Source organism: Pholcus phalangioides, unplaced genomic scaffold (genome assembly GCF_987345545.1).
Source record: "Pholcus phalangioides strain wild (caught in Gottingen) unplaced genomic scaffold, Ppha-v1.0 ptg000007l_1, whole genome shotgun sequence".
NCBI lineage: Eukaryota > Metazoa > Arthropoda > Arachnida > Araneae > Pholcidae > Pholcus > Pholcus phalangioides.
The window spans coordinates 12,644,886-12,789,064 of NW_028301600.1; the positions used below are offsets into that span (position 1 = coordinate 12,644,886).

At 35.0% G+C, this 144,179-nt stretch overlaps 1 protein-coding gene across 1 annotated transcript; it reads left to right on the forward strand.

Moving 5' to 3' along the window:
* Positions 1 to 21,355: 21,355 nt before the first annotated feature.
* On the forward strand, positions 21,356 to 96,173 carry LOC149084930 (guanylate cyclase soluble subunit beta-1-like). Its single transcript, XM_089233868.1, has 8 exons — positions 21,356 to 21,430; positions 59,180 to 59,253; positions 78,602 to 78,705; positions 78,823 to 80,030; positions 81,327 to 81,473; positions 88,263 to 88,417; positions 90,244 to 90,529; positions 94,348 to 96,173. The coding sequence occupies exons 1-8, from the start codon at positions 21,428 to 21,430 to the stop codon at positions 95,029 to 95,031; spliced, it is 2,661 nt and encodes an 886-aa protein (XP_089089994.1). The 5' UTR covers positions 21,356 to 21,427; the 3' UTR covers positions 95,032 to 96,173.
* The last annotated feature ends 48,006 nt before the right edge of the window (positions 96,174 to 144,179 follow it).

The following is a 144,179-nucleotide window of genomic DNA, read 5'->3' on the forward strand; positions in this document are numbered from 1 at the left end:
TAATCAACAGAAGCAAACAATAAGTCTTACTTGCCGTAAGTTAAGAATAAAGATTCATTATTATCAAAAACAATTAGTAAATGACAGTAATGCCACACCTACGTTCTCGTAGCACTGGCTTCATTTCATGGTTCAGTCAGGTAAATTGATCGAGTGTGAGTGAAATATAAATCATATTCTAAATGAATCTGCAAAAGAAAAACTAATAAAAGTAAAAAAAATAAAACTAATCTCTTTACAAAAAAATAATTATCTTTATATTTGAGGATATCAAACGGACAGAATTTTTAACGACACTTATGGAAGCTTATTGACTTATCTCTAGAAAAATTACTGTCAGACATATAATGGAATCTAAATACAATTCCTCATTCGAAGTGCTTCAAAGCATCGAATTATAATAAGAATAATGATTTTTTTGATTGTTATTTCTATCTTTGGAGAATTGTTCAAGCTAATTACAAGAAAGCAAAATGTTCACCATATTTTCTTAATTTTTTCAGTCAGTCACTTGCATTATAACATCATTAAACTAAAATAAATACATCTTTTATGCATTTCTTAAGAGGTTTTATCGCGAAAACACACCACACGATTTTAATCCCAATTAGATCTCTCTCTTGGTTGCGATCGTTCTTTTCCTGTAAAGAAGGAAACACAAAAGGATTATTTAACGTTCCATTGAAATAGCATTAACTTTTTTTTATAGTGTTTGTTCACTACGCCAGAATTTTGTGTCGAGATTATGTTTTTTTCTCAAGATCTTTGACTTGATGTTGAAAGTTGTTTATTTTCCATGCATCGATTTTTCTTGTACAGACAACGATATTTTTCAACTAAAAAAAAAGCTTTTGTTTTTTTTAAATTTCAACTAAGAATTAATGGTCGAAAAATAATTTTATAGATAGCACCATATATATTGTGCTTGTTAATTTCGCCACAATCATCTAAAAAAAGCTATTGATTACTTCTTTTATTCTCGTAAAAAGTAAATCTTGTGATTTTTACATAAATACGTTACGGTAAATGCGATAAATGGTGATTATCAATAATCGCCGGTTATTACGCATAATCATCAATCGCCTCGGTAAGTATGATAAATTTGCCTACATTTATCACTTTTACCGGTGATTATGCACAATTCCCGAATGAAGTTGATAAGTAAGATAGATATGGAAGAAATCGTGCTTAAAAAGCACTCAAACTCAACCATTTATCAACGTACCCGTACGTGATGGGTAATTAGGTGCAAAGCGAGATGGCACGGGTGATCCCTAATTGTGTATATATTCCCCCACACGATATTTTTATTTTGAATATTTCCATCATATCCACCAGAGCGAGTGATCTCAACCCAATAAAACTGATGCTGGCTTCTAGCCCACAAGCTATCGAACCCATTTGCTCACCAACAAGGTGTTAAGCGAGTTGGATTCTGATGGATATTTTATATTATCCAATAAGATTTTCATTTTGTTTGTTCGTTGTATCCTTGTATACGTATAATATGGTAAGTGTAAAATAACAGATTGGGTGGCATGGGCTTTCCCCTCCGATTGCTTCTAAAACAGTGTTTCTCAACCGCTGGGCCCTGATATCATTCATACCGTGTCGCGAGTGATTAGCCGTTTCATTTTCCTCATTCATTTTCCGTTGGTCGTGTGTTTGACCGGGCCTTCGACTCACAAAAATGAATGAAACCGGGTCGTGGGCTTGAAAAATGTTGAGAACCACTGTTCTAAAATATACCTTTATTAATGTGCATTTATTTTTCTTAATGAAAAACCCATGAACTTTTCTCCAATAACTCTCTCAACTCCATCTCGTCTGTTATCACCACAAAATCTGTGAATCGCGACAGTATTCAATTTTCCGGGGAAAATATGTTGTAAAAAATTTTTATGTTTGTTAATTTTTTTTTTTACTCAAAATAAAGTGTTCCGGATTCTGCCACGAAGCTGGGCTGGAAGAGATCTCGACAACGAGATAAGTCCAGTGGCAAAGTTCTGGCGTTCATTCATTCGTTCATGATGGGTGCACTACACATATTTTGCCATAAAAATGAATGAAAATAAGTGTTATATAAGGATAAAAAAATGAATAAATTATTATGTCTTGTAACATTAGCCTTCTTTACATTTATCTATATTTTTAAGCATAATCAACATCATCGATCGAATCCATCATCTTAGACTGGAGTATGAGCAAAATTTCGGTAAATTAAAGTAATTTTTATTAAAAAGATTTTTCATATTTACCAATGTGGAGCTGGGGATTTCGCATAATCACCGGTAAATTGTATTATATACATAATTTATGAAACTTACCAAAATGGTCAATGATTATGCCCAATCACATCGGATTTATCACAGTTACCGTAATATATACAGGGTATCCTGTAAGTCCTAATGTATCCTTCATCTCATCAACCGTTCATCGGAGAGTCATGATTCCAATTTTAAAAAAATGCTCAAAATGTGTTCAAAAATTACCCTGTATCAGTTTTGAGAGTGAAAATACAGCGTATTACAAAATAGGAAAACTAAATTTTTATATATACACCCTGTCCTAAAAGACCCAATTAAAGAAAGTTTTTGTCCTGTATCTACCGAGGTCGACAAAATCAATTTTTAGTTACTCAGTGCAATATTTACTGAGATATTTGAATTCAAAAACTGGAGAAAAATTGGGAAGGAATAGCATAAATAAGGGAAACAACTATTGTTCGTTAGCCGTTTTTCCCAACTTTTCTCCGATTTTTGAATTCAAGCACCCCAGTGACTTAGAAACGTTCGTGTCGGTCTCAGAAAGTACAGGGCAAAGCTGCATTAAGAGTTACAAGCGGCTTTGGTACAGGGCAACAACTTTATCTAATTGGGTTTTTTAGGACAGGGTGTCCATATAAAAATTTATTTTTTATTTTGTTACGCACTGTATGTTGAGATTCAACCGTGCGTATTGTACGCACGGTTGATGAGATGAAGGCCACATTAGGACTTACAGGACCCCTGCATTATACAGGGTGCCCTGTAAGTGCTAACACGGAATTTATCTCATGAACCGTCCTCCGTAGAGGTATGATTCCAATTTAAAAAATGCTCAACAGGCGTTCAAAAATTACCCTGTACCAGTTTTGAGAGTGAAAATACAGTGCGTAACAAAATAAAAAAAATCTAAATTTTTATACGTTCCCTCTGTGCTCCAACTTCCGATTAGAAAGTTTGTGCCCCGTCTCTCCTGATGCCAACAAAAAAATTTCATGTTTTTAAGTGCAATATACACAGAGATATTTGAATTCAAAAAACGGAGGAAATTTGGGAAAGAACAGTGTTAATTGCGGGTAAAACGGTTTTCCCGCATTTAATGTTGTTCTTTCCCTAATTTTTTTTCCTTCGTTTTTCGAATTCTTATAACTTCACAATATTGTTCGAATATTACTCTTATAAACATGGATTTTTTTTGTTGGCATCAGGAGAGACAGGGCAATAACTTTCTAATTGGGTTTTTGGGCAGATGGTGTTTGCATAAAAACTTAATTTTTTGATTTTAACAACTTTACAAAACTCTTTGCAACATGAATGACATATCTAAGTACTACTCGTTATTTGGATACTTTTTCTAATTGGAAGTATGACTCTAGGATCAACGATTCGCCAGTAAAATGCCATACGCCCTGTTACCTATGCATCCTGTATACAGGGTGTCCTGTAAGTGTTAATGCAGCTTTTATCTCATCAGCTGCCCGTCGTAGAGGTATGATTCCAATTTAAAAAATGCTCACAATGTGTTCAGAAATCACTTTGTATCAGTTTTGGGAGTGAAAATAATAAATAAATAAGAATAATTTCAAGTAGCTCCTATATTTTATATATATGGAGCGTATAGTATTTATTATATTTTATAACAAACTTATTAGACAACTATTTTATATTAATTGACACTACAAAGATAAACTTTATTAATTTCTTTCCTACTCACCTATTCACACTAGATGTAAACAAATATTAGAATAGATTGAGATACAACTTGTATATCAACGCTCCACGCTTGAAGCAATGCGAACATTTTTGTCAGATCCTGGAATTTCTGCTCTGGGATCCTTTCATTTTTTTTAGAAAATCAATCATTTTAGGTTAGTCGCTGATTTCGAAACTATTTTCGATATCTTCATATTATTACTTCTATCTCTTAGAAACTGCTCTTAAATGGTACTGGAGAGAGGGGGACTGATGTTTCCCCAATACGAAAAATGCTGTCCACCACAATGAAGATAAAAAATTTCGGTCTTGTCTTCTAAAACTGAAAATAACTGAAAAATCTTTAAAAATGAAATAATCACTAATTTCCCCGTTGAGAGAATCGACTTGTATTTCCCCTATGTTGAAAAGTTTGATCAAAATATTGATTAAAATATTTTTAAGTATGGTCACTCATCTAAAATGTTACATCTAAATATATAATTTACGATACCTCTAATCGGTTTCATCAAACAAACAGAAATAAATTATGAATTTTTATTAAAAGTTTTAATCTAACTGTAATCGGATTAATTGAGTCGATTAACTCAACTAAAATTTTTAACTGCGATTAACAATTGATCGATTAACAGAGCCAATTAATCGATTAATCGGACCAACCCTAATAATTGTTATTTATATTTATATGTTTGATATATATGTTTGATATATATGTTTGATGTATATATTCTATAACATTTAGCATTCATTCATTTCTTTCACTTATAGTTTCGATCGTATAAAATTATGTTTACGGTTCAACTGTACAGGCCCCGACCTTTTGACGACTAACATTGTATTTTAGATAGAATCTTATGACACATATCTTGAACTGGGATAGAAATCGAATTAAATTTGAAAAAAAAGAATCAAGACAGTAACTTACTACGACATGCAAAAGCATAATGCAAATATTGGGCTGCATAGACAACATGTGGAAGTATTTAGTACAATCTATGTTTAATAGATGGCGCGACGAAAAAACAAAAAATTGACCCATGGTCAGGTAAAACACGTATTTGTAGCAGGTATATTGGAAATCGAAGAAGAAAAGGATAAAATTAATTAGTTTTGGTCATCGGCCGTGAAAAGAATGATTATTATATATACATATTGATGAAAGTACAGTTTATATAATACATAGAGAAGGAAAAAAGACTCACAAATCCCCCTTCCGTTAGACGTACCAATAACAGATAGAAAATCTTGTGTTATACCGCAAGTAACGAGTTATTCTCCCTCGAGGGAGAGTTTTCTTCGAGAGCAAAAAAATGTGATAAGAAATAAAAAAAATTTATTCCAGTGGTACTTGTTTCTATGGTAACTGCATAAAAAATAAAATAAAAAAGATAATTTTCTTCTTCATACCTTTTTCTTATCTTTTTAATGCCAAATCTATCGATTTGGATGAATAAAATTAAATTTCGAACAAAACGAAACGGAAAAAAAGTCGAAAAATTCCAAAGAAATGATAAGTCTTATGCCGATTAGCTTTTGACGTGATAAAAACTCTCCACGTATCTAAGAATTTTTTCTTGTTATTCCTATAAAAAGATACTTGAAAAAAAAAAATTGAAATAATGTTTCTCGACTAATGGGAAATTAATTCGTATCTATTAAAGGTATTTTTTGATATCAGACAAAAAAAATGTTTTAAATTGAAAGAGAATTTTATTAATTTGCATGTATGTCAAGTCCATTTTGAAACAACGTTTATACGTACCTGGGACGGTTTCTTGTTGTCCTGTTCGCAGTGTCATCTATTAAATATTGATGGCTGGGCTGTAGCAGTGGCGTATGCAGGATCAACTTTAATGGGGGGGGGGGCACAAGGAATTTCTTCCACAGAAATTCTCTGATTTGCTAACCCTCAAAAAGCATTTAACAGAAATAGATCAAAATAGCACGTAAAGGGTATTTGTTTTCGGTATTTTGATTTTTTTATGAAAATATTTAGCATTTTTTAAATTTTTCATTGGCTTGTGGGGGAGGGGGGGGCACAATTCTCCTAAGCCTCACTCCTGTGTACGTTTCTGGGCTGTAGATACCACGAAATTTCCCAATTAAATTACCCAATATTTTTTCCATTTTTTGTTGGCATTTTGTGGTGAGTTATTGTCGGTTATTCTTTTAAATTTTTCCTGTAAAATATTTTGCTGTGAAAGCAGGAGGTTGACATGAAAATTAGTTGTTTCAAACAAGAAATTCCAAATTAAATACTTATGACTTGATAAAGAAAGCCTCCGAGGCAACTATAGGCTAATTAAACTGTTTGTGACGTTTTTAATCCGTAATTTTACTCTAAAAAAAAAAAATTGATAACTTTCTGTATCTTGACTGGTATGAAAATGTAACGAGGCAAATAATCACAAAAATAAATGACAAAATTCATCAAAAAAAAATGCAAATATTCAGAGGCTTAGATGACATTTCTTAATATCGAGTGCCATCGTTGTTTGATAGATGGCACAACAAACATTGTAACCGACAATTGAGTCTGCAGGCTTGTCGTATTTATAAAAATTCGGTTGGCATCGTCTTTTCGAAAGGATTGAATGGTATTTCAAAAACGTGAAAAACAATAGCAGTAACTGTTTCACCAAAACAAACAAATAAAAAACGGTGAAAGAGGTGTGGGAGATTGTACATAAGCTCATGGATCGAATACACAGAGTATGTAAGACACAAAATAACAAAGGTGTGATTGATATAGGAAATGCCAGAACGTGAACTTTTGACAGCAATGAAATAGACTCAGACAATATCTTCAAAATAGATGGATATCGCTGAAAGAAAATGGTTGCAATTTCTCATTCCTTCAACCCGAAGAACAAGGAAATAATGTGATTTCTACATGCTTCTATTTGTTTGCTATAACAATAATAAAAATAAAATCTCTCTATGCATAATTTATGAAGTTTGAAGAAATTTTTCGTTTGTGGGAGATACGTTTATAAAAACTTTATAATATGAAACTGAAGGAATCTTTGACGGAGAAAAATAAATTTCAAAATCATACACTGTTAAGAAAATGTTCTTGACGGCCAAATGTTCAGAGTAATTGTGAATTTCCATTCAAACGTGTATCACTCTAGTTTTGTGCCATTTTGAACCACATATTCAGTAGTATCTCAGTACTCGTGAGTAATTTGTTACGGAACTTATGACAAGTTTTTGGAAAACCAACGAGTAAATATTGAAGTTTTCATATTAAAAATAATGGAAAAAATCCCCGAATATTTTTCTAAAAATTTTAAATTCTTTCACCTTAAACTTCCAAACACATGTGCTTGTTTTTATAGAAAAAAATTATATGATTCAGACATTCATATAAGCAATAACCATAAAGGCTGGGAGATTCCAGGCAAAAAAGCTAGAAGATTACGGGCTAAAGAGCCGTGGTCCAGATGAATCGCTGAGAATACCGTTATACAGATGTGGACGAAAGGTTTGGTAATTCACCTAAACCACAGCTCTTTAGCCAAGAATCTTCTAATCTTAACGCCAATCGAACAAACCCAAATTCTTCAACAAATGTAGGGTGTCCGGACTAAAGGTATCCAAATGTAACAGCTTATACTGAGAGAAATAGCATGACTACTCATAAATTTGAATTGCATTGAAGAGAACAACAAGTTTATTTTCAAGTTAATGAAGTTCAATGTGAGCACCCGGAGTGACTCGGGTTACTCTGAACGGTACTCGATCATCTTGCCAAGTGTTTGAGGTGTTATTAAATCAGCTGCTGCAAACGCCGTTTCAAATCATGAGAGAGAGGCTTCACATTTCACTCAGTTCGTACATGGCCTTTAACATGCGTCACTGATTTATATTCAGCTAGCCTAAGCGCGCACTGAACTTTATATTGTGGTGTCCATATGCTACTACTACTGAACACAATGCACTTCGTAAACGTTTGTTGCATATTTATGTTTGTAAGCTGAGGTGGCGCCACTGGAATATTTGTGCGTTTATATATATCCTGTGTAACAGTGATGCTTTTAGCCTTGCCTTGCTTTTCATTATGTCATCCAGTATGCATCTTCATTGTGATGCTTACGTGTGTTCGCATGTCAATATGTGTAACTGCATAGTGGTTTATCTAATGCATTAATAATTTCACGTTGACTCCGTAATGGATTAAACCTCCGTTTTGTCTGACAAGACTTTCGCGCAGTTGGTTCAGCTTCTAATGATACATTTTGAACCGACCCCTTCAAAGACTGTTGAGACACTAAAATTTTTCAGGAGAAATCGTTTGCCGGGGGGGGGGGGGAGGAATTGGTACAACTATTACCGCGGAATTGCGTCGCATGTCGGAATATTGCAATTTCGGCAATTTCTTGGATCGCATGTTACGCGATCGAATAGTTTGCGGAATCGAATGTGAAGAAATAACTCTGAAGTTGGTCGCTGAACCAAATATAACTCTAGAACATGCTATCGAAATAGCTGTCGCGATGGCTTCAGCTACACGTATGTTGGCGACATAAAAAATTCTGTTTCTCCAAGCGTTAATTTAGTGCGATCAAGAGATCGAGAATTACGAAAGGAGAACAGCTGATTAATTCCAGTAAATCTACAACTAAAGACAACTTTCGAAAAATTGCTGTATGTGGTGTGGATCCAATAAAAAATTTTCATCGTCGTGTCCGCATATAAAAACTATTTGTCATGCGTGTTCAAAAGTTGGACATCTTGCCCGAATACGTCAATCGTCACAAAAATCAAATGCTAAGTCGAGAGTTACAAAGTTTGATCCGAAAAGTAAAGATTCGGTATTGCAAGTGCAAATCAAACATATAGTTTATTCAAACTCTCAAACTTAATGCGTCCAGATTTACGATTACCAGAAGTTCCGCCCCCAGCGCGTGTGGTTCTTCGATTTAAAGAATGCGACCTTGAAATGGAAGTTTATACTGAAGCACCTTATGCTCTCATTTCATAATCTACTTTTGAACGTTTTAAAATGACGCTTCCTCGTTTGCAAGACACAGACGTGGTTTTGAGATCATATACAACAAATAAATTTCGATTTTTGGAAAAATAGAGGTGTGTGAATGTTACGCTTTTGGAAATAAGTCGGCGAAGCTTCCACACACTATTAGTTTCGAGGAATGAAGATGTCAATTTAGCCAGTCGAAATTGGATTTATCCTTTGAATTTGATGGACATATTCATTCAACAACAAGAGGTAAATAAACTTTCTAATCATCAACCTCTTACTTTGCAATCAATATTGCGGATATTTGACCATGTTTTTTCCTGGTGTCGGTGCTATTCGAAATGTGAGAGTGCGTTTGGTTTTGAAACTGAATGCAGTTCCCAAGTTTTTCATACCTCGTGCGGTGGCGATAGCGATCCGTGCTAAAGTTGATGGTAAATTAGATACTGTTACGTAAAGACATTATTGAGAATGTTAAAATTTCTTAATGTGCTACGCCGGTGTTCTAGTCCTTAAAAGTAATGGTACTGTACGACTTTGCGGCGAATTCAAGCTCACAGTTAATTCTGCCACGGAGTTAGAGCAGTTACCCAATTCCGAATATTAAAAATATATTTTCTCAGTTGTGGCGGGTGGTCAAAAGTTTTTCAAGTTGGATCTAAAGAATGCTTATTGTCAATTTGAACTTGATGTCGACTCTAAGAAATTAGAAGTCATTAATACACATCGTGGTATGTTTTCATACAAAAGAATGTCATTTGTCAACGAGAAATGGACAAATTAATACAAGGTTTGCAAGGTGTTGCAGTATACTTGGATGATTTAATTGTGACAGGTAAAGATGACATTGAACATTTTACCAGATTCAAGTGCAGGTCTAAAATTGCACAAAGCAAAATGTGAATTTTTCAAAGACTCTATCGTGTATTTGGGTCATCATATTGACAAATTTGGTTTACACCCGGTGAATAATAAATTAGATACGATCGAAAAAGCTCCTCCGTCTAATATTGCGAAACTACGTTCTTTCTTAGGACTTATAACGTATTACGCAAAGTTTCTCCCTCATATGGCAACTCTGTTAGTTCCTCTGTATGCTTTGTTACAGAAAAATCAAAAATGGAAATGGTCCGCTGTGGAGGAAAATGCATTTTTCAAAGCTAAAACTGTTTTGAAAACGTCTCCTTTGCTAGTGGATTTTGATAATAACAAAGAGGTTATTTTGTCGTGTGATGCTAGTCCGGTTGGATTAGGTGCGGTCCTTTCTCATCCAACGAATCTTGGAGATCGTCACATTGCTTTTGCTTCAAGGTCTCTCTCTAAGGCTGAGAAAAAAAATTATAGCCACTTAGAAAAAGAAGCCTTAGCATTACCATTTGGCGTAACTAGATTTATAAATCATCTCTTGGGCAGAGAGTTTACTTTAGTAACGGACAATCACCCCTTGCTGACATTGTTGTCGGAAAAGAAGCCGTTTTCCACTGTAGTTGCTGCTAGAATTCAAAGGTGGGCTTGGACACTTTCCGCTTATGCATACAGGGTAAAATTTAAGCCGGGAAAGTCAAACGCAAATGCCGACGCGTTGAGTAGTTACCGTTAACTGACTCTTGTCCTGATCCTCCTCGATTGTGTTATAGAGAATGGGAAAAATTGGAATGTAATGTGGCAATTATTGTTATTTTTTATTATCCTTTTTCTTCTCTGAATCTTCCTCCAAATTGCATCACCAAGTGTCTGTGATCCACTTCACCAAAACACAATAAGAAACTCCAAGCGAACCATTCACAATATCCCAACAGCACCACTACACTCATGCGGAAAAAACTGAATATAGAGTTCAAGACGGCGTTTGGTTCCGGAAATTATGCCGAAGATCCAAAGTGGGTTCCAGGTACAGCGAAAACTCGCATTGGTACTATTATGATGGATTGACAAAATTCTTCTGGAGTTACCAGAAGACATGTTGACCAAGTTCGGCCAGATACACAACTGAACGTCCGACACTTCCAGAAGTACAAAGGTTTTTAACAGCTGACTGATGCGAAGATATATTTTGGAAAGATAAAATTTTCAACTGCCCCTGCGGGGAATTGAATCCACGTCCTTTCACTTTCCGGGTGAATGCACTAGACTACAGAGGCAACGAATATCTCAATCTTTCCTTGGAGCTCGTGTGCACTGAACGGGACCATTTACACTTCCAGAAGTGTTGTCACCTCCTGATGTGCCCCGGGAAGAGCGACAGACTTCCGTGACAACCTCTGAAGATACTCGAGGAAACCTCTCTGAATTCTAAGGTGAGAAAATTCCATTAGAGAGAGCCGAAGTTAAGTAGAATTTCCGATGTTCCGAATTCTTCAGTGTTTGTGCCTAGACGAAGTTCGCGCATACGTCGAGCTTCACAGAGACTCGGGTTAAAGGGCACTAAATGACATTATATAGTGCTAACTTTTTTTTAAGAAACTCGGGAATGTTGAATATTTATGTTTGTAAACTTATTATATTTGTTTTAATATAACAAAGCTCAAACATAATACATAGGTGCAAACATATAAACGTAAAAAATCACACTTTGTGACCTCACGGAGATTTGAAGGTCCTTCTAGGTGACTAGTGTTAAAATTTCAAATGTTTCAAGCAATAAATGAATAAACGAAATAAAGAATGAATGAATAAACGAAATAAAGAATGAATGAATAAAGGCTAGACACATCATATTGTATATTTGTTCCATGTATTCACGATTTCAGTATACTTTATATAGTTGAATTACTCATTGTGAAGATCATATATAATTAAATTACCTGTTGTGAAAATCAGTACAATGCAATATATAAATATTACGTATATTTACAAACACGCACTATCATATCTATAACGTATCCTACATACATTCATTAAGCACCGTACAATTTCTTTTTTGTACTTTTTGTATCTAATTATAATGCATTTGTCATAATTGTTAAAAATATTGATTACGAAACGTCAATCAAGTCAAAAAGCAAATGATTTATGTTTTTTTTATTATTAAATTGATTTTCAATGTAGAATAAATTTAGTACCTTGGGGCAATGTAGGAGAAACTCTTTTTATACAGTGTTTTATTAGGTTTTGGCACTTGGTATACTTGATTGTATCTTGTGGTTCTATTTTGATTTTTTGTTAAATATTTTTCATTTATTTGTGAAAATTTGATAATTCTGTATAAAAAATAGTTTTTTCATATATAGTATGGCATTGTATTTTGGTATTATATATTACAATTTGAGATTTTAATCTGTTATAAACTATCTTATTTGTACTGAAATCGCAATAAAACATGTAATTTCTAAAGTACCAATAAAAAAAAAGAAGAGAGAAAAGAAATAGGTATGATAGCTTTTTCTTGACCATGTAACTCCCATATTTGTGGTCCCGTTTATATTCAAACCACATAGAGAGTTAACGGTTATACATCTTAACTTCTCCAGTAAGTAGTCTTCTATGCCATCAGGTTGAGCAGAGTCCCCTGAGGCCAGAATGCGGCGAGCTCCGAAACCGGTGGGAATTAAAGAATATTGATCTCATTTAATTTCCACGAAGTTCTTCAAGGAGGGTTAGTGCACGCAAATTTGCCAAAAAACACCCCTCCCCCCAACACATTTTTCAATTTTTAAATACTAGAAAATTTTTTGCGTCCACAGTTACGTTTGAGATTTTTTTCCATCTGCACTAGAAGTATTTTTAAGCATTTTAATAAAACCTGCTGGCAGGCATTAGTATATGCTAAAACGTTTTCCATTAAAATGCTCTTTTCCCAAAACTGTTTTTCGTCAGATAAAGCTTTTATCAAATACCACTAGTTCAAATGTCTTGAAATTTTGTCTCTCTTAGCACTGAGATGCTACATGCTTTAATGAGAGTACTTTCCATTAAAATTATTTTAAAATAAACTTTAATAAAAAAATACGAGTACATTTTTTGGTGATTTTTTTGAAAAAGTTGCATGTTTTGTTGAAGTTGAAATTCGAAAAAAATAACCGATAATGCTACCGTCCGGTGGTGTGGTGCGAATCCTTATTGAAGGCACGAACTTGAAGGTTAACAAATGTTTATATAGTAAACTATTAACAATTAAACATTCAACGATTAAACATTAGTATTAAGGTCTATTAATAAAATCTCTCAAGAATTGAAATCATCAGCACGACAAAAGAGCTCGAGACGAAGCAGTATTCAGAATGAATCTGCGATAAAAATCGACAGCTCTGCCAAAAAAACGCCTTAGCTCTGAAACAGTGCAAGGTTTAGGAAAATTTAGCATAATTGAAACCTTTTCTGGAAATTGTTTAATTCCATTTGCAGATACCAAACATCCAAGAAACTGGACTTCCGATTTCCCGAAAACACACTTATTAGCATTTATGACATCATAATCAGATAAACGCTGAAATAATATTTTAAGGTGTTCAATATGCTCATTTTCACATCTTTAGAAGAATCCAAAATATCATCAATATATAACTGTGAAAAAAAAAATCAAGACCTCTCAAAACTGATGAATAAATCTTTGAAAAGTTTGACCAACATTACGCAGTCAAAATGTCACAGTTGTAAATTCAAAGACCAAATGGCTTAATGATTGCAGTTTTTGGTACATCATCAGTGTCAATAGGAATTTGATTATAAGTCGTCCTAACCACAGATCGATGGTAGAAATTTTTTTACCATGAAGATCATACGGAAAGTCCTGAATGTGTCGGACGGGATAACGATCAGGTGAAGTGTGTCACTATTTAACCTGCGATAATCCCCACATGGTCGTTGATCACCAGAGCGCTTGGGGATTATGTGTAATGGACTAGCCGACGGGCTCTTAAAAGAACGACAAATGCCTTCTGCAGTCATTACATAAAATTGTTTTTGAGCGATTTTTAATATTTTTCAGGTTAGAGACGGCTTAGTTTGCAATAAGTAGGAGCACACCGTGAGTTTGAATGTGATGAACATCATGAGAAACACTTCCATACTTAAGTGAAGGTCGAATGACATCTGGAAATTTTCACGAAAATCCACACACACACACACATATATATATATGAATTGAACTCTTTAGTACCTTTATTTTACCATAATTGGACAATTGTAATTGTAGGACAAAATGGAATCTCCCCAGCCATGCTACATGTCATAGCGCTGTTAATTGAACGGGTTTTATTCAAATCAACAAGAATTTTGAAATGTTTTAGAAAATCCGCGCCTAAAATTGCTCGATTTAAGGAAGTCAAAACGAAAGTCCTAGGGAACTAATGTCATAGACCAATGTCAACGATCATAATTTCTGTCCCAAACGTTGAAATTTTGCTGCCATTTGCGGCAAAAAGGGCAAATTCATGATCTGGCTTTTTGATACCAGAATAGAGAAAAACTGGTATTACAGTGCGAGTATCGACAAGAAAACTAGTCCCTGTAATACGATCACGAACAAAAAAAAAAAAAAGACGTTGCTCGGAGAATCGTGCGTGTCGCCACTAACGATGAGCCAATCAGATTTCCAAATTTGGTTTTATCCGAATTTCCGGGATTGTTTAAACTGACAAAAGACAGTACATTTTTTTTCTTAGCTGTAATGCCAAAATTCAAATGATACCAACAATCGTTTTAATGAAAATTATTCATTTCTATATCGCTCTCCTGAATGAAATCGCGATCGCTGTAATCTTGACTTATTTTCAAGGTCTTCAATCCTATCGATTAGGGCTGCAATATCCAAATTGGACGAGACACTAGCACACGTGACTGAGGACACCTCATTTATTCTATCAGCCACTACAGCTAATTTAGACAATCTGTTGCTGCGTATTCTGGGGTAATCTTTGCAACCACAAATTTTTCAAAACTTCGTCACTGAAGTTTTTTTCCAGGAAGATTTTGCATCTCGATTAATAATATAGAACGTTTTTTGTCACCAAGATCTAATTCTTGGAGCAATTTATATATGACGAGTTTCAGAATCTGGAAACTGGGCGACGATTCTATTTTTTAGACGTCGAACACATGTGCGACAGGTGGGTTTTGCAATAAATCGCTACCCATATCGAGAAGTTCTGGCTCAAGAGCAGAGACGAGACAATGAAATTTAGTGGAGTCTTCGGTTGTTCCAGTAACTTCGAATGACGATTCCAACCGGTAAAAATACCGGTTCGAATTCGCAAGCCCAAAACACGTGGTCTAAAAGTCAGTTTTGCCAATTCTGAAGTCTCGTCATTTTGTGATTTGCTATCACAATTCAAGAACAGATATTTGCTGTGTATAAATTAAAAAATGAAAATATATTCAAATACGTTAAATAATCATCTAAAAATGCAAATAAAATCTGGTATAGTTATTATGCATTCACAAAAGATATTTTTAGGAGGCAGAGAACGATGCCTGTAATAGTAACAAAAATTAAAATGTACACATATGCACTTAGACCACCACAATCGGATGCAGCGCTTGGTCACCCGGGGCAAGTGCGCATTTTGGCGCCCCCTTGTAGTGTTGAAGGAGAGATCTGAGAACACATTCTTTCCGGTCCAGGGCACGAGGGCGGCCTGCTCCCCCTGGTTGCGGCCCTGTGTGTATATTCATCTGTGTGTGTGTGTGTATTAATTTGTGCACAACTTTCCAGTTCTGACTTGTGCGTTCCCCCCCCCCTTTTAATCTTTAATATATATGTATATACCTCTTTTAATTTAGTCGAATGTTTAACCATGCACGCTTCTCACATGTTTATTATTTTTTTTATATATATTTATTTTATTTTTTCTTTTTTTTCCGTTTTTACTCCCTCTTTTTGTTTGCATATACACTGCTCAAAACAATTAGAGGAGCACATGGTTTTAACAAAATTACGCAAAGATGTATACCGATAAGTAACATAAAATGAATCATCCATAATTTAAAGCCTAGCAGGAAACGGAAGAAGAAAACTTCATATGCAAATCAAAGTTCATGACGTCAAAAACCAGAAAAAGGAGATAAGGGCAGAAATCGGGATGTTGCAGAAACGTCTGTTTTACTGCCGTAACTGTGAAATTCGATTGCGCAGTATTTTTTTTGAGACAATGTGACTTGAGGATGTCTCAACAACGTGATTTACCGGAATCCATGGCATGGCGTGTTATAGGCAGACTGGAATCCGGGCAAACACAACGTAGTGTCGCGGACGCTGTTGGAGTCGCAGAAGTGTTGTTGCAAGGCTGTGGAATCGATTCCAAGAAACAGGAAATGTTAGACGTCGACCAGGGCAGGGTCGGTCACGCGACACAACAGCAACTGATGACCGGTATATACGGTTAACAGCCCGTCGAAACAGAACAGAGAATGCTACGCAGCTGCAAAGACGGTTGCTCTTGGCAACAGGACGAAGAGTGTCCAGCCAAACAGTGCGTAATCGGCTTCATGAGGGAGGGCTCTATGCACGTAGGCCAATGGTCTGCATTCCGTTGACCCCACTCCACCGTGCGGCCCGAAGAAGATGGGCTGCTGAACATCGAGATTGGGAGCAACATGATTGGAGCCAAGTGCTGTTTACAGACGAGTCCCGATTCAGTCTGGAGTGTGACACCCGACGTGTTCTGGTATGGAGGGACGGGCACTCGAAATAACCCCGCATTCGTTCGTGAAAGGTCACAATACAGACGAGCTGGATGGATGGTATGGGGTGGAATCAGCATAGGCGGACGTACGGACCTGCATATCATTCGGAATGACACTTTGACGGCCCGAAGGTATGCAGGCGAGATACTGCGACCTCATGTCATCCGTTACGCTGGAGCCATTGGAGATTCCTTTTGTTTTCCAGGATGATAGTGCCTGACCGCATAGAGCTCGTCTGGTGGAGGACATGCTTGAAGCTGAAACAATACAGCGTATGGAATGGCCAGCGTGCTCTCCTGACCTGAATCCAATCGAGCATGTTTGGGACATGATCGGACGACGCATTGCTGCGCGACCAAGGCCGCCTGTTACTGTCCGAGACTTGCAGATTGCACTTCTTGAGGAGTGGAACAGTATTCCCCAAAGTCTAATCGATAACCTCATCGCATCCATGGCAAACAGGTGTGCAGCAGTCTTAGCTGTTCGAGGAGACCACACGCCCTATTAAAACTCATGCATCATGTCTAAACAGTACTTTTTTTTACCGTTTACATGTAACCAAATTGTTGCCCTAAATCATCTTTTCATGTTTTTTCCATATTTTCAAAGAATTAAAGCTTAATTCCAAATTTTTTTACGTCTTTTTTCTGTATTGCGCATTGATACGCGTGTACTATCCATTGTATGCCAATACGTGGCTGTCTCGCACGGTTTTCTTCACTTTTTTGCTTGCTCCCCCTAATTGTTTTGAGCAGTGTATATTTATATTTTCTTTTTCCTTGTAACGGGGCAGTTGGCCCTAAACAATAAATATTATTATTATTATTATTATTATTATAAAAAAATATTATTATTATTACAATCGGCTGCAGCACAACGGGGAGTAAACACACGCGGTTAACGACGGCACGATTGATGTCGCAGAACACAACCAAATTTTTGCAAATTGAAATTTGACGATTCACAGGAATGAGGCGAACGCTTCGGGAAAAAATGTAATATATGACATTGAATTGTGTGTGTGTGTGGGTGGTAGGCGCAATCTATAAAGAAAGAGATTCCAGCTTGAAAGTATTCACATTTTCCCAATATTTCACTGTAATTTGTTTCGTGTATATATATTTCATCCGACCTCCGTCTATGCTCTACTTTATTCGGAGCTATTGTCACCTGTAGTTGCCAAAAACAGTTATTTGTTCTATAAAATAGCTCAAGACCTCAAACACATCCAGTACAATTACATTTGGTCTCAGATAAAGGTTCAGATTCCCAAAGGTAATTTTACTTTTGTTGTACAGTGAATGAGTGTTTTTATGTCTTGTAATATTAATGTAGGCAGCTGCTGAAGCGTAAGTTTTATATGTTCCTAACTGAATTCGGTGCTGATAGTACCTTTGTCTGATTTGTTTTAGTGTTTTTCGGTAACAAGAACGTCTCTTCCGAAGTTTCCATAATAGTGTTTGCTCGTAATAAATGCATTGGTCTGGATGTTCTAACCTTGCAAAACGACATTTACTCGAATTTAATGCTGTCGGATTTTGTATTCGAAACTCCCGATAAACGGAAATTGGATAAACAGAAGAACAATCGAAAGGAATTCGAGATTTGGAATAAATTGTGAACATTTTACTGTTGAGGTTAGGAAAAAAAAGTTCTAATACCGGGATGTTAGAGAAAGTGGACTATTTCCGTATTTTAAAATTTAATTTAAAATATACTGATTGACAATTGCTAAGGAGCAGTGTTATTTTTCGTCACATCTAATGACAGGCATTCTTAAAGAAATGAACTTGGCACATGTTTAATACATCCAAAGGTATATTTATTATGCAAAATAGGACAGATATATCACCATTTGGCGAAAAAAGATGCTTTTTTACAGCAATTGCAAACAATTACGAAAAGTGCTCGTTCTACTGGAAATAAGGACAGATATGAGTTCTTCAGTATGAAGTGTGACCTCCTCTGACACTGATGCACATTTGGCATTTGTTGTGCACACTGTCTGCCAAATTTTTGAGGAGAGGGATTTTTTCCCATTCGTTCAAAGAGTTCGATTTGTTGTGAAGGAGTTTTATTCGTTCTCCATGAGTTCCTGTATGGTTTGAGGAGGGTTTTTGTGTCTTCGAGCAATGCATTATATATTCTAAAATCTAAGAAAAAAGAAATGAACTGTAGTTTACATATATATACAACAAAAAACACTTTGAATGCGATTTCTCATATTGCAGTATTTGAGCTTGCCCGTAAGATATTAATTACAAATAAAAACATTCCAAACTAATTACAAATAAAAACATTCAAAATTAATTACAAATAAAAACATTCAAAACTAATTACAAATAAAAACATTCAAAACTAATTACAAAATTTTTTAAACTTCTAAAATTTGTTTTCAAGGCATTAGTTATATCATATACAAAAAAAATTGTGCGATTCGGTCACGAATTGGAAGAGCGATTAAAAATGGGTTAAAGCAGCGGTTCTCAACCTTTTTTGACTCGCGGAGCCCTTACAAGTAAAAAAATTCTATGGGGGAGCCCGGTAGGCCAATTTTTTAATTATTCATCAAGTTAGTGATTAATTTTTAATATTTAAAAATATTTATAATAGTTTTTTTTTTAATTTTACTGTTTCTTTTAATTTTCCTCGAGCTTCCGCGGAGCCCCTGGAGAGCACACAAGGAGCCCCAAGGGCTCCGCGGAACTCCGGTTGGGAACCGCTGGGTTAAAGGATCTCACTACCCTTGAAGTCGAATTTTCAAAAATATTTCATTAAATTGCAAATAAGATACTAAAAGTTTCATGTCAATCGGTTAATTTGTTCTTTCATATTAAACGAAAGAAATAGTGAGCTATAGTGTAAACGAATCAAGAAAAAGCCTTTTGAATGCGATTGTCTCAGATTGCAGTTTTTGAGCTCATCCGTAAGATTTAAAAAAAACTACTGCACCAAAATTTCTGAAATTTTGCAGAAATGTTCATTCAACATGTAAGTAAAATGAACCTCGGATTTCAGAATTGACCGATGGGACGTATTTAAAAAAAAAAATGTTGAATTCAGATCTTTGAAATTAGTATTTTTTCAAACCTTAAAAATTCATATAACACTAACGAATGGTCAGATATCCAAGTTCGAGATTCATTTTGCCAACATATGTCATGTAAAAACTTCTTCAAAATTTCTGAAATTTTTATGTGGTATGTTTTTTTTTAAACTTATGGATGGGCTCAAAAACTGCAAGCTGAGAAAATCGCTTTCAATGTGTTTTTTCTTGTACACTTTAACACTATAACGCTTTCTTTTTTTTTTTTTTTTTTATTATGAAAGAACAAATTAACCGAAATTGACACGAAATTTTTTGCATTCAAGTTGCAATTAAATGAAATGTTTTTTTACAGTCACGTTTGAAAAATCGACTTCAGGGGTTCTGACACCCCTTAATTTCTCAACGGAGAAGCTGGAAAATAAAATAAAAATTAGATTTGCTAAAATAATTAAAAAAAATACTATAATCACTTACCAAATGTCATTCTTTCTTTCATTATGAAAGAACAAATTAACCAATCGACACGGAATTTTTAGTATCTTATTTGCAATTTAGTGAAATATTTTTGAATTCATTTTTGAAAATTCAACTTTAAGAGCAGTGAGATCTCCTGAAAGCAGGAATGATAAAGATGAACTTTTTTACCGACGGAATTTTTATTTCAACTGATTTTCTTAAGTGGGTTGGTGCACGATCTTGACTTCTACGCTTTCCTATGGGAAAAATCTTCCCATTAAAAAAATTTTATATTCACTTTATGCTCTCAATTTTTTTTTTGAAATACTGTCGATATCTTTATAAAATTCAACACGAACATTTATAATTTTAATTGTTGGTTATTTTTCTAGAATTTTATAACTTCAAAAAAATGCAACTTTTCAAAAATCATCAAAATTTACCCATATTGTGTGACATAGAATTTTTTAAAACGATTTTAATAAAACATACTCGCGTTAAAGTATTAGTTAAAGTATGTAACACCATAGCGTTGAGACACACACAAATTTTCAAGACATTTGAATCAGTGGTGAACGAAAAAATGTTCCTTATCTAACAAAAAAATCAGTTTTGAGAAAAGAGCATTTTAAAATTGAAAACATTAGCATGTATAATGCCTGTCAGCAGTATATTTTAAAATATATTAATATATTAAAATATTTACTATATTTATTATTAAATATTTATTATATTTTAAAATATTTTTATTACGGGTAGAACAAAAACTTGAACGCAACTAGACGCAAAAAATTTCACAGTATTTAAAAATTGAAAAATTCGAAAAAATGTGGTTTTTTTTGGAAAATTTGTGAAGTGTCAAAAAAAGTGTTACAAAAAATGTCATAAGTGCTGAAATTAAATAAATTTTTATTTTGTAAATTAATTTTGGAATCTCATGCCATCGAGAGAGAAAAAAAACAAGTGCTTTCATCGAAGAAATATATATTTTTTCGTATTAATAAAACCTATTGGGGACATCGGCCGCTAAAAGGTGAAACCGCTAATCCGAACGTACCTGAGTTCCGATTATCCGAGAAACTTGGCGACAGGTGATAAGAGCAGCTCAGGTGCAACGTGGAATATCCAATATGGTTTTATTGCTGGTTTGGCGATATCCAAGTTAAAACCGAGAAAATGGATTGGCGAATGAAGACGAGATTCAGAGCCGAGAAAGATTCAACGAAAGCGGATTGAGGCAGTTTCTTTCTTGGTTGCGTTCGCGGTTGATGGCCGAATTTATATTCCCCGTATTCATTCATGCTTCATCAAAAATAAAATAAAAGATATTCAACAAAAATGGTAAGAACAAAAACTTTTTATTTCATCTCACGAATTCCATGAAAAAAAAAAGAAGCAATTATTATCGCGGGGAAAAAATTTAAACTAATTTTCACGTAAAATTTCTTCATTAAATATTTCGTGTTTGTTATTATTTGAGGCACGTGTGATGATAAATTTTTATTTTTATTTCATTTCTTTTGGGAAATGTTAAGTAAATATACAAAAATGAGTATTACTTGAAAAATTTCAAATTAAAAATATTTTTGTGTATGTTTAAAAAAGTTTGCGTTATTTGTTTCGTTTTCCACGTTATGGTCTTTTCATGAGAGTTTAAATGACATGAGTACTGTGTGTGGAAACAAAAATTGTGGAGGTAAGAGAAACTTAATTTGTTAAAAATTATGAAAATATATAGCCGAATAGTTTTCTGTTACGATTTTACACTTTCGTCGGAAAGGTCTGTGATTTTATTTTACGTTACATAGTGTATTACACATACTAGATATATTTTTATATTTTATTATAGTTAAGAACTATTTTTGAATATTCAGCATGGTTTGAAAATGATGATTACGTGATAATGATCGCATGATAACTTAACTATGTCGTTTAACATGTCAGACGCTAGTATTTTCATGCACATGTACTGTATATATGTATAAGTTGACAACTTTTTAGTTTTATAAGAATATATCTCTTACGATAAAAGTGATAAATGCGGTTATTATACAAAATAACCGGTTATTTTGCATACTTATCAAGTATTTTGGTAAGTTTGATAAATTTCCCAAAATTCATCACTTTTATCGGTGATTATATAAATAAAAAAAATGCGTTGCGTCGTTGGTAAACATGAATCGTACTAAATGATATACCATACCTGATAAGTCATACATATATTGTGTCAATATATTGGGGTGTGATCGTTAAAATTTGTTATCATTATATCGGGGTCCGACTATATTCGTCACACATATTAGATTCCTTTGGATTTTTTTCATATTTATCAAATTCACCAACTACACTAGGGTATTATGTATAATCGTAGATAAAGGCATAAAAGGAAAATAAAAGTTTATGCATATTCGCCGGTAAAAGTGATAAATTTATTAACCTTACCAAGATGATTGGTAAGTATGCAAAACAACCAGTTATTATGTATAATATAACCATTTACATATACATTTACCATTAACCATTACATAACACATTTACCATAACATATCCATATCATTTCAGTCACTTAAATTTTCAATCGGCTTTTGGATTGTTTGAAAAAGTTACTAAACAAACTGGCAAAAGACACTCTATTATCCAATCATGAAATTTTTAATTTTGAAAAATTGGGGGAAGGGGACTTACGCTGGTGGTCATCTTACTTGTCTCTTGCCTGTTTTGGATTGTCTATACCATAGTTTCCCTACCTTTTTGTCCCATCGCCCCCTTCTTCAGAAATTTTTTCTCCCATCGCCCCCCAAAGTAATCCAACCCATAGGATCCTATGTTATACCCATAGCTTCTACTGCCCTCCTTGGAACATTCTATCCCCCCAGGGGGTGTTAACGCCCACGCTGGGACTCACTGGTCTATACCAATGAAAAATCAAAAGTTCCATTCCCACAGGTTAAGGGGTGTCACGATCCTGAAGCTGATTTCTCACACACGACTTTAAAAAATATATCATTCAATTGCATATCAAATGAAAAAAAATTCGTGTGCCAATCGGTTAATCTGTTCTATCAAAATAAAAAAAAATGATGAATTATAGTGTAAACTAGTGTTTCTCAACTTTTTATAGCCCACGGCTCAATTTATACCATATTTTCTTCCCATGGCTCCCTTGCCTTATCCAGCCGCCACCCCCATCCAGGAGTGGGACTCTTTCTACTTGATGAATTAAATTTTTAATTTAAAAAAATTGATAACAAACAAAACTTTTTTAAAATAAAATATTGATCTCTGGACCCCGGGAGCCACTTGCAGAAAATGGCGCTTCCCCCCCGGGTGATCATCTCTTTCCCAAGAATCAAATTATATCGGAAAAATCGATGTGTCCTATAAAATACAGAATGATCAGGTAAAACTACACAATAAATTGCCCCTCCCGGCATATAGCCCAGAGTTCGAGCCTACCCTGGGCTGAGCTAGATTTCAGTGAGTTTCCTTCTATTTCCAAGGGTTCTATGCAGGTCAGTTTCAACATCATTCGCCACCCTTGGGTAAAGTTATGTTTTGCGGCTGTACACTTAGCTGGAAGTAAGCGCTTACACATTTACGTACTTACCTGCAAAGATCAAAGCGCCACACCTCAACATGTGGGCATCCTATGGCCATGGGACCCAGAGTCCTGCCCAAGTAGACATCACCTCTTTCTTGAGATGGTACAGGTTCTATGGCAACTCTGCTGGATTCTGAAGTAGGCACACCTTTTTCCCACCATATTTCATATTCTTTACTTCTTCAGTCTTTTTTTCCTCTCACATCTTTTTGTGGCCTTCTCGGGAACCTGTCAGGGCTCCCCTTTCACTTGATTTTCTGGTATGCCCCCCTAAAATATCCCAGGACCACAAGGGGGCCATATGGCCCAGGTTGAGAACCCTTGGTGTAAACGTATACGAGAAAAAAACATTTTGAACGCGATTTTCTCAGATTGCTCATCCGTAAGAGATTTTAAAAAAAAAGTTACTGCACCAAAATTTCTGAAACTTTGCAGACATGTTTATTCGACATGTGTTAGTAAAATAAACCCCGGATTTTGAAACTTTTCAAATGGAAAGTATATTTTTAGAGAAATGTTGAATTCTGATTTTTTGAATTTATATTTTTTTTCAAACATTAAAAATTCATAAAACTTTAATGAATTGTCAGATATCCAAGTTCGAGATTCATTTTACCAACATATGTCGTGTAAACATTTCTTCAAAATTTCAGAAATTTTGATGCGGTAGGTTTTTTTTAAATCTTACGGATGATCTCAAAAACTGTAATCTGAGAAAATCGTGTTGAAATTGTTTTTTCTTCTATATGTTTACACTATATTCATTATTTCTTTCTTTTATTTTAAACGGAAAAGTTAATCTATTAATACGACTTTTTTTGCATTTGATTTGCAATTTAATGCAATATTTTTTAGTCATTTTTTTTGAAAAATCGACTTCAGAGTTCGTGACACTTAATTTCTCAAGGAAGCAGCTGGAAAATAAAATAAAAATTTGATTTGCATAAATAATAAAAAAAACTTATTTGTAATCTATTACAGAATGTCAATTTGCGTGTTTCCTCGAAAAATTTCAGCTTTCGCTGAATAAAACTGAATCATTTTAGTTTTCTTTGGTCTGCAATGTTCTGCAGAAACGGAAATTAAGAAAATATAACATCTTCAGAATTTATCCAAATATCTATTTTTAGGAAATTCGTAGTTCATGTATTTGTGACTCCATTTTTTTTTACTTATACCGTGAAACCCCGATATAACGATGCTCTGTGGATGAAGAAAAAATATCGTTATAAAAAGTTATCGTTATTACGAGAGTTGCATTATCATCTATCACCACCAAATTTATGTTGCTGGCATCTCTTCTGAATTAGCGTTGTTGGTACCAACATAAAATGCATTTGGCATTTTTGTTTGCAACAAAAGGTTATAATTGATTGATGAAATTCAATTCGTTGTTCCACATTGTATAGAAGTTTGGAAGCAGCACTTTTGAGAAAGTAGCTTTATGGTGACTCCATTAACACACTAAGAGGGTAGATAGTGCAAAACATAAATGGTATTGAACATCCCTTAAAGAACAGAAACCGTGAAGAACTTAAAAATGTATTGAAGATTATTTTGAGCGAAATATGAAAAAATATCGTTGTAGCGGTTTCAAAATCTTCTAAAAAATATCGTTGTAATGGATTTACCGCAGTAAGGTATTGTATCGAAAGGTGTTTAACATTAGACTACAAGTATAGGCCATTCCAAACAAGATTTAAAAAAATATCGTTGTGGCGAGGATTCACTGTGTATTTTCTTCATATTTGTGACATACAGTGAAACCTCAATATAACTATATTCTGCGGACCAAGAAAATATCGTTGTGGAGGGATTATCGTTATATTGAGAGGCAACATTATCATCACGTGTCATCAAATTTATGCTGCTATTGGCATCTTTTCTAAATCGGCGTTGTTAGTACTACCAAAAAATGTGCTTCTGAGTGATATGCCGCAAAAACAAATTTAGTTGATTATCTGATAAAATTCAGTTAGATGCATTGCTCCGCGTTTGGAGATTTTTCGTGGTATACATTAGTGTATCACAAAAAAGTAGCGATACCGAAACCGTAAAAAACACTTGGTGATCCAGGTGATACAAAATACTTATATCATTAGACATCCTCGGAGAACCAAAATCTGCGATAAGTTTAAAAATATACTGAATGATATTTTTCAAGCAAAATGTAAGAAAATATAGTTGGAGCGGTCTCAAAATCTCCTAAACATATCGTTATAGAGGGGGTTTATCGTGGTAAAGGATATTGTTGTATCGGGAGGGGGGTTTAACATTAGAGTATAGATGATTCAAAACAAGATTTGAAATAAACATCGTTGCAGAGGGATTTAGCGTTATATCGTGTATCGTTGTAGCGAGGTTTCACTGTATATTGTGTGGTAATCATATGCGCAAATAGACGTGAAGTTCTCCGAGGGCACGATAATGATTATATCAATATATTCCGCACACAGTTTCAATATTGGAAGGTTACATCAATATATACAGCACACAGTTTCAATGTTGGAAGGTGCCCCTCCTCTTCCCCCGTATCTCCAGCCAAGGCTATACTTATTTGATACTTGTAGCTCATGTTACATGTAATGACAACTTCTTAGCAAGTAAGTCCTATATGCCGTGAAAATTGTATTACGGGAGTATTTTATCTTCTGATGAATTGAAAAAGTTAGAATTCTCAGTGAATTACTTCTAGTTATTTTTACGTACTAGATGACAATAAAATTAAATGACTGCAGTATTTTTGCCATACAACAAGCAAATAAGATTAATGCTTGTTTGTAAAATTAAATGCTGCGTGGAAGGTGAGTTAGCAGCTCACTAAACCCTGGTTCAGGTTGAAATGCTTTGTCTAGCGGGGTCACCTACACTGTGCGCGGGTTCTGGTCGAATTTACGTTTTAACGCTTAAAATGACCGATCTAAAAGAAATTAAATAATATAAAATTTCTTAAAATATATGCTTGTAATAGAAAAACAAAAGCAATTAATGCTTTACAGCATTATGAGAAATATTCCAAATGACCACTCACGTATTATAATTATTCTAATTTATTTTCGATGCAATCCTCATAACTATTATAGCATAAGAAAACCGGGACAACTTGGAAATTTTTGTATAATTAATTAGACAGAAAAATAAATGAATATCCATGAAGATAATTTATATCATGAACATCAGAATCGGAATAATAATTCAAGACACTCGCCGGTGAAGATCCAGCATTAATTTACATTACTTTTCTTGGATTATTTGTGGATATGTAACTCATTTAAATAAGTTATTTGATTGAATAAGAAAAATTATAATCGAATCAATTAGGGTGCACAACTTTGAGTTTCCCAAACATTGACCGAATTGTTATTGTGAAGTTTGAATTTTGCTATGTTTATTTTGAAATGCTTTTGCTTTTTGAAATTGGTCAATCCCTAAAAATCAGAAAATCTCTTAATGATGAATTAATAATGACTCTCGATTGAAAGCAACGCTCATCGTCTTCTGAGTTGTAAGTTCATGCCTTATTCAAAGTTACTGAACAGAACATTTGATTTCTTATTAATTATTTATGGTTTTTCTTCTGCCCTCGTGAATTTGTAATGAAATATCTCGAAGAAATTGTTCATCGCTAAAGTAAAGCTTGATCTTAAGTCAATATAGTAAAAGAACTCGCAAAAATATACGGATCCTTTATTATCAATAACTTAACATGATTGTTGACGTTGAATATTTGCAAAAGGTAAAGAGATGTCCTGCAATATAACCGAAATTTGTCGAACGAAAAAGCTGTTTTATTTTACATAAATTTTAATCAAAATATTATAAGTATTTCTATCGGTATTTGCGTACCATTTATTTTTAGAGAGATACATTTAATAATATTCAGAAAAATTTATTCAAAAATATCTAGCGTCAAATAAAACCGCAAAATTTTCTTTTGTTTAGATGTTCAGTAAACACAAACAGTCATTTGTCATATTTATTTATATTCAAATAATGAGATAAAAACAAGAACAAAATAATGCAGATATTGGATAAACAAGGTAGTATATGAAGATCAAATTTAAACATGCATTGAAAAAACATTTCCGAGAGAGAAAGCATGTTTATTTAACGTATAATAGAATGTGTTAGAAAAATATTTTAATTAAAATAAATATAATTTAGGGAAATAAAATTTCAAAGATATAAACAAAAACTTTTTATATCCACAATGTTCTTGTGGTTATTTCTCAATATTGAAATTCTTTAACAGAAATTCCAGGCAAGAAACGCTTTATGGTAATCGCTGAGCAATTTATGCTCGACGTTTGTGTATTTCTAAAAGTTTATGAATTCTGTTTTGTGGAAACACCAAAATTTTGATTTCAAAATGGCAGCTGCACTGGGAATTTGAAATTTTCGAATCTGGAATCGTCAGTGAAGCTATGTGCGGGCTTAAACTTTCTTTAATATTAACGTATATATAGGAAAAGAATTCGTCTTTTCCTTTTTTACCCTGGAGGAAAGAAAATAAAAGTTTCTCGAAGGATAAATTTTGATTTAAAAAAAAAATCTAACCTTTTTCTTCAAGAAGTAGTCATTGAGATTTATCAAAAATGTACGAGAGTTTGATCTTTCTCGATCTATATAGTTTACGATAAAACAACATCAAAAGAGTGTCAAAGTTCATAATGTATTTTTTCAATCGACTGGGAATTCAATTTTATACTTGTACAATTGATAGACTTTCCGCTAAAAATTGTTGTAATGTACGCGTGTATTTTTTCTACAGTTGAATCATCAATAGAAGATAAAAGCTTTTAAAAACGCTTTTAAGAACTTTTAGAAATTATCAGTTTGATATCAGTATAAAACCAGTACCTAGGTCGCAGTTATGTATTTTGATTTCATTATTTCGCCGTTACGAATTTCTGTTTCATGCATCTGAAGACTTAGATTTGATTCCGGAATAAATGCATTAGGCACGCAAAATGCCTACGTAAGATCTATTTCCAATTTTTTTGAAGCAAAGTATCGAATTACGAAAGTTTCGACAGCTGCTGATGCGAAGATAAATCCAGGACAGAAACCGTAGGGTACGCGCATAGTGCACGCGTGTTTTTTTTTCCTATCTAGGTAGTAGGCATGGTTTACTCGAGCCGAGAGGGTGCACATAGTGCGAGCCGGTTTTCGGCTGCTGTAGTTTATACTGTATATATTTTTTTATACCCGTCAAACCGGCGGAAGGAAAAAAAAGCGAAAAAAAAAATGCTGACGTAAAGAAAAAAAAGCAGTTTTGATTCCAGAGTTGCCAATACAGCAGCGGTTCTCACCGTTTTTTGACTCGCGGAGCCATTTCTGGTATATAATTTGTAAGATATAGGCCTATTTTTATTCATTCATCAAGGTTACTGATTCATTTTGCTTATTTAAAAGTATTTATAATTTTATTTCCTTCAATTTAGGTGTTCTTTATTTTTATTTTCCTCGAGCGGCCGCGACGTGCCAGGCTGCACACAGAGCCTCAAGTGGCCGTTTCATCTTCAAAAACATATTCATTGCTCATTTGGTTGCGTTCCCAGTCACATGTAATGCATAAAAAATTAGTTTCTTTTGCAAATTATTTCATCAAATTTATCCAGTTTTAATTTCTCTCACAAATGAAACATTTTTTCCAATTTTTTTTTCAATTATTATTTTGGGAAAATAGGAAATTCGCCAAACGGGTGGCAGAAAAAATAGGAAAACAAATTGCCCATGTGCCAATCTTTATAAGCAATTTGTGTGTTTGCAAAGGAGTATGTGATAACAAGGACCCGAATGTTGATGACATTTGCATTGTTCTGGTTTTTTTACTGTTAGGGCATTTTTTTTAGTTTTGGGGCACATTTTGGCATTTTAACGATAACTTTTCACATCTTTTGACAATGGAAAAGATTGAGAAAACTAATATGAATATCGATTGTGCGCATTCAACACTTATGAAAAAATATGTTTGAATTTCTTTTAAAATAAAATAAAAGATTTTTCTTTGGCTTCCTAACCATAGGCATACACGGGATTTTCTCGTGGGGGGGGGCCGACGGAAGTTTCATTTTTTCCGTTTTTCACTGGAAAAAAAATCCCTATTTCCCCTTCCCCAGTATGCCAGTCATGGTCCCCACATCTAGTTACAGCGCCTTCCGATTAAATTCTTCACTGGCATCTCGTTCGCAAATTTCTTGGGAAAAACTACAAAAAATGATAAGAATGGTCTCAGGCCCCGAAGTTGGAGCCCTGTCAGCCCCACTCTTGTGGGGGTCAGAACGCCAATGTTCCCAACCGATTCATGAATTATAACGCGCTTATTAGAAAAATTGTTATTTTTGATGAAATTTAAACGAGAAAAAAAAAATGTACATAAAATTATTTTGATGCCGTCAAAACTTTTTCTTTCGACATTCGAACACAACTCTGGTTTTTCAAAAGAACTTTCTTTTATTATTTTGATGAAATTTTTTTTTCTAATTTTTAGGGCATTTTTTAATAGTTATTTTTCGGGATTTTTAGAGCAACACCATCCGGGCCTTGGCGATAACATAGTAAATTATTTTCGTCACTGAAAATAATGAATTTAAGTAGTTTTCCGCTGCTGGAACGAGAATAGCTCGAATATTGGTCACAAATTTGATTTAACAACTTGTAAATTATTAATTTTGATTTGATAATTTTACCTTGTCGGAGGCCCGCGGGCGAGCTCTTGGTCACCCTTACCTTAAAGCATGAAGGAGGGAGAGAGATCTCTCGAATTTATTATTTCTTCCAAACTAGGCCCAGTAAACTTTCTTCGGGAAGAGGCTCAGTTGAATAACTAATAATAACGTAATCACTTTTTTTTTATTCCTTAATTAATGATATTTATAGTTAATACAAATACAACGCCACAACAGGCAAATTGCCCAACGAGGTGGCTGACTTAAGAACATCATGGATCCCCGAGCCATTTTTTGGAGGCCCTACCTACTACTGCTACCCCGCGGAACCCCCAACGAATCGGTACATGCGGGAATGTACGTGTAGTGAAACCTGACGTGAAGTTTTTTTGTTTCTCCGTAATGCTTGTTATGTGTAGTGCTGCCATCTGCCACTAGTTTTTCTGACTATGAGTGAAGTGTTATGATTGAATGATTTATCGTTGTAGGACTGTTGCTCTCTGTGGCGAGACTTTTTAACGGGGAGATAGGCTCGCATTTGCGCCTTGAAGTTGGGAACCACAGAAAACCAACTTCAGCCGACCACCACTGTGGGGTTCGAACCCGGATCCTCGCATCGCGAGTCCGTCACTATAACCACTCGACCACCACAGCGGCTAATAGCAGTTAATAATCAATATGTTGGATGGGCTTGGGGGATTGAAAATCCCTTCAGATCACAAAATTGATGCATGCCAACTGTAGGGTCGGTATGATATTTACATTTGATGGGTTTTTACCGCCTTTGGAAAAACCAAATATATGCCTAGTATATATAGTTATTTTATAACTATAAAAAATATTTTAAGTTCTTATCCAAAAAAACAAAACAACAAAACAAGTGGTTGAATATCGTCATCTTTTTCCTAATTGATGTTGAACGATTCTCTCAATATTTTTCAAATTTACCAAATTACTAATTTAAAATTTACCGGAGTACTAAATTTGAGTTTTCAAAAGAAAATTGACAAATATCAATTTATGTTAATCAATAAATCACTGATTTATCGCTCATAATCTAGTTCAAATACTAGTTCGACTCGCGCGGAATCTGTAACCGGAAAGAATTTGTCTTTCCCGGGAATTTTCCTGCTTCTCAGAGCCGGTCCGCGCAAAGCGGTGACACGCTATGCAAATGAACAGAGCGTTTCCCCATTCCGATTGGTCCGATCGCGACCGATTGCTGGAATCCGAAATACCAAGAAATTTTTCACGTTAGTCGTTCGAAACCTGAAAACTAAAAAAGTTTAAAAATTCAGGTTTTTAACTAATCAGAGACGACGCGGGTTTCCAGAATCGGAAACACGCCCGCACTATCTGCATACCCTTAGTAGTAATAGCGGAGAGTGATATAATCTTCACTTAAGTCGTCATCTGGTGGCAGTGTCAGAAATTATGAGCTTTTGTCTGAGTTAGGTCTGGCTGTACATGTACGGCCCCCATTCAGCGCATACGATCTCTAAGGAAAGGCGATTCGTTGGCTTTGTAGTCTAGTGGTCTAGGACGCCCACCCGGCAAGTGAGAGGACGTGGGTTTGATTCCCCGCAAGGCCAGTTGAATTTTCTTTCCTGGATTTATCTTCGTATCAGCCAGCTGTTGAAATCTTCATGGTAATAGCGGAGAGTGACATCATCTTCAGAGAATTATCGAATTTGAGATGAAAAAATTATAGGCACTAAATCAATATTTATTATTATAACCAGTATTTGAAAAATTGCAGAATCAAATTTAGTACCGATGAAATTGGATTGGAAATGAAAGTGTCATCTCTATTGGTGGTTGCCTTAGGCTCATTGCGGAGAAGAACTTGTTATCAATGTTCTTCCCCACGATCAAACCCACGGAACTTGATGGCAAGGCAACCTTCGTGGTGGAAGACGAGAAGTTGCGAATGCGAGCCGATCTACCGTTTGGAAAAGACTCTTAAGAGAGCAAGCGGACCTCTAACACTCTACATACATAACACGAAAAATTCAACTCCTTTTCACTTCAAAATAAGGAAGACAGATATAAGCACCATTAGAACATGGATTAGCATTACATGCATGACAATATAACGTTATATAGACCCAACGTACTTTCAAAATATACGTTCTGACATTTAACTAATTTGTTTGACGAATGTTTCCCCACAGGCATGTTGATGAAGTTAGTAGTTTCCACCAACTGCTCAGAATACATGTGGGACTCATTTTGCACTTTCTTGCACATGCGCAGTTTTTTAGTTACAATATCATTCCACGTAGACATAACGAATTCCCGCACCAGCCGATGAAGTCATCTCAAATGTGAAAAAGTTTGTTTTGTTTCTTTTAAACCGTTTCAGATCTACTTTTGTAACCACCTCCGCAATGCTCTGTGGCATCCCAGTTGCCAAAATTGCAGAATAAATTCAGTTTGCGTAAATGTTTTATGCTCGGGGCATATTAGAATAAATTGAGTTTTTTTTGAATCATCGCACAATAAACTAATAAAGCTAACGAGGTATTGTTATTGAAATTCGAATAAGTAACTTTCAACCATGATAACTGTGCTTAATGTACCATTATAAGGCTTTGAGTTTCCCTAAATAACAATGGTCGAGAAAGACATGGTTGTAACAGGAAAGGAATAACATGTTTTTAGTGTTCCACTCGAATAACTCCTTTTCCTTCTGACATATTTGGAGCAATATATATATATATATATATATGGCATATTTTTGTTATAGCCGAAGGATTCATTCGTTGTAAGTAACCATAATGACCTGTCTTTATCCCCCAGGAAATCGGTTAGTAACGATCCGTCTGTACGAATATTTTCAGTGATTCACCAGTTAGACAACTAACGAATCAAAATCTTCGCTGACATACATTTTGTCCAGTTTTTATTTTTATACGATTTCCACAACCATAACAATTATTGTGTGATGAAAAGTTATCTTTCTTCAATGCTTTTATAAGTCAACAGAAATGGTTATTTTACTGTATAAAAGACGCTATATTTTTTGTTATTTCTGAATACAGTAGAAACTCTCGGTAACGGACACCCATGGAACCAAAATATTTTGTCCCCTAACGGGGAGTGTCAGCTAATGGGAAGGTACGATGCGCAGTGTAACATCGTTTATACGACTTGAACATTTATACGACGTTTGACTTCGTTCGCAGTTGGTTCCTATAAATTTTAATGTTAAAATGTGTATGTTACTATGTGTGTGTAAAAGTGAATACATCAGTGAGGTAGTTACGCATAATCACCAATTGTCTCGATAAAGTTTGATTAAATTTCACTCTATTTATCACTTTTACTGCCGATTATGCATAATTCCCAAATAAAAATGGAAAGTTTAATAAATATGGAAAAATTTATAACTTTTCTTCTCTTCATTAATTTTTTTTATTCCTACATGATACGTGCACTACACGTATTTTTCAATGAAAATTGAATTTTAAATTAAGTGTGTGTGTGTGTGTGTGTGTGTGAAGATAAAAAACTTATATAAAAACCATTTATTAGTCTTGCAATGTTGGCTTTCCTCACACGTAGCAACAAGTGCGAACAAAATATACATTACCATTCGGAATCACCATCATGGACCGTAGCTATGTTCAGTTAATCAATTAATTAATTGACGGATCATCATATTTACCAATACGAGCTTCGGATTATACATATATAATCACCGTTGAATGTGATAAATTCTCGATTTATGAACAAAATTAATAAATTAGTGTCTTGATTAAAAATTAGAGTTTGTGCCTAATTTTACTGTCTGCTATCGAGTGTCCGCTAACGGGGAGTGAAATACATTAAAGCCCTATTCCAGGGACCAGGGATAAGAAAAGTGTCCGTTAGGGAAGGTTCCACTGTAGAATGATGTTTTGAACTTTTTATGTGATTAATAAATTTTCTGAAATTTTAAGAAACAGCAAAGAGTTGCAGACGAATTTCTGAAGTCATCCATCCCGTTTTTAGGACAAATGGGCGGATTTTCACACTCGTATATTAAGGGAATTACAGCCACTGAATATTTGGTGAGATCATCAATCATGTCCTCGCGCAAAATCTTCGAATCATTTTGGACATTAAGCATGTCGGATTCAAAATCCAGGAATATTTAACTGGTATATCAAGAAAAAGTATGATATCACTAAACTGGATCCATTCCTATTGTATAAATCTGTTTTACTTTCGTGTGGGAATCGTGATGGTTTCGAAAAACGCAAATGTGAGCCGGCTTCATAATCAAAATTGACTTTAATAGCACCCACAACATTACAAAAAATACAAATACAAATACAAGGCCACAACAGGCAAAGTGCATGCATTCATCACTCAGTGTATATACGAAAAAGTAGATGACATCATCATGAACGCACAGAACACCAGACAGCCATACTGTTGGGATAATAGTTAAAATATTATTTTGATATCGCAGTGTCGTGTGTGTCAGACAAAAGCATGTTTAAGACATTTAATGATTGTAGCAAGTGGGCGTGAATCACGGAAAGATGAAAAGCACAATGAAATTGAAGTAGAAGAGGAAGAAGGCCTACAACTTTTATCTACTAACAAATCACTACGACAGAACGATATTTATCCCAAGGTCCTTGAAGGATAAAAATGAACCTTTAGATAACCAGAATAGGTTCTGCCGTCTGGCAGTCGAGTGGTTAGGGAACTAGCTTCTCACTGTGCAGGTCTGGGTTCGAATCCCAGTTTGGGCATGGATGTTTACTAACACTAACAAATTACCTGGACGGATCATGCTGATCCCTTGGGAATCCGTGAGGATCACGTTATTAAAAAAAAAAAAACAGGGAAAATTGTGTGTATAGCCTACCTTCTTTACTCCTACAGTCACGGCACTTAGGTTGGGGAAAAAGTGTGTTGATGTGTCAAAAAAGCATTCGATCGAGACCGATATGATTAATTCCAGAAGCGTTCATAGGAAATCGTGATGGAGGCTGAAGATAGTATCTTTAATTGCCTAAAATGCTCGTGGTTGCGGGAAAAGTCATAGGAGACAGATCATGGTGAATGGGAAATTTTTGGATTGGACGAAGTAAAAAAAAAAGAATCTCTCAAGGAATTATTTCAAGTCCTATACACTTTTTAGTCGATAAACTCTATTAAACATCAGAAAGAATGTCAGTAAATTCGCCGATGACGTGAAACTAATGGGTAAAGTAGGAAATAATGGCCGGAGATTCGGGGATTACAGGGGCGGCGGGGGGGGGGGCAGTGCTTCCTTCAGCCTTAATGACGGAGCCGACCGATCTAATGTATATCCATATATAGGGTGTCCGAGAAAGATCTTTATTATTCTAAAAATTAATAATAAAAATATAAAAAGATGAAATGAAATGCAATTTGCGACAAAAAAAAAAAGAACGAGGAAATCTAACAAATACAAATACAACGCCACAACAGGCAATGCCCAACGAGGTGGCTGAGAAATAGTTTTTTAGTATCAGTTGCCTGAGGTAGACGGCGCTAGTTGCTCGGCATCTGTAATAAGAAACGAAAATGGCGACCACGCAAGAGAAAGCGCAATGTATATGGAAACTAGATCACCGAAAACTACCTTGCAAAGAAAGTTTCGCCTGATCTGCCATAGAAATTCACCAAGTATGCTTTCAATTTATGCATGGATGCAGACATTTAAAGACATAGCAAATGTCGATCATGTGAATTTCTCGATTTCTCACAGCGTCGTGTAAAAGACCACACCAAACATTACATTTGAAGCTGCCTCGTTCATGTTCGACTGAAATGTGTGTCTGATTTGCTCGACATTCGCCGTAATTTTCCGCATGCTCAATATTTCTCGTGTCTTTAAACTTCTGCATCTATGCATAAATTGAAGGCATACTTGGTGGATTTTTATGGTTTATCAGGTGAAACTTTCTCTACCCGGTTTTCAGTAATTTTGTTTCCACTGACCACAATACGCACTGCGCTTTCTCCTGCGCGGTTGACATTTTCGTTTCTTATTGCAGCTGCCAAGCAAGTAAAAAAACTGTTAGATTTATTCATTCTGTTGCCGCAAACTGCATTTCATTTCACTTTTTCGTATTTTTGTTATTAATTTTTAGAATAATAAAGATTTTTTTCGGATACCCTGTACATGAATTGGCATCACCATCATCGTTTCCCCTCCTTTCATGTAATCTCCAACTATGTTGAAAAACTAGCATAAAGAGGTGCTGCGAGACCTACTTGAATGCGATAAACTGTTAACGTTGAAAAATGTATGGCTGCTCATTTCGGTTCCAAAAACCCTAGTTATACTCACGCTCGCGAGAATGAAACTATAAAACAGTTTTGAATAGAGCTACGCTTACTGGTTTACGAATTGTCCATTGATGAGCGGAACAGGTTTCCAGAGCATTGTTTTTCGTGGCTCAAAACGCAAATGCAATGCCGAGTTTCATGCTTAAAAATGTCTCTTCACGTTCTCCTGAAGCCATTCTTTCATTTTGTTGCGGCTTAGTTCTTCATAGTTTGGAGTACGCCGCACGGTTTTGCAGAAGGATATAGACTTGGTTGAGTGGGTGCAGAGTGAGTGCTTGAGCTGTGACGAGTGACTAGATCATTTGAATACGAGTATGTTTTCTTTGAAAGAACGTGGGTGTCGTGGGATACGATCGAAGTATTTAATATTTTCAGAAGGATGAACCATAAGCTATTGATACACCGTTATTAATCGAGTTTTTCAACGAGGAGGACAGCAATTATCTAAGGACAGTTCCAGGTTGTGGTGGGTTTTTATCTGACAGAGTCGTGAACACATGAAACTTCTTACCTTCTACAGTTGTGAATTCCATCACAACAGACACACATTGTGATGGAATTCATCAAACATCCATCACATAGATCAAAAAGAAAATAGGATAATCTTGGTGCGAAAAATTGAGAAACTATCCGTACTTAATTTTTTTATTGTGGCTTGCCTTTATTAATTAATTTATTTGTATTTCATAAAAAACTACAGAATTTTTCATTTTATTCAAAACGAATGCAATTAAATCCTCATTTTCTTCTCAAATACCCTAAAAAAAATAATAAAAATTTAGAATATTACAAAAGCAGTTTCTTTAAGAGAAGCAATATTGATCCGATTTCTTTTCAAATATTGAACAATGAAGTGGGTGGAAATGTTTTAATAATTTCTCGTTTCAGAATAGGAAATTGAATTTTCGTACAAAACTGATTTTTCTCCAATTAACACGTATTCGAATCTTACAGTAAAATGTTTTTTCTTTGATAAATGATTTTTTGGGAAAAGTAGTTTATATGCATATTAGTCGAGTACATGAGAGAGCAAAAGAAATTAAATAATGTGAGAATAAAATTATTACTCTCCGAAAAGCCGGAACTAGAGTGGGCGGGGAGAGGCAACTGCCCCGGGTTAGCAAAATGTAGGGGGCGGCTGTTTTAGGTGAGAGCAAAGAACACTGCTACAAAATTATTGAATTTTTAAGTTGTGAGGCAAAATCATGTTTGCCCTGTTCGGCAAAAATCCTAGTTACGGCACTCTACATTATAATAATTGTATTATTAATTTCTTTACTCGTTTGATTTACTTGACGGTGTACTGACAAGTACTTAATTCAAAAACGTTTACTTTATTTGACTATAACTCAAATATAGCAACAGCCGCCCTCTTATCTAGTATGGATACTAATTATAATATAATTTCTCATAAAAAAAATCTTCATGATCTATCATGTACTTGTACTCCATTAGAACAAGTGACCTCCATTAAATATCTAGGTATTGTTATATAGATAGAAATTTTAAATGGAGTTCCATGTAAAACATATCCAATCAAAACTGTTTCACAGGTTATACATTTTATTTACCTCAAGCATAATCTATATACCCATGTTTTTTTACTGTAGTATTACTATACCCCCTTTTCATTCTCACCTATTGTATGAGCTCACTGTTTGCGGCAGTGATTATACCAGTACGTTGCAACCTAATCATCCAAACCTGGTAATAAATAATTCGATTACTAACTGCGGATTACTTTATCTCTACCGACAACTAAACATACTCCCATTAAGGTATTTACACTGTTATTAATCGATTCTCCTACTTACTACAGTCCGTCTCAAAAGTTTAGACACTATAGATTTTTAATTGCGCCATGGTTACCGTTTCAAATTTTGATTTCATTTTTTTTGCTTGTGATCAGAATGCAAACACCTATTTTAAACTTCGGTTATTGCCGAAGAAAATAAGTTTTGGATTTTTTTTAACTCAAAATTTTGAAAAATAGCTGTCTAAAAAGTTCAGAAAAACTTCCAATTATATAAAAATTTCGAAGATTGCGCCTGTAGGCGTATCAGAGACGTGACAGTATAAAAGTGAAAAGCTATCTAATTGTTTCTCATTAAAAAAAAAATTGCTAACGTCGTCTCATTTTTTGTACGATGAAATCCTTCGAGCACTTCATTGGAAAGCAAAAAAGAAAGGCTGTAAAAGGCATTTCTATTGCTTTGAGAGTGTCGAAATGAAGTGTTTGATTTGTATTGTCCCCACGTGTGTCCCAAAAGCCAAAACCTAGTTGTGGTAGACAACACAGTACAAGTTTGCGTGAAAACAAAAAACAAATGACCTCGCATGAAATTATGAAAGATCCTGGAGTGAAAATTTCAACAGATACAGTTCATAGACGGATTAGAGAAGCTTGCATTTGATTTATAAAAGAGTGGTTAGGAAATCGCCAGTCACAAGGAAGCACCAAAGAGAGGTGGAGAAAATAGACTGAAATGTTCACGAAATCATGTTTTATGGAGATAAATAGCTGGGTATCATATTTAGTGGTGCAAAAAAAAAATGGTTCACATGTTCCAGACGGATGTTTTCAGCAGACAATAAGGTAGAGCTTTGATAATGGTATGGGTAGCATTTGCTTTTAATGGTCAGGCTTCCTTAACTTTCGAAATTGGTCGTCAAAGATCTGATGCGTCAAGAAGATCCTCGCGAACAATCTGCTACTGATTGGAGAAGATTTAGGAGGACCAAACTTGACATTTCAACATTATAACGTGTCTATTTAAAGATCTGCTGACACACAAAAGCTCTTTAATCGCGAAAATGTATCGGTTTTAGACTGGCCATTGATGAGTCCTGACTTGAATCCTATAAGGAATGTGAGGGATTTACTTACGATTAATGTATTTGCAAATGAAATGCAGTATTCGGCTGTTGATGACTTGAAGAGCTTTATCGAGGAAGCGTGGTTGCAGTTTTAATGGTGAAACCCTACAGAATTTAATTAGATCTGTAGAGGATGGTGTGTTTGAGGTTGTTAGAAAAAAAATGAAACATCTACTAGCTATTAAAAGCCTGTAATTTTTGTAAATCTGAATTTTCTTTAAACTTTTGAGACAGCCATTTTTTTGTATTTTCGATACTATAAATATTCTAAATGTTCTTTCGTAGAATTTTTCTTCTGTAAATGTAAAAAAACGCTTCAGGTGTTATCCATTAAAAAGGCACTAATTTTACTCGCCGTAGTTTTTCTTGTTATTTTAAGGAAAAGGCATTATCTAAACGTTTGAAACGGAATGTAATAAACAACTCTGTTTTCCTCTTAGTTTATCAAGGACATGAAATAGATACAGTAACATTCTGGATATTCCCTTAATACATAAAACAATGAAGAAAAACCATTTTACGCATCTCATTTCGAAATTTTATAACAAACTACCACATGATATTATTTGTTCTTCTTCTATACCGATACTAAAAAACGAGAAACTGTGTAGTAGTCAGTTGAAAAAAAATAGCATAATCTGAAGAAAGGGACTTTATTTTATCTTACACATACCTTCACTATAGAAAATAAATTTCAAAAGAAGCGCTACATGTTCATGGATCATGGCGGCTATTACGGCGCAATTTGGACATTGCGAACTGAGTACTGAAATTTTTGTCAAATAAAGCTTTCACCGTCTGCGTAGTCTTGCAGATTGATAACGATAACTTACAGGAAAAAATGAGTCTAGTTAACCTTAGCTTCACAAAATATTCAAAAAGATAAAAACTTTCGACGAGAAAAAATTGATAACATAAACCCAAGTCCTTGATAACTACAAAATAATTTTCCCCCGTGTTATGATATTGGTCTTTTCCGTACTTTGCAAAAGTGATAATAATGTCCGAATGATAACATTATCGGTGATTCTAATAAAGGGAATCTAATGTATCTGGTAGAGGCCATTTTTCAGAGAGTCTGGAAGTGAAAGCAGAAACTAGCATTTTTCAGCTCACTTGAGAAATTTTCCGACACAATTACTTTTCACTTACGTTTTTTAATCACATTTCTTCAAGTTTTTTTTTTCTTATTATACTAATTTTTATCATTATTTTTTCTCATTTTCACATTTTTTTAATTATCACTTTAAACTTTTCGATATACCTAAATCATTATATGAAAATAATTTTTTTCTTTCTCTCCATGCTAGCTTTTTTTGTCTAAAGCTATCCAAAGTTAATTTAGAATTCAAAGGCTTAAAAAACTAAATTTAAAAGTATTTTTCTATGATATCAAAATCCTTACATGATTGAGGAAAATGGAAGTGATGTTTTTGAAATTTAAGTGGTCAAAAATACATCATTTTTTCATAATAATGTTTTTGACTAAAATTGCTTGTGTGATTAACATTTGATTCCTGTTGACATTTGGATTCCCACTCTCTTCGTTTTAAACGTCTTCAAAGTAAATGCTGACAGTAAAGATTTAATTTCAAACTGAAGTTTTGCCCACAGTAGTTAAAACCAAGCTGTGGTGATTTAGTTCAGTGTTTCCCCACTTTTCTCCGCCCATGGCCCCCTTTGGATAATATTTTCTTCTCGTGGCCCTCTCTCTGTGTGTGTGTCTTATAAAAAGCCCTCTACCCTCATCCCAAATCCAGGCCTTTTTTTACTTATCGAATTGAATTTAATCAAAATTAAATTTATAATAAACACAAATTTTATAATTAAGATCGATCTCTGGAACCCTGGACCAGGCACGGACCCAGAAGATGGGTGATTTTTGTTTGCTACCGCAGGGAGTCCCCCATCGAGAGGTTAGCGCACCAACCTCTCGACGAGTATAAAAAACAAGCCTGCCGTTCGGAATGGCAATAAATTGTAGGTCCCGGTCTAATTAGCCCTCGTGTGCAGAAAATGACCGTGGTGCGACAAAAATGATCAAATGATTCCCTCCCAAAAGCCGAATTAAATATGAAAAATTGGTCTAAATAAAATATGGAATGATCCAACGCGAACCTACAATCGACATTGTTGAAATATATGACATCCATATTTCTATGGGCATCTTTTTATCAGCCACTTCGTTGGGCATTTTGCCTGTTGTGGCTGTATTGTATTACCTGTTGTATTTGTATTTGTATTTGACAGCCCGACACATCACCCAGGATCCCCGCCTACCTCCTGTGGGGGTTTTATGCATGGTCGTTTCAACATCATGGGTCCTCGGACAAAGTGGTGTTCTGGGGGCCCCCATACTTAGCTGGAAGTAACAGTTTACATATTTACATGTTTACATTCAGAAATCATAGAATCAGATCTCATCATGTGGGTTTCCTATGGATATGAGACTCCATGCCATGCCCCGTGGGTTAAGTTCATGACTACATGAACCAGATGGCCCTGGTTCTGTGGAGAGCTCTGCTGGATTCTGAAAGTATTTAGTAACATTTTCTCACAATATTTCGCTTGAAAGCTCTAATTCTTCACAGCTCCCCGTGGCTCTCCTTTCATCTGATTTTCACCCGTGCCCCCCCCCCCCACAAGAATATTCCAAGAACGCAAAGAGGCCCCAGGTAGAGAACCACTGTGTTTTAATTTATACAGTAGCTTTATTGTGTAACATAGAGAGAGAGTGTACCATTACTGTATTCCCCTTAAGGTATTTAATTAATGCGTATTGATATTTTATATTTATTTGTTTACAATTTGTATTATTTTGTAAAAATTAACTGCTCTACTTCGTGCAAAAAATTCTGTATTTCGTAAGAAAAATTGTTCTAAATTTGCAGAGAGAAACAATGTTTTCTACTTCTAAAATGAGAAATACACAGAAAGGCTAAGCCTTAACCTGAAGAGGATGATACTCTAAAACAGTGGTTCTCAACCTGGGGCCATATGGCCCCCTTGAGGTAGTGGAATATTCTAGGGGGCCACGGAAGAAAATCAGAAGAAAGGTGATCCACGACAGGTGGTGAAGGGAGTCATAGAGAGCAGTGAAGAGAAAAAAGCTTTAAAAGTGAAATATGGTTGAAAAAAATATTACTACTTTCAGAATTCATCAGATCCGTTCATAGAACCAGGGTCATCTTAACCCTTGGGTCTATGTGGGCATGACCCGGGTCTTCATGTTTATAATGGAGGGAGGGGGACTGCACTATATGGGATCTGGTGCTATGATTTTCATCTGTTACTTCCAGCTAAGTATGGAGGGCCGCCAGAGCAACGGTTGATGTGTTGGGAGGGTCGATTTATCGTGCATGTTCGTTGGATCGTACCGTATTTTACACAGACTGTTTTTTAACATATAATTTGACTCTTGGGAGAGATGATAATCCGCCATTTTTGAGTCCGTGCCTAGCCAGGATTCCAGAGTATCCCCCTGTATCTGATTTATTAAAATTTCATAATAAAAAAATAGAAAGTATCTCAATCTTTGATGAGGATAGAGGAGGCCCTGGATAGGACGGGGGGGGCACGAGAAAAAAATGTGATCCATAGGGGGCCATGAGCTGAAAAAGGTTAAGAAACACTGCTCTAAAAGACCTACACGCTCAATCTATATATTTCTTTTCATGTGTTTTTTCTCACCACAACGTGATGTGAATACACGGTACAAATGCCTTTCAAAAACTAATTGAAGGGTGCGGCCTAGAAAAGCATAGTGACGTGAATTCTGTAGTTTTATTCATGTGTTACGAACTGGCAGTTTATGGAGTTTTATTCTGAGACGTTGATATTACCAAGTTGAAACAGAGAGTTTAACGTTATATTTACTGTTTTATCATTTGACCATTACTGTCGCATCGCGGTCATTTATGCATATAAGGGCTGATTAAACCACGACCAACATTTTATGGATGATTTAGGCCACCTTTTTTTAATATCTCTCATTGCGAGTAAACAAATTCAATTTGGAAGAATAGTTTGTCCCTGGAATGTAAAATATTTTACATTTGTCTCCCAATTTGTTAGCAATAAATGTTTTTAAGCTTCAACCACTCAATCATCTATGCGTGATCGACATGATATTTTAATAATTAAATTTCTAATGAAACAAATGATGCGCCTTCTGAAAAAAAAAATTATATACAGGTATCCCTCTCTACGCGGTTTCGCTGTCACGCGATTTCTAAAAGTTGATTTTAGTAATTTAAACCTGTAAAATTTAGATTAGAGTTAAACTTAAATCCTGGAAACGGGCTTGAAAATTGAAGATATACAGGGTGTCCTGCAAGTGCTAATGCGGCCTTTATCTCATCAACCATCCGCCGTGGAGGTATGATTCAAATTTTAAAAAAAAGCGCAAAAGGCGTTCAAAAGTTACCCTGTACCAGTTTTGAGAGTGAAAATACAGCGTGTCACAAAATAAAAAAATCTAAATTTTATACACCCCCCCCCCCTGTCCTCTAACTTCTAATTAGAAAGTTGTTACCCTGTATCTCGTCAGGCCAACAGAAAAAGCTCCATGTTTCCAAGTTTAATATTCTGTAAGATATTTGAATTCAAAAATTGAGGAAAAATTATGAAAGAACAGTAAAAACACTAACAGACAACGCTCCTTTCCCTCATTTATGCTGTCCTTTCCCAACTTTTCTGTAATTTTTGAATGCGAATATTGCACTTAGAAACATGGGACTTTTTCCGTTGGCCTCACGCGACACAGGGCAACAACTCTCTAATTAGAAGTTAGAGGACAGGAGGGAACGTATAGAAATTCAGATTTTTTTTATTTTGTGACACATTGTATTTTCATTCTCAAAACTGGTACAGGGCAACTTTTGAACGCCTTTAGAGGATTTTTTAAATTAAAACTATACCTCTACGACGGACGGTTGATGAGATAAAAACGCCGCATCAGCACTTACAGGGCACCCTACATAACATAGTTGAATCCTTTGACGACGAAATACGGTGAATTTGATGATGTAGCCGAGACAAATATGAAAGAAATTCTCAGATACAACTCACCAAATCTCACTGATGAACAACATTGACAATGCCATGAGAAATTTAATCGGAAAAAGTGGGTCCAAAGAAACTAGAATTTTCATATTTACGAAAAATATGCTTAATATTCTCTGGCTCAGCTACCAAAATTTTCATAAGGAGACGAACAATGCTCAGCCTATCATATACCAGGCTCTTTAGGAAAGAAAGCATTCACACTCTTCAAAATCAATAAGAAGTGAAAACATAATTAATTTAATTCATTCGTATTGCCTAAATTCACGGGATTTATTCATAAGTTTAAATATAATTAACTCTCATTTAAAAAAAAAAAGTTCCTTTGCTATTGGGAAAACCAAACCCACCATCCCTATCTTTTTCCATGTTAAATTCAACTCACTTTACGGGATTTCGTCTTACGAGACCATTTTGCGGAACCAATTAGCCACGCAAAGCAAGGGACACCTGTAATAAAATTCACGGAAAGATGATGATTTTTAATAAATATGTTTTAAACTAATCGTTTCGTAACTAATAATGACACTGAAAAACAAAGATTCATTTTTTTTCACATTTAAGGGATTAATTAGCAATAACTCGAACAGTTTTAATCATTAAAAGAATGGATTTTTTTAATGTCACATGTCAGTGTATGAAGTCTGTTTTTTATACTAGACATAGTACTACTATAGAACGCAGGGAGCATTTAAAAATTTAAATTTTGCAACTATTCCAGAAAGAATTTTAAAAATATATTTTGAGAAAAACTTAAAAACTTCTCTAGGATAATGTCAGATAGCATTTGAAACATTCTTTTATAGTTGAAAGTAACCCTCTAACATTAGTGGTTTTAGTAATAAAGTATTTGGGATATAACGATAAGATTAAACACCCTGTATTAAGGTATACACCATATGTTACGACAAATGTGATAAATCCGGTAATTATGTATATGTATGATAACCGGTTATCATATGCATAATCGCGAAGCATTTTGGTAAATTTGATGAATTTCCCTAAATTTATCACTTTTACCGGTGATTATGCATAGTACTCAAGTTTCGTTGGTAAACTTAATGAACACTAAACAAATTACCACTTTTATCGGCGATTATGTATAATACACAAGTGTCGCGTCGTTGGTAAACATGATAAATCGTACTATGTATATGATATACTATACATGATAATTCATACATGTATTGTATCATTATATTGGGGTGTGGTCCTTTTTTTTGCATCGTTTGCATTTTTCAGCTGTTTTTCACTATTAGGGCAGTTTCTTGAGTTTGGGCATTTTTTGGCATTTTCAGGATATTTTTTCCCTTTTTAAATTTTTTAACAATTGAAAGGATTGGAAAAAGTATTTGAATACTGATTGCATTGAGAGCGCTTATGGTAAAATATGCTTTAATTTCTTGGAATATAAAATAAAAGATGCTTTTTAGCTTCCTAACCATAGCCATGAACAATATTTTCTCAGAGGGGTGTCATTTTTCGTTTTTTTACTGTAAAAAACCCTACCCCGCAGCAGTACACCAGTACACCAGCAGGACCCCACATCTATCAATAGGAACACCCTGATCAGATTCTCCACTGGCCTCTCAATAGTGAATTTCTTGGGAAAAACAAAAAAATAATAACAATCAACCGATTCATGAATTATACAATGGAACCTTCGCTAACGGACACTCCCCGTTAACGGACAACTCCCTTTAACGGACACTTTTCTGATCCCCCGGTCCTGTGATGTAGGGCTTTAATGTATTTCATTCCCCATTAGAGGACACTCTCGACAGCGGGCAGTAAAATCAAGCAAACTATAGTTTATTAATTTTTGATCATAAACCGAGAATTTATCATATTCAACAAAAATGATGCTTAAACCTAAGTCGTATTGGTAAATATGATAAATCATCAATTAATTACTTAATTAACTGAGCATAACTGTGTTCCAGGATGGTGAACTCGAATGGTAATGTTGGTTTTTGTTGATACGTGTGAAGAAAGCCAACATTACAAGACTGATAATGTTGTTATGAATGGTTTTTTTTATATATATCTTCTTACACTTATTTAATTTAATTTATATCCTAAAATACGTGTAGTGCACGTACCATGCTCGGGTAAAAATAATTAATCGGCTTAATGAAGAGAATAAAAGGTTATGAAACTAAATAAAAGTAATTAATGTAGTGAAATTTTATCATTCTTTATCGAGACGATTGGTGATTATGCATAGCCACCTGTTTATCACTCTTTTTAGTAACGTATACAAATGTAGAGGAACCAATTGCGACCGAAACCAAATGTCGCATAAATGTGAAAAACGTATAAACGAGGTTCAACTGTATATTTTACCTCTTCATTATCAGACAATTTTTTGTTCCTATGGGTGTCCGTTATCAAGAGGTTCTACTGTGACTCGTTTATTAGAAAAATTGTTATTTTTGATGAAATCTAAAGGTTGAGAAAAAAAATGTACGTACGATTTTTATGGTGTCAAAAATAACAATTTGACAACCTGAGTTTTTTCTTTCGACTTTCAAACATAACCCGTTTTTTAAAGAGAAACTTGTTTTATTATTTTGATGGCATTTTTTTCAAGGTTTTTGAGGCATTATTTGAAGTCATTTTTCAAGATTTTTTAGTGCAACAACATCCGGGTCTTGCTCATCATCATCTATATTAGAATCCAGATAATCAAAAAAATATATACTCTTTGGCAAAACTAATACCTTTTTATTACGTCAGCCTAAAGTACGACTACTAACAAAACTGGAAAGTTTCACTTGAACTGAAATCATGGTATTTATTGGAAAAAAACATGTTTTACGGACAATATATTTTTCATTAAAGGGTTTTCATTACATAAAAAAAGTGAGACCATCGACTTCGCTGAAAAGAACATTTTTTGTCATCAAATCGCCGAGGGAGCAACAGAGGTATAGATTCCAATGTTTTTCTTCCATTTTCTGGAACAATCTTTCTTCCTGGAACACTTCCATTGGAGCATTTCCAACTTATTTCAATGAGAAAACTTTTTGTTTCTCGAAGGCAAACGTGTCGATAAGGGTGTATTTGTGCAAAAAAAAATTGTCAGTAAAAAGAAAAAAATAATAATTTTGCTACGCCATTTAAAATCTATTGTCCATTAGTTTCAACCATGTATATTCGTATTCAGGGCAACAAAAAATAATTACTGACGTTTTCCAGAAAATATAGAAATATAGTAACTGGTATTGTGCGCATAACATTTGCAGCCCGACCCAAAAGTTTAGATAATGCACTTTTCTTAAAATAACAAGAAAAGTACGACGAGTAGAATTAGCACCTTTGATTGATAATATCTGAAGCATTTCTACATTTATAGAAAAAAAATTCTACGAAAGAGAGCATTTTTAATATTTATAGTTACGAAAATACAAAAAAATGGCTGTCTCAAAAGTTTAAAGAAAATTCAGATTTACAAAAATTACAGGCTTTTAATAGCTAGTAGATGTTTAATTTTTTTTCTAACAACCACAAACACACCATCCTCTACAGATCTAATTAAATTCTGTACGGTTTCACCATTAAAACTGCAACCACGCTTCCTCGATAAAGCTCTTCAAGTCATCAACAGCCGAATACTGCATTTCATTTGCAAATACATTAATCGTAAGTAAATCCCTTACATTCCTTATAGGATTCAAGTCAGGACTCATCAATGGCCAGTCTAAAACCGATACATTTTCGCGATTAAAGAGCTTTTGTGTGGCAGCAGATCTTTAAATAGACACGTTATAATGTTGAAATGTCAAGTTTGATCCTCCTAAATCTCCTCCAATCGGTAGCAAATTGTTCGCGAGGATCTCCTTGAAGCATCAGATCTTTGACGACCAATTTCGCAAGTTAAGGAAGCCTGACCATTAAAAGCAAATGCTACCCATACCATTATCAAAGCTCTACCTTATTGTCTCCTGAAAACATCCGTCTGGAACATGTGAACCATTTTTTTTTTTGCACCACTAAATATGATACCCAGCTATTTATCTCCATAAAACATGCTTTCGTGCCCATTTCAGTCTATTTTCTCCACCTCTCTTTGGTGCTTCCTTGTGACTGGCGATTTCCTAACCACTCGTTTTAACCACTAAAAGCAAATGCTGCCCATACCATTATCGAAGCTCCACCTTTCTATCTGCTGAAAACATCCGTCTGGAACATGTGAGCCATTTCTTTTTGTACCACTAAATATGATACCAAGCTATTTGTCTCTTATGATTTCGTGCCCATTTCATAATCTCTTCTCCACCTATCTTTGGTGCTTCCTTGTGACATACGATTTCGTAACCACTCTTTTGTGAATCAGATAAAGGCTTCTCTGTGATCTGCTATGAACTGTACCTGTTTCCCTGCAGGATCTTTCATAATTGTCATGCGAGGTCATTTTTTGCGTCGAAGGCAATCTTCCAACGGTTTTGTTTTCGGGTAAACTTGTACTGCGTTGCCTGACACGACCAGGTTTTGGTTTTTGGGACACGCGTTGGGTCAACACACATCAGACATTTAATTTCGACCTGCTCAAAGCAATAGCAATGCCTTTTACAGCCTTCCCTTTTGCTTTCAAATGAAGTACTCGAATGAATTTATCGTACAACATAAGCGAAGACTTCGGAATTCTTTTGTAATGAAAGCCAATCCAATAGCTTTTCACTTCTACACTATCGATGATGATGATGATTCACCGACAACAATTCATCGTCATGCAATTCGCCGAATGGAAAATTCATCGCTGGGAAAACTCACCGACATTAGTTCGACATGAGTGAATGAACAAGTGAATAAATGATCGCGTGAGTAAGTGAACGAGAGAGTGAATGGATGAGCAAAACCGGCCTGTCACTAGAGCTAGTTCGCTCTTGCTCACTCACTCACAAGGTCACTCAGTCAATCACTAGGGAGCTCATTCTATCACTAGGTAGCCCATTCTATCACTCATGCACTAGGTTGCTCATTATATCACTCACTAAGTTTCTCATGATATCGCTCACTCACTAGGTTTCTCATTATATCACTCACTCAATAGGTCACTCACTTACTCCCTAGGTCACTCATTTTCTCACTACGTCACTCACTTACTTACCAGGTCTCTCACTCACAATATCGTCACTATGTCACTCGATCACTCCCTCAGTAGGTAAACTACTCGCTTGATTTCTAGGTCGCTCATTTACTTCTTAGGTCACTCACTTACTCACTAGGTTGCTCACGTTGTCATTCACTCACTCTGTTATGCTCTCAATCACCTCGTCACTCGGTTACTCACTCTGTTATGCACTCAATCACCTCGTCACTCGGTTACTCACTCTGTTATGCACTCAATCACCTCGTCACTCGGTTACTCACTCTGTTATGCACTCAATCACCTCGTCACTCGGTTACTCACTCTGTTATACACTCAATCACCTCGTCACTCGGTTACTCACTCTGTTATACACTCAATCACCTCGTCACTCAATCTGTCACGCGCGCTTTATCACTAACTAGATCGTTCACTCTTACTCACTAACTAGGTCGTTCACTCTTACTCACTAACTAGGTCGTTCACTCTCACTCACTTACCCACTAACTAGGTCGTTCACTCTCACTCACTTACTCATTATTTGCAGTCGTTCACTCTGTTGCTCCCTGACTAGGTCGCTCATTCTATCACTACCTCACCAGATCGCTGACTTACTAGTTTGCACACACCAACACTAACTACTCTGCCACTCACTCACTAACTACTGTATCATTTACTGATTCACTCACTCGGTCATTTCTCGCTCACTGACTCGCGTCAAACTGTTGTCGGTTAATTTTTAGTCGGTGAAATTTCCTAGCGGTGAATAGTTATCGGTGAATTTTCCCATAAACCACGCCATATAGACGCACTCTTCGAAATTTGCATATAATCGGAAGATTTTCTAAATTTTGAGACAGCTACATTTCACAATTTTGAGTTTAAAAAATCCGAAACTTATTTTTCTTGACAATCACCGAAGTTTAAAGTCGATTTTTGCATTCTGATCACAAGCAAAAAAAAAAAAATTAACTCAAAATTTGAAACAGTATCCATGGCGCAATTAAAAATCTATAGTGTCTGAACTTTTGAGACGGACTGTACACCGTGCACAGCATACATGCTCCACCCATGGCCAGCGGGCTAAATGTGGCCTTCGGAGTCATCTGATGTGGTCCGCCAACTAAAACCTAATTGTATAAAAATGAACTAAACGGCACAGTTCCAGAACACTTTAGGCGGCCCGCGGTACATTTACAGGTCTCTCAAGTGGCCCCTCAGCACATTTCCAGATCACTTAAGTGATCCACGGCACATTTACAGACCACTCAAGTATCTCGTGGCATATTTACAGATCACTTGACTGATCCGCGACACGGTACCGGAGCACTTAAGCGATCCGCGGCATATTTACAGATTACTTGAGTGACCAGTGACACGTTTCTAGAGCACTTAGGTGGCCCGCGGTGCAGTTTCAGAACACAGTTACGGATCACTCAAGTGGTCCATGGTACATTTCTAGATCACTTGAGTGACTCGCGACGTATTTACAACTCACTTGAGTGATCCGCGAAACAGTTCCGCAGCACTTGAGTGGCCTGCGACACTGTTCAAAGTGACTTGGTGGCCCGCGACACATTTTCAAACCAATGAAGTGGCCCGTTCTCTCCTAAAGGTTGAACAGCCTTTGAGTACAGCATAAAAATAAACACCATAAACAGTAGTATCATACCCTGATTGTGTCAATTTGATGCGGCACACCGGCTTTAAACCAACAAGCAATTTTGTTTCCAAAATTGTAACATAGTTTTGTGTCCATTAGATAGATGACAGAGCAGATAGCGTATAAAAATGAGATATACGAGAAGTTAGGAAATTTTCCTTTTTAATATTTTTTTTTTCGCTGGTTCGCAAAATATTACTTTCATCTACCGTAATTCCCCCCCCCCAAGTCTACGATACTTTTATCAAGTTACTACACATGCGCAATAAGAATACAAACTGGGAAAAACTCTGTCTTAGTGAAGAGATATAAGTAGGTAGTCGAAGAAGACCTGGGCCATGCTGTAGTGAACCTAACGTGAAGTTCATTTCTGTATAATGCTTGTTATAGTGCTGCCATCTGGCATCTATATTTCGAACTATTTGTGAAACGTTGTGATTGAATATTTTTCTGCTGCTCTCCGTAGCGAGATGTTTTGACTGAGAGATCTGCTCGCATTCGTGACTCCGATCCGGGAACCGCAGAAAACCAACTTCAGCCGATTGCCACTATGGCGATGGTGGGGTTCGAACTCCATCAGGAACCTAATCCGAAGCGGTTAGTGGTAAAGTAGGGCTTCTCTGAACCCAACTGCGTCCAGATGCTCTGAACCAAAAGTCAGCTAGATTAGATGATATTTATTTAAAGGGGGGGGGGTCTCCTATCTTTTAACATGGTGAAAAACTATGCTGTAATAGAAATACCATTAAAAATACTATTTAACCATTGATTTATTTCAAATTTTTTATACATATATTTGATTGTATGTGCTATCCCATGTTCCATTATAGAGTTTTAAATATCTCTCTGAAACTTAATTTTTTGTAAATTTTCAAAAAAAAAGTCATTAAAAACAACTTGCACGCATGATAAAATACTATGACATCAGTGTAATTGAATGAAAATTGATTCAAATAAAAGAAATTGTTTAATTCATGAAATGAAGCAAAATTTTGAGATTTCATTGACCCAATCTCATTTAAAATTGAATTTCAATTTTTTTTGAAATTTTAAATAAGATTGAGATCTATCAGTTTTGGCAGAAAATTCCAGAAATATCCAGAAAATTCAATTTCTCAGTATGGTTTTAATGATTTTTTTTGAAAATTTACAAAAATCGGGTAACGAAGATATGTAAAATTTTATACCAGCATAGGATAGTACACAATAAGAAACATGTGTAAAAAGTTTTAAATGAATCCATAATTAAATATATTATTTTTAATGATATTTCTATTAGAGCGTAGTTTTTCAAAATGTTAAAAGCTAAGAGACCCCTTAAACAGAGAAGAATGAAATCACAAGCAGTGGAAAATTAATCACATTCATTGAATCTCTTTATTACTTCGCAGTCAAGTACTACACGACTATGATCTAAAAATTTGACTAATAAAGAGCGATTAAAATTTAGAATTTTATGTTTTATAGAGATAACAGGAATTCATACGCTATAAACTGTACACATACCTTTAAAAATCGAAACGTTCTGGCAATTGAAATAGAACTCCTTACCGTAAATAATTTAAAATATCACAACAATCTTCAAAATAATTCAGGGTGGTTATAATTACACTACTCAGACGTATGTAGCGCCCATTCTGATGGAGGTATTTTGACGAAACGTTGTACATAGGATATATGAACTGTGGGGAAAAGAAAGATTTAATAAACAAATAGTTACATTTTTGACCATCGGGTGAAAAAGAGGCTCTTTTATCGCAGTATTCTTTTTCCTATGGTCTAAATAACGTATATACCAAGTTTCAATGAAATACGTCCACCACAACGGGCGCTACATACTTCGGAGTATTGTCAGTATAATTAAGCTGATTGTGTAATGGCGCAAAATAATTTAGCCAATGGCGCAAAATAATTTAGCCAATGGCGCGATGTCACGTGACACTTGAAAATAAAACCCGGTTGCTAACAGTGGTGCGTGTTCGACACGAAATTCCACGCTTGCTGATAAGATCAGCAGTAGTAACCAGGCAGTAGTGTGTAGTCAGCCTTAACCCATTATGCCGGTTGGTAAGAAAATTTGTCATTCTAAATTTTAAGTTTTTTCTTTGCCAACAAATGGTGGAAGTGGTTCCGCTCATTATTTTTTTGTTTTAAAAAAAATCAAAGTCGTCGTTAATGGGTTAAGGCTAAAACACACTACTCTGACGTGATGTGGTACCAAACGTTAATGCGTGTGATATAAAATTCCACCAATGAGTATCCTTTAGGTGCGTTCACACTATGCTGACGTGACGTGGTACAGTCTGTGATGATGTAATCTGACGTAACACGCAAAAATCCGTGCACACTACTCTGACGTGACGTGGGACCACGTAGAAATAAAATTCCACCTACGAATCTTCTGTAGGTACGTTCACACTGTGCTGACGTGACGTGGGAATGTGTCGGGTTATGAAATCTGATATAACACGCCTTATTACGTGCCACAAAAAAATCAAACCTTTCAGATTTTCGTCAGTCATTGTGATGGCATAAAGATGCCATATTTGGTTTTCTCGTTCTTTTTGCTTCGTTCGTGTTTTGATCAATTTTGTTTTTTGTTCGTGTTTCGATGATTAAAGAGGAACTAATCGAACACGTTCGATCAAATTATCTGCTGTATGACCCTACCATCATACAGATCGACAATTGTCTGGTGAGCCAACACCTTCTGTAGCAGGCTTTCTGCTATAGGCTTTCCGCTCACCAGACGGTTGTCGATCTACATTTATGCGAATAAGAGCCGCCCTTAAGTGTGTGAGACAGGTGCGGTAGCACGGGGCTCTGCGTTTTGGAGGCCCACATTTACAGCAGCAATAATTCCTTTCATAAATTCTGGAAATCTGCATTTTCATTTATAAAGAAATATTTCTGACTTTCCACCATATCTGGAATTGCTTTTTTAATAATTTCTGAATTTTCCATCAATTCTGGAATTATGAATTTTCCAACAATTCTGGAATTCTGAATTTTTCCAACAATTCTGGAATTCTGAATTTTCCAACAATTCTGGAATTACAGTGAAATCTCGATATAACGATATTCTGCTGACCTAAGAAAAATATCGCTGTAGAGGGATTATCGTTACATCGAGAGGCAGCAGTTTAACATTCGAGTATAGACATTTCTGGGCATGACTTAAAAAAATATCGTTCTAGAGGGATTTATCGTGGTATCGAGTAACGTTGTAGCGAGGTTTCACTATATTTCTATTATTTTATATTTCCACTAAGTCTGAAGTTTTTTTTCTCCTTGCATTTATTTCGAATTTTCATGATTTTGATTTTCTGAATTTTCGATTCCTCTTTCTCACACACAGAAGAAAAAAAAATCGGGACTAAGGGGATCAGCTATTATTTTCTCACCGGGCCCCATGTATGGTAAAGGTGGCCCTATATGGGATGCATCTACATTCTTTTCGAACACTGTACTCAACGATTAATGCAGTCATTTCTTCCTCATCAAGGTCATCCAAAACACGTCTCACGCCCATGTGTTGAAAAAAATCCATTTTTCAAAAAGACAAAACAGTTATAAGTTCTCAAAACGATAATACTATAGTAGTAAATATCACGACCAACACACACAAAAATGACTTCACTTCGACTGATGGCATAAAGGCTGAAACACACTACACTGACGTGACGTGATTTCACATCATGCCAGAGACGTGATAAATTCTGATTCGTGGAAATTCACAAATTCGTCATCGTAGTGTGTTTCGGCCTCTTAATGCATCTGTTAAAACATCAGACCAGTGAAATCACCGTATAATGTCTGATATGATTCAGCGTCATCTGACGTGACGTAGATACACGTCACGTCATAGTAGTGTGTTTCAGCCTTTAGAGTTGTGTCAGTCGTCTCTTATATACGGGACTCAAGCCTGTACGCGGGAGGGTGAAGGGTGCGTATATTTATTAATTATTGAGGGGGGAAGCTGAAATATCCTCTATGTTCCAGCTGGCAAATTTATATCGGCGCCCAAGGAGGTTATTTTCAAGATGATTTACGGCAAGAAATTCTACGCTGTCTGAACTTTGGGATAAAACTACATCGTATACTGCATAATAACGTAACGTTACTTAAGGCTCATTCACACGCCTCAAGTAAATTAGTAGTTAACTAAATTTTAAGTTGTCAAGTACTCAAAAACTGTCCCAAGTTAATCAAGTAGTCAATGCTCATTGTACTTTATAATACGAGGCTGCGAACACTCGCGCATGCGCATAGGCCCTACTTAACCGAAAAATAAACAGGATTCTGTCCACTTGTCTACTTGAAAATTTAACTGCTAAACGGCGTGTAATCGGCCCTTAACGTCTACATACATTTTAAAATACTTTACGACTTAAAATTTAGTTAACTCTGAAACTAATTGACGCATGTAAATGGGCCTCTTTTCTTGCAACGTCAAGTGAGGATTTTTCTAGACCAATTACGGAAAGATTCGGTAAAAATAGAACACAGGTTAAAGCCAACCACATATTGAGGCGACCACGAGGTACGGGAGTGCACAATAGAGACTAGCGACGAAAACAATTGTATTGTTTTGTTCTATACAGCACATAGATCTACTCGAGGAGCGAGACAAAGAGAAAAAAGCCACACAAGGAAGTCCTTAGACAGGGGGACTTCCTTGATCTTAAAATTTGCTTGTCTAATAACATAGCCTTTGTTGGAATTTTTGATATAAGAAAAGAATTTAAATTTAAAGTTAATTTTCTCACTAATTTCAATTCTAATATTAGTATTAGAATTTTGAAAAATATATTCTTTGGACAAATTTCAAGAATTAAAAAAAACTTGTAATAATGCAAAGGATTTTTTAAAAGCTTTTTCTGAATTTTTAAATATCTTGAGTGGCAACGGTTATCCGTCTTCTTTTATGGGTTTCAAACTTCACCCACGCTTTTCAACTTGTTAGCTCACGCCACGTGGTTTAATGATGGCATTTGTAATGAAATATCGAATTTTTTGGTAGGTTGTGTTTTATTTTATTCTTCAATTTTTACATTTTCAACTTTTAAACACATTTTTGTGTAAATATCTATTGAATATTGTGCTACTCATGCCATGAGATTTTTCATGTTTTTGGTTATAATTTTGTATTTTCTCATATTTGCTTTTTGACTTCCAAAGCTTACTTATCGCAAAAATGTCGGGGGAACTGATGGTAAATTTATGCCTATATTAGGCCTACCATCATTAGAAACATTTTTGCAGTTTGGAGCAATGTGGGGGTTCCCCCTTGAGAACGACCTCCTCATTAAACCATATTATTTTTCCATTTTATTTCAATTTCTTCTAATTTATTTTTATTTTACGTTTTCTCATTTTATCTCTAATTTTATATATATATTAATAAGAAAAAAAGCTTGATTAATAAAGTGAAAACCTAATTTTCCCTCACCAATTTTACCAGTTGAAAATGCATTAATACCCTAGTGGGATAAACTGAATACCTTTTAACTTCTAAATATAAAATGAATGCTTCCAAAAATTTAAAAAAAATGTTCTGACGCAACTTTTATTTCAAAAAAAGATTTTCAAATAGAGTGATAAAAACGACTGCAAACAAGATTGATGTTTAATTTAGTTACTTTTAACATAAAATATGTCGGAAGTGTACGTGATTTTTTTTTATGAACAATTTCTCTAAATAAGTGGAAGGAAGCAAATATTTTGAGAAAATTGGCAGGAAATTGCTTTTCGTTAGGGAAGGCGAAGAGGACGAGAGGGAAAAAAACCCCATTGATATTGTATTTATTTTTTTACCGATGGAAGAGAAGAGAATATCATTCTCTAAAAAAAGTCCTAAAATATGCCCTTTTTTATCATGGAGTAAATGGTTCGCCCTAATTTTTATGATTATTACAAGTTACGTAATTCAAACTATATGGCGAATGCAATATAATGTGACTATAATACTGCAGTTTTTTCAGTAGAAATCCTATAAACGTACAAAATAAAATGCATGAAATTCTTTCCCATTAAAATTACAGTAAAGTAATAGCAGGTAATAATAACATACTTAGACAGAACAAGACTAGTTCATGTAAAATCAAACTTAATAAGCAGCTACTCTGTTGTATACGCAAATCATTCCTGCAATTCGATGTGGCACGTACAGCACAAGTGTGTGAATGTATTTGATGTGAAGAATGATCCATGGGTCATCAGTTGCTCTGAGAATAGCAATGTTTTCTGGATGCCTATTACTCTGTCTAAGGCGTTGTTTTAGCTCTCTCTCTCTTGTCCCACACACAAATTTTCTGTAAGGTCTAAATCAAGAAACACGGGGCACTCTAATAAATGGGTCCCTTTGAATGCTTATTCTAAGAATCACCGACAGTTGCGATCCAGCTGACTCGGCAATAACATTCTAAAATGTAGTAGAACCTCGTTAAAGTGAACCCGCGCTACGTGGAATACCGCTTCGAGCAATTCATGCTGCTACGTGGTTAATCCTTAATTCATCTTAAGACTCATTGAAGTTATTTGAAGAGCACGAATGACAAATTTTTATATTCTAAATGAAAATTTGCTAAATTATATTTTGAAACTCACTAATGCAATCTTCCGAATTGCGTTATCGAATTTTAAAATATAATTTAGTATCTGAGAAATCGTCATTTTGGCGATGTCTGATCTCGAGGAAGGCATATCCGAATACAAGCGTGTGTATGTCGTGCAACAGCTCAGATTCGATCCTTCTCCTCACGAAGAAAAATTAATAAAACTAAGAAAATCAATTATCTAGCTCTATTGCACCTGTCTGATCAGTATGACGTTAATTAGCATTTATGACGTTAGCGTCATCTCTCTATGAGGTAATGGCATCAATCGAAAGCAGATTGGCTGACACGTAAATTTGCTAAATAAGAGAAAAAAGGAAAAAAATGAAGCTCTCTCTTAAAACTCAAGAGTACAGGTAATTAAAATGGAGCGATCCAACCAACATCTGTTAAGAAACAGAACTTGTTGGAATCTCAACCTACAGGGTGATTCTAAATTCATGGACAAACTTTAAGAGGTGATAAAAGATACCTAGACAAGCATTTTTGGTCATATTATATGTGTGGTCCAATCGCAATGGCAAAGGCGGTAGAAGGTTTGTTTTTAATGAGTGCACAACACAGCACTTCACCAAAAAAATATATCGTATTTTCCGAAGTATATTTGCTGCGGTGTCATCAACCACTTGAGAATGCAGAGGGTTATAATGTGGTGGGCTTCCTCATGGTGCAACCTGGGTAACGCAAAATCTACCACAAGTCATTGTACCGCTTATCTGAGCAAGGATCCAGAAAGGGGTGATGGGGTGATCACTTCTCTTAAGAACTGATTAATATGGAAAAAAATTGCTTGGGGTCCCATATTTTACACAGCAATCAAACGAACCTCACAATAAATCGTCTCCAACACTCTCTGGATCCACGCCTGGTTTGTCATTGTTTGGTGCAGCAGCATGACATTGATGGTCCACGCACGAATAAAAACATTCTATCCGGTGTTAGAGGGCATCACGTTGATAATTCATCATTCACTTTTTCGGAAATTTTCCAGAAAATTTCTGACCCGTTATTTTCATGGCATGACTGATTTTACAGTAGCTACATAAATTTTGTAGTGATTCAAATACAAATGCAAAGATGAAATGATCAAAATTGAATGACGCCTAAAAGAAAACATTATTTTTTGATATTATTTGAGCATTATCTTTAGAGAACGAACTTTTAAATTTGAGTTTTTGTTTTTTCAGTATGGGTTCATCCACTGCGCTCTAGAGGATCTCTTGGTAACAAAATTTGGTCGCGAAACATGGGAAAAAGTACTGTAAGTATATATAATGCAAATATATTATAATCATACGTCGTTATATGTGGATAGATATACGCTTGCAGCATACAGTTATTTTTTGTTATAAACAAAGAAACTATGATAAAAAATTTTATGAGGACACAGTGACATAATACAGTATATTTAACTGAGATAAGGAAACTCGATGAAAAAATTTAATGGAGCATGATCTTTAGTGTTGATAAGTGCACGGTCATTCGTTTTGGTTCGAACAACCCACGTTCCACTTACAAGTTGGATGATATTGCTATCCCGGATGCAACTAGGGTCACCATGCTCGGTTTCATTTTCAAAAAGGTCTCGCGTTCCCCTAAAGTCATTCTTCCACTTTTCCGAGGGTTAGTACGTCAGTATGTACGTGAGTATGCCATAAGGGTTTGGAAACCTCGCCTACAGAGTGACATAGACATTGAGGGGGTGCAGGGGTGCAGACAGCACCTCCTAGAGATAGAAGGCCTCTGCAGTCTGCTTGTGACGTCAGTAAGTAGCCCATTTTCCCTCAGAATAGTCAGAGAAAAAACTTGTGAGGAAAACAAATGATCGGGCTCAGAATTGACGATTTCTATGCCCCACATCCAATCACTATGCGGTATTTGTGAGCCGATCAGGAAGATTCTACGCCGAAATAAAAAGAAACGAAATAGGATGCTGTGTTTCAAAATGTGGCAAACTTGCTAGACAGTCTGAACGACGTTTATTGCAAACTGTGCAGAGGCCTTCTATCTCTAGGAGGTTCTGGTGCAGAGCAGAGCTACGTGTGCTCTTGTTGTTACACAAGGCTTGAGATATGAAGAAAGACTTGATTTATTGAATATGTTTACATTGGAAGAGCGCAGATGTCCGGGGATGTGATTGAAGGGTTTAAAATTTTGAACGGGATGAATAAAATGAACCATGAGTTATCAATACACCGTGAACCAACTGCTTCGGCAAGGGAACGCCATTATCGATTTGTAAGGGATAACTTCCAGAATGTGGTGTCGCATGGAATTTTCTCTAACAGGGTTGTGAGTAAATGGAATTGCTTACCCCCGGGAGTCGTGAATTCTAACACAATTGACACGTTTAAGAAGGAATACGATTTTTATAATGGGATGAATCGAGAAGCTATCTATATTTAGATAACACAACTATATTTTTTTATCCGGTAGTGTAAATTATTTTATCATAACTATTAGTTTTTTATTAGTTCTATTTTAGTGTGTATTAGTTTTTAGTGATAATCACTATTATTTTGGGTTGCTGTATTTTATTTATTTTTGAGATATCACATTTTTTATTGCCATCTTTTTTTTCAGTCACCTCTTTGGACATTTTGCCTGTTGTAGCCTTTGTATTTGTATTTGCATGTAGTTTCCATTGAATCAAACATTCCACTTCATAGGAAACTCTTTGAATAGGAAATCATGAAACAGGTTTATTTTAACCAACAAACTCTTTCTGTATATTTAAATGAAAGCGTGTCAACTGTAACCGACTATATTGGATCTAAAGATGTCTAAGTTCCAAACTCTACAATAGGGAAATGTTTACATGAAACCGTTTTCGAACAAATGATGGTGATCGCCTTAAATCCATATTAATTATAAATCAGAATTACAGACCGATGTAGGCTGTACAATGTGTTTTGCACGAATTCAAACGACCAGCGCATTAGAAAATACTTAGTCGTAAATTTTAAACAGCAGAGAGAGATTATTCAAAGATATTGTCGAAAAGCTGACAGAACCATTAGAAATGAAAGAAACTGAAAAGAAAAATAGTTTTGTTTTTCCTTGTTACCATTTCCGATTTAGGACAGCAATGGATACAGCTATATATAGTTTATCCATTAAAAATTCATGCTCTTTTTGTAAGGCGGAGAATTCGCTGGATGTGGGTTGCTGACGTAAAAGACTTGCTGACTGAAAATGCAAAACAGATAAAAACTCCATCAACGTTTGTAATGAAAGACGACAAATGCTTCTGGGTTATTGATAAAAGAGAGAGAGTAGGTACTTTCGGGCTAACATCCATCTTGTGAAGCATTTAATATATCATAAATGATGAAAAGTTTTTACTTTTGTAGTGTTTAGAATATTAAGTGTATCGTTAACAGCTATTTTTAAAATGTTCTTTTAAAAATGTGTAACTTTCTTATGGTTCGTATTTGTATATTCATTTGTTGTCTTCATCAGAGAACTCATAATAATAAGCCCAATTTCAAGTCGAACCTTAGTCTATCAGAGATAAATTACATTTAACCCTCTACAGTTGACCCCCATAAAAACATATTCAAATTTTTACAAAGACAGATGTAAATCGGGTACTTAAAACATAATACATCTACACAACAATTTAATTATAGTGGATATTTCTAATTAGCTAAAATGGTTAATTAAGGGTAAAATATACATTTTGCCTTGATTTTTATGTTACCTATAACGAGTCTTGCTTAGCAATGATTAATAGTTTTTTTATTTTATTTTATACAAAAATTGCCACGTTTTCAAGACAAATTCAATTGGTCGAATGGTCGACGCGTTTCGGCTCTTCAATGGAGAGCCGTCATCAGGACCTCGTGGTCAGAATTCACACGAATGAGTCGTGGAGGGGTGATGTTTACGCGTCTGGTCGTCCGAAGAGTTCGCCTTGGTATTTGCTGCGTCCGAGTGGTCTTTGGATGCGAATTGGGGAGCCATCTGTTGCAAAGTGTTGAAAGTTTTGTCACGACTGAGGTTAATAAAGCCTGTCCAAGCTGACGAAATGGGTGGCGTGTTTCTTCCATCATTAACGAGGAAATTATGGCATGTTCTGATGAAGTATCCTTCGAGAAAATTCAATTCAGAATTGTGTGTTGCTTTTTTAAAAACAAACGCTTTATCAAAATCAAAATAATGTGAATGTTGCCAGCAGTGTTGGGCAATAGCCGAATTATCCGTCCGTCCCTTCTCAACATGCTTTCGGTGTTCGAGAACTCGAATATTTAGATTTCTTCTAGTTTGGCCAATATATCCATTTTCGCAATTCTTGCATGGGATGAAGTAGATACCAGATTCTTTGGAGGGTGAGATAGGATCTTTCAGATGGGAAAAGGTGAGTATATTTGTTGGCTGGAATATTATATGGAAGTCAAATTTCTTGAAGATAGAAGAGATCATGAAACTTGAAGAATCGAATGGAAGAACAACGGTATTAGAAAACTGTTTTGAGTCAGCTGGGAGCAGGTTCGTGGTGCATGTCTGGGTCATTTTTCTGAGGATCTTGTCGATGATAAAAGGTGAAAAACCCCGATTAGAAGCGATGTCACGAAGGATATTGAGTTCATTCTGGAGGGAGGCTGAATCACTGCAAAGTTTCAGTGCTCGATGAACAAAAGAAGAAAATGCCGAAAGTTTCTGATTGGGAGGATGAAAGGATTTTGCATGAGGTGGCATGGAGATAGCGAATGGCTTACGGTACACAGATGTATGAAATTCAGTGTCTGTCTTTTTAATGAGCACGTCGAGAAAAGGCAGCATATTATTTTTATCTATTTCATAGGTGAATTCAATATGTGGGTCAATAGAATTCATAAAATTGAATAACTCAGTGACATTAACATCAGTCTCATCAACTAAAGTGAATGTGTCATCAACATACCTGATCCAAAGTTTGAAGTGGTGGGTTTCCAAAAGTTTTGTTTCGAAAAAATCCATATATATGTCACAGAGGATAGGCGAGAGTGGGTTGCCCATGGCAAGACCTTCTGTTTGGCGGTAAAACTTTCCAAACACTGAGAAATAATTGTGCGATACACAAAGTTGGGTGAGTTGACATATTTCATCGATTTCAATCGAGGAGAAGTGAAATTCTTGCAGGCGTTGTTTCAGGAAAAAAATTGCACCGCTGATAGGAATGTTAGTAAACATGGATTTGATATCGAAGGAAATCATTGTAGCGTTATCTGGTTGAATGCTGCGGATGATGCAAACGAATTCTGAGGAATTCTTTACTGTGAAACGATGCTTTTTGCAAAGAGGGGACAAAAGTTCAACGAGGAATTTAGCAAGTTGAGGCGTAGGTGATCCAATGCAAGAAATTATAGGTCTTGCTGAAAATGAAGGTTTGTGTATTTTTGGAAGAGCATAAAGTCTCCCGCAGTTTGCGGTGGATGGAAAGATGCGTTTCTTGGTCGAAGAATGTAGAATGGAAGTCTGATTGATTTTCTTTTGAACCAATTTTAGAAGGGTAGGAGCTGGATTCGTATTGAGAGACAAGTGTATGGTCCATCGTTAATTAATTTTTCAACCGACTCTTGATACATGGATTTATCAAGTACAACAATTTGGCCACCTTTGTCAGCTTGAGTGATGAAAATATTGTTGTTTCTTTTAAGTTCTCGAATGGCAGAGATCTCAGATTTCTCAAATGGTGAAGAAGTGGTTTTTAGATTGGCCGAAACTGAAGAGGAAATTAAGTGCCGAAGAGATTCTTTTTGATCGTGAGAAAGTTAACTATTGAGAAACGACCGTTCGATGGGCGCAAAAAGTTTTGTAGGACAAAAATGAGGCCTGGGTGATGTGAAATTAAGTCCGTATTCAAGTACTTTCAAATGGGCACCAGACAATGTTTCACTCGAAAGATTGACAACTTTTGGAACATTCGAGAAGTCAGAAAATTTATGAGAACTTTTTTCGAAGAACTTCTTGCAAGAATCTGAGTGCTGTGTTTTTGTGATAATATTAATAGTTTTTATCCTCAATTTTATTTCCAATCCCTTCAATTTGTTGCGATTTTATGAATGAATCTCTCAAAAGAGTAAAATTTCATCAGCTCCCAGAAAATGACACCGTCAGGGAATCAACTCTTTCTAGATTAATAACTATTGTACTTATACAGGGTGTCCTGTAAGTGCTAGCACGGCCTTTATCTCATCAACCGTCCGTCGTAGAGATATGATTCCAATTCAGAAAATGCTCAACAGGTGTTCCAAAATTACCCTCTACCAGTTTTGAGAGTGAAAATACAATGTGTACGAAAATAAAAATATGAATTTTTATATGGTCCCCCGTGCTCAAACTTCCAATTAGAAATTTTTCTCTTCTGCTGCCAACAAAAAAATTCCATGTTTCTAAGTGCAATATTCTCAGAGATATTCGAAAAACGGAAAAAACAGCGTTAAATGTGTATAAAGTGGTTTTTCCGCATTTAACGCTGTACTTTATTCAGTGAGTCATATCAACCTTGAATTTTTTATCAGTTTTCTAGATGAAAATACAAAAACCATTTGTGTAATTAATTTTGTTGATTTTAAATCAAACTGGAAAAAAATGCATGAAAATTTTACGGAATTTTTTTTAATAACAAAATGATTCGAAAACATCTGGGTAATTTATACAAATACAAATACAACGCCACAACAGGCAAAATGCCCAACGAGGTGGCTGATAAAAAGATGCCCATAAAAATATGGATGTCATATGTTTCAAAAATACAGCAACCCAATCATAAATGCAATTAACACAAATTACAAACAATATATACACATGATAAAATATTATACAATGCCCATAAAGAATACTTATTTAAAATTAAATGTACCTAATATTACTTGTACGTTAAACATTGACCTTTTTTACCCTACATTTCCAAATCCATTCCAAAACGGATCAAAATCATGCGTCAGATATGTAGATCAAATATTTAATCAAGTACACTAATGCAACAATATCTAAATAGATACTGATTTATAATTTCAAAATATCTACGTTCCCTTTTGGAGTATTATATTTCTCGGCAGGTCTTCCGAAAATGTTTTACACGTCTCCAGTTTCAGAGGTACTGGATATTTTCCACCTTATCGTTATGTGATTAAATTTTAATTCTTTGAAATGCTTTAATGAACATTGTGCACTTAATATATACAAAGATTTTGCATAAAACTTAAGTGGAAAGTTTTGAACGTTGACACTTTTAACACAACCCAGTTTTATTCTGCTTAACGGTTCAAAGATCGTGACACATATTCATTTGCATAAAAGATTTCGTCTTGATCTTAGGCTTTGTTAGCAATTTTAATAAAATCATACTAAAATATATGCATCGCTACACGCTACATTATCTTTGGCATCTATAGAAATAAATTCTTGAATTTTATTGACGAATATAGCGTAGATAAATATTTATCAATAAATACTTTGGTGATTTTGTAATTAAGTTTCGTATTTTATCTCGCATCTCTCGGATCTCAAGAATTCAAATCGATTCCGTTATTGTTGAATGTGACAGCGTGTTGTATAATTATTTGTTTGTAGGTAGATTTAATAAGTAATTCTCCCATAAATCCCCCTCCATGTAATTTTATTTTATACACGATTCTAAATTTTATTTGAATAAATAAGATTTACAAGTTTTTTTCTTGTTAAAGAAGTTTTTAATGGTTACAAGTTTACAAGTGTAGTGTACAATATTTTACTAGAAAACAACATATCAATATAGTAGACAATTTTCTTCATCGAGAGAGGTTTTCGTCGATTGATAAATGAAAATAGGAGAGAAAAATTACATTATTTATTTAATTTATACATTTCTAATTACACAAAAGACAATTTATTCGCCTCATCGCAAATTATTCTCGGAGATGTTACACTGAAATGATGCCAGAGGGTAGAGCCGTTAGAGATTATTATGAATGCAAAACAATTATCATCAATTTCATAATGGATTTCGAAGGAGTAGCAGCTGTTTAGGCATCGAATGATTAGAATCGGACAAAAGCTTCAGTTTCTCTGAGATTCAGAAACTTCATATTCATCCACGTCATCACGTCCATACGGAAAATGTAGGAACGGGTAATTCTATCCTTAATCTATCCATTCTATTATTCTACCAGCTATGTTTCCATTGATTTATCCAACAAACATATGCACAACCATTCCTATACATTGAACAAATACTCGCATTCAGAGAATCAAAATGAAATGTTTTGTTTATGTACAAATAGGATTTCTATTTTTGGACATCGTTACTAGTCCGTATCAGTAAGTTATGAAATAGTTAATGGCATCAATAACTTCCAAAAGTCAAATAGAGTGTGAGATTTCAGGCTCTTCAAAGGGTCAGGCACACAAAATTAAATAATTTAGCAAATTACCATATACAGGTTGTCCTGTAAGTTGTAATTCGCTCTTTATCTCATCAACCATTCATCGTAGGGGTGTGGTTCTAATTTAATAGGTGCCCAAAATGTATTCAGAAATCACCTGTAGTACAGGGCGGTTATAAATAAACTGACACTACTAAAACGTATGTAGCACCAATTCTGATTGAGGAATTTTGATGAAACTTGGTATATAAAATATATCAAGGAGACCAAAGACTATGGGGAGAAGAAAAATTCAATTAAAAAAAAAGTTCAATTTTGACCAATAAGTGAAAAAGTGGCGATTTTTATCGCAGTTATCTGTTTCCCATCGTCCAAACAACGTATATGTTACCGCTAAAGTGCAGAAATCAGTTATTCTACAGATTATCTAGGTATCAAATCAGTTAATCTGCAGATTAGCTAGGTAATGTGCACATTAACGGCTTTCGAGCTTTAGAGGTAACATATAGACCAAGCTTGAATGAAATACGCCCACTACAATAGACGCTACATAGGTCGGAGTAGTGTCAGTATTCATTCGCTGTTGTTACACATAAGTTATTCTAAACTATTATTTCTTAAAGTTTTCGATTTATTATTTTCTGTTTTTAATATTGGTACGTGGACGCCTATACTAGATATTCTCGTCTTTGTGAAGTAAGAGCCTCCTCACACGGGGATACTGAAGTCTGGCGACTGATAGGAAACTCCGTATCCAGAAGATCGAACACGTATATTCCTATTGAGCTCTTCACACGAGGATATTGGCGTATTGGTGACGAAATATCCTACGCAACGGAGTCACTTGGCGACTTGCATGCTAGTCAAACGCAACAAAAACAACGCGACTCTTGAAATATTCATTCATATTTTCGTCGGTCGAGATTGTACGAGAAATGCCTGACGCTGAATTTTGTAACAAGATAAACAGTTATATTATATGTAACTTTTATTTTCTACAGAAATGTTCTTTTATGCAACCCCAAATCCCTTTCGAATGGAATGCGTGTAATATAAATATAGGTCACGCACACAGCACACACGTGCGTGTGGGAGTATATGGGAAAACTCCGTAACCCCCTCCAAGATAAACACAGTTATATATATATTTTTTTTTTCGGTATGTAGCAGCATAGTCAGCTCTTAAAAGGAAATAAAGCTTCTTCTTGTTATAGAACTACAACTCCCTCCAAATATTGAATATTTACAACATTAATTTCATTTCACTCACCTTAATTAAGGATTATTAGCAGTCACTCACCAGGACTGACAGATTATCAGCTGACTTATTAATTAAAGGTAAGTCTTTTTTTATTCCGTAGAGTGCAAGGAATCCGGTTCCCGCTGGCCGTAATGAACAGTGTACGATAAATGTCATTTTCAATGTATGGATAACGGTCGAATTATACTCCATGTTATAAAAATGGGCAATGTAACGATGCCACCAAAAATTGATTGAAATTTTGCTTTACGTCCATAATTCAACATCTTTCTACGTATATAATTAAATATTTTAATAGTTTAATTGAATATTGGGATAGTGTGGTTCGTTGAACATAACTAGAATGGAGAAGCTCTTACATCACTTTCAAATGACCGCAGAAATGTTAAATATATACTTTTGATGGATTTTGTTTTGTTTGAAAGCCTTCAGCTGGAAATGCGAAGAAGGAATTAAAAACAACCGAGAGAGAAAATGTAGAAATGCATTTTTGAATCTGGAAAAGAAGTCATTTCACTAGCATTGCTATGAGAGTGAAGTCACTAAAATATTGTGATTTAAGATCTCTTTCCCACAGTATTAATCTTTGCGACACACACTGAATCCGGGAAAACTGTTAGAAAAGTTAAACTGTTAGACGAGCAGATTAGAATACTGTTTACTATGCAAATCGAAGAGCGTGTGCTGGAATATTTATTCAAGTTTGAGGTTTGATATCACATTACTGATGGATACCATCGCATTTAACCAAGTTCATAGAATTTCAGATTGCATAAATCATGTATTCGCTTTGACGCTGATGATGCCAGTGTATGGGTTTGCAAAACAATTATCTGGAAACTGATTAAACTAAAAGTGAAGTGATAACATAGTTTTCAAAATTCGCTTAGTTTCGTAACTTCTCTTGAATATATTTTTGTGGGAACCAAACATTTATATATTCTAGCCTTTTTATTTGGAATCTATTGATTTAAGGTTTAATTTTTATTTTCAAATGAAGCCAATAAATAAGTAATTAACTTGGTTGATACGAAAATAAATTTTTGAATTTTCTAACGGCCTACACAGGAACAAGAAAATTTTACAGTGCGAGACATAATTATAAGACCCTTAAATTTTAGTGGAGTCACGAGAAGGAGCGAGGTAAAACATATCAAAAATCCAAGCTGTTTTATGATGGTACAATAACTTTATACCTAATATTAGAAATTTAAAAAAATATTTTCACATTACTTTATGGAAAACATTAAATATAGTGTAGATAAACTTATAAGACACCTACTGATTTTTGAGGGAAAACGAAAATAAAATTTTAACAAATTACGTATAAATTTACAAAAATGAAAATCAATACTTTGATGCCACCTCTGTTGCTAATCAAAGCAAAATGAGATTTGGCATGGATTCAACCAAATCAAAATGAGTATCACAAGAGACATCATTCCAAGCCTGTGATATGGCGGCTTTTAGATGCTCGATGGAAGAAAATTGCCTCCTAGCTGCATATACTAATCTGTAAAGGATGTCCCACAAGTTTCCCATAAGGTTGAGGTCAGGGGAACGAGCCGAAAATGAAAGGACATTAATGTTTTCTTGCTTGAACTTTTGTGTGACTTGTCACATGAATTGATGCATTATCTTGTTGGAATATGCAATTTTCGCCACAAAGAACTTCTTTATATATATATACACACACCAAGTTTCTTTTAAGAAAGTTCTACATAGCGTTTTGAGTTCATCCTTGAGGGTAGAAAAACTACATCAGTCTTCGCTTGTGCATGAAATGCTCCTTAAACAGACGTGCCAACTTTTGGAATCCAGAAATGCGGAGATTCTCCAGAAGGAGGGGAAGGGTCCTTCTCCCGCGGACCCAATCCAAAAAAAATTGATTTTCTTTTTAGAAATTTTTTTTCAATCAACTGAGAAAAAGCGCCTCCCTTCCCTACGCAGGTCCTGGGTAGCCCTTGAGCAGAAAGAATATAATCATCGTGGATGAATAATCTTTGGTATATGAACTCTCAAAAGCAGTTGTTTATTTTCTTTTTGAAGACATTTGATCAGAGGAAACGAAAAAAACCTTCAAAATATAACGCTGCTGACGAAAAAAGCTCCGTTGGGATCACATATCACGTGGTGCACGATCAATCACTCTCTGTTATTGTGTTTGTCACGTGGTTGTTGATAGAATACAATAATAATTATAGGCTAATGTTGGCAACCAAGACCATCCTCTGATAAATGATTGCCGATAAATGCCAAGTAAACAAAGTCACGTCGTTGCCAGTTTTCTTAGATGCGGTCACCAGGACATTTTTGATAGCTACTCGACGGAAGTGGCGTCTTTAACCGAGTAGGTAGGTTCCACGAACCAAGCTGCCCTCTGTAGGTGTTTTCCCCAACGGCGGCAGTAGTCATTGATGTCACGACATCGTGAAAACTCAGGAATCTAATAAATCGCAATCTAAAAGAAATTGAAAAAAAATCTTCCAAATCTAATTTTCTGCTGAAATTCGTAGAAATTTTTAACAAATCCGGAGAGCCGGAGGAAGGGCAGAAAATCCAGAGTCTGGTCTAAACCCGGAGAATTGGCAGAACTGCTATCACTGCACCACCATCCATTTAACGACTCATTAATCGCGGCGTTGCGGACCTCAAATCATTCTAATATGAATGGAAACCACCTGAACTATCAAGATTCAATTTCTTTTCATCGGAGTGCATAACCGAATGCCACTGATGAGTCCAAGGTTTGGTACGTTTTGCGGGAGTCAAACGATCCTGTTTGTATTTTAAAGTTAATGGAGGTTTTTTCTTAATTTTCATAAATTTGATGTTACTTGTAGAAGTTAAAACTCTTGAAATTGTTCACTGTAAGCAATTGGTGTGAGCATTTTAAGGCAAATTTTATATTTCTGGATAACATTTTACTCCTTACTGATAGAGCACAAACATTGTGCATTGATCGGGTAGACAAGCATGGGGTGCGCAAAGATCGTTTTTACACAAAGCCACATATTTCCACGGTTTAAAACATTTGTGACGGCACGTCGAGAACGTCCAGTTTTATTTGCTATATGCGTTTTGGAAAAGCCCGTGCCATGCAATAGACAAATTTCACGGATTTCACTTTCTTGTATCTCTGTACCCCGTGGCATTTTTTCTACTGGAGAGGTAGTTGTAAAGAGAGAATATATTTTTATTGGTTTGTTATCCAGTGAAGTAAAACAAAAAGATGTGCATAAAGTAACGCAATGCTACACTACTGTAAAATGGTGGAAATGGAAATTTCTTACCGGAATTCACAAAAATATTAAAATATCAAAAACTATTTCTCGAACGTCCTTATAATGTCACTCACAATTATAAACAACGCATGGCCATGTATTAAAGTTTCATTATTGTAGAAATATGCTTTCCTTTTTTTTTCGTGAATATTCGTGGTGTCTTATAATTATGTCTCGCAAGTGCAAGTTTAATACATTTAATACGAGTCTCCTTTTAAAAGTTCCAATGATTTTGTTTTGTTTCTTATTTAAGTACTGTGTTTTCGCATCATATATTGTATTATACATTCTTTGAGTCATAACTTTTGGATGTTTGAATATTTCTTTATATCAAAAAAAAATTTTATACTTATTTCTATTGTTATATTTTTGAATCTTTATCATACCGTGGATACTGTATCGTCTAAATTTGCACAACTTTATATGGTCGCGAAAAATTTTACTTTTACAGAGTCTTATCTATATAAATTGAGATTATTTACATTTTCCTTGTATTCGAAAAGAATGTGTTTTATTATTTTATTCGTAGTCGTTGCTGATCTTCATTCATTTTTATGTGTGTGTACGTTCTTTATACAATGTCTTTGCGTTTACCATTTTTCTTCGGTCATCCTCTCGTATTTTTTCCATAAAATTTCCGAGACTTCAGTGCTTCCAACTTAACTCTTTATTTTAGAATGCCTACACCAAACATCCAAATCGTATTTCATCCATGTTATTTACTGTCTAGCATCATCATTATTTTTCTTATCTTTTTGTTTTTCGTTATTTTGAATTTTCTGAAACTGTAGCATATACTTCTAAAATATCTAAAAAATTTTCTATAAACGTAAAGGAAGTTATATGTATCTTCAGTGATCCGATGCTGAAGGTACTTGCGTCGAAAAAATGTGAATCATGGCAAAAATTAAAGTAATATCTATCGTATTTTCTTATTCAATAAAACCAATTTTTGACTGATGTTGCATTTGCGTCAAGGCTTTGTTTAAATTTTTTTTCAATTAATTTTCATGCAAATTCTTGTATGAAATTAACATTTTTGGAAATGAAATGGACTAATGACTGCTATAGTATTTTTTTTAAATTTTTTTATAATGAAATTTAATTTTTTATGACTTGTGTGAAAAAAGAAATTTCTGGAAATTTTAACCTGATTTTAGATCTGGAAATTTTTTTCCCATTACGGTGAACAAAAGTAGTTTTTTTTTCGAGATGGGGGAAAAAAGTTCTTTCTCAAAAACCCTTTTGTCACGTGGTACAAGAGGTTTCTCAAAATCATAATTACCAATTATTTTAATTAAACTAACTAATTTACATTGATTAAAAAGTTAATTAATTTGAAATTTACTTTAATTACAAATGAAAACATGATAAATTAAAGTCCATTTTTTTAAACTTAGCCAAATATGCTATTTAAGTATCGCATAAAAGATTTTGCAATTTGGTCACGAATTGGAGGAGCGGTCAAAAATGAGTTAATACAGATACTTCACTATATCATAGATACAGATAAATACAGATACACTATTTAAATTGATTAATTTAAAAAAAAAAATTCATTCGAGAGAGAGAGAATCTTGTTTTATTTATTTGCAACTTTCGATCGAAAATGCTGGTCAAGAAACAAAGTGCTCTCTGTAAAATTGTCGTATTTATTAAAATAAATGTAACTCAGCAACAAAAATATTTCCTTGTATCTTATGTAAGGCACTGCGTAAAATTATTTAAAACACTGAATTTTTCCTTAAATCAAAAGTTTAATATCGATCTTACTGACATCAGAAATCTTAAGAAATAGTATTAGAGAAAAGAAATGTGGTGTGTGTGTAAAAATAAATTTTCCCGTAATCTTTTATTTAGTCGCTTTTTTTCTGATTCACAGTAAAAGGATTAACATCCCGCTAGAGATAAGTCTTACATTAATCCTATGTAGCGTATCCAAAAAAAAAATTATTTCTTAAAAAGGCAAAAATTGACTTATTTTTCAGTTTAAAATGTTGATAAAATGCGGTCTTTAAATACTTTTTTCACTTTTTGATAAAAAATAAAACTTCAAAAAATACTTTTTTGTGAATTTTCCACTGAGTGTGTTTCGATTAACTTACTGAATCCTTAACACTATAAATTTGAAAGCTATATTTAGTTTATTGTATCGGTTTCTATATATAATAAATAATTAGACCGAGTTTTGAAGTTTGAAGCTGAATATTATATATAAACTTATTCATGCCAGGACCAATAATGGTTGAAAAGGGAGTGAAGCATACACAGCTTCACTTTATGATTAAAAGTATCCGAACACACACCACGTCTAATTAGACGACTGTCACTGACACGGTAGTGAAGTCTCAAACATGCATAAAAGGATGCAGTCAAATTCACAATTCACTGGGAAGCTGAAAACGTAAACCTGAATTATAATGTGGGCTAAATAACGTTCAAACGTGGTGAAGTTATTGGTCGTGGAAAATCTGTTCATGGAATTTCTAAAATGTTGCAAGTGCCCCGTGCTCCCGTAAATGATGCGACATTGTGACTTGGAGCTAGTTCATTAAAATTGATGTTGAGGAATTGAACTGGCATGCTCAGGAGTCGTGATTTCGATCCAAATGAAGACTAGCGGAATTGATTGCAATGTCAACTGCGAGATTGGCCTCGTCACCCGGCATCGACAAATCTGATCTCTGCTTCTTTGCAAGAATGTTGAGCAATTGTAACCATTATTATTATTTTTTTCAAAAGGGTGAGTTTGACTCGTTGTTGTCTATTTTGCGTATAAAGTTCCGTTGTTTAGTAACTATAGGATAGGATTGAAAAAAAAATTCAACAATTTCTCATTCAACATAGGGCCGTAAACATGGGTTACTTTGTCCCACTTTGATAAATGTTTTTAGTTTAATATCATGCCGGGAAAAAATATATACATACTGAGCTTTTTCTCAATGTAACTTTTAGATAGTTCAAACCTTTCTCTGAAAGACTGATATACAGGGTGTCCTGTAAGTGCTGATGTGGCGTTTATCTCGTCAATAGTCCGTCGTAGAGGTATACTTTTAATTTAAACAATGCTCAAAATGCGTTCAAAAATTACCTTGTACCAGTTTTGAGAGTGAAACTACAGTGTGTAACAAAATAAAAAATCTAAATTTTTATACGGTCCTTCTTTTCTCTAGCTTTCAATTAGAAGGTTGTTGTCCTGTCTTCCCTGAGGCCAAAAAAAAAATATTCCAAGTTTCTAAGTGCAATATTCGTTGAGGTATTCGAATTAAAAAATCGGAGAAAAGTTGGAAAAGGACAGCATAAATGAGGGAAAGGATTGTTGTCCGCGTTAGTTTTTGCTGTTCTTTCATAGCTTTTTCCTGGTTTTTGAATTCAAATATCTTAGCGAATGAACATGGAAACATGGAAACATTTCTGTTAGCCTCATATATAGGGCAACAACTTTCTAATTGGGAATCAGAGGACAATGGGACCGTATAAAAATGTAGATTTTTTTTATTTTCTGACAGACTATATCCGAACACATATATTTTCACTCTTGAAACTGGTACAGGGTAACTTCTGAACGCTTTTTAAGCATTTTTTTAATTCGAACGATGCCTCTACGACGAACGATTGATGAGATAAAGGCCGCAACAGCACTTACAAATACAAAGGCCACAACAGAAAAAATGCCCAACGAGGTGGCAAAAAAAAAAAAGCCCATAAAAAATATGTGGATGTGGAATATATATCTAAACTATATCAAACAACAGCCCAATAACAGTAATAAAAACAATTAATTATGATAAAATATAAGTATACTGTAAATGGAAAATTATGGTGGTCCCATGTATAGGTATGGACAGCTTCTCGATTTCTCCCAATGTGTTTATCTTATTTCTTTTTAAACGTGCCAATTGCGTTAGAATTTACGACCCCCCCGGGGGTAGGTTATTTCATTTATTAACAACCCTATAAGAAAAGAATTCCTTGCGACACCATAACCTAAAATTGTCGCTTACCAAACGATTCTGGCTGGCGTTCCATTGTAAAAGCAGTTGATGGACGGCGTATTAATAATTCATGGTCCATCCTATCCATGTCATTGATTTTGAACACTTCGATCGTATCTCTCGACACGTGTGTTCTTTCAATGTAAACATATTCAAAAAATGAAGTCTCTCTTCATAACTCAAGCCTTGTGTGCCAAAGAGGACACGCGTAGCTCTTCTCTGCACCCCTTCAACCAAGTCTATGTCCCTCCGTAGGTATGGTCTCCAAAACCTGACAGCATACTCCAGTCCAGGACGAACTAAGCGTCGGAAAACGGAAGAATGACATTAGGAGAACGCGAAGAGACGTTTTTGAGAATGAAACCGAGCATTCTGTTCGATTTTTGACCACCGCTGAACAATGTTCAGAAAACCTAAGCCGCTCATCAATAAGAATACCCAGATCGGTGATCCGAGTTGCATCCAGAATAAAAACATCATTCAACTCGTAAGTGAAACGTGAGTTGTTTGACCAAAATGAGCGACCATGCACTTGTCAACGCTAAAAGACACGCTCCATTCATTTGCCCATGCAGCAATCTTGTTTAGGTTGGTCTGGAGCAACTTCCTATCCTTTTGATTCCCAACTACAACCATTAGCCTCACGTCATTTGCGAATTTACTAACAATCCCATCGATACCTTGCTCGAGTTTATCGATAAAAAGCGAAAGAAAGTATGGGACCAAGGACACTCCCTTGAGGGACTTCATTTTGACACGTGTCCAATCAGAGAATTTCCCGTTCACCATAACCCGTTGTGTCCTCTCTCTTACAGGACACCCTGTATAATAAATCCACTTTTTATAATACTCTTATGAAATTTTGTTTTTCCAGTTTGGGCCAAAGTAGACCATAAGTAAAGGTAAGTTTGCTCCACATAAAATATTCCTATCTTAAAATACTGTAAAACATGCTTTGAGCAATGGGATCTCACTGGTTTTGAGGAAAAAGTACTCTCACACATCGATACTAAACACACACTTTATTTATTCTTAGTTTACACTGGTTCTTGTTTGTCAAAAGAAAAATATGTTTACAAATCAATGAAGAAAAAAGACTGAGCAACATTGGTGTTATTATAAGTCTTACATAGGTACAGTACTTAAGTATAATCTTTGTATTAGTCTTTTATATCTTTAAAAGCAACTCTCAATTCATGGCATTACAATATTCACCGAAAAAGTCCTCTTTTTAATAATCTTGAAGCTCGATATCGGACCACTTGTAAAAAAGGATTTTTTTTTCTGTTGGCCACTTCCAAGCTGTTTTTGTAGCTCCATGCAATTCACAATAGCACCAATTTCTGCTACACTTATTACCGTTCCTGGAAAATGTTTTAAGCAACTACAGTCAAGTCGGTTTACGAACTTAATTCGTTCCTGGAGTCCGTTCGTAAACCGAATTGTTCGCAAACCGAAACAATTTCTCCCATAGGATTCAATATGTAAAATGTATTAATCCGTTCCTGGGACATCGAAAATTTCTAGTGGGAATATTTACAACAGCTCCTGTGCATAACGTTAAAACCAAAGAAAATCGTTAAACTAACACTGGAAAAATAACAATAGGTATGAAAAAGAGTAAATGAAAATTATTACAGGGCCATTGTTCATTGTCATCTATAATCTTGGTATATAAGTGACCAAGCTCTCAAAATCTCTGTCAGCCAAATTCATGGTTTTATAAGATACTTTCTGTCAAGCTTTGTCTGTAAGAATTATGCAATGTAAGGTATTAAAATAATGTTTTCAGAGTCCTTTGAGTGTTAGTAAATTCTGTCACATAAATTATTGCAAAACACCTTTGAAAAAAATCTTTAGTGTAGTGTTTCTAAAATTTAAAATGACCTGTTGGGATGATGAACAGTAGTCATATTTGAGGGTGGGATGCTCTACTCTGATGGGATTTAATCATTCAACCAACTTCATTGTCAAATAAAAAAAAATTTACATGTGACCACGGACATCTAAAATGCGTTTTTTTTCCCTCGAGATTTAGTTCATTTTGCATGTTTGTAAGGTGCTGGCTTATGTGTTCGTAAAACAAGACTAGTTCATAAACCGAATTGATCACAAACCGAGCCGTTTGTAAACCAAGAGCTGTACTACAATATTTTCTTCTTCCAAAGTGTCCTTTAGAGATTGGGTTTCCACATTTTTTGGTTAAATTTGATTCCAATGGAACTAAAACATGTAGTTGCACAAACGGAAGTTCGACATCAAAAAACGTCTACTTTAAAGGATTATGAAAACAGCACTGCTGCAATCTAGCTGCGAATGTTAGAACTCTATTTAAGGTGAGCTTCGAATGTTTCGACAGCTGGCTGATACGAAGATAACTCCAGGAAAGAAAATTCAATTTTCCTTGAGGGGAATCGAACCCATGTCCTCTCACTTGTCGGGTGAGCGCACTAGACTACAAAGGCAACGAATCCTCTTTCATTAGTGTGTGTTGAATGGGGCCGTACATGGACAGCCAGACCTAACTCAGGTTAAAGCCAACACCATCTCACCTATAGCCACTGGTTATACTACAAAAATGGGTAAAGATGGCTCATGCGCGGCCTGCTGTATCCAATGGCTATAGGTGAGATGACCTTCTTCAGTGACGTCACTCGCTTCCCGCGGAGGCTTTCTGTTATAGATGGTGATGCCAAAGCTCACATTGCTGACACTGACACCAGGTGGCGACTTATCCGCAGATGAGTGATATCATCTTAGAAGAAGGTGGATTTCCTTCCAATAGAGTTTAAGCTCATAACACAAAAGAAATAAACCAAGGGTTTCGATTGATACTCACTTTTTCCCCCTTTTTTGTGATGCGCGCCCATAGTTTGGTTTTTGAAGTTTTCACTAGAGCCTGGAGCCTAACAATACATTGTCAAAATTTGTTGCTATAAATCTTGAATTTTCCCAAAAATGATAATTAATGTCTTTTTAGATAGACTGGCAGTTTACTTTCTCAAATACTAAATATTTCATTACATTGTAATTCACATGAGCATAATAGGTTTCAAGATAGTCATCTTTGGTGATCGGCACTGAAAATAATTGAGAATTACTGAATAGGCCTACATTCACTGAAATCATTTATGCAGTGCATTTCAACCGGTTTCTGTGCTTAATCCCATGAGTACGTAATCGGCTGATCACTAAAGAAATAATCCGTGCCTGCAAAGAAAATAGTAAAGTAATAAAAATTTTGAAGAGTTCGCTATTGATCAATATACGAACACGAAGGGATTACGCATTACACAAAGCACATGAGTATTTCCAAGGGGGTTGTTGAGACTATACTTTTATACATGCGATTCTGTACCGAGTCTAAATCCTCTCAAATTATCCAGCAACTGTGTTTCCTAATCGCAGTTACACTGTGCATTAGAAAATAATCCTATTCCAGGAAAACAAACAGGCTATTTATGTTTCTCAAAGTATGTACTGTAGTATCATTAGGAATTCTAAACTTTTACTAAGATGAAAAAAAAAATAAAGAAGAAAATTTTTAAATACGCGTTTCAAATTTGTTCTCAACACCAAAAAAAAGCTGCAAAAGTTAATTATGAAAGTCCGTCGAGAATTTACAAGATTTTCTGGTGAATAAGCAAAGATTTGTTACAAGGAAACCGTTTCGTTTTACTTTAAATAACACTTTCTTTTACTTAATTTTTATTTTTAGAATGAAATCTGGAATTCGCCTTCGAGGAGGATCTTTTCTTATGCACAAAGTATACGGTGACGATGTAACGTTGAAACTAGTTAAAGCAACTTCCGAAGTTGTCGGTAAGCAGCACGTGTACAAACAAGATTTTCTTTTCTAGGTGTGATGTGTTCTCTCTATAAAACTTATTCTTTTCTCGTCAGAACAGCTGATATCTTTATCTCTTGTTTCACATCCAGGTCTGGACATTGATACGTGCTTGGAAGCTTTTGGCCAACACTTTTTAACTTTCTGTCAAGAAAATGGGTACGAAAAGATTTTGAGAGTTTTAGGAAGTAACTTACAAGACTTTCTAACGAATTTAGATAATTTACATGACCATCTAGGATCAACGTACCCTGGAATGAGAGCTCCTTCATTCAGGACTACAACTGAACCAGACGGATCTCTGATTCTTCATTATTACAGTGAGCGTCCCGGTCTGCATGCCATCGTTCGAGGTTTAGTGTCGGTTATAGCGAAAGAGTTTTTCGATGCTGAAGTAACTGTTGACGCATTAGAGAGTGGAACTCGTGGTCAAAGGACATGGGTTGTCCTAAAAATTCGTCAAAGAATCAATGATGCTTCGTTTCCATTGAGAGGAGCTTCACGTTTTTCTTCAATAACGTCCTCGGAAGTGATAAGTAATGATCCGAATGACCTTCCAATAGGAGTTTTAAGCTTCTGCGCGGCTTTTCCATTTCACATAATGTTTGGAAGAAATTTCGCGATAAAACAAGTCGGGAAGAGTCTTCTCAGACTCACAAAGCGAATTTGGGCACAAAAAAAATCTAAAATATTTTTCACTGATATGTTTGAAGTGTGTCGCCCCGTCATTGACTGCACCTTCGATAACCTATTAGAACATCAAAACATGGTTTTCGCAGTAAAAACTAAAGACGGCGTGTTATGTGGAACCAACAACCTCCGTTTGAAGGGTCAAATGGTATGGGTTCCCGAATCTGACAATATTCTTTTCTTATGCTCTCCACGTGTCAGAGATTTAAATGAAATGTGTGACTCGGGAGTATTCTTCAGTGATTTTCCCATCCACGACAGAGGAAGGGATCTCATCTTGCTCGGACATCATCGTCGAGGTGAAAGAGAACTCGTGGAAAAGTTGGACGAAGCTTCGAATCATTTGAAAATTCTCGACAAGAAGCTCAGAGATGATAAAAAGAGGACAGAAGAACTCTTACAATCAATATTTCCTGGCCACGTTGCGATGAGGTTGTGCCAATCTCTGCCAGTAGAAGCTGAAAGGTTCGATATGGTGACTTGCCTTTTTTCCGATATAGTTGGTTTTACAGCCATGTGCAGCACAGTGCCGCCAATTGATATCGTTCGGTTATTGAATAGACTATATCTCCAGTTCGACAATCTCACGGCTCTACACGATGTCTACAAAGTAAGTAAAGGATTTTCCATCTCTTAAATGTTTTAAATATAATTTTATAATTTCACAAGCTTACGTACATGTAAAGTGTATTACAAAAGCTTCGTGTCAGCAATACATAACGTCAAAAACTTTTGCTGAATCTTATATAGTTTATAACAATATGAAAGTGTATTCCATAAGTCAAGAAAGGGAAAAAATGATATTTTCTGGGGAGCTATTGCGATATGCGGAGTTGTTACCTCGTGGGAATTCCCAATTTCTTCACATATTTTATTTCTAAGAATGGTGGAAAGCATTCAAAGAGTTATGCATAACAAAACTTTACACACAGGCTTTCAGACATATGAAAACTGATTCAAGAAGATTAGATTTCTGCGATGTTTTCCAAAAAAGAAACTATCCACTTCGGTATTTCACTTTATCTTTCTCTTTCTTACTTTTTTTCTACAAAAAACCCACAAACGTTCATTTTGCTTTTCAAAATATTTCCTTTTTTTTCGTCTATCTACATTTTTTTTTAAACACGTTGCGTATTTTGAATGATCAAATGTTTATGATATTGAAAAACATTGGAGAACTTGGCAAAATAATACACCTTTTTTTCCATTATATCGATGCGATTGATATTTAATGTATTAATTCGTACAAGAGTGAAAGTTGAATTTGACATTTTTAATCTTGAAGCGTAGTAAAATTATTAAATATACGCTTACAATATCCATTAAATGCCTTCCTGATGATATATGTCAGTGATTTTCATAGTATATATAGGCAGCGCGACGTAAAAGAATGCGCCGTCCAAAATGCTCTTAAGACATGGGACTAATAAATGAGGAACCGATCGCTCGTGATAAAGGAAAAGCCTCTAAAGACGAGAACCACACCATCACCACCAACCTTACCTTGCATCCGAAGACTAACGTTCAATCTCGTATATATATTCGAACTAGTTGTTGTCGTTGACAGCGTAGAACATAATTTGCATATTACGCGGCTCTTTCAGGTTTTATTCTTTTAAGCGCTAAAAATCTGCGAGGAACGATGATTAGAAAGAGACTAGTTCTCCCGTCGAGTATGAACAACCTAAAGTATACGTTCAAACAAACATTCCAAGTTTTGCAAGGTTTTTCACCCACCGTTTCATATTCCAATTTTTCCAAAAGTAAATCCTTTGATTCAAAGATTCTCATCCTATTGAAACATTTCGAATAATTTTCAAGATTGCGGTGTATTTTATTGATTATTTTTTCTCCCGAGATTAATACAAATAGGAAATACGTATATATAATTGAATGTTTTCGGCAGGTTGAAACCATTGGAGACGCGTATGTAGTTGTGGCTGGCGTTCCGAAATTCGTATCGAATCATGCTGATAGAGTCATTGCCATGGCTCTTGCAATGGTGGAAGTCACAAGATACATAACGTCACCCGTAGAAGGAATGTCGATCCAGGTAATTCATAAATATTACTAAATCCAAATAAAAGATCAACTGGTAAGGTGGATACAGGGTGATTCAAATTAGTAGCCCAAACTTTACGAGTGGTAGTATACATACACCGAACCAAACATTTGTTGTCATAGTTTACTAGGCTGGAAATGAAACGTAAAGGCTCTATAGTGAAATGAAAACATAAGGTGACATAGACGTTACACAAAATGGCATTTAATTAATAATGTTTGCTAGAATGCCGCCAACATGAATAAATGTCTGACCGCGGCGATGCAGGGATAGGCGAAGTCTTTCGCATAATCCAGGAATGTGACTTACTTCTCAGCAGCTACTGAAATTCTGGTGATGAGGTCCTCTTCATATCCAGAGGAGTGCCATGGGCATGCGTTGTTGTCGTCTTCAAACACCTAATCAAAACCAGAATGACGCTTTCAAATTTGAAGAGTGGTCACCTCCCAAAGAATAAGTTCCATCTAGAGCCTTTACGTTTTATTTTGAACGCGGTAAACTATGCCAATAAATGTTTGGTTTTGTGTGCACTACTGACTCGTGTGAGGTTTGACCCATATATTTTTTTTTTGAATCATCCTCTATATAATTTGAAAAAAGTGGAATTTTTTAGCTTTAAAAATGGCATATCTGCAATCTGGTTGTGTAAATTCGTTCACCACGTGCTAAACCATGCATGGACCACAGTCACTAATAATTACCGAGGATTCTCAGGATAAATATTAATATTCCTAGGATAAAGTCATTCAGAGGGGTGGTTTTCAAATATTTCAAGACAAACAGCGCCCTCTACCGGTGCGAAAAACGCATTGTGAATAAAAAAAACATTTTAAGGATTTAATTTTTTTATTATCAAGGATGTAAATTACAGAATTTTTTGTAGTTGTTTCCACCTAATGTCGATAATAAATCCAATAACGCATCAATCGGGGCCGTCTTGAAGCCCATCCGAGTATGGTTCGCGAGCACCTTGGATATACAGGGTGTCCTGTAAATGCTAATGCGGGCTATATCTCATCAACCGTCCGTCGTAAGGATATGATTCCAATTTGAAAAATTTTCAACAGGCGTTCAAAAATTACCCTGTACCAGTTTTGAGAGTGAAAATACAGTGTGTAACAAAATAAAAATAAAAAATCGAAATTGTATATGGTCCCCTCGTTCTCTAACGTCCAATCAGAAAGTTGTTGCCCTGTCTCTCCTGAGACTGACAAAAAAAATTCCAAGTTTCTAAGTGCAGTATTCGTGGAGAAACTCGAATTCAAAAATCGGAGAAAAGTTGGGAAAGGACAGTATAAAAATGAGGGAAAGCGGCGTTTTCCGTTAGTTTTTGCTGTTCTTTCATAACTTCTCTCCAATTTTTGAATTCACAAATATCGTATCGAATGTTGCACTTAGAAACATGGAACTTTTTCTGTTCGCCTCACCAGATACAGGGCAACAACTTTCTAATTGTCAGAAATTTTCCTGACACAGGGGTATAACAGAAACGGCGACACGACCACAGAAAAAGATTGCTACTGCAGGGAGTCCCACCCCGAGGGGATAGCGTATCAACCTCTCGGTGAGTATAATAAAGGTTGCCGTTTGGAACCGGCAATAAATTATAGGACCCGGTCTAATTAGCCCTCGTGTGCAGAAAATGACCGTGGTGCGACAAAAAATTTCAAAAAAAATGATCGATAAAACATGTATTTTTTTTTTGTTGGTCTCAGCAGGTACAGGGCAACAACTTTCTGATTGGAAGTTAGTGGACAAGGGAGCCGTATAAAAAATTTAGATTTTTTTTTATTTTGTGACACACTGTATTATCACTGTCAAAACTTGTACAGGGTAATTTTTGAACGCCTTTTAAGTATTTTGTAAATTTAAATCATACATCAGACGGACGGTTGATGAGATAAAGGCCGGATTGGCACTTGCAGGACACTGTATATGGGATCTCTATGGTGAGGAGATTTGATACTATAACTTTTTTTAAAGTAAATTTTTAAACTGATATTTTCAATAAGTTAGGAAAAGCCTAGAATATTACTCTGCCCAAGGGCCATAGTGCTACTAAGATGATGCGCTGGTATCAATAGTACTTAAATATCACACCGCTAAGGCCCGAACGCGTCTCATTTGTGTTCATGTTTGATTACTAAAAAGTTTTAGCTTTAATATACTTTATCTTGAAGTTTGTATCATAAATTCAGAATCACCCTGTATAATAACTACATGATTTTCCATGCTGTCTGTTTCCAATGTCCTTCGTCATCAAAAAAAAACAACAACCAGAATCAATACTCCTATTTCAGCTATAATTATAGCCAGCTTGATTATAATTATGAAAATTTTTTTCATTTTTATTGATGCAAAAAAGTAATTACGATCCCCTTCTAAGTGAATTTTATATGATAATTTTTCCTTTTCCAAAAATATTCAATTTCATATAATACGGGGAAAACCTTTGAATAATTACGCTTATTCTTAATTGAAATTTTTCTAATGGCATTAAATGAAAAATAACTGGCCACTTCATAATCAGTAATTACTACTAAGGAAATAATGGATATCAAACAAAAAGATTCCATTCAAAAAATTTTGTTTTAAGCTGATTGCTATCTCGATATATCATTTTACTTTACTTTCTTTTTTCTGATCATGCTGAAAACAAGAAAATAATTAAGCGAAATAACAATTAATTAGTTCCATGGTTTGTAAATTATTTGGTTATACTCAGTTTATAAGAAACAAATAATGGTAATTATTTCCGGCTAATTAGAAGCGAATAAACTTATTAACACGCGGAGTTTGAATTTCAATCTCGGAAGGTAGCATGGAAGTAAAGGCATTTTTGTAATCAGCTTCAGTTTGTATAAGTCTTGGTCTAATTAGGTCTCATGTGAATTAAAATACTCTAGTGCGGCATAATCCAAAATAGATGTCAAACTTGAGTAGGTTATGATAAAATTCAGCCAAAACTATACATAAATAACACACAACTTTTTAAATAATTTCTATTTTAATGTATAAAATAACATTAACATTTTTTTCTATGTTAGTATTATTATGTTCTGAAAATTAATCCGTGCGTAAAATTGAAAAATTGGAAACGCGCCTGTTAGGAAAAGTATCTTCAGAATGAATTGTAATTATTTCAAGCAGCAAAAAATACAGCATCTACATTGATGTCCCATGCAGTCGAATGATGGCGTTTATGAGTTCAATGGGCCGTGAAAGCCACGGTACTGGCAAAGCTGCAGTAAAAGTGGCAAGTATGCATGAAGCGATCCTATTACAACGCTATTATTTGCAACTCGTAGTATTCTGTTGAGTATTGTTTCCAATTCAACACATACATACATACATTTTTTATAAATTGGTTCGCTTTTGAATGAGTTATTGCTAATTTTATTATTTTTTTCCTAATTTAACCTCTTCGTGCACAAGGTTTTGGTAAAAAATTTTGATTATCTGTATTTAACAAATCGGTGATAAATCTGGCAACCTTGTCCTAACCTAACCGCACGTTAGAAGAAGGAGTAAGTGGGAAAGAAAGAAATATATAAAAGGGAAAAGTATAATAGGTAAGGTAGATAAGAGAGATTTTAGAGTCCTCTCTTCACCCTCACTATACGTGTTATCTTTCGCGCCTACATGTATACAGTAGAAAGATACATTATAAAAAAAATAAGGAAAGAAAAAGCAACTTCCGTAGATAATAGGGTTACTATAAAGCTTTGCGATGGTGAAAAGATAGGAAAGAAAACACAGAGAACTTCTTTGAATTTATTACACTAGTGTTTGGACGTAATACTACCCCCGTGATCGTGAAGAGGTTAAAGATACCTGGTCTAGTATCGTATCGTATATCTATTATCTAGTCATATGTATGCTACAATAAATGTGTTAAATCGGTGACTATCAGTAATCACCAATCGTCTTAGAAAGTTTGATAAATTTTTCTACATTCATCATTTTTACCGGTGATTATTTGTGATTCTCAAATAAATTTAGTAAGTTTGATAAATATGGGAAAAACACTGGTATTAAAACAATGGTATGGGATGGGATATACTAAAGGAAGAAACAAAGAGAAATATTCCAGTAAATAAAAAGAAGAGAACACCCTCTGGCTGTCAGAAGCTCTTGAAATTGCCGAAAAAAGAAGAATAGCTAAGACTGCTGGAAACGTAAATGAAACCAGGAATTTAATGCACAATTTCAAAGACAGCAAGGAAAAATAAAGTGACTTTTCTTAATTCAAAATGCAGACAAATTGAAGAAGACAACAGACTAGGGAGAACAAGATACCTCTACAGGAGGATTAATGAAATCACTGGCAATTTTAAATCCACGTTTTGGTATCGTAAAAGACAAGAATAGAAATGTCTTGAACTCTGAAAAAGACATTGTAAAAAGATGGAAAGAATATACAGAAAATCTTTATAAGCAATCAGATAGAAAGATAATAAATAGCAATATAGAAATAAATCATGAACTACCAGTTACAAAGGACGAAGTCAGATGGGCAACAAATCAACTAAAGAATTGCAAAGCTCCAGGTATTGACGATATTCCAGCAGAGCTTCTGAAAAAGGCAGGAGAAAATATTATCGATGCACTAACATCACTCTGTCAACAAATCTGGGAGAAAATAGAGTGGCCCAAAGACTGGAAAAGATCTATATTCACACCCATTCACAAAAAAGGTGATCTTAGAAAATGCTCCAATTACAGAACAATCTCCCTAATACCACATGCTAGCAAGATTCTACTGAAAATTATTCAGAAAAAACTCGAAACCATTATAGAAAGAGAATTAGCAGTGGAGCAAGAAGGTTTCAGAAGAAATAGGAGAACTAGAGATCAAATTGCCAATATAATTGGCAATTTTTTTTTATTGATGGATAATGGAGGCAGCAAAAGAAGTTATATTTTTGTTTCATCAATTATACAAAGACTGTGCTGATCATGATAAGCTTTGGGATATTCTTGGAACAATGGGAGTGCCTAATCACCTCGTCTGCTTGATCAGAAATTTATATATTGACCAAGAGGCAAGTGTAAGAATAAACTATATCTTAACTGAATGGTTTGAAATTGAATCCTTTCCCCAAACTTATTTATTCTCTATGGAGAATATATAATGAGAGCATCAGATTAGAAGCAGGTGTGAAAATTGGAGGAAGAGTGATCAACAACCTTAGATATGCTGATGACATAACTCTGATGGCAGAATCTGAAGAGGACCTGAAGAATATTATATCAAGAGTAAAAACAGAAAGTGAGAAGCTTGGACTTTTTTTCTCTACTTAAATACGAAAAAAACAAAGATCATGACTGCAGCAGATATTCACAGTTTTCAACTAGATGGCGAAAGTTTTGAGATTGTGGACAGATTTGATTTCCTAGGATCAAGAATTGTAAAAGAGGGAACTTGCACAGAAGAAATAAAAAGACGAGTAGTTCTGGGTAAAACAGCAATGAGAAAGCTTAATATAATAATGAAAGACAAAGATGTCTCAATGAAAACAAAAATTAGAATTTTAAATGCGTTGGTCTTTCCTGTCTTTATGTATGGATGTGAGAACTGGACACTACGAAAAGCAGATAAGAAAATAATTGATTCCTTCGAACTTTGATGCTGGAAGAGGATGCTGAGAATTCCACGGACAGTTAAAAGGACTAACGAATCTGTTATCGAAGAAGTCAAGGTTCACTATTCTTTAGAAGCAACATTCATTAAACAAAAACTCTCTTACTTTTTCCATGTAATGCGTACAGAAGGCTCACTAGAAAAAATGGTAATGCTTGGAAGAATGGAGGGAATGAGAGGAAGAGGCAGACCAAGCACCAGATGGATAGAAGTGCTGTTGCAAAGCACTCGAATGAAGCTAGCACAACTGATACATGCTGTGAATGACAGACCAGCTTGGAGAGCCATGATCTATAGAGTCACCAGGAGTCGAAATCGACTCGATGGCTCCTAACAATAACAATGGGATGGGAAAAACAATGGTAATATCACTTAAAATCAATCACATCAGTTTCTCCCGTAAATGATGGGTGCACTACGGATATTTGCCATAAAAATTAAATTGAATGAAAATAAGTGTTATAAGTACAAAAAACATATAAATTATTGTCAGTTTTGTTATGTTAGCTTCTTCTTCACAATTATCAACAGTTTCAAACGTAATCAACATCACCGATCGAATCCATCAATCCTAGACTGAAATTTGAGCAAAATGTCCAGTAATTCATTAACAATTCATAATATTTACCAATACGAGCTGAGGATTATACATAATCACGGTAAATGTGACCGTAATCATAGGACCGTAATGATAAAAAATGATATAGTATAAAATGACCGTAAATCATCCGATAAATGTGATAATTTCGCACATGGATTTAGATTCTGTTACACATAGGGTTCTTTCTGCTGATTCCAAATCATGACGAAATGTTTCATTTTGGCGACTAAATAAAAACTACGTAATTCACCAAATATCGAAAGTGTATTCATTAATATTGCAAACTAACAAGCGTTCATTCACCAATGTCACCAAATAACGCCAAAATTTTGCTTATATTTTCTTCCATCTGGTTGCAATATTCTTCGTCGGATTAGGTCAATCGCTGCAAATGAATAAAAGCCAGAGAATCATCTCCTGGCTTCATACTAAACGTTTCAGCTGGTACTTGATTACATTCAGCAAAAATAATTTTACCAATACTCGAATATGTTTCTCAATAATGAGGTGAAATTTTTGTCGTCGTTTTTTGCAGATTCGTGTGGGCGTTCATTCAGGATCTGCAGTTGCAGGAGTTTTAGGAGTCAAAATGCCTCGCTACTGTCTATTGGGCAACACGGTTACTTTGGCCAATCAACTTGAAAGCCGAAGTATACCAGGGAAAGTCACCATAAGCGCTGAAACGAAAAAGTATGGCATCTAATTTTTGGTACTACATAGAGATAAGTCGGTTCTCTAATGGGACAAATTTTTTGGTATTTAAATTTTTTTTTCGAAGTGAAATAAACAAATTTAATTTTGTTTTTTTGTTTTATTGATAAACATGCAAATGTGTGTTATACGATGAAAATATTCAAAACTAAAATAATTTCAGTTGTCTTCTTTTTCAGTGATGATCAATTTTATAAACCAACTTTTTTGTAAGAAGGTTTTCAACAGCTGGCTGATGCGAAGATGTGAATTTAGGAAAGTGAGAAATTTCAACTGCCCTTGCGGAGAATGGAACCCACGTCCTCTCACTTGCCGGGCAGTTGAATTTTCTGTCATTCCTAAAATCAGCCAACTGTTAAAAACCTTCGTAATAATGAATGGTTAACTTTTTGTGATGAATGACAGCATCTGGATTGCTGTCATTTAGTTGTGAAAGAAATATTATGAGTAAAATAAATTAATTTTTTCCCCGTTTTATTGTATAATATTGTTTTCTTAAAGAATAAAATATATTGATCGATTGATTGGAAAATACAAATACTGAAATTCGGCCGTCTCCCAATTAGTATTCAGTTTCCCCTACATGTTTTTTCTGAGCATTATAAAAAATTTCGTCGTCAAACAATTTCTATTCTGCAGATGTTGCCCCTTTTATGGTAGTTTAACTTCACTATTTAAAGTGACTATTTACTTATTAGTCTTAAAAATTGATATAAATTTAGTGAAATTGCGACAGAAAAAAAAAACAAGGTCACGTTTATTCAGTAAAAGAAACCCTAGTAAGTATAACATGTAATTGAATTTAATTCATTGTTTTTTTTGTTGCGATTTTTACCTTTTTTAAATCCAGCACGAGTCAATACGAACAGTTTGCTTAATTATTTCTCTTAATTAGGGAGAAGGACGTAGGAAATAGCATCTCAAGTCCCGCTTGAAATTAAATTTTAAAATTAGTTACTAATTATCGAGTGATTTAATGAGCCAGCTATTTCGTAAACGAAGGAAATATCAAAATATGTCTATAATGAGCCTCTCCATAAACACTTAGTTGGTCTTATTCAAAAATGTAAATGAAACTCTCCAATAAATACGGCTCGCACATTGATTTTATCACTTATTAATTTTCTGCTATTACCGTAGAAAATAAAAATCGTAACAATGTACATACAGGGTGTCCCATAAATTCGTAAATAGTTAAAAATTTATAAAAATTGAAGGAATTGGTACATTTAAAAGCGGTTTGCGAAAAAGATATTCTCACGAAGGGGTTTTTGGTGCAGAAAAAAAAGTTCAAATGTTTATGAATAGAGGGCACTGCAAGAGTGTGCAGTAGAAGCGATTGGACCTGAATCTTTCTTCAACCTCTTGTTCGTCCAAAATGTTCATAAAGCTCCAATCTGAAATAAAACAACTCCACTAATATTGCTTTATCCGCCAATGTCAACATCACAATGAGTAATTAATGTAAGTGCTAGTGACAGGAAAATTAAGAAATGAGCTGTTAATCACACACCCTGCATTTTATAGGACTCTTATTTTCATATTTCTAGAGACTTTCTTTCGTACAGCGCCGTCTATCGACAAATATTTGAAATAATTTTTTTTGTACGAGAAAAACCCTGATTCGGAATAACTTTCTCAAACCACATTCAAATATACCAATTCCTTCAATTTTTATGAATTTTTAAACTACTTACGAATTTATGGGACACCCTGTACTGAAAAGTTTGTATAACTTGATTTTTTTTTTTTTTTTATGAAATAAAAAATATTCCGTGAGATAAAGCAACAGTATTTTCACACAGATGTTTAACATTGGATATCTACGAGTTCGAAGATAACCCTGGTACAGATGATCTGCTTGTGCCAGGATGCTTCGTGACGAGAATCCCTCGAGAAGATGATGCTACGGATATGGCAGCTCTGACAGTGACGAGTGGAGGTGGTGGAAGTATGTTCCGGTCTCCGACAAATTCTCCCGGACATTCAGATGGAACAACAAATGACTCCAACAGCCCTTCGCTTCAAAGCCCGTCTCCGCATCTGACCTTCAAAGGAATTGTGTGCATACCACACGTCGAAGTTCCTGTAGTACGTGATAGCAATTTATTTGGCCATTTTTTCCCCCTCTTTATGCATTTCGAGCCTCGCATGGAGAAAACTGCATTATTAAAAATTCAATAATATTTATTGAAAAGTATTAGAGTGATGATGTAATGGCATAACAGTATTTATACTAATATACGTGTTACATTAAAATAATTTAGGAGAGAGGAATTAAAGAAGAGGACTACATTAAAAGAAACGATTCTTATATAATTCAAAAAATTCGTAGTGCTGATGAACTAATTCACTTTCTTCAGTTGCTGAGGAATTTGTTTTTAATGGCAGATTTTGGATGAGTCTAATAGAACGGAAGACCGGGGCTAGTTGGGATAGATTTTAGTTTTTGATATTTCGGGGTTTTTTCTTTTAATACTTACAGCAAATGTGACCAATGCTACGAATTGGCTATAAATTAATTATGAAAATATCACTTACAATTGCATGCTTATTTCGTCAAATCTGTTTAAAAAATTGTTAAAAACTATGTCAACTTACCACAGATGTCCGATAAGTTGGCACAACATCTGGGGTAAGTTGGCATGCAAGTTAATAGGATTTGAGAAATAAACGTAAGTCAGTAACTACAAAACTTTCATTTCTAAAATACAAAAAGTAGGAAAAAGCCGATGTTCAGATAAAGTTTGAAGCAGAAAACGAATGTAAAAAAAAAGTGACAAAAACGAAAAAGAACAACGAAGTCATCATTCACAGCTTCGTGTCCACCAAGAAAGTAAGTTGATCGCTCACCTGAACTGGTGATTGTCATTTTCGCAATATTTTACTGCAGTTATATTAAATCAGTAAGTTGGTATATGACACGTGTTCTATGCAACATGCCCCTCATCTGGGATGCAAACTTGTCCCAACATGACTCTACATAACAGGGCTGCCACACTCTTGCACAAAAATTTCATGAAACATTTCATCACTGGAATATAAAACGTTATTGACCATTCTAAAAATCACAACTGTTGAAAACGCCTCAATATATTCATGAGCTTCACAGAATTAAAAAAAACTGAGTGAAAAAAAAAACCTCTCCTGGCCAGAAATCAGGAAAATTGCCGTCCTTCCTTTCCTGGGAGCTCCCATCACACTGAAACTACAGTAGATGATACAACATCCCCGGATGTTTGACAATTGTAATACGTGCGCTCGGTGCTCACTACGGTAGAAAACTACGGTATAAAAATACTAGCTGTATGTCAACTTGCATCTTATGCCAACTAGCCCCGGTCTCCTTTGCTCAGAAACAAGTCTATAAATGTCAAATGTACATACCAACTATACAGCGAGATTCATCAAACAAGTATACAGTTTCCAAATGCTGTAAAACACTGCACAGACCCCAACTGCTATCAGTACTCAGAAATAAGTCTTAAAATGAAATGTAAACCGTTAAAAAAATGATTTCACTCATACATACCAACTATACAGGGTGATTCACAGGCAAGTATATCGTTTCCAAATGCTGTGAAACACTACACGGGACCCCAACTGCCATCCGTTAGGTAGATGAACTTATATAGTTTGTGTCCCGCTACTGAGGGAAGTGGCGTATGTAGCAAAGTGTGTGTCGTGTGAATAGTCAGACAAAACGGGAACATCGGCGGTTTAGAGAGTATTTTTTTTCTCTTTTTTCACGGGAAAACTGTCACGGGAAGATCTTTTCCAGTAATGTCAAGTCTTTTGTTAATGTCACAGTTGTAGGAGAAGGCAGTGTGACAACTTTATTCTTCAATTGTATTGAAAATGTCACAGCCCACCAGTAACAGATTTCGTTTCGCTAAATTCAAGAAAGCACAACACCATCTCCACTGCAAAGGCTTCAATTTTGACTGACCAGTCACGTGACATACGCGCTACGGCCTACGTCACTTCTTTCGGTAATGACACAAGCTTCACGAGTGCATCTACCTAACGCAGAGTTTCTCAAAGTGTTCGTCACCAACCTTTGTCAAGGGTGTCTGGGTGAGCTGTCGATATTGATCCATGCACATTCAGCGCTATGAAGTGGTTGTTTTGGAGAATATTCTGGGAGGCAGCGGATAAACAATGACCTGGAACGTCTTAAGAGCATCATAACCCCCCGGGCCAAGTGATTTTTCTGAGGCCCTACATGGTGAATTCTCGAGAATTCCAACCAGTTTTCTTGTTTTTTTTACCGCGCTGAAAATAAGAGTTCATTCAAGCATTACGTCAGCATTGATGGGGGTTTCCGATTTGCTGACTTTTGATGACAAGGGGGGGGGGGGAAGGGGGTTTGGATGATGCTTACGTCATCAACCACCCTTTATGAAAATACGAAATATTCTTAATGGCATCTTACTCGGTGCGCCAAAAACAAGAAAAATCTTTCGCTAGTTTGTGGGCACCTGAACTAACATTCTCCCTAATGATAAATCCCTTACAGAGCCACTTCAGCGATCCCTAAATGTTTCACGGATCCTTCAAGTGCTGGAATGTGTCCGGGCTGCTTAAGGGCTATGGAAATGTTTCCGGGCCACTTAAGTGCTCTGGAATTGTACCACGCATCACTCAAGTGATCCGTAATTATGCCACGTATCACTTAAATTATCTGGGAATGTTCCGCGGGTAATTTGAGTGATGTAGAACCGCACTGTGTGGGGGGGGGGCACTTAAGTACTCTAAAATTGTGTCCCATGTCACTCAAGGGATCTCTAAATGTGCCACGTATCGTTTAAGTATGCATTAACTGTGTCGCGGGTTACTTAAGTGATCCTTGGATGTGCCACGGGCCACTTAAATGCTCTGGAATTGCGCCACGGGTCATTTAAGCGATCTGTAAATGTGCCGCTTAGTTCATTTTTACTAAATTGGGTTTGAGGGGGCAAGCCACATTAAATTACCTTCAGGGCCACATTTGGTCCGCGGGTCAAGGGTTTACCATATATGGCTTAAAGGGTGGGTCGCAATAAATTTCTTAACGAGAAACTTTGAGTTCTTACCCTTCAAATAACAATGCAATTAACAGAAATCGATTATAATAACATATAAAAAGGTATTTTCTTTCTAAATTTTAATTTTTAAAAAAATGTTTTTTACATTAAAAACTTTTTTTTTTCGTCTAGGGGGGGGGGAGACGCACGAGCCCCCTTATGCCCCCCCCCCCGCGTACGTTTCTGACCCCACTAATATGCGTTAGGAGGTGGGGACAGTGCTGACGAAATTTTGCTGACAGGCGGGGGTGTCAAAAATGGCTAAAATTTTGCTGACGTAATACTCGAACGACCCCTAACTAGGACAAGTGAGCTGCGAGTAGCAAAAAGGTTTGAGAACAACTAACCTAACGAACTGCAGTTACGCCCTGCGGCCGCTGTGGTGGTCTAGTGGTCATAGTGACGGACTCGCGTCGCGAGATCCCGGGTTTGAACCCCACCGTCACCACAGTGGTGGTAGGCTAAAGTTGGTTTTCTGTGGTTCCCAACTTCGAGGCGCGAATGCGAGCCGATCTCCCCTTTAAAAAATCTCGAATATAGATGGCACTTCTGAAATATAGATGGCAGCACTGAAAACATCAAACACAACACTACATACGCACTCAGACTGTTAGGTACGCACACTGTTACACTTCCGGCTCAACTCACTAGGTAGTAAATCGCCCATAGATGGTGATAGACCTGAGTCGTGCTCGGTTTGAAAAAAAGTTATGCCCTGCGTCTCTTCAATTGTTACTGTTTTATAGCATCTAAAAACTGTATACTTCTTCATGAATCGCTCTATATATATATAAACTATATTTCTTATGAAGAAACTCACTGTATTCTTCAAAACTTTTACAGCATTTAGATATTCGTAGTCCCAACACCGGCAGCCCATCTTATAGAGGCAGTGCTACGGAAAAAGGCAGCGTCTTCATCTTTCCACCATCACCGATACCTCTAGCTCTGACTAGGAAGAGTAGCGGTGAAAGTAACAAGTCCATCAGGAGGAAAACTCCCCCTATTTGCAGTTTCGCAAGAGCTTTTCTGTCTCCCGAGCAAGCGAATATCTTTGCGAGAGCTCCTGATCCCCCATCTTTCCAGAATGGTGATGGATCCCTAACAAGGCAAGTCGAAAATCTCGTTGACAACTTCGTGGAATTTTCTAGACCTTCCATTGCTCCTCTTCAACCTGTACCAAAGAGAGGTGTCAGAGGGTGGACCAGAACAATACTCAGAAACCGCCGGTGGTCATCTCGTAAGCTCGCGCCCGCGGAAAATGTTATTAATGTTTCGAAACAACGTTGCGTTAGCGAAGAGAGTCGAAGTTCTTGTTTTAGAGGATTACTTCCGTGTGTTTTATCTAAGCACGAACAAGAAATTGTATCGAAAGAATTCGGTGTTGCAGAGAGTTTTCAAAAATCTACGAGTTCCACGGAATTACGGTGCTTACGGAAAAATTCTGGAAAGATACGTCCTGTTAGAGCTTCTTTCTGGCGAACTAATTCCGTTGTCGGCAAAATAAAACTTAATGCAGCGTTTTAAAGAATGTCGATTTGAATTTCAACGAAACTGATCACCACTTCTCGGAAGGTTTCGAGTTGTATCATCCATTTGCTAAATTGTCATCAACACGGAATCCAGGTATTGCAAATTAATTTATTCTCGTGCGTCAGCGGTTCTAGTATGAGTCTGTCTGAATAAAGCTGTGCTCATTAATTATGCTCCGCATGAAATGTTTCTCTGGCTTTTGCAGTTAGAGAAAACTGAGCGGCAGTATTGGTGTGTGTAAATATCATTTTACCAACGAACATGCTTCGGTTCGATTCATCATTCTTGAAATTTTCAACAGATTTTAATTTCGGTTTCATTTAATATTAATAAGCCAAGATTTTCTTTTGTGGTATGATCTTGAAACTTTTTCCATGTTAGTTGCTGATCAAAAATTACGGAGATCATCGAGCTTGAAATCATTTTAAAACGGATTTAGAAGCGTCCGCGTAAATACCATCCCACAACCACACGCTGAACTTTGACAGCCATGATTTTTATCGACTATTTACATTGCTTGCATGCACGTTATTATAATTGAACATCTAGATCAGTGGTTCTCAACCTTAAGAAGTCCGCGGCCCAGTTGATTTAATTTTTGTTAGGTCATTGATCATTTTTGTGGCACCACACACGGTCATTTTCTACACACGAGGGCTAATTATACTGGGACCTACAATTTATTGCCGATTCCGAACGGCAGGCTTGTTTTTTATACTCATCGAGAGGTTGGTGCGCTAACCCCTCGATGGGGGACTCCCTGCGGTAGTAATTTTTTCTGCGGTCATGTCACCATTTTTGTTGTACCCCTGTGTCAGGAAAGTTTTCTGACAAGGACGAACCGGATATCGAACTCGCGACACCTCTAAACATCCTTTGGTACTTCAGGCGAGTATCTTATCGACCTGGGCTACCGCGCCCCCAATTTTTGTTAGGGGAAGGGCTGGTCATATACACACGACTAATATAAAACGAGAGGAAAATCGAAACAGTGAATCACTCACTGCCCGGTTTGACTGATAGCAGTGCCGGTACCGGGCCGCGGCCCGGAGGTTGGGAAACACTGTACTAGATAACCCAATCAATATAAAATTTAATTCCTCGTTCTTGTAAATACGCGTAAGTTTTGTAAAACCTTGAACAACATCGTTTTGAAAATAATTATGTTTCCATATTAATGTGAATAAAAAATTGTATATGTATTGTTCGTGGTAATCATACATAAAATGCTAATGTTTATCAATGATATGGTATCCATACTCTTTTTGTATATATCTGTAGACAATATTTTCAGAGGTATATACCAAGTAGATATTTCGTCATTTTACGTATTTGAACTTTATTTTACTTTGAACTTTATAATTTAGAGAATAATTTTTTCATGTTATCATAGGATACATGCTTATACATATAGTGTATACACTTGGGATGCGTCACGAAAAGAAACGAATTATATATGCATTGTGAATTATAGATTGCCCCATTAAATTTTAGTTTCCTATAGATTTCATTAATATAAAATTATAATTTATATGTACTGTATATTATAATTAATATATTAATAAATTATTTTAATGTAATATATTAATATATTATTTATTATATAATTAATATTAATATCTCATAGGCTGTTTGTCTACGAAGGAATTGGGAGTGTGAAGTGATTAAAATTTTAAAGTCCTTAATTGAAAAATTGCAATTGATTGCTCGAGTGATCAATCCAGTGATTAATAAAACTAAAACTAAGCAATCAAATCTACATTTATCTAAACGGCCATTATTGAGTAACATAGTTTTTTGTATATTAGCCGCTTAAAATTATACGCGTGTCAGCTTATAATTTCACAATAATAAATCTACAAAACACTTAAAATATTAATAAAGTAATATATATACAGTCAAACTTAGTTATAATAACTTCGACTATAATGCCAGTAAGTAGTAGTTCCGACCGATCTCCGAAAATAATAAATTAAATTAATTTTCTGTGCTTTTAAAGTAAGAAAAAAAGCAATAATCTCAGATATAACAACACATTTCTCCATCGGTCTCGGTTACAACGGCACAATTCCCAAGTCTCTCGAATTTCATTATAACTGATTTCGTTTCCCGTGACGCACCCAGAAATATATTTAATTTAAAAAAATAAGCAAATTCAAATTTTTTAGCATTCCGATCTAGGGCATTACTAGAGCCCGGATTATATGCACTAAAGAAGTGGCCAAATATGTTATAAAAATATGCAAATGCATACTTAAAAATGCCAAAATATGCACTTAAAATGCCCAGAATTTTCACTAAAAAATCTTGAAAAGGTAAAAAATTCCGAAATATGTATCAAAAATGAGAAAATATGCATTAAAGCAATCACCGTGCAAAAAAAAAGCAGATATGTTTTTAAATAGCATATTTTCTATTTCTTAATGCTTATTTATTTACAAAAAAATATCCCCACATATGTATATATTGCATATGCAAACAACTTCTAGATAATTTCTATTCAAGCATTTTCAATTTCTAGTTTGTTGTAGCTGCTCAGTAACGAAATACCAGTAACAAAAGAGAGCGAAGAAAAGAATGCACTATTTTCTTAAAAAATATTAAACACTTTTGGCATATCTCTAGAAATAGCGTCACTATAAAACGGTTGATATTTGGAAAAAATACAGTATTACAAACATCTCTACCATATCACTGAATCCCACCTGCGGAAAAAAAAACCCGATGTTATGAAAATATTATGAGCGATATTTATTTGAAAAATTATAAAAAAAAAGTGATTGAGCTCTTATATATACCTTCAAAAATATGCACTTAATCTGAAAATGCTTTGATTTTATGCATTTATATACAGGGCGATTATAAAAAAACTATCCTGACATATGGGCCCCTAACTATCATACCATTCACAGAAACTGAATGAAATTTTGGCATAAGGTATTTTGAGGTATACGCTCAAGAATGATATGGAAAACAACAGTGTCACTCTAACAGTTACGGTTACAGTGAGAAAATTTCGAAAATATCAAATGGCAACACCAAGTTTTTTGTATTGGAATGTGATCTCCATTGTGAAAAACCCTAAATAGCGTTCGAACGGCAACTGTAGCATGAAAATCACCGGCGGTAGATAGGCTAAAAGTGAGGACAACCAATAAGGACAGAGAAGCAGCATAAAATAAAACATTTTATTGTGTTTCACAAATTTTCCACATGACCTTGTGGAGGACTAATCAGGCTCGAAGAAACGGTGTGACGAATGAAACGAACATTAATGCTCTGGTGCACGGCAAAGTCCTTTTTACTTTTTCCTTGCCTAGCTCCGGGGATTTTCGTGCTACGGGTGTCATTCCAACGCTATTTAGTGTTTTTCAGTATGGAGATCGCATTCCAATACAAAAAACTTGGTGTTACCATTTGATATTTTCGAAATTTTCTCACCGTAACCGTAACTGTTAGAGTGACACTGTTGTTTTCCATATCATTCTTGAGCGCATACCTCAAAATACCTTATGCCAAAATTTCATTCAGTTTCTGTGAATGGTATGATAGTTAGGGGCCCATATGTCGGGATAGTTTTTTTATAATCACCCCGTACATTAATGCTAAAAAGACCAAAAGATGCGAATGCATATAATCCGGGCTCTACTCATTACAAATATGATAATTAGGCTCCCTTTCTTTCTTCACAACCGTGCCTTTCTATTTCAAAGTCCTGCACGTACCATGCCAAAAAAAAGATGATTATTCAATCAGAATCGTATCTATGGACCAAACGAGGTTTGAGTTAGAAATTAAAGTAAAATAGTCTATATATTTTCGAAAAATATTGAAAACGAATTTTAAATATTCTGTCCAAACATTTTAGTACACAAAAAAATAACTCAACAGTGATAGGATTTCATTGTAATTTTTTTATCAGTTACAGTGATAAATATACCGTATTTTCCTCCGTATAATCCGCGGATTATCTGTCGAGAAAGTGGTCAAACATTGAAAATGCGGATTATCTACCGCTTCGGACAATCTGTAGAAAATGATGCTATCAGCGTGATGAGTATTCTGATGAGTATGAATTTGAAAGTTTTTGATTGAACTGTAAATTTTGTTTTGTGTGTAAATAATGCTATTGTTACGTAAATAAATTTCATCAATTAGCATACCAATGGATTGATTATTGAAACACAAGGTAAGTTTTTATTATTATTATTTTTCAATCCCGCGGATTTTTTTTATGCGTTGTTTTTTTCTGTCTTCAAATTTCTCTTGCGGATTATGCGCAGGGAAGTACGGTAGATATTATGCGTTATTTGTAAAAGAATTGTAATGGTTCTAGATGATGTAAATGAAATGTCATGAGTAAGAAAAAAAATTGTTTCAACTTAAAAAAATCAAAATTAACTTTAAAAAAATTTTAATTAAAAAAAATTTAAATGAAAAAATTTTTAATTTAAAAAATTTAAATTTAAAAAATTAAAATTTAAAAAATTTAAATTTAAAAAATTAAAATTGACTTTAAAAAATTAAAATCATAAAAAAAATTAAAATCATAAAAAAAAATTAAAATTAACTTAAAAATTGAAATTAAGCAACCTAGCAATTAATCACCTGTAGGAACTTCGTTCCAAAATTTTGAATACAGAATTCAAAAATGTTTTATTTATTGGAAACCTCAGAAAAAATCGACTTAACGGATACAACAGTTATCTACATTAAAATTCCATAAACTAACAAAAATTACATTGGAAATTTCATTAAAGCGAACTCGAATGAAAATTAATTTCTTGCACCATATATATTAGTGAAGATTCAGTAAAATAGTTATGAAATGAGAAATACTTGTTTCGAACTAGGAAATATTTTTACACACCATGACAAAAAACATCCTGCCTTTATACAGAGTGTAACGTCATATCCTCATTCGCCTTCTATCTTTCGAACCGTTGGTGATGAAAACATACTTTTAATTAGAAAACTAACGTGTCCACATTACAAATATCGATGGCCGAAAAGCTCGGATCTCGATTGTTTTCAAAAATAAGGTTGTTCGTGTCTACGGGAAAGTAGACCTTTTATATAACCCAAGGGGCGCATTCATGGCTTTGCGGCTTGTGGGACTACACGGATTTGGTCGCCCTTCTCCTATTCTAGTCTAGTTTTCTTGACTACTCTTTCCTCGAATTCGTCAACCGCTTGGCCTCTCCCCCCCCCCCTCCTGCAAGTACACACTGTTTCTAAAAGTCACTTTTTCAGTAATTCGCATGCTTGCATACTTTTTTAGTCACTCATATGCTTGCATACTGTTTTGGTCAATCAATTTTGCACGCTGTTTTGGTCACCTACATTTTTGCACACTGTTTTGGTCACCTACATTTTTGCACACTGTTTTGGTCACTCACATACTTGCGCAGACTCTAAGGTCATGCACTGACCTTTTCCCCTGTAGATCACTCGTCTGGTCATTCGCATGCTTGCTCACACTCTGAGTCACTATTTTTGCTCAATCAAGTGCGTAAGTGCTTACACAGTTGTGAGCTGTTTTAGTTGCTCACTGACCTTGGCCCCCGCTCTGTAGGTCACTCGTCTGGTTATTCACATGCTTGCTGACGCTCTGTAGGTCACTCGTCTGGTTATTCACATGCTTGCTGATGCTCTGTAGGTCACTCGTTTGTTTATTCACATACTTGCTCACGGTCTGTAGGTCACTCGTTTGTTTATTCACATGCTTGCACATTGTTTTCGTCAAACACATGCTTACACACTGTTTTGGTCACTCACTCACCTGGTACATCCCTCTGTAGGCCACTCATCTGGTCATTCCCCTGCTTGCTCACGTTCTGTAGGTCACTCGTTTCGTCATTCACACGATTAAACACTGTTTTGGTCACTCACATGCTTACACACTGGTTTGGTCACTCATATGCTTACACACTGGTTTGGTCACTCACATACTTACACACGCTCTAGGTCACTCGCATACTTACACACGCTCTGTAGGTCACTCGTTTTATCCTCCTCTTACTATGTACGGACATCTCTTCCTCCACCCCTATGCATTTTTTCTTCCTAGTCGCAATTCTTGAACCTCGTCCCTCTTCGCTCCACTATGAGCGCAGCCTTACGAGGTTTTTTCTACTAGAGGCAGTATACGTACTGAGATACAAAATAAATTCTCTATACGTTCCCCACCCCCGTCCTCTAACTTACAACTAGAAAAATGTTGCCCTATCTCTACCGAAATTAACAAAAAAATTCCATGATTATAAGTGCAATATTAGCCGAGATATTTAATTTCAAAAACATTGAAAACGAGAGAAGGAAAAAATTAAGGGAAAAACTTGAGGAATAATTTGAAAATTTTCTTTGAAGATGTAGTTTATTCAAACTTTTTTCTACTATAGATTTCGTGATGCTAACTTTCAATCAGCAATATCTCAGCGAATATTGCACTTAAAAATATAGATATTCTTTTGTCGGACTCAGAAGAAACAGGGCAACAACTTTTTGATTAGAAGTTAAGTTGTTAAGGGACCGGAGGGGGTATAAAAATGAAATTTCGTATCTCATTACATATGCGGCCTCCAGGGAAAAGAATGACATATCTAAAATATAGATAGCCACCTCGTTGGGCATTTTGCCTGTTGTGACGTTGTTTTTTGTATTTGTATTTATGCCATTTTTTATTTAGATGGTTTTTCTTATTGAAAATCGGTTTCTATCATCAACGGTTCAAAAGATAAAGAGTGCATAAGGATATAACTTTACATTTTGTAGAGCAGGAGTGGCCAACCCTTTTCCAAGCCGTGCCATAATCCAAGTTTATTTTCAATGCGCGTGCCACTCTACATATTTTAACTCGAAGACCATGTGCCCCGTTTCTACGGGACACTAGCATTCTGTCCGTTCCAGCAAAATATTGATCGGCTGTCCTTTTATTTTCGTAAAAATGTTCAGTTCGTCATTTTTTCGAGTTCTAAATTGTTTCTATTTTTTGAGTCATAAATTTGATTATCGCAATGCAGACTGTGTATGTACGTATATCGGTAGAAGTTCATCTTATCTGCACCATGCTGGACATAGACCCCGAACCTGAGGACTTGTGGTGTTTGCCCTCTACCCCCTCACAATAAACTTTGTAAGAGGACTTGGCCCTGCCCATATAATTCATGGATATACAATATAATCTTATTATACAATGCGTGTCGCCATGCGGACGATCCTGAATCTCGTACACATGGGACGTCCAACAACTAATACCCAAAGATGAAAAACCGAACGGAATATAGAAAGTCATCACATAATTTTTACTTTAAGAGCATCTACCATATGGTTATGGTAGACTGGTAGACTTTATAGACTATCAAACCTAAATATAGGTTTGACAGTCTATAAAGACCATTATTCATAAGGCCGGCATTACACTATGAAAGTTTCATAAAAGTTCATTTATAAAACTTGGAAAATGCAATCAATAGGCGGATTAGTTGATTTCGCTTGAATGTAACAGATGTGCTTATTGGTTACCATTATTCAAGGTTTATAAAAGAACTTTTATCAAACTTTTATAGTGTAATCCCGGCTTGAGAAAAGGATTGTTTAAAAGTTCAAAAATGGAAAAGTATTTCTTTAGTTTTTGAAAGCGTTCCCGTGCCACACTTGATACAATGTCGTGCCGTGGGTTGGCCACCCCTGTTATATAGCGTCTGAACTCACTACTTTTGTATTAAGTTCATACGCTTCCATCCAATCGGGGATAGTTCCTTAAAATGTTATTATCACCTTTTTTGACGATATATAACTTATAACTTGATCGTATAGTGAATTCTTAAGAAGGCCATAAAATTTATATAGAATAATAATGCCTCACTGACTGTTAAATAATTGAAATAAAACCCAGGCATAGCTTTTTCTTTACACGTTATCGTTCTTTTGGAGTTTTACTTTGTTAGAAAACATGAGCTTTGTACTGTGTTGGCAAGTGATTGATTCATGTAAAGTAGTACTATGTGGCTTTTTTGCATGCACTAATTCGTCTGTAATTATGTGCACTAAGATATGAATGAAATTTGTCAAATTATAACTTTAAATGACTTTTGTAACTATAAAAGGAAACATATGGTCTCTCAATAAAAGAACTGCTTTTCTTGATGCTTTAAATTTTTTTTGTTTCGTTCTTTTTTACCATACATAAAAAAATTAGATTTTAAGGAACAAAAATGACAAAAAAAAGGGAAATTACGTTAAGAAATAAATTGGAAGCTATTTGGCGCTTGTTTAAGGAAGCCAAAAAAATGTTGTCGTTAATTTATCTCGAATAAACTGGCTGTAGTGAAATATTCATTACTTAGTTGTCGAATAAAAAAAAAAAAAAAATTTGGTGTTAATGCTTTTCTTCACGAGAATCATTTTATGCTCCATAAATTGCATTTTTTCCCCACTCTTTTCTCGGAAAAACGCTTTATTCATTTTTTTCTTCCGTTATTTTTCATTTGGTTTACTTTGATGTTGAACTCGAACGATGGCATCGAGCGAGGCCGAAAACAAAAGAGAGAATTGGCTTATTTTTATTGAAATAACTCCGTCCAAGAGAAAGAGGATGACGAGGGAATCACTGCTTCCTTTTGGACGTCGATCTCATTAAAAGTTTCTTGAACCATTCTTGAAATTCTTCTTCATTCCTTCATTGACTTATTTATCCTTTGTATGAGATTTTTATGAAGCAGAAGATATGACGGTGAAATTAGTTAGCTTATCTGCTCGATTTCACGGCTTATTCTTCCAAAATGGTTTATAAAAAAGTTTTCGATTGGCTACAAAATAAGTAGTAAAGGTCACCACACAAATTTATAAGAAATCATTCCTTGACGTGATTAATAAAAATATAAAATCATCGAGCATACTTCATTATCCCTTGCGGGACAGAGCCTGGGTCTTGTCTGATTCTTGAATATACTTCACGTCAATAGCATGATATCTAGCATTTTAAGTCGATGCAAGATGAAAATTGGAGCCAATTTGAATGTGTGTGTGTGTGTGTGCGTGCGCGCGCCTTTGCTGGGAATCGAAACCACGTCCTCTCTCTTTCCGGGAGAGCGCCAAGAGAGAGAACGTGGGTTCGATTCCCGCAAGGGCAGTAGCATTTTCTCTATAACACAGTTGCGTTCATAAAAAAGTCGGACGACCTTATTTTTAGTAAAATATTTGAATGCATGGGTGCAATCGGTATAAAAACCACATAGACTTGATTCTTACTTTCTAATAAAATACATATCTGATAATGGACCCGTAATCGAATCATATACCTTGTTTATAACAAAAATATTCAAACTTATGGGATCAAAAAAAAAATCGTACGATTCACAAGAATTATCAAACCATCAAAAATAAATATAATAAATAACATAATTTTTTCAGTATTTGGTAGTGTACCTCATGGCTTTAATTACAGCACTGCATCTGCGGGCATCGAGTCCACCAAATTCATCAAATTTTTGATTGGTATTTTTTTCCATTCTTGCAGCAAAAATTGAAAATTTTCACCCAAATCAGAAAATTTCATAGCTTTACAGTGACTTTTAAGCACCTGCCATAGGTTCTCTATCGAATTTAGATCAGGTAACATCGATGGCCATTTTATAATTCTTATTTTTTTGGCGTAAACCGCGACTTCACAGACTTGGCTGTGTGCTTTGAATCATTGTCTTGTTGAAAAATCCATCCTCGAAGCATTTGAGTTCTGCGATAGGGTAACATATGAGCCTTTAGAATGTCCAAAATATTGTTTGGTCCATGAGGCCTGTTATTCGCATCAAAGGACCAGCAACGGATGATCCAAAGAAGCCCCACACCATGATGCCACCACTACTATGTTTAACTAGAGGAAACTTCTATTCTTAACGGAGATCAAAGGATGCTTTGTGGGTCTTCGACCAAAAAGACGAGCTTCATAAAGAGGTCACTTGATTGCAGAGACACTGATGGAAACTTTATAAACTGGCTTGGAATGCTTAGTTTATCTCCACTGCACTCTTTGTCGGATTCTTTACCGAATGTTGTTTTATCAAGCCATTCTGGAACGAGTTTTTCTTGGGCGGCCAGAACCAGACTTCTTGTTTACCTCACCACGCATTTGAAACGGCTTCCAAACATCACATATCGTCGATTTTGGAACACTTAGAAGTTTAGAAATATAAATGTAGCTTTGTTCATCTTGGATAAGTTTCACGATCTGTTCTTTTGATTCCAGAGAAATTTGTCTTTTACGAGGCATTTCCTTTACTTCCAAAGTTGAAGAAAAACGATTTTAAATTTAAAAAATGAAAACAGCTCCAGAAATATTCTCACTGTCCGACTTTTTTTAGCTTTGAATGAATTCTTTTCGGGGAGCAGCATATTACATACCCTTTCAAAGGTTTTTAACAGCTGGCTGATGCGAAGATATATTTTGGAAAGAGAGAAAATTCAACTGTCTTTAAGGGAAATCGAGCCCAAGTCTTTCACTTCGCAGGTGAACCACTTCACCCTTGACCACTAAACTACAAAGGCAACGAATACCGTGATCTTTCCTTGGAGCTCGTGTGCACTGAACGGGACCGTACATGGACGATCGGACCTAACTCAGGCCAAAACTCACAATTGCTGACATTGCCACCAGATGGCGATTTCTTCGAGGATGATGTCACTCTCCGCTATCCATACGAATGTTTTTTAACAGGATAGCGGAGAGTGACATCATCCTCGAATATACCCTTTCTTTTACTATAAAATTATCTCAATCGTAAGAGTTACGTAGATAGACGTCATACAACACAATTCTGATTTGCATAAGATGATTTACATTTCATTTAGAGGGGGAAAAACCCGATCATCCGATTTTTTAACGCAACTGTAAATATATCTTCGCATCAGCCACCTGTTAAAAGCGTTCGTATGGATAGTGGAGAGCGACGTCATCTTCGGATAAGTCAACCTTTAGACTGCTATGAAATTATGGTATTAGTTAAGGGAGGCTGCTTAGACTCCACTCAGCGCTTCACGCTACTAATGCTTGTTATAAGGAATTGAAAAGTGTGTCTCTGGTCTATTGGTTACGCACTTGCCCAGTTTGCAAGGGGACCCAGGTTCGATTCCCGGAAGAGACAAATCCCTTTTCTTTCCAAATATCAGTTTCGGCATTAACATCCAGAAAATTCAATTTCTCACTTTAGACTGCTGTTTTCAATAAAAGTGGTTAACATGGAGTTCTCACACACACACACGCAGCCTGTTTTTCTGAACTAATTCGGGGCCAAGTTATCTCTAATGTAACCTTAAGCGTGAAGAAGGTGGAAAGATTTCCTACCATTCGTTTTTTTTATACAGTGTGTGCCAAAAATTCATAAAAATTTAAGGAATTTGAATAGGTTAGCGAAAAGTTATTTTCGTGGGGGGGGGGGGCAATTCAAATTTTTGTCGATAAAGGGTGCTGCGGGAAATCAAATTACAGAACTTTCGACCTGGACCTTTCTTCCATCTCTTCTGTGTCGGAAGTGTTTGTAAAACTTCAGCCAGAGAATCGTGGCTGAGGTAAAACAACTTCACCAAAAGTGCTTTATCCACCAATGTCAAAATCACAATGAAAACCGTATGTGAGCGTCAGTTACAGGAAAACACAGTAATGAGCTATTAATTGTACACCTAGGACTAGCATCTAGAAGTGGCGACAAACTCAGAGGGGTGATAGGCATCAAGAGGAACAAAAATTGCCATAGAACATTGTATCGCAAACCATTAGTCGGTACAAAATACTCATGACGTCGAGTGGAACAAACAGGCCAATAATAAGTAGAAAAAACATTTATTTGACAGCATGATTACAACACAGCCTGTGCAGTACAGTTGAATATCAGAAAGTAGATGAAAAGAAATGATTGCAGGAGTTGTTCGATGTTCACAGCCACATTCCTCGCTTGGAATACATAAAAAATGTCCAAAGAACTGTACCTGTACCACCCATAGTTTTCGAGAAAAATGCAAAAGAAAAGTATGACGTCGTATCAGGTGCAAAAAAAAACTTTATTGGAAACATGAACATCGGTATTTGCATATGTTTACATACGCATATGTTGAAAATAATAAATTATTGTTCCATATAACCTTTAAGCCCCCTTATGACCACTTTAGGGGCCGAATTTCAAGAAACCCCCCTCTTGGTGAGTCTTTACGTCGTGAAATAAAAATACTGACCAAGTTTCATACATATTGGCTCCAGCGGTTTCGGCTTGGCATGATTTCTCTGTATAACCTTTGAACTCCTTAATGATCCCTTTAGGGTTCAAATTTTGAAATGTTCAAAAACTGAAATGTTGAAAATTTCAAATGTTATATAATATATGCTCTGCATTTTTAATGTTTCTCAAAACCGAATAGAGTTCATCGACACATTGATTAACTGAGAATGAGTGAGATCAATACAAGTTTAGAATTTTGTTTTATTACTGAATCATGAATTAGCTCCCCTGATTGCATTGAGTTTAGAGAATTTAAAACATTTTTTGTGTAAACAAAAATGCCACCCGAGTTATTGTATTTTCTGCGACAGTTGAATAAGTTAAAATTATTAAAATGTTAAAATTCAGTTTCGTCCTCATGGCCCCAAACTTTAGAGAGTACGAGGACATCAATGCAATTTATTGTTGGATTAATTAAGGTTAGAAGATGGTAAAAATCAGCTCAAATACTATATATATTGAAATTTACTACATGCACTACATTGATATTAAAATGCTCATTATAATGATCTGATTTCAAGAAATTTTCAACCCCCCTCCCAACGTTCTAAAATGAGTGAAATTAGGTGCAGAATTCATTATTTACTGATAATATATACTTAAAAAAATCAACCAACGAAGCACACCAGGGAAAATAGATAAAATAATAAACTGATTTTTCTTAGTGTAATATTGAGCCAGATTGTCAAAATAAATCGTATAGTTAAATTATAGAAAGGTTTCGAAAAAAAGTGTTGTACACTTCAAATACTTTTGCGAACGGAAAATATAACAATAAATATTGCATAATGTTGTATAGATTACTATAATGCAAAGACATGTAATGGGAAAATATCGGATTTTTTAACTCCAGAATGCAAAAAATTTTACTATTGATTTCAACCATTCTTGAATATTATTTAAATCATCTACATGATTTATCCTGGAGGTCTTTGTTTTTCGAGTGAATATTTTCTATTGCGAGTCCAACAAAATTTTAAAGTAATTTCAGTATTGAATGTACTGGCAAAATAAAATACCTGTTTTGTGCATTGAAGTATATGTTCATTATTGGGTCGAAGATAACTATTGATTTCTGAGGTACACATTTTGGCTTTTCGAGAAACATTGAAGCAAATATCACGGTTTTGTTTTGAGTCAAACTAAATGATTATAAGTTTTATTTTGACTTTCCTTGATGTTGGCACACAGTGAATAATATTGATCTTGTCCTCAAGCTGCTGAAGTTTTAAGTTGTGCTGGATTGAAGCCTTGATGTGTCCTCGAGATATTCTCTTTCCCCTATTCAAGGACACCCAGTATTTCAATATTTCATCTGATTGTGTGTGTGAGTACTGTTGAAGATCTTCAATATCCGATTAAAGGGTACGGATTTGGGATTTTAAGCCGTTGGTTTCGGCTTCTAGAGATTTCTAGAAGCTTTCTCTGGTATTCAGTGAACGGTTGGATCATGAGATGAGTTAGGGATTGAATATGTTTCACAAAAAAATGGATGAGACGCACAGAACCACATCTAAGATTTTTATGAAAGTTTACCTACATTTTGATTCAAGGCAGAGTTGATGTCAATACTGAAGTTCTGGAGTGATTCACTGTGCGACACATTAACAGAAACTGAATTTGCATTAACCGAGATTACTACAGTAGGTTGAGGGGCTTGTGTGGGCATATTTACTTTATTTTGTAGCGATGTACATTTGGTACACATCCAGGATGAATTTCGTTCTTTGGATATTTTACGAAATGTTTTTTCAGTAAGTCCAACACAGAAAAAATGGAAGTTCATTGAGCATTTGGAACACAACCGCTTTGTCATCATCAGTTAATATGGCTTCATTACACCGTTGACACATTTTATGGACCAACGATGAATTCGCGTCACGCTCATTAATCATGTCTGTTTCTCGATCCATAATAGCACCTGGTTGACTATTATTATTTTACTATAATTAATTGATTTTGAATAAAAATTTCAATAAAAAAAACTAAACCAAAGAAAAAAAAATTGAAGAAAACTCACTCCGACACGTGTAACCACCGCCCCGTTGCCACCGACAATAGCATCAAATTATTTGTTTTGTCTTATATTTCCCGCAACTAATTTAGTAAACATCTAAGAGCTACTTAAACTTTTTCTCCCAAATCTGTCTGTCAGCAAGAATCAAATTAATCATAAGAATCGTGCGTATTTCTATAATTAAAAATGTCTCTTAATTTGCTGATTCATAAAGACAAGAGCAAAGTATTTGAACGTGTCAGACGCTCGAAAAGTATCGCTCTTCATGAAGAAAGATGAAATACACCGGGGAATTGGTTCATCGAGCACTTCAAAGTGCTCGTTATTTCGAGGAAAACGCATCAAGAAAATTGCATCGTTGTACCAACAAATATCTAGAGAATTTCTTCTACTTACTTTTCCAGTATATGGGATCATGAAATTCCTTAGAAAAGATGAATAGAAGCAAAAAAAAAGCCCTGCGTTCTCATTCCTCTCAACATTTCATCATAGATAATCCTTTCATCGTTGTACTTATCTTGTAACAGAAATTGCATGTTACTATATTACTCTATGTTCTATTGTTTTGTTTTCGTTACGAAAAATTTTCTTGATTTTTATCTTATTTTCATGTCTTTTCTTTTATTAAAACATTCCCATCTAGGGGATTAAGAAGAATAAAAGTGCCGAAAAATCCGTTCAGTAAACAATTGACTCGATACTTTCTCTTAACAGTCGCAAAATATATCTTCGTGTTAGTCTCGCCAATCATCGAGAGATATTGTTGTTTTGAATCTAAAGCATGGGAAAACAATGAAAAAATGGTGATACATTTTAGTCTATAGGGACTTAATTTTCATCTTAAAAACATGGTTTATCTTTTGAAATGTCTACAAAAATAATTTAATTTCGTTAAAAGCAATTTGTGTTTCACGCAATCGGTGATTTTTCTGATTCAATTCTAAAAATTTTCGAAATGAAACGAATGAAAAGTTTCATATTTTTCAGAAAAAACTACCAAATTTATTAGTTTTACTTGCAGTTTTTTTTAACATTTATGAAAACAACGGCTTTTAAAAATCGAATTTTCTCGTTCAGAGTGCGTCTGTAAATTCCTTTAAAATAGAATTTCTTTCGAACAGAATTGAAATTTCTCCGAGAAAACAGCGTGGAATTACATCTGTTACTCGGTTATGTTGTCACTTTATGTAAATAAACGAATGCTTGCTTTCAAAACCGGAGTCATTGTGTTTCCGTCACTATCGTTTCCGCAGCTTAGGAATTTTTGAATTCGGAACTTTTTCTACGCGAATCTATAAAAATTGGGGAAAGATGGATGACTCGAGGTTTATGACAACCAAATATCTAGAGCTCACTGAAGAAAATGAAATTGCTTCCGTAAATAAAGTGAAGCTTCAATTGAATAAATTAAATATCCTAGAGGAAAAATTCAGTTTTCAGTAGTAATCCTGAAAAATCGAATTCGATAAGCATACTTTGTTGCTATTTTGAAATTGAAAGTAGACACAGCTACGTTTTAATATTTGTAGAGTAAGTAGGAAAAAAAATGTTTCTTAAGATAAATAATTAAGTAACAATGAACTCAGTCGTACGGAAGTTATTTATTAGTATCTGATTATTGTCAGGCAATTCAGCGGAAAGCATCTAAAATATGTAGGTGGAAAAAAAACCAGATTACATTTCCCGTTTGATCTGTCTGCAGGAATAAGTCTTGAATAAATTAAGCATAGAAGTCTAATAACAAATACGTTATTATTTAAAAATGAAAATTCGGTTCGGAGTTTGTGAAGATAATAATGATGTGATCATTGACTAATTTAAACTTTCAAGTGCCACCGTAACTATCCATCTGCAATGAATTGCAAACAAAAATGCTGTCTATATATGACAGTATTAACCGTTTCGGAACGGAGCATTCATTTTTTGGAATTTTCGAAATTTTTTGCATTTTTGAAACTCAAAAAATTCATTAAAAACTTAAATGTCGTCAAATCTTTATTTTCCAAAAAAAAAATTATGGTTTTTTTTAAATTTAGAACAGCATTCGAATTTGATATTCTTATGCTATGTAGTTTTGTTTGGACACATAACCATTTTTTTTTGCTCAAGTGATGCGTAATTTCGCACCAGTTCACCATATTATGCCGGTTGTGTCATTCGGAAACGGAAAATCAAGTTATTTTCTTACAAAACATTTGTATTTCATCTCCCGTTCCATTACACTTTAGTACCCCCACAACTTAAGTTCATTAATCATGAGAAGTACATTTTTTAATGTTTTTTCAACTGCATGCATTGTAATTTCCTGTCTCATGTAGGTTTCTTTACAACATTTGACAGGTTGGTTTTATGGCCAGGTGTATGCTACATTCACTGCGCATGTGCGAGTATCAATTTTTTCTCGGTTAGAAATTTCTTGTTGCCTGGTCTCAAGCGCCCCCCCCCCTCCCCCATAATTCATTAAGATGGAAGATTAAGGGATCATCTGTCCGAAATGTGTCTCTTGATTCCCTTAAAAGATGTTTAATTTTTGATTCAATATTTTAATTCACGGTAAAGCTTACAAAATTTGTTTTCTGGATGAAAAATATTTCTTTTCATTTTCAATTTTCAATTCAAACTTTGCTTAGCTGAATAAATGCATTTTTTAAATCACCAAGTTCTCGTGAAAATGTTCATTGATTTCTTGAGATATGTATGTTGAGGACTTTATTGGCCATATTACCTCCACCTGTTGGGAATATGGCCAAGAGATGCACTGTTTGAAAAAAAAAAACAACATTTTTTCACATTTTCCGTTGAGATATACCGCTAATAAACCATACATGCACCTCGTCCATATTCTTCTGCGGATCTTCTAACGAATCGGTACATGTTGGAATGAGCGTGTACGTGCTGCGAACCTAACGAGAAGTTTTTTCTTTGTAATGCTTGTTATGTGCAGTGCTGTCATCTGCCATCAATCTATCTAACTATGAGTGAAGTGTAATGATTGAATAAGTTTACCGTTGCATCGCATGCCTGTTGCTCTCTGCGGCGAGACTTCTTAACGGGGAGATCGACTCGCTCTCGTGTCTCAAAGTTGCGAACGCTGAGATGTGTGTACCGTGAATCATTATTTTTTTCTGTTAACAACACTTTATAGTATTTTTTTTAAATTATCTGTTTTTTAGAATTTATCATACAGGTCTCAGCAAAAATCACTGCAACTTAACATGACCATATATTACCCTCATTAACATTATAAGATCGTCCACATTTATTGTAAAATATAGATGTCGAATTTCTTTAAAATATTTATGATTAATTAAACCTAAAGCTACTATATCCTCAAGCCTCTAAGGAGGATAAATTCACGTCACAGGAAAATCAATTCAATCGTCATGATGTAATAAACAATTTATAAATCAAAACAAAACAATACTTCTTGATTTTATCTCATTGTTTCACAGTAATATAATACACTAAATTAATGAAAACTCGACGAATACTCGTTAAAAGACTTCTTTAATTCTTCAATTCGATTACTGATTTCAATGCGAATAGAATTGATGAATTTTTCGACCGCAAATTTAGATTAATTCTCGGTATTTGTTGCTTGAGGTTGTATATTTTGTATGCGTATATAAATACACAGTACCTCTTCTGACTAAAAAATTCTCCAAAAATGAAAAATAAATCAAATTAAAAACTTGAAATAATAAAGAAACAAAAATCAATCAACGAATGGTTGTGTGTGTGGAATGAGACGATTCTGTTATGAAAATAAATTATACATACATCTTCCGTGTTATAAAAATAAGAAAAAACTGTTTTTCATCTTTATTTATTAGTCCTTTTTGTTTGTTCTGTAAAAATGACAAAGGCCACAGAAACTAATTAAATATTTCCTTCCAACTGATTATAAATGAAGAAGATATTTATTAGAAAAATTCGTTCATTTCGTTTTTTATTGAACATTTTTCATTTATTTTTACATTTCTTCGACATTTTAAAAGAAATTATCTTACAACACACATCAGGATATTGTTTAATTAATTTTAAATCAGTGAATATTGAGAAAAAATTTTAATTATAACAACCGGAAATAATTTGATGATGGAAACTTAGATATCGAATTTATTTTATATGTTTATTAAAATTAAACTGATGGATATAAGATAGCTAGCTGTTGATTAATGAATTAACGAATGCAAAATAAAAAATTGAATTAACTTTTATATATTGAGCAAATGGTTTTCATTACTGAAGTTTATTTTTTTAATGAATTATCAATAATTGTTTTTTCCTGAAAAAAGAGATAATTTGAACTGTTTCTCATATGTAGTTATGTGTATTTTGAGTACTTAATTTGATATGACTTTTTATAAAGAAATCGATTGGTTACCGCAATGGTTCTCGTTAATCTATTTCAGTGATGAATTCGAGTATTGGCTGTTTTTAACGAACCTAATCGAAGAACGGAAATAGGTCTGTTCGATTGCGGCCATGAACTTCTTTAAATAGAAGTGACGCTATTTATTGGTTTCTGAGCTATGTATCGTCCGAGAAAAGGAAGCAATGGTAATTATTTTTCTCCGATTTTCAATTTGCCGATGAAGGAATTGTTCGGAGAATCTTTCAACCTTGGGATTTGAAACCATGGAGAAAGTAATTAAGACAACCAAAAGTATGTGAGACTATCAAAAAAGTAATTAAGTCTCGTAAATCTCTTTTAATTCGGCTTTTCTTACGCGTGAAATGATGGAAAATAGGCAACAAACTTCGAATCAATTTCTAAAAATCTCTTTTAAAATTAAAGTCAATCTCTGCCAAACTGTTATTTTCAGTAATTTAGCATAACACCTATATAATATACTAACATTATATTATAATACGTATGTATATCTGATTGAGAAAAAAAATTCTTTAAGAAATGCGGAACTGAAATTAGAAAACAATCGATGAATTTCTTGAGTTCTGAAAAAATTGTGGAATTTTACTACGATCTTTATAAAAATATACAGGGTGTTTCGAAAAGAATCACTCGATTTGAAATGCGTATATTACGAAAAATATTGAACATAGACACTTAAGATTAATTTTATATTACATGGCTATAGTCAAAGTTTTTTACTAGCCAACTTTTTTGCTCAATATGTCCTTATTGGGATGCACGTCTAATGTGGACATACTATATGCAGTAGTGTATTTACTAAGCGGTCTATAGCCCAGGGTGGCAAATACGGATGGGCGGCAAATTTTGAGGAAAAACAAACCGGTTTTTTTTTTTAATTCACGTTTCGTAAACGTATGGAAGTGTCACGTGTCATTTCTATCGTAAATAATATGTAATTATTAAAGCATATTGTTTATTTTTATTTGTTTGTGTTTTCTTCACACAGACTGCTGTTGAAATAAAAAGTATATGAATCTAACCTTCGTATTTACAGTGTTATTCGCCGCCTTCCCAAATAGTATTGTCAAAAGTAGTGGTGGGAGGGTGAGTAGGCGTCTAGCGAAGCAAACAGCACTCATTTCAGATTAGCTTACTGCTGTTGCAAAAAAGACATAGTTCAGCCGATATCCCCTAAGAGGGGGGGGGGGGAGAAGGTATCTTCTTTGGAGGGCTATCTTGGAGGGTGTTGGTACAGTGGCCTGGAAGGAAAAAAGAAAGGGGCTCTTTCAATACTCCCTAGTTTTCTTAATACGAGGGGAGAAAATATCCTCTTTTTTATTCCTAAAAAATGTCTTTGTAAAAAAATAACTTGTTTGGGAACCGAAATGGGAAGAAGCTGGTCAATCCAGAACAACATCCGTTTGCAGTCTCTAATTGGAATGTAAAGAAATCATGGTACAGAATGGTAAACGGGGTCACGCGATTCCGTTTACTGGTCCTAGGATAAGGGGCAGATCTGCTCATGTGACGTTTTCCTGAAAACAAAAAGGGGGAATGTGGAAGTTGGCAGAACCAACATTTTTATGAATTGTATACAGTATTACAAAACTACAGTCGGTTATAAACGCAAGATTACCAACAAGAAAAACGGAAAAAAGCTCCTCATCATTACACACTTTCCTGACGAACACAAAGTAAGCAAATGTCAAATATAGCTACTCATTTCCGATAAGTTCATGGTTCATGCATTTTGTATTTTGTGAGAGTTTTCTTTTATGATAATTTATGAACAATCACCACAACTCAATCTTAAATAATTTGGATTTCTCTGTAATACTTGTATTCAATAAGGCGTAAGACGCAAGTGTTTTCATACAATACATCGATAAATTGAAAAGTTTGAGCTAGTATTCTTTTTAAGAAATTAAAGTAAAAGAGGAATATTTCTTGTATTTTAGTTTCATTTTGGGTGCAAAGTCACATGAAATTGACTGGCATCCTGGTCTGCCTTACGTGATATTCAACTGTCAATTAACCGAGTAGCATTTTTAAAATGGGCAATCATTCGACAATCATTATTAGCTGTTTATCATTATCTGAGCTGACAATCATTATCTGAGCATTTAGCAAGCATCGCCGAAATTAAAAATTAGCATTAAATGAATTTTATATCAGAAATGTATGGCCGATGCGGCTTTATCTTAAGTTCATAAACAAAATATCATATTTTGATGGTTCTTTTTTTCCGATACAGCGACGCATACGTTCATGTGGTGCTTTATTCCAAGAAACATGGTTCTGTATTAAACTACACGTACCGCAATTAAAAAAATATACTCAATGAAATATAGAAACAAAAGACCACAATAAAATATATGTTAGTTATTGCTCATTTCGTTTTAATTCTAATATAAAAAATTAATTACGACACAGTAAATTATTAATAATTTACTGTGTCGTAATCCCATATTAATTCGCATTTAGAATCAATTTAATATAATGAATTTGATTATTCGTAGAATTGAAATTATGGAAAATTTTCTGGAAACTGATGAGCATATCAAGTTTTGGAAACCATTAAGTTTCGTGAAGCATTTTTGTCATTGATTTATAATGACGAGTTTATGATTTATAAGTAATGGCATGGGAGGGGGGCGACAAAGTTTGTATAGCCCACTGGTGGCAAAAACATAAATACGGCCCTGTCTATACGGTAGTCAAATTCGTCCCAAACTTTTGCGAGCATGTTTGCTTCCACGGATGCTGTTATGCGTATCGTCAGTTCGGTTAATGTTGCTGGATCGGGAGGTACATAGGCGTAGTCTTTTATAAACCCCCACAAGAAGAAATTGCACACTGTGAGGTTCGGCGATCTTGGAGGCCAGTGATGTTTAGCTGAATTGTCAGGTACCGTACGCCCGATCCATCTTTTAGGAATACTATTGTTCAAAAATTCTCGAACGTCCAAGCTCCAGTGTGGTGGTGCCCCGTCCTGCTGGAAAATGAAGTCATCCGAATCTGTTTATAAGGGGCCATCCAAGTATTCCATCTCTATGTTTACATTGGATGAACGCAGGTGTCGAGGAGATATGATCGAAGTGTTCAAAATTTTCAATGGGATGGATAGGATGGACCATGAACTTTTAGTACACCGCCAATCGACTGCTTTTACAAGGGGACACCAGTATCGATTGGTGAGGGACAATGCAAGGTTATGGTGTCGCAGGGAATTTTTCTCTAATAGGGTTGTTAATAAATGGAATAGCTTACCCCTGGAGGTAGTAAATTGTAACACAATTAACACGTTTAAAAAGAAATACGATAAACATGTTGGGGTAAATCGAGAAGCTATCCATTCTTAGAATAAGACAACCATAAGTATTCTTTATGGGCATTGTATAATATTTTATCATGTGCATATATTGTTTATAATTTGTGTTAATTGCATTTTTAATTGGGTTGCTGTTGTTTTTTTTTTAAATATATGACATCCATATTTTTATGGGCATATTTTTATCAGTCACCTCGTTAGGCATTTTGCCTGTTGTGGCGTTGTATTTGTATTTGTATTTCGTAATTTCGTAAGTGGATTTTCAGCCATTTTTGACCCCCTCCCCCCTGTCATCAAAAGTCAGCAAATCCGAAATCCCCTTCCCCCCTCGATGCTGACGTAATACTTGAATGACCCCTAACTGTGGGAAAACCAGTTTTTAAACACTTCTTTTTCAAGCGGCCGAAGGAAGAGCGTTAGCGCTATCTGTCGGCAACTGCGTGAAACTCGAGAATTCCCCCCTTTCTACCCATTATTCGATCAAAACGGATTAAAAGATGAATAGTTAGGATTTTTTTTAAATCAGATGATTTTTTTTTTGAAACACCCTGTATATTATACGTGAGTACGCGCCCTTTATACCAAAAAATACGTTTATTTAATTCAATATTAAATGTAATTCTGTAATGAGTACTTTGTGAGGAAGTTTCTATGGCTCTCAACTTGATACACGTTAATAAGAGTTTCATTTTTTTTTAAACTGCAGCAAATACAACCAAAAGTGTAAAAGTACGTACAGAATTATTTTCCAGTATGAAATATTGACGTAGGGTACTGAATATCTAAAAATTTAATGAACTCTTGAGGTTATAGGTTTTATTTATTCTACAGGTTTTTTCAAAGGTTGTATGATTGAGACATTTATTGCGTTGGGTGAATAAGAATCATTAATTTTAACACATCATTAATTTTAAATCATTCATTAAATTTAACACTTTCTTTTAATATTGATAGGATGAAAATGTTTTGATTTACAAATTGAATAGTTTAGCTCGAAAAGTTGTATTTCAAACAAACAATTTTGAAGATCACTTTCCCTCAAAATTTTCACTGCAAGCCAACTAGAAACAAAAGCACAGACTAAAACTGAAAGCCCTTTGAATACTGTAACAAACGAGTATAATAGCCTTAAAAGTATCAATCTATATATATATAAAATTGATTTTCTGTCTGTATGTCCGCCTGTCTGTGTGTATGTTCTCTATACAAATCTGCAATTTTAGACCGATCGTCGCCAAATTTTTCATATATAAAGCAAACGGGCCCCGATTTGAACGATAGGCTACTTCAAAAGTTCGTCAGAGCAGGGTAAATGCCAGAAGTAGGCAAAAAACTGTCGGGCAACAATGGTTTTTCGGCCTCAACAATAACTTTTGGAATGTTTACTTTGGTTACCGTGGATCCCAAACAATACGTTTCAGACACGTATATGTTTTTACAATGGTTTGCCACTTCTTTAAGGCTGCCAGTATAGGCCTATGCATAATAGTTTATTCCTTTATAATGGTTTTTGTCACTTTTTCAATCTTCCCAGTAATTGAAGAAATCCTGGACAACGCCGGTTATTATAGCTAGTACTTTCATAAACTCCACACATGAGAGCTCACCCTAATCATTGCTGTCGATGAACACTGAATTGACACAAAATTAATTAAGGTGCACCATCATCGTTAGGTTTGAATGCTTAATTTGTCTGGAAAATTTACAGTAAGTACTGTATAAAAAATATCAATCATAATTATGTTGGATCACGTGATTTGAATTTTTTTTTCACTAAAGCCAAATTTGATATTTTATTATTTTATGGGTTCAAATATATATAAATTACATTGAAACGAAGATAAGCACTATCAGCACTGAAAATATCGATCTTCGTCATACAAGGCAATTTATTTTCAACTTTTTTGCACGAACCCTCGAAAAATTGCGGGTTATTTTATGACATTTTTCCATATCTATAATATTCATGATCGAACGAAACTAAAACCTTCATCAAAAATTCTTTTTATTTTAAGCATTATTGATTTTGTTTATTATTTTTAAACTTTTTTATTTTCTTCCCCTTATACTTAGGTATCAAAGTTTACTGATAAATCCAATCATACATACACATTAGATAATATCAATTTTTATTTCCCATGTATCATAATATAATAATGAAGTGATATATTTGTAGCTATAACCCGACGAAATAAAAATGTATTGTCGTTGGTACCTGTTGTGGTTATTGAATAGTTTTTACACATCATCGGTGACCAACTTCTACATTTGACATCAAAAACGAGTAGCTTTTTAAATTTTTAAATTTTTTTTTCTGTATGCATTAGAACCTCTCGATAACGGACACCCTTGGGACCAGAAATTTTGTCCGCTAATGGGGAGGTATCATCATTACGACGTTTGGCTTCGGTCGCGATTGGGTTCCTATACATTTTAATGTTAAAATACATATGTTATTCTGTGCAAAAGTCATATACCGATGGATATGCATAATCCGCAATCGTCTCGATAAAGAAAGTTTGATTAAATTTTGCTACACTTATCTCGTTTATTGGTGATTATGCATAATTCCCAAATAAAGTTGGAAAGTCTGACAAATATGGAAAAATTTATAATCTTTCTTCTCTACATTAAACCAATTAATTATTTTTACCCTTACATGATACATGCACTATACATATTTTACAATAAAAATTGAATTTAAAAAGTTTCAGACAGTTCATAACAACATTATCAGTCTTGTAATGTTAGCTTTCTTCACACGTATTAAAAAAAAACCAACCAGCTTTACCATCTGAATTCCCCATCCAGGACAGTAATTATGTTTATTTAATAATTAATTGACTATTTAATTTATCATTTTTCCCAACACAAACTTGGCATTAAACATAATCTTTGTTTAATATGATAAATTCTTAATTTACTAATAAATTAGAATTCGGAAAAAAAATTCGAGTTTGCCTGATTTTATTGTCCACTAACGGGGAGTGAAATATATTAAAGCCCTATTCCCCGGGGCCGTGGATCAGAAAATTGTCCTTTAACGGGAGTGTCTGTTTGGGGAGGTTCCACTATATAAGCTTGTGGTCACATTAATGTGAACCGACTGTGTATAATTGGATATATTTCAATAAGAAAAGATTCAGCTTTTTAAACGATCAAGAAGATTTCCATAGCACTAACCAAAAACTTCATAATAATGAAGTATTGTATTTAAGCTGCATTTTCAAGACAAGTTGAAAATTAAATATATTTTTCATGCAGATGTTGTGACGCACATTTTAAAATGGCAATACAGTATTTTTATATAAAGTTACACAAATATGCTTTTTGAAAATTCTTTTCGACAAAATGTTGTTTATTTTGTACCGAGACAAATATTTGCAGAGGATGTATTTTTTATCACAAAAATACGTGAGGGATTTTCTTATTTCTGTCTCAAACAAAGTCAACTTGCGAAAGAAAACGCGTTTTTGCTGTTGTTTTTTGCTCAGTCTTGTTTGTCTGAATCTTGTCAACTAAAATATAGAGCGAAAACATGCTCAAATTGATTTCGTCTGACAATATTTCATGTTCTTTGTCTTCATTATAAAAATGTCCGTAAAATGTAAAAATCCCTATAAAGGTGATATATAGAATGCTGTGACAATGCTTGTTATTTACTTTGTATCAATTTATATACACTGGTGAAACAAATTAAGAGAATTTGCATATTTTATCGAATTTCATGAAAAGAACTGAACTGAATGTAAAACCACTGCTTCTAGACAAAAATGCAAATCTTGTACGTCAAACACGTAAGCGTACACGTGTGTATAGGCGGAGCCAGTAGAGAAACAGGCTTTATAAGCGCGAGTAAGTTAAGACTCATTTCGTTCGCTAGCACACCTCGGCGAATTTATTGGTGTTATTTTGCAGCAATCGGTTAATTTCAAATTGTAACAGTAAAAATGAGTAACCACCAACGTTTAGATGATGGAATGAGGTGGCGAATTGTGGGGAGGCTAGAAGCAGGCCAATCTCAAGTCCAGATTTGTAGAGAGTTCAATTTAACGCCCAGCGTCGTGTGTAACTTATGGAAACAGTTCCAGGATACCGGATCCATCGAGAGAAAGCCTGGGCAAGGTCGTCCAAGAGCCATGACAGCCAGAGAAGATCGCCATTTGTCGATTATAGCGAGGCGTAACAGGAGTGCTACAGTTTCTCAGCTCTCTCGTGACTTGTATGCAGCCACAGGAACCCGTGTATCAAGGGTGACTGTTTCCAAAAGACTTCATGAGAGAGGGTTGTTTGCAAGAAGACCTGCTGTTTGCGTCCCGCTCACTTCTACGGACAGGAGAATCCGTTTATCATGGTGCAGAGAGCATAGAGATTGGAGTATGGATCAATGGGTGACCGTTCTCTTCACTGATGAGTCCCGGTTTAGCCTAAGCACCGATTCTCGACCTACGTTCATATGGAGAGAACCAGGGACCCGCTACCTACCCTCCAATGTCCGGGAAATCGACCATTATGGCGGAGGAGGTTTAATGGTCTGGGCAGGCATCATGTTGGATGGCCGCACACCTCTCCATGTCTTTGAAAGAGGCACTGTGACTGGTGTGAGGTATAGGGATGAGGTCTTGGAGCCCTATGTTCGCCTTTTCAGGGATGCAGTTGGCCCTGAGTTCATTTTAATGGACGATAACGCGAGGCCACATAGAGCTCTTCTGCTCGACGATTTCCTAGAGAGTGAGGATATTCGCCTGATGGATTGGCCAGCCAGATTTCCAGACCTTAACCCTATATAGGATGGACCATGAACTTTTAGTACACCGCCAATCGACTGCTTTTACAAGGGGACACCAGTATCGATTGGTGAGGGACAATGCAAGGTTATGGTGTCGCAGGGAATTTTTCTCCAATAGGGTTGTTAATAAATGGAATAGCTTACCCCCGGAGGTAGTAAATTGTAACACAATTGACACGTTTAAAAAGAAATACGATAAACATGTTGGGGTAAATCGAGAAGCTATCCATTCTTAGAATAAGACAACCATAAGTATTCTTTATGGGCATTGTATAATATTTTATCATGTGTATATATTGTTTGTAATTTGTGTTAATTGCATTTTTAATTGGGTTGCTGTATTTTTGAAACATATGACAACCATATTTTTATGGGCATCTTTTTATCAGCCACCTCGTTGGGCATTTTGCCTGTTGTGGCGTTGTATTTGTATTTGTATTTGTATATAGCATGTCTGGGACGCTCTGGGGAGGGCAATTGCAACTCACAACCCCCCTCCGGGAACCATCCAGGGAATGAAAACATCGTTGCTGAACGAGTGGGACCAATTGCCACAGGAAATGATAAACTGCCTTATTTCAAGTACGAAATCACGCTGCGAGACCTGTATATCTGTAAGAGGGGACCATACCCCCTATTAACCCATCTGTTAAACTATTTTTTTGTTTATTCTGCAACCGCTGTTTCATACCTTCCGACTCCAACGAGTGTTACGCACGATCATGCGTGTGTATTACAATTATTGAATGGTTATTTGTTTTGTATTGTATCAATGTATGTACATATCAAATTTCATTAAAATCGGTACAGTAGTTCTAGAGATAATCGATCAAGTCTGCAAATTCTCTTAATTTCTTACACCAGTGTATAATTATATATCAGACATAACATAATTTATTTGTCCCCAGTACAAATTAGAGTTTACAATTAAATTACATATTTTACAATATTTGGAAAGAAACTGCAACGAGAGAAAGAAGAAATTATATTTTAATTGACACGGTAGAACAGTTAATTCATAATGTGATGAAGAAAGCTGCAGGAAAAAGAGCAGTAGCTATAAAAGCTAGTAAAATGTTCATTTATTGTGAAATTTCTTCTGAAAAAGTTGTGGTACTCTCTTAAAAATTTAAGATAGGATATTTTTGAGTAAATTTTATAATTTTATCATTTTTTGAGAAGAAAAATACAGCAATTCGCATTTTTGGTAAAATATTGATTTTATGATGATAAAAATGTAACGATGTGGAATTAACTGAACAGTTTAATATGTCAGGAAAACTATTTGAAAAATATCTGTGCGTCGATAGAAAAATTGTAGAAAAGTATACTAAATAATAGGAGTAATCGCAAAAATCTGAGAGTCATAACTGGTAAGTATTATACAAATACAAATACAACGCCACAACAGGCAAAATGCCCAACGAGGTGGCTGAGAAAAAGATGCCCATAAAAATATGGATGTCATATATTTCATACATACAGCAGCCCAATTAAAAATGCAATTAACAAAAATTATAAACAATATATACACATGATAAAATATTAAATATAATAATATTCCATATATAATAATAATATATAATATTCCATAACATATAATAATAATATATAATATTCCATAACATATAATAATAATATATAATATTCCATAACATATAATAATAATATATAATATTCCATAACATATAATAATAATATATAATATTCCATAACATATAATAATAATATATAATATTCCATAACATATAATAATTCCATATCGTTTGAATATTCAGTGGCAGTGAAAAATAACGTGAATTATTTCACTGCCAACTGAACATTAAATACGTGGAGAAGTTATGTGAAGTGGTTTTTCAAAAGCACTCTCAATACATATGTTCTCTCACTTTTGTGGTTTAATAAAGCCATGTGATTCTGGACGCTGTGTCAATATAGACTTTTAATTAAGAAATTAAGAAAAAGAGATAATAATTCCGTCTTCATCAATGCCAATGAGATACGAAAAAATTTCAGGACGCGTTTCCTTCCGAAGAATGAAGAAATCGAATCCGAAGTAAAAAACATTTTCCGACAAATTGGTTGGTTTTCTTTCTTTCATACAAACGTTTTTAATTTAGTTTCAGGCTAAATTGACTGATTTAAAAAAAGTTCATCTTTCACGAAATAAAATTTTCATTTATTCTTTGTCGATAAACGTATTGTCGTTTAATGAAGATCTATAAAAATTACAAAAGCTTTGAAATTTTACGATAAAATATAAGAAACTCACGTTTTTTCTTGTGTTTGTTATGAGACTTTTTTCAACATGATTTACATGGAAACATTTTTTTAAATATTCAGACATTCAAACATGCAAGCATCTAGTCTCAATTATTCAGTGATAATGAATAATTGAGATTAAATGAATAAATTAAATGAATAATATTTCATTATAATAATGAAATGAATATACTCATTTCATTACTGTGTAATGAAATGAGTGGAATTCATGTGTGATCACAAATTGATAAGTGATAAATTGATAAGTGATAAATTGATAAATGATAAATTGATAAATGATAAATTGCTGAATTGATAAATGATAAATTGCTAAATTGAGAAATGATAAATTGCTAAATTGAGAAATGATAAATTGCTAAATTGAGAAATGATAAATTGCTAAATTGAGAAATGATAAATTGCTAAATTGAGAAATGATAAATTGCTAAATTGAGAAATGATAAATTGATAAATCATAAATTGGTACATAAGTTGAGTGTCTAGCCAAAATGTTGTTTTTTCCTAAAGCCATAAGTCTGAATTTATTAAAATAAGCCGTCAATACTTCCGTGTTTGTTAGATTCGTGTGACGAAAATCGGAATTCAGCGAACGAATTCTTAAGAAATTTCAGTGAAAATGAAAATTCTAAGAGATGAAGCAACAGTTTGAGAGAGATTTCGCACACAAAAAAGCAATCACAAATCACAAATACCCATGTCGAATCAAAGTCTTAAAAAAAAGGGGGGAAAAGATATACACGTTGAGATGAACGCTGTGAAATATCTATTGACAAACGAAAACGTAATATCTAAGCAATAAGGTTTATCGAAATTGGGAATATAATTGATATCAAACACATCAAATAAATTGAAAAGTAGTCCACTATCGTACATTAGAAAAATATTGTGAGAAGCAGAGCGCTTTATTCAGAACTAAATCGATTTTTCGTGTCGTATTTGCTTTTATCAATGATGATGAGGAGAAAAAAAAAGAGGGATAGCAACATCCTTCATGAAATATATTTTTTTATCCATTTTCTATCATGCCATTGATAGTTCTTCAAAAGCATTGGATAAAAATGAGTGTTTGTTTATTTTCTATATTCTTTCTCCATTAAGTATCTTCACCATTTTTTCGGCGAGTGATACGCTCCCAAGAAATAAAAAAGATGTTTCTATTCTAAGATATATACGGTGAGTAGGTATATATATATGGTAAGAAAAAATTACGTTGAGAGAGATGTTTTGGAAACTTTTTCCTAGAGAAAATAAGCTGTTCTGTTGACTTATGATGAAGATTTGATGGATCAATGAACAATGCTTTCGCACTTGTTTTATTTATTATTTGTGTACTTTTCACGAAAAAACCAGAGAAAAGAACCATCCACAACTGACCATTTAACTGATCCGGGGAAAAAGATGTATTGGGTCATTCACCTTAATAAATATGTAATATTGTTTTGAAATACAAATACAAGGCCACAACAGGCAAAATGCCCAACGAGGTGACTGAGAAAAAGATGCCCATAACAAATATGGATGTCATATATTTCTACGATACAGCAACCCAATTAAAAAATGCAATTATAAAAACTATATACACAATGATAAAATAAAACACAATGCCCATAAAAAATATTTATGGTTGTCTTATCTAAGTATGGAGGGCTTGGAACTAGATAGAGTATGGATTTACTGCAACATGGTTTATCGTATTTCTTTTTTTGTGCAAAATTTTTCTGCACACCTAAAAAAAATTATAATTTACTTTTTAGTGAATGGTGACAATTTTTTTCACATTTGATTTATATTAAAACCTTCTGTAATTAGATAAAAATTCTTATAACTAGTTGAGATTAAAATCGATCACTACCTACATCAAGGGTGCTCAACCTTTTGGAGAGTGCGGGCTACTTCACTGCTTTGAAAACTTGTCGCGGGTCACTTAAGTTAACTGGGAATTTACCACGGGCCACGCGTGAGTTGTGTTAAACAGTGCCGCGGGTGCTCAAGTGCTCTGGAGCTGTGCTGCGGGTCACTCAAGTGATCTGTAAATATACCACGGGCGGATCACACGAGTTACCTGTAAATGTGCCGTGGTTCACTCGAATGACCTATTAATGTACCGCGAATGACTTAAGTGATCTGGGAATATGCCGCGAGCCACTTAAGTCTTGTAAAAATGTGGTGTGGAACGCTTCAGTGATGTGGAACTCTGCCACTATTAACTCAATTCACGCGAAACTGCACCGCGGGCCGCTCGAGTGTTCTGGAACCGTGCCACAGGTTACTCAAGTGATTTGTAAAAACGCCGCGGGTCACTTGAGTAATGTGCCGCCTAATTCCTTTTTACAAAATTATATTCGAGATCACGGGCCACATTTGGCCAAGGGTTGAGCCTACATGAACTGCCGATTTGTTTAATGAAAATGTAGATAAGATATATCTGGTACGTATTGCTTAATGCATCGGGATTTCTGTTTCCAATATTGAATCGCAACATTTTTTTTTTTCGGAATCTTCAGTTGTTTATTCGAAAAGTTTCTCGCAATAATTCATCGTGTCTCTCTCTAGAAATTTTTTTTTAGCTCTCATTTCCGAGCACCAGACTTTCTATCTCAATATCACAGAAGAGTATGTTATTTTCTCGAAGTCCCGGCCACTACCTGAATACAGGATTATACGAGAAGTTGCTTCTCTTCTTGTGTCTCTTTGTTTTTCCTAAAATAAATACATCGAGAGACTCGCTCCCGTTTCATTCGGTAAGAAGAAGAGAAACCTTTCAGATGAAGTACACTTCACTATTCTTTCTCTAACAAAATATTGGGAATAAACAGAATGCATGTGACGTGAGATGTTCACATTTAGTAGATGAAGAAGCGCAAGGGATTGTTTCGATCTAAAGCATTTATTGTACTTCTTATCCTGGATCATATTTCCAAAAAAGAACTGATTTTCAGGTACACAAATGAGGAACAACAACAACAAAAAGTGATGGCAGAAAAATTTTCATTAGTTACACAGGTCTACAAAAAATACTTTTTGAAAGCTTTTTCAGTTTTGATGTAAATGATTCTTATATTATTTTCGGTGTTGATTTCAAAAATGCAATTCATTTTTTTTTTTAATCACGTAAGATTTTTTTCACAAAACGATTTCTCTTAGAGTGAAACTTTTCTCTGGACTAAATATGACTCAAATCTGAATATTTCGGAATTTTTATTTCTATTTTACGACGTCATAAATACAGTAGAACATGTCGGTAACGGACACCCATGGGACCAAAAATTTTGTTCGCTAATGAGGAGATATATACGACTTTCACATTTATACGACACGACGTTTGGCTTCGGTCACGATTTGGTTTGGCGTTTTAACGTTAAGGGGATTGGTGAAAGCATATTTCCCAAAAAACACATTTTTCAATTTTTAAATACAATGAATTTTTTTTGCATCTAACTGTGTTAAAGTTTTTGTTTTAGCGTACCTGTAATAAAAATATTTTTAAAATATTTTAATATAAAAACTGGTGGCAGACATTATGCATAATGTTTTTTCACTAAAATGCTTTTTTCTCAAAATTAAGTTTTTTGTTAGATAAGGAACATTTTTTCGAACACCACTCATTCAAATGTCTTGAAACTTTTTGTGTCTCTCAACACTATGGTGTTACATACTTTAACATGAACTTTTATGATTTTAATTGTTGGTTATTTTTTTTATCGAATTTTAACTTTAAAAACATGCAATTTTTCCAAAAATCACCAAAATTTTTCCATATTTTGTGCCATAAAAATTTTTTGTACAATTTTAATAAAAACTCCTCCGTTAAAGTGTGTAACACCCTAATGTTGAGAGACACATAAATTTTCCTTATCTAACAGAAAACTTAGTTTTTAAACAAAAAGCATTTTAGTGAAAAAAATAGCATGTGTCTACAATGCCAGCCAGCGATTTATATTGAAAAAATTTGTTAATATTTTTAGTACAGGTAGAACAAAAACTTTAACACAGTTAGACGCAGAAAATTTCATAGTATTTAAAAATTGAAAAATTGGAAAATGTGTTTTTTGGAAAATTTGCGCGCACCAACCCCCCTTAAAATGTATATGTTACTGAAAAAGTAATACACCACCGGTGGTTATGCATAGTCACCAATCATCTCGAAAAAGAATTGCTTGATTAAATTTGGTTATATTTATCACTTTTACCGGCGATTGTGCATCATTTTCCCGAATAAAGTTGGAAAGTCTGATAAATATGGAAAAATTTATAACCTTTTCTTCTCTTCATTAAGCCAATTAATTATTTTTACCCGTGTATGGTACGTGCACTAAACGTATTTTAGGATAAAAATTAAATTAAATAAGTGTGAGAGAAGATATAAAAACATTCATAACAACATTATATCAATCTTGTAATGTTGGCTTTCTTCACACGTATCAACAAAAACCAACACATTACAATTCGAATTCACCATCTTGGACCATAATTATGTTCAGTTAATTAAATAATTAATTGACGATTTATCATATTTACCAACACGACCTTGGAATTAAATATAATCTTAGATGTGATAAATTTTCGATTTATGACTAAAAATTAATAAATTCGAGTCTGGAAAAAAAAATAGAGTTTACCTGATTTTGCTGTCTGCTATCGGGAGTATCCGCTAACGGGGAGTGAAATACATTAAAGGAATTATATTCCTTTAATAAAAATATTAAGGAATATTCCATGGGACCCGGGGATCAGAACTGTGTTCTTTAACGGTCGGTTAGCGGAGGTTCCACTGTACATAGTTCACATTTATATCCTAGATTTGTCATTATAAAGATAGGCCCTGAAATCGCCCCAAAATCAATTATTTATTTATTTAATATTCAAACCTGCACAAGGCCAGTAGTCTCTAAATTCACAGGTGCACAATTCAAACACAATCAATAAAATTGGAAAGAAACAGCAGGGGGAATATCAGTAAAGAGAAATAAAATATTCACTTACATATGAACATATGCAAAGGGGAAAATGCATAAAAAGACGAAACATAAATAAGTTAAAAAAATCCCCGAGCACACAACAAACAATATAATAAACATGTACACACAAATAAAATTGAATATATGAATATATATAAATTAAAAATATATGAAAGATATATTTATAAATTAAAAAAAAAATTAAAAAGCATTGCTTGTCATTTGAAATTAAAGTAATCAATAGAACTGATGAGAAAAAGCAGCAATATCAGTAAGAGCAACAAAAAATATTGCACACAAGAAACGCAAGCGAAGGGGAAAAAATTCATAAAAAGATGACACCTATTACATTAGGTTTAAAAAAAACGAACACAACATACAATGAATTAAGCATATATATGTTACTGCCAAAGCCCGAAAGCAGTCAATTCGCGAAGTGGCCAATTTCGTTTACTATTGACAAGGCCAATGTCCGAATTTCGGACATTATCCGGCCAGTTCGCGAAGTGGCCGGTGATCCCTGGCCAAACTCCAATGACAAAAGACATGATTCGGGATCGTCGTCAAGTTAGCGTATTTTTTCGTGATAATTATGCCCACGTTAGTTATGGCAACCCATCAAACCCAGTCACGATTCGGTAATCATTTTTTTCTCCAAAATTTAGCAGAAAGAAAACTATATGTTCGTATAATTTTTTTTATAGTCTTTATCTCAAATTTCACTTGTTTTTCTCTCGTCACATGGAGCTAATCCAACTGCTATATATAGACATGTACGTCGCGATTAAAAAATGGATTTGGCTCCTACCGGACCGTCTTACATCAGCACGTCGAGTTTTAGCCAGGGATCTCCGGCCACTTCGGGCTTTATCAGTATCAGTATCATATACACCAATGAAACTCAATATGATGAAATAAAATGCATAGCACGTTAAAGAGGTCTGAAGCACTGAGAGAGGGACAAAATCTGTGGATGAACATGCGAGATCTGGTGCCAATTTGTTCCATACTCTTCCAACTCTGCATCGGAAGCTATAAAATTTAGCGTTACCCCTGGCAGTTGTAATTTTAATTTGTAATGGATTTACTGTATTTTTTATAGTGCATATTTTCAATGTGATTCATATGCTGCTTATGGTATTACTATTGAAATTTAGTTTCCACTTGTTCTCAAAAAGTAGAGCTCATATGATAAAACCAATGCCAAATCCGGAATTAGCACTTCAAAATCACCTTAAAATCACTGAATTATCTTTGGCAACGATTTACTATATTTTTTATAGCAAACAATGTCAGTGTGGTTTGTAGCATACTGCCTATGCATTACTATTTCAATTTAATTTTCACTTTATCTCAAAAACTAGACATGATGGAGTTTTTTAATTATTTTTCCACCAATTAGCATCCAAAACACTATAAAGAACACATTATTTTTAAGAAAGCTTTTTCATTGCAGACCTGTGTTATACTAGCATTTCTTCAAGAGAAACCGGAATGCAAAGACAGAAAAATATACGAGTATCTTAGAAAATGTACCGTATCCGTTGTCATATTCATGGAAAATGGTGCGGTTTTTCAAACAAACTTTTAGGTGTTTCCAGAAAGTTTAGGAATTGCGTACTCTCTAGCCCCGCAAATATGTCTTCTTCGGTTTATGATGAGTAAATATTATGATCGCTTCCCAAAACTAATAACAACTACACCATTAAAGTAATGGGTTGCTATTTTCTGTTATTAGTGATTATCGGGAAAGGTGCCATTTATTGGGCTCATTATAGTCGAGAAGAGAGAGATAAAACTTCTGATATTCATTGGATGTTTGTTATTGGCGTATTTTAGCACATCTATGCGCGTGATATGTTTCTGTAACAGATGCTAATAAAAACCCTGTCGTTGCCGGGGGATATATAATGTGCGAATGAATTTTTCACACGATTACTCTTTAAAATTCTATAGTTACTGTACATTACCAGTTCGTAAGGTAGCTGGAAATGCTCTTATAGGATTTCATTAAAATTTATATCAAGCTACAAATATACCACTTATCTGAAAGCTATTAGAATAAAAACAGAAAACACTTATGACAGCTCTGAATCGTTTGGATGAAAAGTATTTGGTATTCATTTTATCAAACTTACAAATCCGTAAAGTAAACTACGGACGATTAACCTCTTAACGATCACAGACGAGATATCTCGTCCAAACTCAAATGGAAGAAATTCATTTCAGCTCTCCTTTTCCTTTTTACCTCTTTATTCATCATCGTGAAGTTTCATCTCAACCCTATGAACGGAAGTTTTTTTTTTCATCCCCATTCTTTCTATATATACTTCTGTTTAGTAATTTTTTCCCCCACATATAATGAATCTTTCTACTATACAGGGTGAATCCGACCTATTCTGCCAAACGAAAGGGGGTGATAGACGAGCCCAAGTGGATCATGAAACACCGCACCAACCCTGTCCTATCTCAAATCCTTTTCGAGTTATGGTGGATAATCGAATATAGAAAAAAATGCGCCAAGTTTGGAAAAATTCCAAATTTGTGAATTTTCCTAGAAAACCGACATGAAAACATATTTGGAAAGAACAAAAAAAATTCTAATAAGATGACACAATTTTCATTGAAATATCTAGGTTCATTGACGAGCTACAAGCGCTGAAAGATTGGCGGCATTTAAAATCGAATGGTCACCAAATTCTGTAACTGCCAATTATACTAATACCCTTCTAACTAAAATCTGTCAAATTTACTAAAAACGTATCCATTTCACCAGCTTTCTAAACAGCCTATAACGAACCATATCGGTGTTCTGGTTCAAGAGAAATTCAGCCTTTTGTTTGCAATATTTTCTTCGCTTCTTCGGCATTCGCCCAAGTAGAGGTTCGACGAACATTCGGGAAACGAAACTAAGGCGGATGAAAACATGTGTATATCCAACACTATCTCAGATATGCAGATGTGTTCCAAGCTTCCTACGCGCATTCTACTCACAGGTACTGAAACAGCGAGTCAAACCACCTTAGCGAGCGTAAGTCCATCAGCTTCTTTGACGTGCTATTGCATAGCTCGGTCAATTTTTTTTTTATTCCACGCTGCGCTCGCTTGCTTTCTATTACTTCCTACCCCACGTATTTTTCTTACATTGCTACGAATTGATAAAGTTGGTTCTTATTCCGTTGCAGTTTTTTTTCTTTTATTTCTGAATTTTATTTTCGATTTCAGTCATTAGAGGGATCAAGTAGTTATACCTGTAAACGGTTATGGCTCGTTTTACGAACGAAGATTACGCGGATATGCATTTTATTTATGGATTTTGTAATGGTAACTATCGGAGAGCCGAGGAAGAGTACCGTCTGCGTTACCCACATCGTCGTGTGCCCAACTGTGCTGTATTTACCACGATTCACCAAAGACTTAGAGAGACTGGTTCATTTGGTAAGGCGTACAGAAAGGGATAGGATCACCGCTCCGCCACCGTCAAGGAGTTCGTACTCGACCGAGTGGAGGAAGAGCCAAGTGTTAGTTCACGCTTACTTGCGAGAGAAGGTGGAATTTCACAAAAAAAGATTGATGAATGTTTTGCAGAAAAACCAGTTCCATCCATACCATTCCATAGCGATACAAGAATTACGGTGCTCAAACTTCCAAAAGCAAGTAACATTTTGCCGTTGGCTGTTAGAGCTAGATATTGAAGAACACCATTTCCTGAGATCGATACTTTGGACAAATGAGTCACTTTTTACTCGGGATGGCATATTAAATTTACGTAATTGGCATCATTATGCTCAATAAAATCCCTTTGTAATACGAAACTCATCGTTCCAAACACGATTCAGCTTGAATGTTTGGCTTGGAGTGGTTGAAGATGTCTTTGATAGGTCCACATGTGTCCGAAGTCATATGACAAGCGATACATTCCTGGAGTTTCTGGAACATCATCTGCCAGAATTATTTGATGACATACCTGCACCCCCAACGAGCAGAAATTATTTTTCAACACTATGGGGCCCCTGCACATTCTTCAAATGTCGTTCGGGACTTCCTGGTTGAGCAGTATCCACGATGGATTGATCGCAAAGGGAAAATTCTTTGGCTACCTAGATCGTCAGATGTGACTCCTTTAAACTTTTTTGTTTGGAGTGTCCTGAAGCAAGAGAAGTTTACCGTACAGAAGTAAACAGTTTTCAAGACTTGAACAGCTGTCTCGGTGATGCTATAGTGAAACTTAAGGGGTGAGCTCTCGCTAAGAGCTACGGTGGTTTCAGTTCGAAAGCGGACAAGGGCATGCGTTAGGGATGGGGGTGACCAACTTCAGCTGCGGCTGTAAGTTTCACACATCTTTTCGAATGCATACGTGCTTTAATCGTGGACGTGGGACACGCTACTGTTGTTGTGTGTGTGTGTTTTTTTTTTCGTTTTTTTTGAGATAGAGGACGTGAGGCAACTTCATACTTATTTTGTTCCTTTTGTTTCCTTTGTGTACTGAATTTGAACTAAGTTTTTCATTAATTCAAATATTACTTTTCTTATTTGGCTTTACAACTTTCGTTCTTGCATCTGATGATTGCAATAGGATGAAAACAGACAAGGAATTAAAATCAGTGTCGACCATATCACCTCGCGAGTTTCCTTTCCCGAGAAAAACGCCGATTTCAGTAATGTGCATAACCTCTTCAAACCTTAGCCATCCGTCTAAACATATCTGCATATATGAGATAGTGATGGATATACACATGTTTTCATCCACCTTAGTTTCGTTTCCCGAATGTTCGTCAAATCTCTACTTTGGAGAACGCCGAAGAAGCGAAGAGGGTATTGCAAACAAAAGGCTGAATTTTTCCTGAACCAGAACACCGATATGGTTCGTTAAGGGCTCTTTCGAAAGCTGGTGAAATGGATACGTTTTTAGTAAATTTGATAGATTGTAGTTAGAAGGGTGTTAGCATAATTGGCGGTTACAGAATTTGGTCACAATTCGATTTTAAACGTCGCCAATCTTTCAACGCGTGTAGCCCGTCAATGAACTTAGATATTTCAATGAAAATTGTGTCATCTTATTAGAATTTTTTCTGTTCTTTCCAAATATGTTTTCATCTCGGTTTTCTAGAAAATTCACAAATTTGGAATTTTTCCAAACTTGGCGCATTTTTTTCTATATTCGATTATCCACCATAACTCGAAAAGGGTTTGAGATAGGACAGGGTTGTTGCGGTGTTTCATGATCCACTTGGGCTCGTCTATCACCCCCTTTCGTTTGGCAGAATAAGTCGGATTCACCCTGTATATATAAGAGAGAAACAACACATAGTTGAGGGTGAGGGCACAAGAGAAATCTGTGTATATATTTTTCCCCTTCTATCTGTATTTCTTTTTTCATTTCTTTTTCTTTACCCCTTTCTCTTCGTTTTTTCTATCGTGCGAAAAAAAGGAAACTACCTTTCTTATCATCAAAACAAAGGCCCCACAAAGCCTACTTGTATTAAGGCATAAAAATTCATCCCGTGCTGACTGAATGCCATGAAGATATGTAATTTTTTCATCGCGTCCATGTATGTAAACAATGAAAAAATAGCTACACTGCGATGAATAAGTATTGTTTATTAAATGAAAAAAAATGCTACATACCTGATAAATTTACTTCCTTGCCCTATTTCACTCCAGGCCAAAGCGTATTCATAATCAGTCTTTATACGCTTAGTAGTATACAATAGTCTTTAATACGCTTAGTAGTATACAATAGTCTTTAATACGCTTAGTAGTATACAATAGTCTTTAATACGCTTAGTAGTATACAATAGTCTTTAATACGCTTAGTAGTATACAATAGTCTTTAATACGCTTAGTAGTATACAATAGTCTTTAATACGCTTAGTAGTATACAATAGTCTTTAATACGCTTAGTAGTATACAATAGTCTTTAATACGCTTTGCTCCAGGCTTTCTCAACAGCATCCTTCCTGGAGTAACTGAGTCTTGTGTAATCGTATAATTCTGAATGCCTCTTTCAACCAAACCGACGAATTTCAGATTGAAGACCTCCATTTTTTCCTGACGATTCGGGTGATTCGATTAGAAACGGGACAAAAAAATGCCCCGTTTCTTTTGAATTTACTACGAAACACATTTAAATTCGTTACCTTCGCTGGTGTTGCGTTCCTAAACTTGAAAGGGATGTACTTAATATCATACTGAATATGCAGTCAATCCCGCTTATAATGTTCCCAGTTAGAACGTTTTCCCGCTTATTACGACTCCTTTTCGCGATCCCAACTATAACTAATTTTCAATAACATTTCCCGTTTTAAGCGTTTTTCCGCTCACAACGTTTTTTCAGAACGGTTTTTTTGTAAAACGAGTTTCACTGTACATAACTTGCTTGGATATACTCAATAGTAACATAGGAAATCACTGCCTGGGGAGGTGCATATCAAACAAATATATAAAAACAAGATAATATATGTAACAAAATGAGATCTCCCGAATAGCAAACAACACGGTAAACAATAATAGAATGTCATAAGCTATAAAACTATATTTATAGGCTAATAAAATATTCATTTTTGAACAATTAATGGTTAGAAAAAAAAACAAAATAAAGGCTCACCTAGATTAAACAATTTATATCAAGTACCAAAAACAAATAAAACGTTATTCCAAAAGTATTATAGATGTACCCGCTCCAAAAATAACGAATTTATATCACGCAATAAATCATACAAATAATAACATAAGATCCAATAACAATATCTTCATATATTCTACAAACATCAGTCTAGATTCTATATTAAAATGATAATACTACAACACAATATAACAACTCATCTGTATGTAAATTTTCTTTGTTTCAGTAATACAAAAATTTCAAATACATATATACTTTATCAAAAAATTACCAACCTGTACAAACTACAATCATAAGGCTGTTGCTGAGCTAATATTCACTAAGTAACCGTTATGGACCTGCTGGAAAGACATTCAAGTCCCTTGACGTCAATAGTGTGCTTTTGTGTATATGTATAGATGTTTGTACATCGTATACAGGTTTGTAATCTTTGTATTTGCGTAATTAAACAAGTGGGTTCATGACGTATTTTAAATTATGACCGAGGAAGTGCAATATGATTTAGCTTCAGATCAGCAACGCTACGAAATTTAGAGACACAAACGCGAGAATGTGAAAAAACATTAATATTTTATGACTTAACGATTCAAAATTATGGCATTGCTTTCCAAACATTAATAATTTAATCTTCGTATTAAAAATAAAAAAATTATCGTAAAAATAATTAAAATTATCGTACACATAATTGAACAGTTTTAGAAAACTATTAGATTGCTTTTCGATTTGGTCATGACCTAAGTTATAACAATTTAAGTAAAACATATATAATAATTTATTCGTTTAGGTCGGAGTCCCAAAGGTTGTGTACATGTGATTACATTTCAAATAAGTACATAGTTTCAAGACAACATCGAAAGAGGGAAAAAAAGGAAAAAAATTATAAAGGTGAATTTTACAAGGAGAAAAATTAATAATTAAACCAAGGGCCTGGAGAGAGGGGGGGGGGAAAAGTATTTTGTACAATAAACACTGCTATGTTGCTATCGCGTTAAAATCTAAAACAAAACTATCTTATGCGGTTCATTTTCGCCGCCTCCGAAATCGAAATATATTGAGCATTGAGAGATGACAAAAAAATCTTATTCCCTGTAAGGATTCCCAGGAGCAAAAACATGAAAAAAATCGGATTCTACTTGTTTACAACAAAAAATACAAGAATCTTTGAAGCGATTAAAGTTGCAGATCAGATTGCGTGCAGTAGATTTCTAATATAGCGAAAACTGTATTCTGAATTCAAGTAAAGCTTTAGAAAATAAAGTAGTATCCAAATATTTAAAATATGGGTTGAATTTGCTGTTTTCTATTTTAAGGTCAAAAATACTTTGAAGTGTAGTTCCAAAACGACAAATTGCTTTTATGTAGAACTCGATCTTTTCCACTAAAAATTAGATGGCGCAGTGAAATTAAATTATATTCCTCATATGTGTGAATCCGCCAAATAAAACATATTTCACATTAATTAAAGAAAATTATTCATTTGCCACACAAACACACAAAAGAATTTAACAAAGACTTCATCGCAACTCACCTTTGTGTTACCAGGAATCAAATCAAACGGCACATATAACTACATTTCGATTATTTAAACCCTCTCAATGGGTTGACGAGATATCTCGTCAACTTAAAAACCTGCCATTTTAGCATTGACAAACCCAGATATTTCGTTAAGTTGATTTTTCTCTATGGAACACTTTTCTCTACACTTTTCACCTGCTGAAAATCGGAAAAAAGCCTACTTCATTAAAAAAGAAATGGCATTTTACAGGAAATTTATTAATTTAAACTAAAGTTTAAAAAGGCATTCCTTGCTCAAAAATCATGAACATCCCACAAACTCCCTAACTGAATTTGCAATCTGTGTTTAACGTCTTGGCGTCTTTAGTATAAATCAAGTTGTTATGAAAGAAGGGGTAATTAAAGATATGATTACGATGTAGTAAGGTGCGTGGGAAACACTGTGTATTTTCCAGATTAAATTACGATAAACGTCATCCTAATATTAATTAATTTTTTAAATTATAGTTAATTTTTTTCAGCCACCTCGTTGGGCAATTTGCCTGTTGTGGCCTTTGTATTTGTATTTGTATCCTATGCAATCAATCGCTAAGGATTGAATATTTTGAATATTTCGGGATATAAATTGTGCGTTCGTGACACTAAAAATTTGTGGATATAGATAATTTACATGCCTTTATAACTATAACAATACTCGTTATAAATATTTGATTTTTATATGAAATACATTCTAATCCACTGCGGATATTTTTCGTAATTTGGAGTTAAAAGAGAGTTTAGCTCTTTATTTCCCGCTGACTACTATCTTTTGGTGATTTGAGTAAACTTATCAACAATTGCTGATTATTTTCACGATAATTTTTAATGTCATTCATTTTCCCGCTTTTACTTTTATACAGTAGGTCTTAATAAAATATGATCACCATATAAATTATGCCTTTTTCAATCCAATAGAAAGAAGTGGAAATCGATGACAAGAGATGAACGAATATATTATCACTATAACGTAAGCGTTATAAACGTAATGCATACATTATAGTTGACGATGTTTTCCTTCATCTATACTCATCGATGTTCTTGCTTTTTATAGGCTATGAAAAAATAAAACGTAAATATTATAGTGAGGAAATATTGTGCCCTGTCATTGTAATGGTTTTATTTTTACATTTTATTTTGAAGAAATATCCTCAGAGAATGTTGTTCAATTTTTTATGATGACTTTAATTCCCATTACTATTAATAATTCCCAAGTTTGTGACATGGAATATTTATTTTCAATAAAAACCGGTCTTTTTCCCCCATTATTATTATCAAAAACAAGAGATTAATTTTTTTCAAACAAAAATATCAGTACAAAAAGTTTTTTTCTATGTCTTAGTAGATAACCACAAATTCATGACTAGTGCAAAAACATCAATAAGCGGTGTATGTATTTATTTTCTGTGTTTAATTCTCTATAGAACTAAATTCTCGTGATGTGCAATGAAGTAATCCCTCTCTCTATATATATTTTCTCATTCCAGTTAATGATCTTGTGTGTAACTCCTGTTTGCAATTATTGTGGACTAAGCCGATATACTTATGAAAGTATAATCTTTTCGAAACTTTCCCAAAAATTCCGAGGTAAGCTTAAGCGAAAGAGCGAAAACACGACTAAATCTGTAAAAATACCGCCGTACTAGAAGATCATAAGCTCTTTCTATTAAATAGTGATATATTTTTGTTTAGGGTGTTTTTTTTCCCTTTCAGCTTAAGGTCTGTACGAGTACTGAAATAGTATATACTGATCAAAGTTATATATATATCCTATTTTGAGTATGTAACATAATAGCTAAAACAGATAAGAACTGGTTTTTGAATTTCTGTGAAATTGCTTCGATTTAGTTCATACAGAGTGTCCCACAATCGACTGATGGATGGCAAGAAAACGGTGAAACATATTAAAGTCATTCTTATGGAATATAAATGTCGAAGTCAGGACTTTCAGCTACGCATTCATGTTGCAAGGGGTGGTTTAGTTATTAAAATGAAAAAATTAACTTTTTATATGGACACCCTGTGCCCAAAACTCCAGATAGAAAGTTGTTGCCTTGTCTCTAATAATACCAAGAAAAAAAATTAATTTTCCCGTTTCAATATTTCCCCCCCCCCTCCCCAATGCAATATTTGCTGCGATATTTGAGTTCAAAAAGTGGAAGAGAGTTGGGAAAGAACAACAAAAACGAACGGAGAGAAAATGCTTCTTTCCCAACTTTTCTCTGATTTTGAATTCAGATACGTAATATATAGTATCTCTGCGAATATTGCACTCGAAACATGGAGATTTTTTTTTTTGTTGGTATCAGGAGAGACAGGGCAACAACTTTTTAATTGGATTTTTGGGCATAGGATGTCCATATAAAAAGTTAATTCTTTTATTTTAATAACTATAAATTCCCTTGCAGCATGAATAGCGTTGCTGAAATTCCTGACTTCTCACATTCATATTCCGCAAGAATGACTAATATGTTTCACCGTTTTCTTGCTATCTCATTTTGAATACCGTCAGTCGATTGTGGGACAGTATGTATAATAACCATATAAAATTTGTAAAAGATTCCATCGCGATGAATAACAATTTTTGAATTAATAGAAAGCGTGCATAAGAATGCATATTGCTCAGGTTTTCTGCTGCTTCGTCTACTGATCCTTTCTCCAGATCCGAATAATGATAGTTTAATTACTGTGTACATAAGCCGACCCCCTCTCTTTGGGACCACCAAAACCGTATTAAATTGAAAACCAGTGCTGACCCCCCCAAAATTCAGCGTATTTTAGAGGGAGAAAAATCGTATATTTTCATGCCATAAAAATGAGAAATGATTTAAACTTTCTATATATAGTTCCTTCTTCTGATTTCTGCAAGAGGCATTTTCGTTTTCATCTTCAACCATGTTATCATCGCCGTCGTCACTTTCAAAGATCATGTCGTCTTCAGTCTCGTCCGTTGCGTTACTGATACAACACTTTCAAAAGGTGATGATGATTGATCTTTCGAAGATCCTGATCATCATCTGGATCTTTCAAGGATGATGATTTCGGCCGAAACATAATTCCACGCCTTTGGAACCCACTGGCGCACTAGGTCATTGTCGGGTTTCTTTGAGGCACCGCTTTTTTGTTGTTTCTTTATCTTCGGAACTCATATATCCGGTTCATAAATTCCTTAACGCTTCGACAGTTACGCATATTCAAAGAAAATCTTCTGAATGGGGCACACGATTTTACCAAAATCCTTTGAAAAACGGCAGGGCCTCTTGAGGTAAGACGATGCCTTCCCCCAGTTGTCAACAGTAAGGTGTCGGATTTTCACTGATAGGATTCCTCCCACCGCAACAATAAGGCTAAAGGTATGAATAGGTCTTTTGTAAGTTGACGGATAAATAGCCTTACTGAGTGTAAAAGGTCCATGGAATTCAGGAAATAAGTTTTCCGTCAGCTATTTTTTTGGCTTCACACAAAGTTATTCCCATTTATACTGATTATAAAAATTACAGCAATATCATCGCATCAAAATCTGCTATACTGTGATATTCACATAACATTCGATTAAAAATTCTGTATGGATACATTTGATACAAATTCGTATACAAAAATGTATAAACAATAGCTATAATTTTTCGTAATATAGAGCGGTGTCACATTTAACTTTTACAGTCAATTTTTAGCTCCAATTAGCGGCCAAATCTAGGTCTCACGGTCTATCCGACAATTTTTTTTTAGTATTATATCTTCGATGAGATTCTAATGAAATTTTATGAACATTTTTACACCCCAGAATATGGATTAGTGTTCAATCGGTAATGTTGTGAAAATTCTAAAGAAACCAGAAGCATGGTTCCCACAAGGGTGGAGCTGACACGGCTCCAACCTTGGGATCCCTTATGATTCTCATCAATTTATTTCTTTTTTTTCTTTTTTCATGCCATAAATTCACTTTAAAAGGGGCCTCTGAGCACAGGGCAGTGCTGTCAACGCATGAGCCCACCCAGGCACGGCCCGGAGGCCTGGAGTGCAGACGGGGGGGGGGGGCTGAAAATAAAATCAGGTAAAAATTTTCGAAAGTAAACACGTAGAAGGCCCTAAAAAGATCATTTCACCTGGGGGCCCACGATGCTCTTAAGGCGATCATGCCTAGGGGCCCTGCTTCAAAATAGGAGGGATACATCCAGAAGTTAAGTTGATTTTTCATAATTTAATTTTATTCAATTTTTCTATCTCAGTAGGCTGATACGAAGTTTCTGTGTGTCGGTTGCGGTGTTAATACGAAAACATTTTTTCTTTCTGGTCATATTTCTAGAGACGGTTTACCCATTAAAGTGGTTTCTTCACCGGAAATTACGTCTATTGAATTGAATACACTCATGTCCGTAAATTGAGGATAATGCCAGCTCCGGCAAATAAAGGTTCAGAAACAAAACAAACGTTACTTATTCATAAAGCCCATTTATTAAACAAAAGATAAAGAACAAAAACGATGGTGTATGTATGATACCATTCATAAAAACTACGATTTTTGCTCCCTGGAGCAATTGTAAAAAATATCTCCTTTACAAAAACTTACTACTACATGGTTGGTATGATGGTTAATACATTGCATGTCTCCCATGCGATGAAATACAGTCCCTACAACGCCTAGGCATGCTGAGTATCAAATTATCGATCTGATCTTGGGGAAGATCACTCCACTCAGCAAGCAATGCTCTCCGAAGTTTCGGTACACATAGGAGGTGGTTGACGGGCTGCAACTCGTCGGCCAAGCATGTCCCACACATGCTTTATCGGATTCAAGTCAGGTGAGAATGCTGGCCATTCCATACGGGTCATATCCTCAGATTCAAGGCATTCGTTTACGATGTTTGCTCGGTGAGGACGGGCGTTGTCATCCATAAACACAAATTCTGCGCCCATGGCACCCGTAAACAAACGTACATGTTGTTCCAGAATGATGTCCCGATAAATTTGGGCTTTCATGGTTCCGGTTTGAACATGCAGATCTGTTCTGGAACCCAGTATAATTCCACCCCAAACGAGCAATGCTGCACCACCGTAACGGTGTCGTTCAATGATGTTGTCTTGGTGGTAACGGGTACCTGGCGTTCTCCATATCGGACTGCAAGCTAAACCTGGACTCGTCGGAAAACATCACACAAGCCCACTGTGACGATGTCCACATCGCATGTTCTCTACTCCAGGCTAATCGCTGCCAACAGTGAGTTGCCGTGAGCGGAACACATCTGACAGGCCTGCGAGCATATAGACCAATATCTCCCAAACGTCTGTACATGGTTTGCCTTGAAACTGTGGTACCCGTGGCTGCAGATAGCTGACGAGACAGGTCGGATGCTGTGCTCCGTCTGCTTCTTTTGGCAGTTACTGCCAAATACCGGTCTTCATTCGGCGTTGTAACTCGGGGACGACCTGTACTGTAACGTCTACTGACATTTCCTTTATCTTGGAATCGTTGCCAAAGCCTAAAGATGACACTTTGGGCAATTCCAAGTTCCTCGGATACTTCCATCTGAGTACGCCCACATTCCAGGCGGCCAATAATTCTACCACGTAAAAAATCATCCGCATGCGTCCTCTGTGTCATAACTATTCGCTTATGGCACTGAGCGCCTTACAGAACTCTTGTGAACAATTTTACTTCTTTGCCACCATTCCTTATATACCCCTCTCTTACACTCTCGTCATTGTGACGTACTATCGGCATCATCTGGTGGCTTCCTGAAATTTGCATATCATTCTTGCAGATGTGTGTGATAATTCTACAGGTGAAATTTTTACTTTAGATTTCGATTTCCGTGTGATTTATTATCACATGAATTATCCTTATTTTATGGACATGAGTGTATTTACGAGATTATATTCTAGATAAATTACAATACATTTTACTGAAGTTTGAATCAAGATCATAATATGTAGCAGATGATTCTTTCTTTTTTTCCCATTCAAATCATTATTTTCGATAATGAAGATAGTGAAATATATATTTTTTCATTTGCATGGAGAAATTCAAATCCATAAACAGAAATAAAAAAGAATCAATATGATATATGATATGCAATGGCCTTTGTGGCAGTGCTCCTCAAAGTGTGCGTCGCGGCTCCTAGGAGCGTCGCGACGAGATGGAAATATCGATATGTGTGCCTATTAATGCTTCGAAGTGATTCTTTTATAAATGCACATTATCTACTAAAATATTCCGGGGAGCCACCGATGAACCATGAGTTGGGCAAGGGAACTGCGAGTGACAGAAGTTTGAGTCTGCTTTATGATATTGATCTTTATGGTAAGTTTTGGTTACTCCTGAAAATCATCGTTGAATGACACCTTTATTTAGAAATTTTTTTTATTCAACAAAAGTGCAAATTTCTGACCATTAGCACTTTAGATAAAATATCTGGTTAATATTAGTATTTAAGCTATATTTAAATCACATTATTGTAAACGCTATTGTCCGTTGATCGTTGTTCACCGAACAGAAAGCACTCATCGTCTCCGTGACTGCTTCCTCCTTAGGAAGAAAAATATTATTCAACAATAGTTACAATATGATTATTTGAAATTAATTAACTTCTGAATAATTCGAAAGTTTGCTGCATTTTTTCATTCTTAAAATGCTAAAAGTATTTGCTCCTCTGTCAACTCTGTTTTGATTTGATAAAATCCTTGCCTGGGAACACGCCAGATATCCCATTCTATATGACAGTGGTTCTCAATTTGTGGCACCCGCGGCACCCTTGCCCAAAATTCATGGTTCATCTGCGGCTTTAAAGAATAATTTAGTACGGTGATGGTAAACTACTTTAGGAGAGGGTCACCAAAAAAAAGTGAAAAATTTTGACGGTCCGGACATATTCGGACACTGATTCGTAATTGGAATTTTCACGCTTAGAAATGAAGTAGCGGAATGTGTTGTGTAGACTTTGAAG

Bases quoted from the DNA above. Each gene is read 5' to 3' on its own strand.
- LOC149084930 (XM_089233868.1), top strand. The intron at 59,254-78,601 runs GTAAGTATATAT...TTTTATTTTTAG, and splicing joins GAAACATGGGAAAAAGTACT to AATGAAATCTGGAATTCGCC. The intron at 81,474-88,262 runs GTAATTCATAAA...CGTTTTTTGCAG, and splicing joins TAGAAGGAATGTCGATCCAG to ATTCGTGTGGGCGTTCATTC.